General features: G+C 47.0%; 5 protein-coding genes across 5 annotated transcripts; 2 read left to right on the forward strand and 3 right to left on the reverse strand.

The window, feature by feature from the left end:
• Positions 1-563: 563 nt before the first annotated feature.
• Positions 564-29,736, forward strand: LOC130491350 (coiled-coil domain-containing protein 50-like). The gene is made up of 11 exons (XM_056865067.1): positions 564-612; positions 5,449-5,511; positions 7,832-7,961; positions 8,698-8,788; positions 18,426-18,510; positions 20,661-20,779; positions 21,999-22,061; positions 23,340-23,468; positions 24,817-24,911; positions 28,145-28,242; positions 29,558-29,736. Exons 1-11 carry the CDS (start codon positions 564-566, stop codon positions 29,698-29,700), a joined length of 1,065 nt encoding a protein of 354 aa, XP_056721045.1. The 3' UTR covers positions 29,701-29,736.
• Positions 29,737-34,699: 4,963 nt separating this feature from the next.
• On the reverse strand, positions 34,700-42,668 carry TNFRSF9 (TNF receptor superfamily member 9). The gene is made up of 7 exons (XM_056865565.1): positions 42,584-42,668; positions 41,793-41,843; positions 40,903-41,004; positions 38,337-38,403; positions 38,124-38,251; positions 35,480-35,590; positions 34,700-34,821 (listed from the first exon to the last, which is right to left on the reverse strand). The coding sequence occupies exons 1-7, from the start codon at positions 42,666-42,668 to the stop codon at positions 34,700-34,702; spliced, it is 666 nt and encodes a 221-aa protein (XP_056721543.1).
• A 14,720-nt stretch (positions 42,669-57,388) lies between these two features.
• PARK7 (Parkinsonism associated deglycase) lies at positions 57,389-62,989 on the forward strand. Its single transcript, XM_056865063.1, has 6 exons — positions 57,389-57,508; positions 57,735-57,836; positions 59,272-59,331; positions 60,195-60,264; positions 61,610-61,696; positions 62,797-62,989. The coding sequence occupies exons 1-6, from the start codon at positions 57,419-57,421 to the stop codon at positions 62,955-62,957; spliced, it is 570 nt and encodes a 189-aa protein (XP_056721041.1). The 5' UTR covers positions 57,389-57,418; the 3' UTR covers positions 62,958-62,989.
• A 4,907-nt stretch (positions 62,990-67,896) lies between these two features.
• LOC130491776 (taste receptor type 1 member 2-like) lies at positions 67,897-77,874 on the reverse strand. The gene is made up of 6 exons (XM_056865566.1): positions 77,699-77,874; positions 76,150-76,429; positions 73,752-74,723; positions 72,640-72,846; positions 69,856-69,976; positions 67,897-68,837 (listed from the first exon to the last, which is right to left on the reverse strand). The coding sequence occupies exons 1-6, from the start codon at positions 77,872-77,874 to the stop codon at positions 67,897-67,899; spliced, it is 2,697 nt and encodes an 898-aa protein (XP_056721544.1).
• A 16,664-nt stretch (positions 77,875-94,538) lies between these two features.
• ERRFI1 (ERBB receptor feedback inhibitor 1) lies at positions 94,539-116,383 on the reverse strand. The gene is made up of 4 exons (XM_056865066.1): positions 116,317-116,383; positions 98,759-98,953; positions 98,294-98,370; positions 94,539-95,734 (listed from the first exon to the last, which is right to left on the reverse strand). The coding sequence occupies exons 1-4, from the start codon at positions 116,370-116,372 to the stop codon at positions 94,539-94,541; spliced, it is 1,524 nt and encodes a 507-aa protein (XP_056721044.1). The 5' UTR covers positions 116,373-116,383.
• Positions 116,384-142,333: the final 25,950 nt, after the last annotated feature.

Raw genomic sequence — 142,333 nt, forward strand, 5'->3', positions numbered from 1 at the left:
GTGCCATGACTGGGGTGGGAGGAGGGGAAAGTTTGCTGATCAAAGGAAAAGGTTAAAAATAAAAATTCCAGTGGGCACACCCAGCAGTTTGGGTGCACCTGCACAAGGTCTTTTGATTTATTTTGAATGGGGTTGTAGACCACCTCACCTGCATGGGGAGACGGGACAGAGAACTGTTTTCAACTGATGGAATCCTCTTCTCTTTTGGATCTTCCGTTGTTAATTAGTGGCTCAGTTCTGTAGGAATATGGTGAGCATTTTCTCGTTGTTATCCATCTTTCACTAAGAAGATAAATTTCCTCTTGCTGAGGCCTGAGGCAAAATCTTTCGGAGAAGCACATTGGGATGCCGGAATCAGCGGGACCGTCTGTCTCTGCAGCTTTTAGGAAGTTTGTGTTCTAGGCTTGTGCAGTGTTCAGCCCATTGCCTCTGGCGTCTTTGAAAGCCACGCAGGTTGTCATCATAGTGACTCACTGTGCCTATTGTTGCAGGCTGTCTTCACACTCTCAGGAGTGCATGAAAGCTACCCAGCACTGACACAGCAAAGCACCCCTGCTCAGAAGATGACGGGAGTTCAGATCGACAGCTCCCGACTGCCTCCCGTGCAAGAAGGTGAGTTTTCAAACTGGCTGGATTCTTAGGACTGGTTGAAGTCTTAGAACAGGTTGTAGGACCTAGCCTGGAATTTGGTAAAGTAGAACTCTAAGCCAGCTTTGGTGAGAATGGTAACCACGTATTTACTGTCATGAACAAGCAACTTGCAGTGTTAAGCCTAAAGCAGCTGTGCTGGATCAGACCAATGGTCCATCTAATACAGCATCCAGTTTCACACAGTGGCCAACCAGATGCCCCCAGAATGCACCTCTTCAGAGTGCAGAGGCTAAAATCTCTGTTGTTACGAATTAGCAGTAGTGTTCAGAAGGTAGTAATACAGAGTAGTCTCTGAATACAGAGGCTGCATGTTGTTATCGTTGAGGCTGGTATCTAATCCTCCTTTAAAGCCGCCTAGTGGCTAGGTCCTATGGAAGTGAATTCTTCAAGAATTACTCTCTGAAGGAATACCGTACTTAGTTTCATCCTTCTGGAATCTGCTTACCATCGACTATCTTATCATCTAGCATCTTTGAATTCTAGTTTAGGAGCGAAGAAGAAAAATTTCTACTTTTTCCACCCGTACATAATTTTATAAATCTCTGTCATCTTCCCCCAACCCTGGATCATCTTCTCTCGAAACCAGTGGCTCTCAAACGTTTTAGTGAAACCGCTTTATAAATACACTGGGTGGTGTTGTACCATAGCCTGGATGAAATTCCTTCAACCTAAGGAACCTTCTTCCAACTGAAGTGGCTGTTCCATTGGAGGAAGGCTGCTTTGGCTGAGGAAAGCTTCAAACATTGCTTAGTGGATTGGTAGGGTACAGGCCGTTGTACTCTTTGGGAACCACTACCAAAGTAATTCCATGCTACTTTAATCCTCCCTGACATTACGCTCAGGAATCTCACATCCTTTAACACCCAACAAGTTAGTGTTTTATTTTTCATGTTTAATTTGTATTAACATTCAGAGGAATTGGCATGTCACTATCCCTGCTTTCCCCCTTTTGCTGATTCTTTCCTTAGTTAAATTGCGGAACTCCCTGCCCCAGGGTTGTGGTGATGGCTGCCAGCTTGGAAGGCTTTAAGAGGGAAGATTTGAAGAAGTGAGCTGTGACTCACGAAAGCTCATTCCCTGCCAGAAACATTGTTAGCCTTGAAGGTGCTACTGGATTCTTGCTCTTTTCTTCTGTGGCATGGAAGCCTCTGTAATATTGTTTGTGATGGGCCAGCAACTTCAGAAGGGCCACAGAGAACTTGCTGCATAGTCTTACGAGATCTCTGTCAGCATTTTTTTAGAGCTTCAATGATTTGTGGGGTTTTGACACTCCCATATTTTGCTTTTTGAAGGTTCAGGTTCTCCTGAAAACCTTGGGTTTCTCAGGTTTGCGAAAACTTGTCCCCTATCTATACGGAACCCCATTGGGTGAATTTTTTTATCCTCAGCTTGGTGGGGGGGAGGGCAAGTTCAGAATTCGATATATGATAGCTGTGCTGAGCAATTTCATGATGGTTTTTACACACTGATTTTTTCCTGTTTCACTAGGTTTCTGAAATGCTCACTATGTTCTCATTTAACACCAAGCACTCCCAACTATCCCATTTTAACCTGGAGACTTGTATTTGTATATAACACATGTCCTCTGTTTCTTTCTGCAAGTGCTGTCAGCATGCATATTCCCCCCCACCCATAGCTCTTCGATGTCCTTAAACGTCTGTCATTGCCTGTCAGCCTGTCACTATCAAGTTCTAGCCCACCTGCATCTAGATTATCATAAGCCCTTCTTTTTAATGGCTGGTTTTGTTCTGTTGTTTTAGTTGTGCATTGCTTCAAGCCAGTGTCTGGAGAGGCGGTGTATTAATTTTCTAGATAAATAAATAGAGATGAATGATGCTGAACCAGACGGTCTCTAGTTCCTGTTGATTTTCCCCCAGGAGTTAGTTTAAAAGCTGCTTTGTGTCCTTTTCTTTAATTTTGAGTGCCAGCAGCCTGGTTCAGTTTCATTTCAAGTGCAACCTGTTTCTTTTGTACAGGGCTGGCATGCCCAAAAAGATTCCCCAGTACCTAACAAATTTAAACTATCCTCCCCGGCACTGCTGTCTTGTCCACTCACGTAAACCCCAGTACTACTAAAAATGGATACTAGTCATGATGCATACCTATTCTCTCCAGGATCAGAGGAGCATGCCTATTATATTAGGTGTGGTGGAGCAGGATAATGCTGCTGCAGTCGTCTTGTTTGTGGGCTTCCTTGAGGCACCTGGTTGGCCCCTGTGTGAACAGACTGCTGGACTTGATGGACCTTGGTCTGATCCAGCAGGGCCTTTCTTATGTACTCTAGCTGGAGATGGGGTGGGACTTCCTTGCTGACTGGCCTTCGCTCTGGACCAGAAGGGGCCTGCCTAGTCTACTTAGAGTAGCCCCTGGGTGATTGCAGAACATTTCATAGCACAATTGTACTCCTCCTGGCTCCATTCTAAAGTTGGCACTGTCAGGAAGGGTTTCACAGGCAAGCCCTTGGCTGCAGCTGCAACAGTCTGTATTAAATCCAAAAGATAAGTGTAATGTTATGTTCCAGCTTGAAAATATTTTTTTTTCCTTTCAAGTGAAATGGTGGGCAAACTTCTTACTATACCTTGGTTAAAATTTGGCAGAGCTGTGTAAGGAGCCTGGTGGAATTGCTTGGGGCTTTGTGCCCCCCTGCCCCCCCCTTCCAATTGGCCATCGCTATGCTAGGCCAGGTCAGGGCCAGAGTGGGGAGCTTTGGGCCTGCGGTAATCCTCTGAAGTGTGGGGAACTCCCTTCTCTCATGCCTCAGCTTCTGTCAACAGTGGGATAAGTCCTATGCAGACAGAGAAAACTTTCATCACGTAATCAAGCTGTAGAGTCTTGCCATCTGTGAAGCAGTGGAATGCCGCCACGGGGGGGGGAGGTGTTGGCAGTGCCAGGGAGCACTGTTTTGTTGAGCACACCCATTTTTTGGCAGAGGTTCTGCAAGGAGGTGCCCGTTGATTTCAGCAGGCAAGCTGCATTCTTGGCAAGGGTGTTCACGGAGGCAGAGTCGCTGAAGACCCTGTAGTCAGACAATGGTGGTTTTTCCCCCCTTCCCTCTCCCTCTTTGTTTAGTATCTTCTTCCTCCCAGGAGCTCAGGGTGACATACATGGTTGCCCCTTCCCCTTTTTATCCACACAGCAACCCTGCGGGCTTCGTAGCCATGTGGGGATTTGAACCTGGATCTCCCAGAACCTAGTTCAGCACTCCGACCACCACACCAGCATTTTTACAGTGCAGTGTGCTTCCACGTGGCTAATGGCTCAGAATAGGAGTTGTGGGCTAGGAAGTCTTTTGTTCGAGACTCGCTTCTGCCGTGAGATCGCTAGGTGGTCTTTAGGAGACCACTCTCTCTAAGCCTCAGTCCCCTTCCCTCTCTGCAACATGGGGGTAGCGGTGCCTTTCTTGTGGTGGTTTTGTAAGCAATATTGCGAGAATGTGTGTGCTTTCAACACTCCCCAAAGCACTATTATTTACTATGCTTCCTCCCCCACTCTGTTTCTGCATTCGTCAATGTCCTTGCCTGTCATAGTTGTGTAGGAACAAGGGCCTCTTTTTATTCATCCCATAAAATGGTAAAGACCGATGTATATAACATTTTAAAATCAGCAGAGACAGTTTGAAAGTACCCTCATTGCATTTAATGCAAGCATAACTTTTTCTGACCTTGAGTGAGCTCCGAAACTTCATGGTGGTGAAAAGTTCTGTCAAGTCACAGCTGGCTCATAGCAACCCCGTAGGGTTTTCAAAGCAAGAGACATTCAGAGGTGGTTTGCCTTTGCCTGCCTCCACATCATGCCCCTGGAATTCCTTGGAGATCTCCCATCCAAGTACTAACCTTCCCAGTGCAATGAATTTTGAACTGCAATGGGTTTGGCCAAGTGAAGGGGGAACAAACAAACAAAATAATATAGCCCCCCCCCCTCGCTTTCCTTCTGTAAAAATCTTCTTCTCCCTGTCAAGTGTGCTGCAGGTGAGAAATGCAATTGCTCTTTGACCCGCCAATTTAAAAAAATACAGATAAAAAGAAGAAGAAGAGTTGGTTTTTATATGCCGACTTTCTCTACCACTTAAGGAAGAATCAAACTGGCTTACAATCACCTTCTCTTCCTCTCCCCACAACAGACACCCTGTGAGGTAGGTGGGGCTGAGAGAGCTCTGACAGAGCTGTGACTAGCCCAGCGTCGCCCAGCTGGCTTTGCGTGTAGGAGTGGGGAAACCAGCCCAGTTCACCAGATTAGTGTCCGCCGCTCACGTGGAGGAGTGGGGAATCAAACCCGGATCTACAGATTAGACTCCGCCGTTCTTAACCACTACACCACGCTGGCTCTCTGAGTACCACTAGTGGGGCAGTCCTGAGTATAAAGATTTTGCTAATTAAATGCTGCTGAGTCCAGAGTTCCCTGCATCTGGAAAGCAAGCATGGTGGGGCAGAGGCTTACTCAGAAGCCTTCTTCCCCATACCCTTCCTCGCAGCTTTTGTTGAATTCTGGCCACTGCCCTGCCTTGGGCAAGGAATTTCTGACATAAGGAGGCAATCATTCGCGCTAGCCCTCATGCACTTTTCAAAGGGGGATGTTTTTTCTCTACTTTTGTGCTGCCTCTCCCCTTCCACCCCAGCCCTCTGCAGTTCATGGAACAGAGGGATGGGAAGGGAATCTTTGCACTTGGCATGAGGGGCTTGCTGCTGGTGGACAGATGAGCGAATTCATGGGGATCTTAATTGTGCTGATAAGACAAGCTGGAAGAGAACTGAGCCCTGTCTTGATTAATTCTTTCTTTGTTCTTTTTTTTCTGAGCAGTTTGCCGAGATTTTGCTGTTTTGGAAGATGGCGCTTTGGCCTACTGCCTGCAAGAACAAGAGAGTAAGAGCCAGAACTTGGGGTGATGGGTCAGGCTTGTTTATTTATTTATTTAGAATATTTATTAGCCGCCTTTTTTCCTCACAGAGATCAAGGCGGCTCACAGTATTAATAAAATACATACAGAAGATTACATAAATAACATAAAACCAAAATTAGGAAGAATTTTCTAAAAGAGCAGTTCCTCAGTGGAACAGGCTTCCTCGGGAGGTGGTGAGCTCTCCTTCCCTGGAGATTTTTAAGCAGAGGCTAGATGGCCATCTGTCAGCAATGCTGATTCTGTGACCTTAGGCAGATCATGAGAGGGAGGGCACCTTGGCCATCTTCTGGGCATGAAGTATGGGTCACTGGGGGTGTGTGTGGGGGGAGGTAGTTTGGAATTCCCTGCATTGTGCAGGGGGTTGGACTAGATGACCCTGGTGGTCCCTTCCAACTCTATGATTCTAATTTAAAATCACAATTTAGGACTGCTTTAATCCAATGTAGTCCTAAATAAAACCGTTGTCAGCCACCTCCCAAAGATTGAAAGTGAGGGGGCCATTTGCGCCTCTCTGGGGAGGTTGTTCCATAATCGCGGTACTTAATTCTAATCTTCCTGCCTAGTGCTCTGGCTTTTGCTGGCGGTTTTTCTTCCTAATGGGAGCAAAGGCCAGTTCCTCCAGCATTTAACTCTAGAGGACAAATCTGAAGCGACCAAGAATTGGGCCTAGAGCCACCAACTGAATAACTAGACTTCCAAACAATACCTGGGGATGTGTCTGTCCTGCTGAATCAAGGAGGCAAACTTTAGAAGTACCCTTGGTTGCCAGAGTATGGGATGCCTCTAACACTCTGTTCCATTTTTTAAACAAAGAATTATAATATTCAGTTAATTAAATGGAGTCCAGAGCTTCAGTGTCTCAAACCCGTAGATTTTAATGAAGCGACTGACGCAAATCTTGTCAGAAGATGGAGCATTTTTCAGGGACGTTCTCAAGGTTGCTCGTTCAGGTGGCTTTTCTTGGCAGCTGTACATGGGGAATTGTCCCTTCCTCGGCCCAGAGGTGTTGTCTTGTTCATCCCATAATTGTTTTGGCTGCCACCCCAAATGCTAATGAATCATTTCATGACGTCAAGACTTCCCCACAACTGTGATGAAGGTGATCGATGCGCTGATCCTTCCACGCCCGAGCTGCCAGGGGGCCATGATGGATGGCAATTTAGATCAGGCAGCTTATGTGTGATGGAGAGTTCGTAAGTGGCCTGGCTGTGGGAAGCACATGGCCAACCAGACCCTTGTGGTGTCGTTCCGCGAATGAAGATGGTGTGGTGAAGCTTCTCTTCATTTTGTGCTCTTGTCTCACCAGCCACTCTAGAGGAGAAGCCAATATCAGTGGCTGTCCAAAAAACTGGCTAAAATCCATTTGCAGAAGATGACAGAAAGGCTGTCCCTCCATTGAAGAAGAAGAAGAAGAGTTGGTTTTTATATGCCGACTTTCTCTACCACTTAAGGCAGAATCAAACCAGCTTACAATCACCTTCCCTTCCCCTCCCCACAACAGACACCCTGTGAGGTGGGTGAGGCTGAGCGAGCATGACTTGCCCAAGGTAACCCAGCTGGCTTTGTGTGTAGGAGTGGGGAAACAAATCCAGTTCACCAGATTAGCGTCTGCCACTCATGTGGAGAAGTGGGGGAATCAAATCCGGTTCTCCAGATCAGACTCCACCGCTCCGAACCACCGCTCTTAACCACTACACCACTCTGGCTCCCAAGGCGAATTGAATATGTCTTAGTAACAGAAGTGCAATGTCTACCATTTTCTCAGTCAGGTTGCGTTTCCAAGGCTGCTTCCACATGGAGACATTATCTGGATAGCTCTTGTTGCTTCTCCTTCCTCCCCTCTTTGGCTGAAAAGATTCCTTCCCCCTGCTTTAGAACAGCTAACTGTTTCATGCTCATTGGCCTCATCTTTCATTTACAGCGGTGCCTAAATTTTTAGGTGCAGCACAGGAACAAAAGAAGAGGCCTATGACACTTTAAAGATTAAATAAATTATACTTACTGGTGGAGGATTCATTTAGCTGCACCTGTGAAGTGCGTGCAAACCCTCAAAGAGCATATGCTGTAATACGTTTAATGTACTACAAGAGTTGTCTTTTGTTTGCTAAAACAGGCCTACCCTGCTGGAATGGGTGCTGTGCAGTTTACCTGAAAAAGATAAATCTCTGCCAGTAGGCTCACAGTTTATAGCTGATTTGACACAGTGAAGAAGGAAGGGACACAAAAGACCCTCTCCTTTCAGCACTTGCTGAGAGGTTTCCATCTCTTGCGGTTTTTCCACAGACGAGCAGCATTACACCTCCAACATCCAGAAGAACCAGCTGGTTCAAAAGGATATCCAGATCGCCAAGAGGCTGCAGGGCATGGAGGAGGAAGAGAGGAAGCTCCATAACTCGGAGGAACAGAAGCAAATGTAGGGGTTGCCCTGCGTGATCATCCTTTCCTTTGGGGCTTCTTTCTGATACCCTTCCCTTTTCGAAACAGCACAAGCGAATGATGGGAATGTGGTGTGTTTTGGGATCCAGTGTTGAGTATCAGCGATGGATCTACAGGGCAAACTTGGGGCTGCTTTGGATGCAGGCAAGGTGTAGGTGAAGGGCAGTGTATAGTTTGATTGCCAATATTGTGTGTGTGTAGCGGGATGCTGAAGGCAGCTGGAAGATGCTTTCTATAGTGGGTTTATTTATTTATATATTGCACTTTTCCCCACCCTCCCCAGCTGGGCTCAGGGTGGCTCACAAACAGAATTACACTGAAAACTATAAAATATTAAAATACAATTTAAAATACTCTTTAAAATAGCCCGAACCATTTCAATAATAGGGCAATAACGCCCCCGATGGTAAAAATAACCGTCTGCAGTTGGGCAATTAGATGTAATCACCTCCAAAATGGTAAAAGTGTGTGGGGGGGGGGACTCAGCAGCGGGGGAGAAGAGATTAGGGAGGCCAGAATTTATAGGGAGAAACCGTCACTGGCCTCAACCATAAGCCCGGTTTGAATACTGTTGAGAACAGCGAATGAGAGGTGCCGAATCTGACCATTCAGAACTCCAAACGGCACATCTCTCGTCCTGTCAGTTTTGTACCCAAGCCAGTCAAATGAGCTACTGCTCTAATTGTTTCTTTTCTTCTCCCTTCATCCCGCAGCGAAGAGAGTGACTCTGAAATTGCCCGCGCCATCCAGGAGGATATTCAGAGAAAAGCCGAGGAGAGTCGCCGGCGGGAGGAGAGAGACCAGGTACTAGGGCGCGTGGAGTCAAATGGGGTTTTGAGATCAGTAGGAGCAGGTTGGGGCAGGTAGGCATGCCTGTTTTTGTCAGCCAAGTTATTTCAAGGTTGCTCTAATAATACCCTGTGGCAAATTTAACTGGCTGCTTAGAAGTACCTGGTAGCAATTTCAGGAGGGGTTTTTTTTTTGCACAGACTGCAGACAGTCTTTGCAGGAGGCACAGAATATAAAGCATTTTAGGCCTGTTTGCTGCTGCTCGAGACCAGTTGGGGATGGGAAGGTGGAGCAGGGGTTGACTGGGCAACCCTTGTGGGCTGGGTGGTTGGGCATAATTTGCCAGCTCCCGGCCTGGTGACTGGGCTGCTTGAACGACTCCAGGGGAGCCAGACATTACGCCAGACAAAAGCGTCTCCTGACCTGGAGCTGCCGCTCTGCCACCTTCCACCAGTTCTCCAAGCCGTGGCGGCACTGCAGTTGTCTTTCCTGCTGTACCCCATTAAGGCCCAAATGTTGCAAACCCAACTGAGTTGCTGGTTTAGCAGCATCCAGAGAAAGTTGTTCACAAGCTGTGTGGCTGTAGTCTGGCATGGGAGGAGGATTTCTTACTATGTGGACCAAGTGTATCCTTGTTCTGCTGTGAGTGACTCCTTGTGGCCTTGAGAACTGATCCAACCCTCACAAGCAATGGCCTTTCTGGAAAGGGGTGTTTCTGAACTGCGGCCAGATCAAGCATGTTGATTGGAACGAGCCTTATGTCTTTGAGGGCACAGCATGACCTGAGCTGAGTTCATATATTATTTGTTTGTTGATTAGCTTATACCCTGCCTTTCTCCCCAATGAGGACACAAAGGAGCTTACATTGTTCTCCACTCCTCTATTTTATCCTCCCAACAGCCCTGTGAGGTAGGCTAGGCCGAATGTGTGCAGCTGGCCCAAAGTCACCCAGCAAGCTTCCGTGGCAGAGTGGGGGTTTGAACTTGGGTCTCCCACCACACCACTTTGCTTCTCTACTACCTCTTTTAAGGTTGCTCACTTCGTGCTGTAACTTCTTGGCCTTGCGATCCAGAGGTCAGAACTTGCTGCCAGCTGTGGAGTGGGTGGGTTCAGTCTTATTGGGTGTGACCCATGCTCATAAACCCCTATAAAATTTGTCAGAGGGCACCCTAATAACTACAAAAGGGCATCGTTTTGTAATTATGGAGCTCTTTTTCCTGGAGCTCCACTTGAACCTGAGCATCTAGTGGAGACAGAGGACGGACCAGCCGTGGCCCTCTGGCTCTTCTAATTTTGAATGAGACCTAAGAGACTTTCTAAAGCCTTTGTGGCCCTGACCTGGGTCTTTCTTGTCAGATCTCAGAAGCCAAGCAGGGTCAGCCCTGGTTAGTCCTTGGATGGGAGGCCATCAAGGAAGCCCAGAGCTGCTATGCAGAGAGGCAGGCAATGGCAAATCACCTCTGTTCATCTCTTGCCTTGACAACTCTACGGGGTCGCCATTCACCTTTGTTACGATCATAGATCAGCCAAGATTAATACTCAGAGTCATCAGCACATCTACATAACAATTAAAATTTCAGATCCACACAACAGGCTGCTTTCAGTAGTACAGACATAACTAATAAGAAGACTTAACCAGCTGCTTCCTCGTTAAATGTGCAAAAGCGCAAAAACGGGGTTGCTGTAAGTTGAGTATGACTTGACGGCATTTTCCACGCACGCACAAATCCTCTGCTCAGTGACGATGCTTCGGGGCAGTTCCAGGGACTGCTGAAAGGCTTTATTCTAGGGATTGCTGAAAGGCTGATTTAATCAAAGGTGTGCAAAACGCATGTTATTAGTTATCCTCCCTCCAGACAGGAAGACATAATAAGCATTCACAGCAAAATTAAAAACAGAGCTTGGTTCAGGGGCTGACAAACTGATTATAGTTTTATTGATGTCTCGGTGTGAGAGCTGGCTGGTTTGTACTAGATTCCGCCCCTCCTTACTCCAGTGGTTATTGGGAAAGGCAAGCTATCATTATGGGATGTTTCTGGAAGCCGCTAAGTAGATTTGGTCCTGCCATTCCAAGTATTTGCAAAACCACTGCCTGGTTTCCCCGCCATAGTTAGTGGCTTACCTCAGCCTGGCTGTCAAACGCCTGCCCTTCTGTCCTGTTTCAAGGATTCCATTTTGGTAGGGCAGATGGTGACAGAGATGTTAGGAATGGCTGCACCTAATAAAAGCAGGAAACCAAAGCTGGAAGGTCATTTGAGATAACAAATCATCATTCAGTGGTTTGGGGAAAACAAAGCTCTCAGTCCCTGTTGGGAAATGGACTTCAGCCCGTCCCACATCCAGGCTGGTGCTACTGCTGTTGATTTTGGAGAACAAGCCCAGCCTTTCGCTGTAGTTGTGCCTGACTCTTTGAGCATTAAAAGTTTCATAAATGACTTGGGGGAGGGAATCAGGTCTTCACATTCATGCCGTATTCCATAGTTTTTATGCCTGTGAGAAGCAGATAACGACAATGGTCTGAAAGTTTTTCCATATTAGATTTCTTGCAGGGTAGGCGTCTGGACAGCTAGCTTCATGTTACTTTTGTTAAGTTATTTTTAAAGTAATTGATATTGTACTGATTTGAGTGTTGGTGCAACGCACAGCCCATTTGAGGCAGGACTGTACTTAGAAACTTCATAGCGAGGGTAGGTACTCTGGAAGGGAAGCAATCGTAATAGGAAACCTCCTAAATGTGAGCAATCCAACCCATTCAAGGTGATTCACATTGCGTTCCTAAGGAGAGTTACTCCAGTCTAAGCCCATTCATTTCAGTCGGCTGAGACTGGAGTAACTCTCCTTAGGAATACACTGTCAGTTTGTTCTCGTAAGGGCCTGTCTGCCTCTGCACATGCTGTATCAGCTTCTTGACACGTCTGCAGTTCCTGTGGGGCAGCCCTTCGAGAGACTGGGCTTCAGCTGGGAGCGTGCGTACCCTGGGGCTCTACTGCAGGTGGAGGGTGGGGAGAGTAGCTGGCTGCTGATCCAAGTAGGTCAGAAGCAGAAGGAATAATCAGAACCCAAACAGGTGTCAGGTCCTAAGGCAGCAATCGGGAAAGAGGGACAAGAGCTTTTTAGCCAGCAGTGTCCTCTGTCAGGTACTAGTTGCTCAGGCTGGCCAGGATCTGAAACTGGGGCTTTTCAGGGCCTGGCGAACAGGGATTGTCCCTTGGCGTCAGCTGACTGTCTACGGGGGGGGGGGGGGTTGGTACTGCAGCACAGAGCTCAGGCCCAGTTTGGCATACACATGCGTTCAGCATAAGGTGTCTATTTTCCCCCTTCCAGCGCTGTGTGGCCTGGATCTTGGATACCTATGGGAGCACTAGCACCCCCACTCACCCCAGTTGCTCTGGAAGCTGCCACTGTCTGCAGTGGAAATAGGTTTGTGCAGTTTGATGGCATCCCTAGTTCAGATCTCCATACCAACCATGAAGCTTTGAAAGGTGATCTTTGGCCATTCATCTTCTGGCTAACCTGCTCACAGGGTTGTTGTGTAAAATGGGATACACCAGCCCCATGCACACTGAGCTCCCAGGAGAACACATAAAGCTGCCTTCTACTGAATCAGACCCTTGGTCCATCACAGTCAGTATTGTCTACTCAGACTGGCAGCAGCTCTCCAGGGTCTCAGGCAGAGGTCTTTCATTCACATCACCTACTTGCCTAGTCCCTTTAACCGGAGATGCTGGGGATTGAACCTGGGACTTTCTGCATGCAAAGCTGATGCTCTACCACTGAGCCACGCCAGGAAAGAGAGACAGACCCAGAAGTAATAAATGACTTCTGGTGGATAGACCTGCTCTGGCTGACTTGTAACAATCCATGCGCAGCTGTGCTTTGCTGTGTGTTTTTCCATCAGCTTTTATTTCTGAGGCACGTTTAAAATCCCTGACCCCAGTCCCTATGGTGGCCATGTGGAGACTCCCAATTCCATGTGAGCAGGGGCTGTCACATCTAGTCCACATGGATCTCAGGATTGTGGCCATGATCCGCAAATCCATCTGCTTTCCTTTCCATGAAATATCTCCAGAGTACTGGCGATTACAAACCCGCATTGCCTATTGGGGAGAACACCCAGAGATGCCCCCTTGCAAGGCTTTGGAATGAAGCAGTTTTATTTAGAACATTTCTGTGCTGCCTCACATTGGCTCAAACCCTCTTGTGAATGGTGCCTTTGTTGTGGGTAGGGGGTTTTCATCACCAAAGGTCACTTCTCCTTCCACGCCTTGTTGGAAAGTGCTTGAAAACAGGGAACCGGTGCCATTTCTACGCAGAGGGAAATTCTGTACAGGGAAGTGCTTGAAGAAGAGGTGGGGAGGGTGCTTCCCGACGAGGGCTTGAAAACGCGACATCGCCTCAACACCAGCATCGACCAGAGTGGGTGGGAAAGGCGTGCACACACACCTGTCCTCTTGCCGCTCACTGCTGCTGCCGGCCCTCTTTTCACCTCCATCTTGCCTGTGCAAAAGGACAGGGCATGATGGTGGTTCTTCCAGCCCCTCCCCTACTGAGCTGTGCTGCGGTGCTGCAGAAAGGCTTGGAAGGGGAATGGGAAAGCACCATGAAAACTGCTAAAAAGTTAAGGGGAGCACTGTGCAGCTGCATTTTGAAAGCAGAGACACAGGGTGACAGCAGTTTGCATGGAGGAGGAGGAACAGACGTGCGTTAGCTCCACCTACACACAAGGGATGGAATATAAGCATGGCGCCTGTATGCACACTAGAATCATAGAGTTGGAAGGGACCACCAGGGTCATCTAGTCCAACCCCCTGCACAATGCAGGACATTCACAACTACCTCCCCCCCACCCACACACACCCAGTGACCAGAAGATGGCCAAGATGCCTTCCCTCTCATCATCTGCCTAAGGTCACAGAATCAGCATTGCTGACAGATGGCCATCTAGCCTCTGCTTAAAAATCTCCAGGGAAGGAGAGCTCACCACCTCCCGGGGAAGCCTGTTCCACTGAGGAACTGCTCTTTTAGAAAATTCTTCCTAATTTTGGTTTTATGTTATTTATGTAATCTTCTGTATGTATTTTATTAATACTGTGAGCCTCTGCTTAAAAACCTCCAGGGAAGGAGAGCTTACCACCTCCTGAGGAAGCCTGTTCCACTGAGGAACTGCTCTAACTGTTATAAAATTCTTCCTAATGTCAAGATGGAAACTCCTGATTTAATTTCAACCCGTTGGTTCTGGTCCGACCTCCTGGGGCAACAGAAAACAACTCGGCACCATCCTCTCTATGACAGCCTTTCAAGTACTTGAAGATGGTTATCATATCCCCTCTCCTCTTCAGGCTAAACATACCCAGCTCCTTCAGCCTTTCCTCCACTCTTTGTATGCACATGCGTAAGCACAGTGCTCGCATTCTGGTGATCACGTGTAGGCAGGACCAGTACACCCATTCTTGCTCTTCCTCTGCTCACGTTGTTGACACCCCTGTGTATGTTGTCTGAAGGGGACTAGTGTGTTCTATATCAAGTGATTGCAAAAAATAATCTTGAATGGATTTCTGGGATATTCTGTGAAGATGTAGGCAGGCCTGAAATGTTTCCTGTTGTGGTCAAGCTGGGGACCGTGTGGGAACTCTTGACTACCTTTGCTGAGTTCTTGACACTTGGATGCTTGTGGCTGCTCTTGTGTGGTGTCTGCTGCCTCCTGGTGGCAGAGACCAATCAATCTTCAGCTTTATTGGCATAAAAAGGAATAATCAGAACAGTTAAAATACATCCAAGTTTAAAATTTGCACAGTTAAGAAACAAGCTCCCTTATGCTTATTGCACGTTGTAGGAATTCTGCTACCCGATTGATTAAGTCTGGGTTCTGGTTATACAATAAGAACAATAATCAGGAAAGAAAATTCCAAGACCACGGTTACACAGCCCGGATAACCTGCAAGAACCAACAATAATTTATATTTATCAGACGACTCCTTCTTTTTACTTAGCAAGGGTAATAAGAATTTAACCCGGATTTCTCCATACAAAGGGCAGTATAACAAGACATGAGTAACAGTTTCAACTTGAGCATACTCACAAGGGCAAAGTCTATTCATATATGGAACTTTACGATATCTCCCCTCTCTCAGCGCTGAGGGTAAAACGTTAAACCTGGCCAGCATAAAAGCTCTTCGTTGATGCGGATTAGTTAAATGATAAAAATATGAAGCAACTTTGTTCAAGTAAAAGGGAATTTCCATACTCAGCGGGGAGCAAGTTCTCCTAGCCACACTCTTGAGTTCTTGTCTTTCCATATCCAACAATTTGTGGCAGGGACGTTCCCCTTGTGTCGTCTTGTTCATACCATCATTAAAAAAGAAAAAAGCTTTAAGGTCCAATAACTTTTTTTTTTTTTTTTACTATGCTAGGCTGTTGAACTCCTCAGAAGTTTTCTGGCCTGCCAGTTCAGAACTGTTGATTTCTTCAGCTCCTCAGTGAGAAGTTATGTTCTCTTCCTCCAAACTAACCTGCTTGTGACTCAAAAGGACATTCAAGCAGTCTTTTAAAAATAAACAAAGCCACGTAGCTCTGCTTGCTAAGTGTCCGGTGTCCTTACTACCCGCATTGTCCTCAGGCCTGTTGCCTGGGAGACGTGCCAAGTCAACCTCGCCAAGGCCCCAGGCTTTTGCAGGGCACACCGGTCACATTAGGCAATGCCCGCTCACATTTGTACCTCTTTTGGGGGGTTCGCAGGCAGCACACACATTATTTCAGTAGTCATAACAGCAGCCTTCCTCAAAAGGTTGTTGTAACACTCTTCACAATGTAGATGTGTGGCTGAAAGATGTGTGGTTTCATTCATGGCTGAGGTGAAATGTAAATCAGACTTCCTGACTCACGGCTCCATGTTCTTGACAAGGCTTCAGGTTGCCTTCACTGTCATTTTAATAGATCACCGTGTTAGTCTGTCAGTAGCAGTAGAAAAGAGCAAGAGTCCCAGTAGCACCTTAAAGACGAACAACATTTCTGGCAGGGTATGAGCTTTCGTGAACCATGGCTCACTTCTTCAGATACTTATACCCTGCCAGAAATGTTGTTACTTTTAGGTGCTACTGGACTCTTGCTCTTTTCTACTGTAATTTTAATGTGAACATGTGATTGCTCTTAGTACGGAAGGCCAGGACACTTTTGTAACCTAGCACAGCTGTTCTGATGGAAAGAAGTAGCATATCAAGCCGTCCTGCAGACTTTTAGAGTTAGAATGAACTGATACAGCTGCAACCCTTATAAACACCCTTGCCCCTTTTTTGTGGAGGCTCAAATCAAATCAAACCTTTATTGGCATAGATCTTTTAAATACTGTATTCAATGATTGAAATACAATCTTTGAACGATAAGGTATCAATAAAATAGTTAAAACCTCAAAGTCTTAAAGTACTATATATTCAATGATTAAAATACAATCTTTGAACGATAAGATATCAGTAAACTAGTTAAAACCTCTAAGTCTTAAAGTGCTAAATAATCAGATTGATAGAGTTTAACTCTGTGGAAGAGCTTGGCGCAGTGCTCCTAGAGAGGTTTCCAAGAATCTTGCTACCATCAATGTTATGTGGGGATTGTGTTTTTGTGTGTGTGTTAAGTGCCGTCCAGTTGCTTCCGACTCATGGCGACGCTATGAATCAGTGTCCTCCAAAATGTCCTGTCTTTGTCAGCTTTGAATCTTGCTACCATCAATGTTATGTGCGCATTACTGTCTCTTAATATGTAGCGCACTAGGCCCACATCTGTTTGGGCTGTCCTTTTAATGAATCTGGCTGAATAAAACAAAAGATCAAAGTGCCATCTGGAGTGCATTCTGCCTTTCTGCCACCGGTACTGCTCCCTTCCTTGAAGGAGCTTGGAGTGGTGCATGCCAGATTCCTGGGCAGTCTCCTAGCCAGGCAGCAGCCAGGGTCAAACCCACAACTTGGCAGCATCGAGACACGTTTTGTGGCCACGTGTCAGCCACTCGACTGAAGTGCCACTCGTTGCCTGCATCTGAGTCAAAGAGAAGCCCTCTTCAGCTTTCCGAATGGTTTCTTTTTTTTGTAAAAGGACTTGAAACAAAGCCTATTGAGAGGCGTCACATGCAGAATCTCTACTCCTAAATGAATTTCCTTTTGATCTTGTTGGTCAAGTAGAATGCTTCTTTAGGAAGAAAACGTGGCATCTAGTTAATGGAACCCACTCTTGCAGAATTATTCTGCCAGTTAAATTGCGTGATCACATGGAGCTGGAAACGTGCAAAATATGAAGGTCAGTTGGAGCGATGTCCTGGCAGCGTGGGGCACATTTTCTTAAAATGGACTTCATACACGAGCAGAGATGAGTCTGTGGTGACGGGTGGGGGAGAGAAACAGGAAAGCGCCATGCAGAGCTCTTTTAATGGCTTTCTGACCCTTGCAAGAATTTCCTTTGTGAGTCGCAAGGTGCCTGATACAACCACCTGATGGAGCTCTGGCCACTGCCTGGATTGAAGACCTGGGAACTATTTACATCTATCCTGCCCCGATTTCCACAATGAAAGAAAGGCGTGGTAGAAATGTTAAGAAATAGATGTTCTATTATCTGCCTAGTTTGCTTGCGGCACCCCAAAGAGCAAGACAAAGGATGCCAAGAAATGTTGTTGTTTTCCCTAACAAACCAAACTCAAGAAGGCAAACAAAGGGAAAGGGAAAGGTGATAAAATGGAACTTCGGGATTTCCAGCTTGACTGCAGGCAGGACTTTTAGTTAGTTCCTTTTTGGGAGGGTGTTTTGCCAGCCAGGTAAGAGTAAGGCACACAATTGTAGGGAGGGGGAGGGGCCATGGCTCAGTGGTAAAGCATCTGCTTGGCATGCAGAAGGTCCCAAATTCAATCCCCGGCATCTCCAGTTAAAGGGACTAGGCAAGTAGGTGATGTGAAAGACCCCTGCCTGAGACCCTGGAGAGCTGCTGCCGGTCTGAGTAGACAATACTGACTTTGATGGACCAAGTGTTAGCCAAAATGCTCGGTTAAGAATTATTATATGGGGGAATTAGCATTCAATAACCAGCACTGGACATAACCTGCAGGATCTAACCTATGTCTACGGGAGTCCAAACCGTGATTCAAAGAACATGCGGAGTCAATGGTCTTAGTTTCAAGGATCTACTTATTACTTGTATGTACACAGACACTCAAATAACATGTACACAACACACAGAACCTAGGAATTAGAGTAGTATAGAGACGTTTGCCAATGTAGCAGGCCCTCTGAAGACAGGTAATACTGCACCATGGTTCCTTGGCTGCCTGTTTCGCGGGACGGGATAGGAGCCCTTTCAGTGGTGATTCGGGCTGGCTGTCACGTCTGGAAAAGTGGTGTCGTGCATCTGTTGGGGTTTCCATGACCAGTCCGGGAGATTGGCAACCCGTTTGCTTACACAAGGGCCTGATTCAGTAGAAGGCAGCTTCATGTGTTCAATTGAGGGAAAGGCTGTTTTTGTAAGCGTTTGTTTTTGTATTTAAAACATTTATGTCCAGCCTGTCTTCAGCTTCCAGGGCAACTCACAATCAAGTTGCCAACAGTAAGTACGATTGCCAGAACAAGGCTGGCTTTGGAAACGCATTTCCATCACATCTTTTCTGATTGTCTGTCATGCACAGGAGCTAGCCAAGCAGTTGCAGGACTTAGAAGAGGAAGCGATCCGACAGCAGAAGCAGAGGCTGGAGAGCTCCAGCGGTGAAAAAGGTAACCGGAGTCTAGAAACGAGTATCGCGCCGGACAGTTGCGCCGTGCCAGTTGTGAGAGCAGAGTCCAGGTGGAAGTAGAGGGGCGCCAGTCTCAGTGGCATCTCAGTGCCAAGGGCTTTGCTTTGAGCAGGTCAGCGCCAGCCCTTAGCTTGGCAGGAGGCCAAGAGGAATAAGAACAACACAAGGATTGCTTCGTGGAATGGCCTTCTCCCATTGCTTGCCTCCAGCACCTGGTTTTCAAAGATACTCTTGCCTCTGTACATGGGAATTTAATTTAGCTGGTACAAAACTGGAATACCCTTATACTACAAAAATGGCAAACTACAAATAAACAGCATAAGCCAAAAAGGGGCAATGTATGTATATATCAAAAAGTATCACAACCACAAAATAAATGTAAATAACTCATATTCACAGACGGAGCAATACACAAATATACATCACAAATTATAGAAATATTAAGACTGACACATGGTGTTTTCTTAATCTCTTGCAGGAGATATGAACAATGAATACACCACAAGAGAAAGGTAAGTGGAAGAATAGTAGTCCATATGGCTTGAAGCTTGTATTTTATTCTTTTCCTTTTGCAAAGGAGAAAACTTCAAAGAAGAGAAGGCGCCTGGCGGCCTCTTTTAAAAACTGTTTCGCATTGCTCAGAATGAGCTAAGCTTTTCAATTCTCCAACATAGTATTCTTATAGACTCATCATATAGTCAGCGTCATATCACTATTGCTCCATCCAATGTGAAACGGTTTTTAAAAGAGGCTGCCAGGCCACCTTCTCCTCTTCTTTAAAGTTTTCTCCTTTGGAAAAGAATAAAATACAAGCTTCAGGCTATATGGACTACTATTCTTCCACTTACCTTTCTTTTGTGGTGTATTCATTGTTCATATCTCCTGCAAGAAATTAAGAAAACACCATGTGTCAGTCTTAATATTTCTGTAATTTGTGATGTATATTTGTGTATTGCTCTGTGAATATGAGTTTAATTCAGCTGTCAGGTAAAATAAGCTTTGAGAGAATTTGTCCATTTAAAAAAAAAGTAAACTAGAAGAGTCTTTTTGTTATCAGTAATCCCTACAACATCCATAAAAAGACAGGCCAGTATGATTATCCCCATGCTCCATCTTCACAGCAGTTTTTTACAGCTCAGCTACACTTCATGGGATCCTGTCTCAGACCCTTAACGGTTTGGTCCTGAATGTGAGAAGACCCCAGTTCAAATCTCCCTGAGGCAAGCTGCTGTAAGGATGGAGTATAGGGATAATCATGCTGGCCTGTCTTCTTCGCATCCAGCCTGTTATTCTGTTCTCTGATCTGACTGCCGTATCCTGCTTGCATTTTCCTCCACTCCTTGTTTAAGAATATAAGAGAAATTCTGTTGGTTAGGCCAAAGGAATGAAGAAGAAGAACAGTTGGTTTTTTATATGCCGACTTTCTCTACCACTTAAGGCAGAATCAAACCAGCTTACAATCGCCTTCCCTTCCCCTCCCCACAACAGACACCCTGTGAGGTGGGTGAGGCTGAGAGAGCTCTAAGAGAGCTGCAACTTGCCCAAGGTCACCCAGCTGGCTTCATGTGTAGGAGTGGGGAAACAAATCTAGTTCACCAGAGTCCCACTTCAAATCCCCTATGGTTGTCAGACAGATTCTCACAGGAAGTCCACAGGAAAAGTATAAAAGCAATAGCCCTTCACTCTTATTACCCCCAAGCAATTATGGTATGCTGCCTCTGAACATGGAGGACTGTTGATAGACCTATGTGAATTTGTCTAATTCCCTTATAAAGCCATTCAGGCCAGGAGCTATTGCCATATTTTGTAGCAGCAAAATTCATTTAGCTTGTTCTTCTGCACCTTTTCCCCCTGGCTCTGCGGTACCCTTTTTGAGGCGGGGCACCCAAACCTCCTGCACAGTATTCTGAATGCAGCAGCACCACAGATCTGCTCAAAAGGGACTGTGATAGTGCCTGTTTTCTTTTCACTCCCTTTCCCTAATAATCACTAGTGTGGATTTTGCCTTTCCCCACAACTTTTAACATGCTTCTACACCCCACTGGGCTCACAGTCCTCCTTCTCCTCCACGAAGAAGGGTGGTCTTCATCTTCCTCTTCTTCTGATGCTTGTTTATTCGTCTGTGTTAAGGGGATGACACCGAACCTCTGCATTGGGTGATAGCAAACCTGGAATTGCAGACCCTGGAGCAGCTCCGACAAGATGAAGAACTGGCTCAGAGGCTGCAAGAGGAAGAGCAAACTTCTGTCGTGAGTATCTAGTCCTGCCTCTCCTATTTCTGAATCAGAAATGCAACGTATTTGTTTTCTGTTGCCCTAGAAGGTCGGACCAGAACCAACTGGTTGAAATTAAATCAAAAGAGTTTCCGTCTAGACCCCTGGTTCCCAACCAGGGGTCCGTGGACCCCCAGGGGTCCGCGAGAACTAAATTAAGGTCCATGAAAAAAAGTTATAAACCCATAATAAATTAATATTTTCAATTAAAAGTTCTCTATTATAAAAATATATATTCAGATATTATTCTAAGTTTAATGTTTAACTAACAGTTATGATTAAAGTTTATTTTCAAATTCTCGTAATTTTTATTTTGAACCTTGGGGTCCCTGCACCGAACAAAAAAGTCCTAGTGGTCCCTGGTCAAAAAAAGGTTGGGAACCACTGGTCTAGACATTAGGAAGAATTTTCTAACAGAGCGGTTCCTCAGTGGAACAGGCTTCCTCGGGAGGTGGCGAGCTCTCCTTCCCTGAAGGTTTTTAAGCAGAGGCTAGATGGCCATCTGTCAGCAATGCTGATTCTATAACCTTAAGCAGATGATGAGGGGGAGGGCATCTTGGCCATCTTCTGGGCATGGAGTAGGGGTCACTGGGGGTGTGTGGGGGAGGTAGTTGTGAGTTTCCTGCATTGTTCAGGGGGTTGCACTAGATGGCCCTGGTGGTCCTTTCCACCTCTATGATTTTATGAGTCTATGATTTAGTTATCCGCAGCATCTGGGGAACTGTCAGCTGATTAAAGGCTAAGTAGATTCGATTGCTGTAAGAGAGAGAGATGGGTTTCTGATGGGCGTGTTGGCTCTTCAGTGATTTGCCTCCCTATTGTGGTGTTTGTGGGCATTACACACTCTCCGGATAGGCTGCAGAGAATGATCAGCATCAAGGTGTACACCCGAATCACTGGTTTTTGAGAAGTGTCATTGTGAGGCCATCTGAGAACCAAATTTAGGTTACTAGAAGATTCTGAAGCCTGGGCCCACCAAGACAGCATTTGACCAAAGCACTCAGCCTTGTAGGGTTCAGCCTTGCATGAGAAAATATATAATGAACTAGAGCTTTACACTACATATCTGTTTCTACATGCTTGGGTGCAAGGAAAGCCCGGGGCATGTGCTGCATGAAAACAGGGCAGCTCTGCCCCTCTCTTCGAAGTGTTTGTTTTTCCACACGCTTACTAGCTTTTTGACCCTCTTGTGCAGAGAGCCAAGAAGAACCGGGAGCGTAACGATGACTACAGAGCTGCCCAGGTGGCTCAGGATGAGGTAATGCACCAGCTGCGGCCTGCTCCCCCACGTTCCTGTTTGTTTCTCTTGGCCCCACCTTTGGGCTCTTGCATGTATTTGGGGTGTTGAGATGAGAGGGCGTGCCGGAGGAGGGGCTGGCATCAAAGCCGGGGCTCCCCAGTTCACTGGGAGCGATGTTACCCTTCGGTAAAGGCTGCAGTCTCTTCTTGGAATCGGCCAGGAGAGCCAGCCAAGGCCGGCTCCGTGTGGCTTGCCTCTTGACAATCAGAGGTGTGGGGTCGAGGTGCCGCTGCCAAGCACGAGGAAGTTCACGTGGGTGCAGCTCCTGGGAAGCAGAGCGTAGGGTTTTTTTCGGAGTTCTTTGGGGGAGAGGGCATGTGACACGGACCTCCAAGCCCCACCTCCTGTGCGGGTTGTGAGTAGCAGCAACAGTACTGAGAGAAGAAGAGTTGGTTTTTATATGCCGACTTTCTCCACCATTTAAGGAATGGCTTACAACTGGCTTACAATCACCTTCCCATCCCCACAACAGACACCCATGACCAGGAATCAGCCGACTCTCCCCCCCCTCCCCGGCTGCTTGGCAAGCGGCAGCACATGAGACGATGGGTAATGCCTGCCTGGTGTCACTGGTGGCTGGGTCCAAGCCAAGTGGTTCTATGGTGTGGCACTGCCGCTGGTCACTCAGTGTGTTCCTGGGCCACTTAAAAGTTCCAGTTCACTCCTGCACAGATCCCATCCCCAATGACACCGTCTGCTTGAATAAAGGTAAAGGTCCCCTGTGCAAGCACTGGGTCATTCCTGACCCAACGTCACATCCCGACGTTTACGAGGCAGACTTTTGTTTTACGGGGTGGTTTGCCAGCATCTTCCCCAGTCATCTTCCCTTTACCCCCAGCAAGCTGGGTCCTCATTTTACCGACCTCGGAAGGATGGAAGGCTAAGTCCACCTTGAGCTGGCTACCTAACTGACTTCCGTTGGGATCGAACTCAGGTTGTGAGCAGAGCTTGAACTGCAGTACCGCAGCTTACCACTCTGCGCCATGGGGCAGAATAGGTTGAAGAAATAAGCTATTGCTTGTGGGGAAAGATGCTGTGTAATGCCATGAGAAGGCCAGATCTTCCCACCCTGCAGGTATGGTAGGCACTGCCCAAATCTCTCTCGTCTCCCTGTGCCCCCTTCAAGAACTGTTAGCGCATCTCTGTTCATGGTGGCTTTTCAAATAGGATGATTTGGAAAACTCTTCTATTTCTCTCTTTCTTTCTCTCTCTCTATTTCTCGCTCTCTTATTTCAGGAGATTGCTCGGTATATGCAAGAGCAGGAACTGAAAGCCCAGTGGAGATCCTCCGGCAAGGACGGAGAAGCCGAGAGCATCAAGGAGGCAGACAGCCTCTCTGAACGGAGGCGGAACCGAGGGCTAGAGGTAACAGGCAGAGAGATCTCGTGGTGAGGATCTCGTCAGAGGAAGCAGCCTCTATCTGCAGCGTCCTCTTTCCCGCTGTACATAGCGGTCAACTTACCCAGCTTTCAGTATTTTCTGTGTGTTTGTACCACAGTTGTAGCTGTCAACACTTTTGTTGTCCCCATGAGATGGCTTGCAGTTGCTCCCATGCAGAGCTGAGACCAGCAGAACTTGTGACTGCCATAGGATGACCCAGTGAGCCTCTGCCTGCGGGGCTTGATTCAGATCTCTGTGCCCACCCACCCCAGTATCTCTATCGGCAGTGCCCTGGGGAGGGAGATCAAGCTGTTGAAATGTGGGAGTAATTTACTGTGCGTTGGGTTGGCTGGGCCCGCAGTTGCCGCCAGTCGTGAGACAACTGGCACCTATCCCTGCAACCCAAGGGGGAGTGTGTAGCTGCATAAATTGGAAGCGCCTACAGGGTTTCTGTCCATGCAGATGGAATGGCTCCAGTGGTTGTGCACATTCTTGTCCGAGAGTGTTTGCGCAGCACAAGACTGGTGAAATCGGGCCATGTGGTTGGTCACCGCAGAAGCACAAATTCTCCCCAAAAGCTGCTGAAATTGGATTAAAGGGTCAATCTGGTTTAGGCTGGGAGCTGCTTTCCTTTTTCCTTTCCTTTCCCCTGAGACCTGTATTGGGAGGGTGGTGTTCAACCCCCTTTTCTTTCCTTTCAGCAACTCTATAAGTTTAGCTGGAAAGGTTGACCTTTGGCCATCACTCTCTGTGAGTGTCGTGGCTGAGAAGAGATTTGAACCTAGAACCGCCTGGTCCAAACCAAGCACGTTAAGTCTGTTGGCTTGTATTAAACAGCCATGTATCTTGGTAATTTTTGCCATTTTTAACCATTTTAATAGCAAATTCATTTTGTATTTGTTTTATCCTATACTATTTAACTATGTAAATTCGCTTTATTTGATGGTCTATGACTACAAATAAATTATTGATTGATTGAAGTCTGTTGGAAAGTAGGGCAGAATCAAGCAATTTTGGGGTCATTTTGCCTTAGACAGAATCAGTAGTCCTCAGAACATCAGCATGGATGCAGGAGGGGGTGACGGTTTTCTCAATGGCTGATTTGTATCAACGAGCTGATGAATGGTTCTGACAGTCTGCAACTTAATGGTTCCTGTACTCACAATGTGAAAACATGTGCGCATTGCTAGTGCTGAACCTCAAGTCTGTACAGTCTCCCCCCCCCTCCCAAGAACTGAACAGATACACAAGGAGTGCAAATCTGTCCAGAGTGAAACAGTATCCCCCTCCCTTTTCCATTTATCCTTCTGCTGTCTTCTTACTGCTTTAACAGGAGGCCCAGCCCAGCTGCGGAGCTGCATCCCCGGCCAGAGTTCAGTCTCTGGAAAGATCAGATGTGCCCTCAAGAGGAGACCACGCAGACACAAAGTCAGTGCTCAGACTAGTAACCTGGTGAAGTATATGTGGGGCTCCTTAAATTATGCAGCACTCAAAAATAAAAAGTAATATTTGGAAGGCCATTTCCTGTCTCCAGCTATTAGCACCAGGTTTGGCCTTGGACGGGGGAAAAACAATGCATGTTGTTTGTTGATGAGGACTAGAGAATCACCAGTCAGTAACTACCAGTTCTTCTTTAGGTCTCTGTGCAAAGGTGACCATTTTGGAGCATGTCTTTGGTCCTGGCACAACTCATTAGGAAAACCTTCGAGCCAGCAGCCCCATATGACCTGTCTCTGTTGCCTCTCAGAATTGGCTTCTCTTCGGCCGTCACATTACCTAGGCAAAGACAGTGTTCTGTGCTCTGAACTACAGTACCTTCTCTTTCTGTGCTCTGGCAGCACCCAGATGGTTTTCTGTCCAGACTTTGCCTTTCTTCCTGTGGTGTCCACTAAGTTTCACCCTGACCAAAATAAGTGTCCACTGATGCTGAGCCAGCATGTTGTAGTGGTTAAGAGCAGCGGACTCTAATCTGGAGAACTGGGTTCGATTCCCCACTCCTCCACGTGAAACCTGCTGGGTGACTTTGGGCCCATCACAGTTCTTTTAAAATTCTCTCAGCCCCAACTACCCCACAAGGTGTGGGGAGGGGAAGGGAAGGTGATTGTAAACTGCTTAGAGACTCCTTAAAAGGTAGAGGAAGATCAGGGTATAAAAACCAACTTCTTCTCTCCCCCACTCTCAGTCCCGTTTTTATCCTGCCCTTCCTCCACAAAGCTCAGGTTGGCACACAGAGTTATTCTCCTCACCCATTTTATTCTCACAACATCCCAGCCAGGTAGCTTAGGCTGAGAGAGAATGATGTGGTATCACCCAGTGAAATTCATGGCTGAGTAGAGGTTGGCACCTGGCTCTTCAGAGTGGTTGTCCCACTACATTAGAGTCCTTCTGCACATACTGGGTATCAGGACAATATAGAAATTCTACCTGGATAGAATGGCTTCCTTCAGAAAGAAGAAAAACCTCTTTATCTGTCATTGTCATTCTAAGAGAGGGTATTGTGCATCCTCCCCACACCCCCATTTTTCTCATTGGGATAGCAAGGTTGCATCCGTGAGCGGATGAGTGGTTTTGACTGGCAGTCTGCGACTTACGGTTCTTGTAGTCCTATGTGAAAATGTGTGTTGCTAGTGCTGAGCTCTTGAGTCTGTACAGTCCCCACCCCCCTCCAAACTAAACAGAGACAAGGAATGCAGTAGTGGCCATTTATGCATGGCTATTTCCTCGCAGTCACCCCGCCAACTACTTTGGGGATTTGCTTCGATTATGCCTGCCTTTTCCTACCATCAGAGGTGGCCTCGCTCTCCCCGCATGTTTAGCCAGCATCCGGAAAACACGGGCAAAATGTGGGGCGGGCGAGGCGACCTCTGACGGTCAGAAAAGGCAAGCATAATCGAAGCAAAGCCCCGAAGTAGTTGGCTGGTTGACCTTGAGGAATCGGCGCAGAAAGAGAAGGCAGTTGAGAGCACAGAACACTGTTTTGCCTAGGTGATGAGCCAGCCAGCAAGAAGTTACCAAAGTCTGTTACGACTTGCCTTGAAAACCTCTTCTCGCTTCTGTGAGCTCCCACTCTATCAGACCATCAGTTACCCGTCTGGCCTTTCAAAGGGTGAACCCGTCTGGGCTTTCTTTTCAAAGAACATACCTTCTAGAATTTTTTTTAAAAATCACTAGCTTGACTTTAATCACTTCAGATCAGAGACAATCAAGCAGACACAATCAAATCAGATTCAACAAGAAAACAGTTAAAATTAAGGACATTTTAAAAAAAAAAATCAAATACAAATGAACAGAACAGATTTTTATTACGGCATTGCCATTCTAAGAATACTTGATAAAATGTCCACAGTTCACAACTGTGCATTAATTTAAAATACAAAAACACAAATCCATCAAGTTAGATTTTACTTATCCCCCTAATTTAAAATTAGACCCATCCTTGAGGAAACCTTTGAAAGGCGAACTTTATGAATATGAACTTGGTTTGGGAAAAATGGAAGGTTACTCTTTGCTCTGATCCAGAATGTAATATTTTATAGAAAATGAAGTTTTGAAATGAGATTGATATTAGGATCAGAATATATTAACGAAGGATTGTAACACTTTATTAAGAGGCAGACGGAGGTGGTGGGGAAGTCAATTTATTTGTTATGTTCACTTATAATGCAGACAACAACTGACAAAATAGTGCTCTTGACATTTTTAAACTGTTGTTAAAATGATGAATTTATATTTTGAAAAATCAATAAAATTTATTTAAAAAAAAAAAGAAAGGCGAACTTTAAAAGCTATTGCACAGAACCTAGCTGTGGCTAAGGTAAACTGTTCTTTTTCCCCCTCCAGAAGTGTCTGCAGTATTACTGATTCTATGGGCTCTCCAGGGCCCTTCAGCAAAGGGAGAATGTACTTGGTGCACACCTCTTCATACCAAGGACATCTTAATAGCACATGAGCCACTGTTTCCATTTCTCCAATTTCACACGGGCAATGTCTGTCACTTATTGGGGTCCTTTTAAAGCGCCTCAAATACAAATGTTGTTTGGTTTAACTGCAATGCTGGCTCGAATTTTCCTGGCCACTAGGGCAAAAAGAGACATATTGTAAGTAACAGCAGAGTCAGTATCGGACAGGAGAAAAGAAAGCTTCTCCTGGTCACTAAAACAGCTAATATTGGATAAAAAGGAGACAAGAAATTTAGATCTGGGTTCATGGTACAAAGAACAATACAACATGTGATGGGGAAGGTCCTCGAGTTCTGAGGATCCGCAAATACATAAGCGAGAGGCCATCGGGATTAATCTCTTGAAGGTAGCTTAAAATCTGACTTGAGCAAGGCAGGAGGAGGGATAAGCAGGGGGAATAAATATCATTAGACAAACTGACTTGGCTGCAGTGCCTTCCTTGGAAATAATTGAAATGGGTAGCCATGTCGGCCTGCAATGGAAGAGCACAATTCAAGCCCTGGAGCACTTTAAAGACCAATAAGATTTCCATGGTATTAGCCTTCAAGAGTCCAAACTCCCTTGTCAGATCCGGCGATAAGTAAAAATGTTTTTAGTTGTCGATGATTACCCACATTTCTCTACTCACGTACAGAAACCCTGTGTACAGCTGCCACTCAAAGAGCACCAGCTGTATGTAAGCATCCTGCCTTTGCCCCTTAGGCCCCAGCTTTGCCGGAATATCGCCGAAGATCTGGACCCCACCTTTAAGGCCAAAAGAACGGAGCCTCCTCTTGATGTGAGCACAGTCTGTTCCCAAGGTAACACGGCAGGCTGCAACTGTGGGATTTGAAGCCCCCTGAACTGAGCAGGATTGGCCTCTTACTTTCCTTTATCCTTTAGAAGCTACTTGATCCATTGATCTTGAGCGGCGTAATTTTAGATGTAACGTTTGAAGGATATAAGGACTGAAATAAATCTTGCCACTGACAGTGTAGCCTTGGGATCCCTGTCACTTAATAAAAAAGGCCATTCTGTCAGACACAGAGATATTAGATTTATATATCAAAAGGGGAGAAATATAGCGTGATCTAAGTTCCTCGTAAAAGTGGCATTCCAAAAAGGCATGAGCTAATGAATCGATAGAGCTGGAAGAGCAAGGACTGGTCCTGTCTGGGTATGGTATATTCAAAATTCTGCCTTGCATGGCCACAGAGGGGTTTGCATTCAGTCTAGCTAAACAGAAGTCTCTAGAAAGACGAGGAGTTGACAAATAATAAGTATAAGCAGGCAAACCATGTGGTGGTGGTATGGCCTCTTACTTTGGGAATATCCATCCCTCACATTTTCTTTTCAGGATCTTTTTATACTAGTGGGGATTTTGCTTGTTTGGAAGAGAGTGCGGTGTACTTCTCTTGCATGCAGCTCGCATAGAAGTAGTCCCATTAAGGGACACCCGCATCGACAGCTCAATAGACACTCATCTGTGCATTTTAGGGAAATGTTCAAATGCACAGTTACAGATAATTTCTGAATTGTGCCATTGTGTGCATATACACAGATGATCCTGATCGAGAGGAAGCTACGCATGTCCAGTTGAAATCAGCCTGACAAATTAGCCATGGACTCCTTGTATCCCATGAAAGGAACTTCAAACCTGCTTTGCCTGTAGATTGACAGAAGCTGCTAATACAAGCCCCTGATAGTTTCATTAGTCTGCCTCCTATACCCATGCACTCCTGTCAGTTGTTTACTGCACAGCAATGGCCTCAAAACAAACCTTGACTCCCTGATCAGCTGTGGGCAATACTGATGCACCACAGGCGATCAAGCAGGCCTGCTTCAAGGGTGATTAACTTACTCTGGACTGAGGCCCAAAGCATATTGTTAGATAAAATGTATACTTGTAGAGGGAGGGGGGGGGAAGTCTACGAACCCCATGATAAAATAGACAGCATTGGTAGCTAACATGAAAAGGCTTCACATTTGAAGAGGCACTGCGTAGGATTTAGAATGGGAGATGGTCAAATGACTCCCTGCCCCGGCAGGTGAGAAAGATTCTGCTGGTGCAGTTAAATCTGTTTCTCTCTCTCTCTCCCCCCCCCCCCTGTCCCTTTTCTTTAGCTGTGGGCTCAGTACGTCCTGTTCCAGTGGACGGCCTCTTTGACTACATGGATGAGATTTCGGAACCCACCTTCGTGTCCCCGACCAAACGGCAGCCAGAAAAGGCGGGCCGTCAGAAATCCCGGGACAAAAAGGAAGGCTGCAAGCAACAGTGAGCTCCTGGTTATCTGTCCCCCGCCCCCCTCCACTGTGAGCGTATTTCTCCACCAGAACTGCAGGCTCTTCCTTGCACCTCGCCACCAGGGAACAAGTCCTGCCATGGCGCAGTCAGTTTCCCGCTCAGAGCTTTCTCTGTTCTAGCACTGAAGCATTTGATTAGACATCAAATGAGGCAGATGCAAAAGAATTGCCAGTGTAAGCCACCATTTTGGTTTCAGAAGAACTGAAAATGGCCACAACGCAACTTAAAAGCAGTTATGGCCCTGGCTCATTCATGGGGGGTGGGAATGCAGAAAGCACAAAGCGTGGCAGTTCCTTCTCCCACAGAAGCTGTTTTAATCCAGCCATAAGGAACCATCTAGTCACTTAGGATGTTTTCACTACAGTGGGGAATAACAGCTTTGCAACATGCTGTCTGTCAGGTGACTAGAAGCAGAAGCCAAACCACGTGTACAGTAGGATGCTCCGTTAGCCAGTGGTTCTTGGTCCTGTCCTGGGAAAAAAAACTATTGGCTACAACTCGTTTGCAACAGAGAATACAGACGCAGCATCTTGCAAATGTTCCGTAGCAAGGGAAATGGTGTGGGGGGAAGCTAAGATGGAAGTAGGGCAACACGTGAGGTTTGGGCTTTTCAGGACACGTCCTTCCAGGGGAATCTTCAGATAGGAAATGTGAACAGAGTATTCTGTTAAGCGCAGAATTATTAAGCGCTTTGTGTTTTCTACGATTATATTACTTTTATGCAAACGCGTGATTGACGGGCAGTGAGCAAATGAGTGGCCAAACGCACGAAACGCTTTCGAGGTAGATTAGAAGCTGATCTCCCACAGGCCACCCTAGTAGCAAGCTGATGAACCTCTCCCCCCCCCTTTCCTCCCAAGTGTGGGTTCAGATGCTACTGGTGTTGAACTTTAAGATGTGCAATTTGGAATTGGTGCTAAATGTGTTAATTTGCACTTTTTCTTTTCTTTTTAAGAAAAAGAAATAATATGCATGTGTATATCTATATACATATCTATATATATCTATATATATATATGAGTCCTCTGCACCATGAGCAGGGCCTGGTAGCAGCAGGTGCTGCTTAGCAGTCCCATTGCAAAGTGTCTGGCTGAAGAAAAAGCTAGTTCCAAGCGGCTTCCTTTTGAATTGGTGCATGTGTTACATTGTGTATATAATATATACAAACGAAATGTGGTATCTCTTTCATTAAAGAAGTCTTTACTTGAGCGTTCTGTGTAAATGGAGTCACTGTGAAAGGCATCGATGCTCTGAGCCCCTGTCCAGTAGAGACCCTCAGAAGTCCAAGGTGGGCTCAGTGGAATTGAACATAAGAAAAGCCATGCTGGTTCAGACCAAGGTCCATCAAGTACAGCAGTCTGTTCACATAGTGGCCAACCAGGTGCCTCTACGGAGCCCACTGACAAGATGACTGCATCAGCATTATCCTGCCTGTGTTCCTTCTCTGGCTCCATAAATGGTTTCATGGGGAGAACAATGTCCTATCCCTTCAACAGAGGCTTAATGGGAAGTTATTTATGACCCTATACCATCGCTGCAATCATCTTCTGAAGCCTCGATTTCGCAGCCTTCCCCCCTTTCTGAGATTAGGCAGGTAGCAACTTGAGAGAAGGCCTTCTCAGTCGTTACTCCAAAACTGTGGAGCTCTCTCCCCAGGGAGATTTATCTGTCACCATCTTCCACCAGTGGTTGAAGGCTTCTTTGTTTCGTGTAGCATTCCCTCCGTGATTCCCCTCTTCCTGCCCTGTGTTTTAATTCTTGTTTTTTGCACCTTTGTATGTCTATTTTAGTTCTGGTTTGAATTGTTTTTCCAACGTGTTTATATATTACTTGTTTTCACCGTTAGCCAGCTTGGTTGTTACGATGAGGGTAGAAAGGCAAGGTATACATTTTGTAAACAAATGAATTTAGCTCCATGCCATGAAAAGCGACACTTTTGCCCATTACCACACTTTAAGCCTCTATGAAAGGGTCGGGGCATTTTCTTTCAAACCTATTAGCAGCCCTGGCCGGAGTCATGGCTGTGCATTTGGATGCAGAAGATCCCGGGCGTCTTGCCTCTAAAGTTCTCAGGTAGCAGATGAGGGGAAATATGTTTTTCCACCTGAGCTCTTCGAGAGCTGTTAGTCGGCAGAGTTGACACCACTGAGCTTGAAGGGCTGACTCAAGAGTAAAGCAACTCTGTAGGGTCATGTGTGGATAAAATTAAGTGAATGAAAATGAAATTGAGGGAAAGGGCTTTTATTCCAAGTGCTTATCTGCATCTCTGAGCCCTGTGAAAGCCCATCGCAGGTTTCAAACATGGCAAGCACCATTTTCAAGCATGGGAGGTTTCCCAAACGCAGCCGCTTTGGGTCAGACTCTCCATTTACTGGGAACTGGTGCAAGTCTAGACTTTGGTGAACAAACGGACATTTCTTTTCAGGGCATTGTTGATTCTGCAGACCTAGAACATGTTGCAAATTCCCCTCCTCAGTCCCTCTAGTCATTTGATACCTTTGGTAGGAGGGCAAATTGCCACATCCTTCGTACACTGATGTAGCAATTCTCTGTAGAGGTTCAAAACACTTCTGTGGCTGAAGGCAGGCCTACAAGGATGCTTTCCTTGTGTTGGTGCCCCTGTGCCTGGTCTCCAGAACTGTTTTATAAACTAAGCATCCCATTGAAAACATCTGCATACGGTCTAATGCTGTATAGTGATGCTAGTTGATTTGAGTCCCCATTAAGGGAGAAAGGATGAGCCCCGTGGCGCAGAGTGGTAAGCAGCAGTACTGCAGTCAAAAGCTCTACTCGTGACCTGAATTCGATCCCGACAGGAGTCAGTCGCAGGTAGCCGGCTCAAGGTCGACTCAGCCTTCCATCCTTCTGAGGTCGGTGAAATGAGGACGCAGCTTGCTGGGGGCAAAGGGAAGATGACTGGGGAAGGAACTGGCAAACCACCCCATAAACAAAGTCTGCCTTGGAAACGTCAGGATGTGACGTCACCCCATGGGTCAGGAATGACCCGGTGCTTGCACAGAGGACCTTTACCTTTTAAGGGAGAAAGGAGGGATATAAATAAATTAAATTAAAAATAGTCAGGGTTCTTATATCTTTCTTTGAAAATGCCCCATCATTTTTTTTAAAAAAAGACTAAATCTGCATTGTCACTATGATTAGAATCCCTCTACCCTGTGCAGTGTTTTGTGGAAATCTGTTAAATATCTGCCCGGCCCAGGAAAACACATAATATGGAAGATGCATATTCAGTAATAGTGAGAGCCCACCAATGTCAATTCTGGTAAATATTCTTTATTTTTTTAAAAAATATCTCCCAATTTGGGGGTACATTTAGCTTCCAGAAAATGCAAACTCACGATCCTGCTTCGTAATTTCCCAAAGCCGAGTCTTCCCTATGGGATGATTTTGAAGAAGAAGAGTTGGTTTTTATATGCTGACTTTTTCTATCACTTAAGGAAGGATCAAACCAGCCTACAATCACCTTCCCTTCCCCACCCCTCAACAGACAACCTGGGAGGTAGGTGGGGCTGAAAGAGCTGTGACTGGCCCAAGGTCACCCAGCTGGCTTTATGTGTAGGAGCAGGGAAACCAACCCGGTTCACCAGATTAGCCTTTGTCGTTCATGTGGAGGAGTGGGGAATCAAACCTGGTTCTCCAGATCAGAACTTCGCCGCCCCAAACCACCACTGTTAACCACTACACCACGCTGGTGAATATCTAAGAGCAATAGTAAAGAAGAAGATATTCCAGGGTTTTGCTCATTGCTTATTAAAAGCGCTGAGCTGCATTTAGCTGGCTTCAGGGGCACGTCTCTAGAACGTCCTGTACATCAGCTCCCTCGTGAATGGGATGCGGGTCGTGCAAGCGGGGCTTCTCTGTGCAAGGCTGTGGGTCTTGTGTTGCAAATTCAAAAGGCCGTTGCCTGGGGAAAGCAGTTTAACCACTGTGTATATAAAGCCACTGCTCTTTTTTAGGTGTGACTTTGAAAGTTCAAGATTCACTCAGTGTTTCCATCCCGATGTACAAATAGAGAAAGACTCCCTATAGATCAAAGGCAAATGTCACTGAGCCGGAAGTACACAGCCACATTCGTCAGGTGCCGCACAGATATCAACCACAAACTTATTACAGATGTTTCCAGCAAACCTGACGTCCAAAACTGACGTAAGAGATGAGTCATTTTGTCACCCTGAGTTGACTTAAACAGAGCAAAAACAGCCAAGGAGTACTGTAGGAAAAGAACAGGGGGCTGGGGGGTCCGGTAATTCTACTGCAAAGGAGCCTGTGGGCATAGCTGGCCCAAGGAATGGTCTTTTCCAGGACAGAAAGTATTAAAATCCCACAACAGCCATAAAAATGGGCCTCCGTCTGCCTGGGAAGTTCTGCAGAAGCCCAATGTGAAATGCATGGGAGAAGCAAGAGATCAGATCATTGTAGGGGACAGGTTTGCTTCTCCTGCTGTTACCCTTGGCAGTGCCCCAGATCTCCTACCTGAGGCCAACTTGCTGATTATACTGGCGGGCGTTTCTGCAGTGAAATTAGCTGCTTGCAGCTCTCTTAGCTCACAGAATCCACCCTCCCGTTTTACCTAATCAGTTCTGAAAAGCAGCTGCAAGATGTCTTAGTCTTGAGAGACTTGGCCTGTGTGTCTTCCCCCTCCCCCTCCCCCAAAAGAACCAAGTCTGGTCTTGCCCCAATGCAACCTCTATGCCAAATTCCTAGAAAAAGAGTGTCAGTCCAGGGAGAGGTTGACTAATGCTGACATTCGCAGAGCACTCTTGTTTTCTAGATCGCACGAACTTCTTTCTGGGCTGTGTGTGTGTGTGTTACATTTCTGGAGCTGTTCATCCCAGATCATGACTGTCGGGTAACAGGAGAGGGAGGTTGCTAAGATCCTTGTGTGCTCTTCGTTATGTTGATATCCTTGGCCTCCATCTTGCTCGCTGGGGGAAGATTTGGGCCCTTGTGCTGGGTTAAGGAATGTTCTCCAGTAGCTCCCCCTTCAGGCCTGAGGTATCGCTGCCTCCCCCTTCTTCTTCCTCTGGGTAGCAGCAGCTGCAGTCCTCCACCTCCTGGGCCGGTGACTTGAGGGGAACTAAGGGGGTAGGAGGGGAAAGAAAGAGAGAGGCATGGTATTGTGCACTACAGAAGCCAAAATTCTCAACCAAGGCAGGTCAGTTGTATGCCGTGAAGTCTCCAACCTCTATGAATTGTGCTAATTAAGCGACTTTGCATGATGTCTCGTTCTGCATACTCTGCCATTTTTACTATTTTGTATCAGCCTGATTTTGCTTAAAGGTAAAGATCCCCTGTTCAAGCACCAGGTCATCCCTGACCCATGGGGTGACATCACATCCCGACGCTTACTAGGCAGACTTTGTTTTGCCAGTGCCTTCCCCAGTCATCTTCCCTTTACCCCCAGCAAGCTGGGGACTCATTTTACCGAACTCGGAAGGATGGAAGGCTGAGTCAACCTTGAGCCAGCTACCTGAAACCGACTTCCGTTGGGATCAAACTCAGGTCGTGGTCAGAGCTTTGACTGCAGCTTACCATTCTGCGCCACGGGGCTCTTCGTATCATACCTTACAACGCCTGAAAGTCTTATTCAGTTATTTCTGAGATTTCAACAAGAACTGGATGCATTTTTTCAACAATTTCAACTCAACGCATAAGAAGCTTGCTTTTGACAAAAAACCAAACAGAAAGCAAGGAGTTGGATGTCAGTTGCAAACTGAGAATCTGTTTGGCCTTACATTTCATGAAAATAGCAGGGAACTTCATCCTGGCCCACAAGCTGAAGAAGATGGAGAAAAGCAGCAGGCTCACAACAACAGCTACGGTCAGGCCAATGCTGGCGGTGATCGCTAGGAACAAGCAGAAGACAGTCCTCAGAAGTCCCACAGTTACTACTATTAATTTAGAAGTTATATGCTGCCTCTCCAGATCTGCTCTAGGCAGCTTACAACAATAAAAAGCAGACAATTAAAAACAAATAATACTAATAAAACATCAATAAAACAATCTTATCCAATAAAAACATGCCCATAAAAATGGGTCTGTAAAAACAAGGCAGGGCATAAAAGCTTATAAAACGGAGCAGTCAAAAATGATATTTGATAAAAGTGTCTCAAAGCAGGCCATAAAACATTTTAAAATGATGAAACTCCTTAAAAAGCTGGGGTAAAAAGTAATATTTTAGGCTGGTGCCTAAAAAGAAGGAAAGTAAGCAATGAGCTAACTTCAAGGTTATTCTTTAGGTGTGGTGCCACCACCAAAAAAAGCCCTGTCTCTGGTTGCTACATACCCAGGGGCACAAAGAGCAGGGAATGAGAACAGGCTCTCAGCTGGTGGGCAGAACAATATGTCAGGGCCAAAGGAGGAGTCCTACCTAGTCTGGCTGCAACAGATTTACACAGCCACTCCTCTGAAATTTGACTCCGCTGAATCACATTTTAATGCCACCCTTCCTTCAAGGGAGCAGTGAAAAGGGCTAGAGATATTTTCAAATATGAAAACGGATCTAGTAGCTTGTGGCAACTGATCATTACAAAGTTACCCGATAACGACATGTCAATTGCAGATTTTTTAAAAGCCTTTGGTGCGCTTGGGATAAGGAAAATGGTGCTGATGTTGGTAGGACCTGAAAAATGCACACCTTCCCATACACATGGTGCCCAAAGTTCCTTGGACTACAGTCTTTTTAAAAAGATCGTACTATACCAAGTTTGGAAAAGATCCCACCAAAGCAGGGGGAAACAGTGAAGATGGACCATTAGAGGACACCATGTGGATGCTCCCGAAAATATTGCTGGTGTAAGGAAGGCAAGGGCGAGCAAGGCTGGTAGTTTTCATGCCACAACTGTCCTGATTGCTGCATCGCTTAATTTGCCCCAGCAGTTCACCAAGGCTGAACCAGAGCTACCCTCACTAAAGTCCACTGCTCTAGAGACAATATCCAGGCAAAGCAAGGATGCTCCCACCAGCGTCTATCAAAGATAAACAACAAAACGTGGTACCCATTGTGTGTGTGTGTTAAGTGCCGTCAAGTCGCTTCCGACTCATGGCAACCCTATGAATGAAAGTCCTCCAGAATGTCCTATCTTTGACAACCTTGCTCAGATCTTGCAAATTGAAGGCTGTGGCTTCCTTTATTGAGTCAATCCATCTCTTGTTGGGTCTTCCTCTTTTCCTGCTGCCCTCAACTTTTCCTAGCATGACTGTCTTTTCCAGTGACTCTTCTTGTCTCATGACGTGACCAAAATATGATAGCCGCAGTTTAGTCATTTTTGCTTCTAGGGTCCGTTCAGGCTTGATTTGATCTATAAACCATTGATTTGGTTTTTTTTTTGGCAGTCCACAGAATCCGTAACTCTCCTCCAACACCACATTTCAAAGGAATCTATTTTCTTCCTATCAGCTTTCTTCACTGTCCAGCTTTCACACCCATACATAGTAATAGGGAATACGATGGCATGAATTAATCTAGTCTTGGTGGCCAGTGACACATCCTTACACTTCAAAATCTTTTCTAGCTCCTTCATGGCTGCCCTTCCCAGTCTCAATCTCCTTCTGATTTCTTGGCTGCAGTCTCCCTTTTGGTTGATGGTGGAGCCAAGGAATAGAAAGTCTTCAACAATTTCAATTTCTTCATTGTCAACCTTAAAGTTGTGTAATTCTCCTGTAGTCATTACTTTTGTTTTCTTGATGTTCAGCTGTAGTCCTGCTTTGGCACTTTCTCTTTTAACTTTCAGCAGTAGTCATTTCAAATCTTCACTATTTTCTGCCAATAATGTAGTATCATCAGCATATCTCAAATTATTAATGTTCCTCCCTCCAATTTTCACTCCACCTTCATCTAAATCTAATCCAGTTTTCCTAATTATATGTTCTGCATATAGATTGAAGAGATAGGGAAAAATACATCCTTGTCTGACACCTTTGCCAATTGGAAACCATTCCGTTTCTCCATATTCTGTTCTAACTGTGGCCTCTTGTCCAGAGTACAGGTTGCGCATCAAAACGATCAGATGTAGTGGCACACCCATTTCCTTTAAAACCAGCCATAGCTTTTCATGATCCACACAGTCAAACGCTTTGCTGTAATCTATGAAACACAAGCTGATTTTCTTCTGAAATTCTCTCGTATGCTCCAGTAACCAGCGTATATTTGCAATATGATCTCTTTTTAATACAATTTCTATATATCTATATGTGGTTTTATTTTTTACAAATAACAATGGATTGTTGGATGCTAGCGGCAATGCATAAACATGGTTGAACTAATAAAAATACAAAATATATGTTATACAGTCCTTAGTCAAACAGGAACATCAGGTAATATCTGAGCATTTTTAAAAATAGTAATCTCTTGTTGGAAGCCATTAAGCAAAACCTCACCTAGGCCTTCCGTGGTGTCTGAGCCTGGGGCGGTGGGTGATGGTGCTGTTGATGGACCTTTGAACTCGGGCATGCAAATCACATCCTCCGCCTCCGTCCCGGGAGTCATGATCTTATCGGACGGACATCTGCATTCGATCACAAAATCAGTATTATGACAGACACAATCTAGCAGCCATATTACTGAGGGTTTTCTTGGGGGGGGGGACTTACTGTGTCCATTTTATGCATACACCATTGACTTGATTGTTAAAGGTCCCTTGGGGACAATGTCGGCAACCTATGAGGAACACAGAGGCACCCGTCAAATACAGAAAGGAGGGATACAATGCAACCCTGGAAGGGACATCTGCAGCAGGAGTTCTACTCACACAGGCAAGCTCACTCCCTGAGTTGCAAGTGGATCACCCCCAGAGGACCAGGGAAGGAAGTTCTGCAGTTTGGCTCTTTTTAGGGCACAGGAGAAATAAGAGGGAAGGGCAAGCAGTCTAGTGAAAATGTTAAAAGTCTGGCAGATCAAAGGCTTCTGTGAATGAACCTGAAAGCACTGTAGGAGAGCCGCTATGGTTCCATTGGCCACCACTGGGCCAAGAGCCCTCTCCCACCTATGGCTGAAGATTGCGTCACCTTTCCACAAGCAGTCATTTGTCTTAGCATCTCACTTTCCCCTGATGGGTTTTTTTCCTCTCTACTGTCATCTCCGATCAGATAGGTATGGCAGATTGTGTCTTTCGATTTACATTACTGTGATTTGGAGGTTGGGCTTTTTTTTTATTCTACACAATCCAGCTGCAACCTCTGTCTGAAACATGTTCCTGACTAATACTAAACCCTGTCTACAGATTTCAGGGGAGGAGCTGAGGGTATAAATGGAAGGCAAGGGTGAGCTGTGAAGAGGGAGAGAGGGGAGACTCAGAAGGGCGCCATTTTTCATTCTTTGTTTTCCCTAGATTTTGCTGGCATCTTTTCTGGTTGTTCCAAGGCACTCAGGATGGGGGGCTGCTGCCTGTGCAAAACAGGAGAAGCACTGAATGTGGAAGCTCAACGGTGGGCCACTGCAAGGTTTGCGTTGCGGAAGTGACATGCATGTGACCAGGATCAGTGCCCGATGGCACCAGGAGCACATGAACACATGAATCTGCATTATACAAAGTCAAATCTTTGGTCCGACAAGGTCAGTATTGTCTATGCTGACTGGCAACAGCTCTCCAGGGCCTCAGGTAGAGGTCAAACAAAAAACTATTACGGCCTTGCCAGAAAAATACATACGGTTAGATCAACGGGCAAATATACTCATACATACAAATTCCCTTTCTGGGAAATTAAATCCCAAATAGTCTAAATACATAAACAATGTATGCCCTTTTAAGAGTAATCCTTGCACTCCTTAGGAATACCCTTAAATTGGCGAATCTTAAGCGCTACTGCACAGAACCTGGCTGTGGAGGATGTAACCTGCTTGTCTTTCCCTAGTAACAACATCTGCAATAAATCTGCTTCCGGAACCCCTGTGACACCTTTTATTAGGGGGGAAATGAGTTTGACGTGGGCCTCATTATACCAGGGACAACCAAATAAAACATGAGCCACTGATTCCAGCTCCCCTGACCCACAGGGGCAGAGTCTCTCTGATATTGGAATCTTCTTAAAACGGCCCTCCAACATAGCCGAAGGGAGAGCCTGGACTTGTGTTAAGGTAAATGCTCTCCTATGGCTTCCTCCTTCCAACTGAAACAAATAGGATGCTGGGGCTACTTTATACCTATTATTCTCTGTTGATATGGAGGCCGGGCACCTCCCCATCACCTACTGCCTGGTCCTTTCCATCGGAGATGCTGCAGATTGAACCTGGGACCTTCTACATCGGGGGTGTCATACTCATTTGTTACAAGGGCCAGATATGACATAAATATCACTTGGTTGGGCCAGGCCATGTGTACCATAAAATTTAATGCCTGGTACTGGAGATACAAACTTTATAGAATACACAGGCAAAACCAATTAATGATATTATCTTTTACTTAAAATACGAACATGCTTAAAACAATGACGCTCTTACAATATTTTCTTTTATTTAAAAAGCTTTGATAATTGATACCTTGGGAGCAGGGGTGGCGGCTGCTCCAGCGGCTTGCGGCCTGGATAAGAGCTCTCAAGGGGCCGGATCCAGCCCCCAGGTCTTATGTTTGACACCCCTGTTCTACATGCAAAGCAGCCAATTATCACTGAGCCGCAGCCCCTCCCCAAGTCCCATGGAGCTTTCTAAAGCAAGAGCGGGATGGAATGACCGCCGCTGAAAGGTGAGTTAGTGACTGTCAATTGAATGCAAAGTCCAACTCTGCTGCTTTCGGCCTTGTGCATCTTTGCCTCACTGTCTTGTCCCTCCTTAAAAATGAAACAAAATCTAGTGGCACCTTAAAGAATGACATTTGTTTCAATATGAGTTTCATGGCTCATATCCACATCGTCAGGCATGTGATAGAAAACCATATCGCATAGGCATGTGATAGAAAACCATACTGAGGAATTCTTTATGAGAAAAGGGGAGGAGTCAAGGCTGTTTGTGAATTACACTATGAGCCTATCAAGCCTAAACCTTAATGTAAGGGGGAAAGGGAGGAGTTGATGTAAAAAGGGTGGAGGATAGCCAACAGCAGCCAGAGACCCCTTGTCCTGCCCTTCCCCTCTGTGACACCGGCATGGCTCAGCCAGCACCGCATCCCTTAGGAATATGGATAACAATAACAATAATAATAATAATGAAAAGGGTCTACTTCACCTTCCTTTGTCCGCTGCTTTCCGATCCCGCACTCTTCACACCGAATGCATTTGCAAACTGCATTTGCTGTTTCAGTACACTCCTTTTCATAGACCTGTTCGCCTGAAGGGTTAAAGGGTGCGCATTTGTTGTTTTAAATGCTCTGTGGTTACCCACCCCACCCCCCAGAAGGCAGCAAGGTGCGCCAGAAGCTAGTAACCAATGTGTTTGGAGGCAAATTGGTGGAAGGTCAAGGTGACCACTTCCAGGTCCCCAAAACTGGCCGCCAAGGCATGTAGTTCTTGAGCCACCCAATTGGGGGGGTCTGAAATTTGTCCCAAAATTCACTGCAGAATTCAGGCTCGGGAAGGGACCCTGAAGCTAATTTGTCGCTCCCAGTCTCTGAAGCCCTGGCTGCACTCCTGAACCCCCTTCACTGGAAGGAAGATCCCTTGCATAAAGCAGGACTTGCTCCTAAGCAAAGGTGGCTAGGATCGCACTGCAATTCACCCCCACCACTTCAAGCCATGAAACACGGACATGCTGCTCTGCTTTGTACCAAGTGTGCATCTTCCGTGGTGAGCTAAGGCTGCATAGAAAGCAACAAGCCGACGTCCCGTCCACTAAGTTAACCGGGGGGAGAACTTTTGCCCCACCATCCAGATCTGGTGCCCTAACCCTAAGAGCACGCCCACTCCGAGCGAAAGAGCTATTGAGACCTGTTCCAGTCACTGTGAAGCCACCCTAGGTAAGGTCCAGGCCAGTATTAATGCACTCCTCCCCTTCCCCGATATACAATTTTATAAATTGTGGGGGAAACTGTCTTTCTGAATCAATCTATGGGCATGCAATCTGGCCCTTGGGCAAAGAAGGCTCCCACTCAATTGCAGGGGTGGGGAGGCTCCACTTACCTTCACAGATCGTGCAAGGGAAACACTTCTCGTTCGGCCCGAGGTAGGTGTCTGCAGGAATCGAACAGACCACGGTTGGAGGGCCAGCTGCCACAGCACCCACCCACCCCAGCCCCATCTCCCACCCCCTCAGGAGACAGACCGCCAGCGTGGTGTAGTGGTTAAGAGCAGTGGACTCTAATCTGGAGAACAAGGGTTGATTCCTCCACTCCTCCACATGAGTGGTGGACTCCAATCTGGTAAACCGGGTTTGATTCCCCACTCCTCCACATGAGCGGCGGACTCTAATCTGGAGAACCGGGTTTGATTCCCCACTCCTCCACATGAGCGGCGGACTCTAATCTGGAGAACCGGTATAACGTGCAATGCTAGTTCTATGAACTTGGGCAGTTCATGGGAGGGGGGCACCTTGGCCGCCTTCTGGGCCCTGGGGGTGTGTGGGGAAGGTAGTTGTGAGTTTCCTGCACTGCGTAGGGGGTTGGACTAGACGACCCTGGTGATCCCTTCCAACTCTTATGATTCCCCGCTCCCCCACGCAAAGCCAGCTGGGTAACCTTGGGCTAGTCACAGCTCTCTCAGCCCCACCTACCCCAAAGGGTGTCTGTTGCGAGGAGGGAAAGGGAAGGCGGTTGTAAGCCGGTTGGATTCTCCCTTAAGTGATAGAGAAAGTCGGCATCTAAAAACCAACTCTTCTTCTTCTCCTCCTCTGCAGCAGCTCCGGGACTGGGGCTGCTCCCTCCCCACTGCTGCATCCCTCCGCGTGGCGCCCCTCTCTGCCGTCGGGGACTCACCTTTCTGGCAGGAAGCTCGGGAGCTCCGCCGGCCCCAAAGCAGCAGCAGCAGGGAGAGCAGAGGCAGCCCCACGTGGACCCCCATCCTCTCCAGCGGCGCCGGGCGCGTTCTGCAGGCTCCAGCCCCGCGGAGGTGCCTGCAGAGGAGCCGGGGGCGGGACCCCCGCGTGGCCCCTCCCCTCCAGGGCAGGGCTGGGCCCAGGGGGACCCTCCGAGTCTGCCGCCGTTTGGAATTTCCCCCCGCTGAAACCCGGGGGAGGGGGATTTTGGAGCTGCCCTGCTGTGGCTGCCTTGCTGGGGAGGGGCGGTGGCTCAGTGGTAGAGCCTCTGCTTGGCGTGCAGAAGGACCCAGGTTCAATCCCCGGCAACTCCAGTTAAAGGGACTAGGCACGTGCGTGGGGGTTAAGTGCCGTCGCCTCCAACTCATGGCGACCCTATGAATTAAAGTCCTCCAAAATGTCCTATCCTTGACAGCCTTGCTCAGATCCTGCAAATCGAAGGCCGTGGCTTCCTTTATTGAGTTAGTCCATCTCTTGTTGGGTCTTCCTCTTTTCCTGCTGCCCTCAACTTTTCCTAGCATGACTGTCTTTTCCAGTGACTCTTCTCGTCTCATGACGTGACCAAAATACGATAGCCGCAGTTTAGTCATTTTAGCTTCTAGGGTCAGTTCAGGCTTGATTTGATCTATAACCTACTGATTTGTTTTTTTGGCAGACCACGATATCTGTAACTCTCCTCCAACACCACATTTCAAAGGAATCTATTTTCTTCCTATCAGCTTTCTTCACTGTGGAATACAATGCCATGAATTAATCTAGTCTTGGTGGCCAGTGACACATCCTTCAAAATATTTTCTAGCTCCTTCATGGCTGCCCTTCCCAGTCTCTCCTTCTGATTTCTTGGCTGCAGCTTCCCTTTTGGTTGATGGTGGAGCCAAGGAATAGAAAGTCTTGAACAATTTCAATTTCTTCATTGTCAGCCTTAAGGTTGTGTAATTCTCCTGTAGTCATTACTTTTGTTTTCTTGATGTTCAGCTGTAGTCCTGCTTTGGCACTTTCTCTTTTAACTTTCAGCAGTAAGTAGGTGATGGGAATGACCTCTGCCTGAGACCCTGGAGAGCCGTGGAGAGGGGCCATGGTGGCTCAGTGGTAGAACATCTGCTTGGCATGCAGAAGGTCCCAGGTTCAATCCCCAGCAACTCCAGTTAAAGGGACTAGGCAAGTAGGGGATGGGAAAGACCTCTGGAGAGCCGCTGCTGGTCTGAGTAGACAATACTGACTTTGATGGCCCAAGGGGCCAGTAGAAGGCAGCTTCATGTGTTCAAAGTGAACCCCCCCCCCAAAAAAGAGAAAAGACTTCATACCTGCTGAACAAAAACGCCCTGCTGGAATAAGGATGCTTAGCAGTTCCCAGTTTGCAGATCCTGGTTCCTGGCTCTTCACTCCCATCTCAAATATTGCAGATATTTAGACTGCTCTGTGCAGCAAAATAAATCTGGAGGAGATCAGCCCCTGCCTCAAAAGCTACCCCACCAGCCCCTGCCTCAAAAGCTAAGAGTTGCTGAGTCTAAAGGTTTGGATTTGAACACATAGTGCTTTACAGCAGGGTGGCTTGGGCTACAGGAATGCCATTGAATTTCATTGCTGAGCAGTTGAGGAATAAGGGCTTGAGGCTGCCGCATGGGAAAATACGCTTTGGAACACACACACACACACACCATTTATACATCCCTGGAACTAGGCCTTGCGATGTCCATTGCCTGTTTTTTTGCAGGATGACCTCAAGATCCCCATTGGATCACATAGCTAAACAGCTGAAGATCTGAGACTGCTGCTATGCCCCAAAATCAGATTTGGAGCATCGCAATTCATACAATCCCCATACCAAGAGGGGGTGCCCTTAAAGAAGCCATAGATCTGTGTATCATCCCAAGCCTGATTTTTGCAGAAAGCTCTCCAGGTTGGCATACCTGCATTGCATAACAAGGATCTGAGGATGCTGCATACCAGAAGTTGCTCTGGACCACCCCTGTTCCTCCCTCCTCGGAATCGAGAGGGTGCCTTGCAAGGGTCCGTATAGAAGTGCCCTCCGTACAGAAGGAGAGAAGGATGCTGGGGTGTCTGCACAATCAAAGTGCAATTGTCAAGAGGTCTCAAGGCATTGCAGGGAACAAGAGGGAGGAATCCCATTTTTCGGGACAAGATGTTGGGGAGGGAAGTCCCCATACTGGGACTGGCATTGAGAAAGGGAGAACGAACTGGATGTCCTGCCTCATTTCTTACCCAACACTAGGGTCTCTGGATCGTACCCCAATCAGGGGAGGGTACTAAGCAGATGTTGCCAAAATGCTTACTCTAAAATGTTCCCATTAACGTAGATTCAGGCTTTCAGAAGTGGATGGACTCCCACCCTTCCCCCGTGGCCCAATTTAAAATTCCTGGAGATCTCTACTTGAATTTGTTTAAAGAGCAAGTTTCTAGATCCCATTATAGTATGGGGAAAATAATATAATGTCTTGTTATGATTCTGAAACTAGGTGAAGGAAGCCGTGCTTGACTCTCACACTTTCTTGACTCATCTCATAATTTGGGGTGCTGACTCACTGGGATGGCTATTTGGCATTAGGAATACCAGATGCTGCCTTGTCAGTCCTCCTCCCACTGGCTATAACTCTCAGACAGCTGTGGGGGGCTCTTGAAAACTTCTTAAGAAGGGAGTTTGCTCATATATTCTTTACTACACTGTCTCCCCCACACCTACCCACCATGTTACAGGCTCAATGCTAGGGGTTCATAGCAGTTTCTTTCAGTTTTCCCCCTGAGGATTTTATAGGGCCTGAGATGGGGCACCTCTAATTCATCATCTTCTGAATCTGGGCCATTTCCACTTCTGGAGCACACATACCCTTGTGACTGAAAGCTGATTCTCGAAATCTGTCTGAACTCCAAAGTGATGGAACTCTCATGTTCCCAAAGACTTCGTGCAAAACTGAAGTCATGGATTGGTTTAATGCTGGTAGACGCACCGTCCAGGGACGAGACTAAACTTGTTCTTTACCTGGGGTAGGTTGGCTTGTTCATTTGATTTTCTCTTTAAATTTTTAACTTAGATGTGATCAGAGTATGGATAATCATGCCCAAATATCACTTATTGTAGGGCTGCCATCCTGTTGTACTGTAGCCCGAAAACATGAGAGGGAGAGCATCTTGGCCATCTTCTGGGCATGGAGTAGGGGTCGCTTAGGGTGTGTGGGGAGGCAGTTGTGCATTTCCTGCATTGTGCAGGGGGTTGGACTAGATGACCCTGGTGAGCCCTTCCAACTCTATGATTCTATGAACAGGAAAACCAACTAAAGCTGTTCCATGGTTGCACCTTCATCAGTAGATCTGGACCTAATAACATCCCTACTCTACGAACCTGCTCCTTTTAGTGGAGTGACCACATCTGGCACAGGCTTTTGTTTAGCTCTATTGTTGACTGACAGCACCTCGATTTTATTGAGCCTCAATTGACTGGACCTCGTCTGGTCATGTGCTGCTTTGACACCATTTTCCGTGCTTTCAGACACCATTTTCCGTCCGTCTGAATTATGCTGAAAAGGAGTAATAGAACCCGCCAGCATAATAATATTGTCTTTCTCTAAATCCTGGGATGAACTCTACCTGTGTATTCAGGTAACTATTAAACAGCATGGGATATAAACGCCAGGAGGTCTGAACAGCAGTTTCCCCAGCACTACCAGTTGGAAGTCAAGGACTCTGTGCTGTCTCTTAACCTCAGACTTCAGAGGGAGACTAGAGAGTCTGAGAGATAGAGGGGTCAAGGCACTGGGCATCCTTTCTCTACTGCTCTGACACTACCCCTTTGATGTGTAGATTGCTAATCTCAGGGAAACTTCCTTCCTTCCTGCTTTCCCACCTGCTACACACACAGGCACATTCTTCTACATCTTGCCACCATAAGGGAAAGACGTAGGTTCTGTATCTCGCTGCATCCTAGTTAGTTAAACTAGATTAGGAATCTACACCTAACCTATCCTATCTAGAAATGGAGTTCCCATAATGGAGTTCTCATTTTAGTTTGAATAGTAAAAGAGGCTCAGTGTAACTTTAGTACAGCACACAGACCAGATGGTGTAGTGGTTAAGAGTGGAAGGCTCTAATCTAGAGAACTGGGTTTAATTCCCCACTCCTACACATGAAGCCAGCTGGGTGACCTTGGGCTAGTCACAGTTCTCTCTGAACTTTCTCAGCCTCACCTACCTCACAAGCTGTCTGTTGTGGGGAGAGGAAGGGAAGGAGATTGTAAGCCAGTTTGATTCTCCTTAAAAGGTAGAGAAAACCGGCATATAACAACCAACTCTTCTTCTTCTTCGCTGCGCACAATAGCTTTTGTGCACACTGCTAAATGCAGGTTTTGTATAAGATACAAAAACCAACACTACCTTCTTGTACCAGTTGGACAGATAGCGTTAGAATCACTGGCGCGTGGGGTCCGGGGTCCTCATCCCCTCTCACCTGCATGGGTCAGAAGGACGCCATGGTTGGTACCCAGAGCTGCTGAGATGCCTGAGAGTATCAACTGGGTCACACGTTGCTTGTAATTCTTCCGGCAAATTTGTTCATCCGAGCAATCAAAAAAAAAGTTTCCATCCCAAAACTAGGTCAAAGCCAGATTGCAGCTCTTAAACACATTGCAACCCAGAGAAGTGGGCAAGGAGCGAAATGACAACCCGCCCGGATGGGCTCATCTTGATATACTGCAATCCTTGCAGATATTGTGTAATAATACCTACCTAAGCAAAAAATACAGTTTTACAGTTCTGCTTTCTGAGGAATATTCATCTCCACAAATGAAAATAAAAGTGAAGCGCTGTTGTGGCTTTGCTATTGGATTTACTGTGAGTTGTCTTTGTGGTTGCCCTAAAAACAATGCCTGAGGTAAAACAAAATCTGGCCCTTTGACAAAGATGTGCAGTGGTAAAAAAAAAAATCTGGCCCTTTGACAAAGAAGTGCAGCAGAGGATGTAGATTTGTGGTTGAATCTTAAGGACCTGGAACAGTTCTGAGCTCAGCAGTATTAGCAATGTGTTCTGGCAACGTTTGCCCTCATCCTTGGCTGTTTCTGTGAAGTGCAGGACTGCTGAGAGCCCCTATGCCCCCCTCCAGACAAAGATTCCCTTTGGGAGTCTCCCTCACAACACTCAGACTTAACCCAAACTTCACATGAAGACAAATCATAAGTTGTCCAGCCCCATTAGCCCTAAGTGTGACCTAGAATTTTACCACCCCCTCTCAGCAGCCCCAGCAAACTGTTTCCTTTTTTTGCAGTTTTCTTTCTCCAGAATTCCCATCACCACCACCCATGTGTGCTGTGTGGGCATGACATGAACACATGAAGCTGCCTTATACTGAATCAGACCCTGGGTCCATCAAAGTCAGTATTGTCTACTCAGACCGGCAGCAGCTCTCCAGGGTCTTGGGCAGAGATCTATCCCATCACCTACTTGCCTAATCCCTTTAACTGTAGGTGCCGGGTGTTGTGTATGTACAAATGTACTGTATGGGTTCAAGAGAAACAATTCCTACTGAATGGTTTAAAGGGAAACAATTCCTACTGATTGGGTTAAGTGTAACCCTCCATGACTCTTGCCCAGCTCACAGACACACAGAGGTATCCTGCCCAGCAACAAGCTATTCCCTGGCTGTCTTAATACATTTCAAGAGCCAAGATGGCGACCGGATAGTAGCTGCAGTCTTATGCTCCGCAAGTACAACAATATTTTCTTTCTCCTTATCCCTTATTCATGCCACCTGGACTATTTCTGCATAACACTGCTGGGAGAGTTAGACAGCTTCTGCATTTGTGTTTTGGTTGGACGGACTTAAACTCTTATCAAGTTTAATATGGGAGGTGGGAAACGCCCAAGGGAACAGGAGGAAATATCCTCTCCTCCTGCCAGCAAACAGACAACAATAGCTGACTACTTTCCCTCAAGGAACGTTACAGTTTTTAATGTGCCTACTGAGAATCGGTTTACTCCTCTGGAAGTCAACATAAATGAGGAGGACAGTGTTGGTGTAGATGAAGATGTAAATAACTCCGCTGTTCCCTTTAAGGATTCAGATAAGAACGAAGAGCAGATGGAACAGGCCGAAGTTATTCTGAAACTTTCTGAATTAACGGCTAAAACAGTTGATATTATTTTTGCCCATCTTGGTAACATCACAGCTGATTTAAAAAAGCTTATGCAAATGGTACAATCTCTAACAGATAAGATGCAGACTCTATCGAAACACAAGGAACACTCTAATTATCCTTGGCTTCCACCCCTTACCTCAGCAACTGTAAGTAGGGCTCCTGAAGAGTCAGCAAAGAGGGAAATTGAGAGGAACCAGCAATGCAAAAATTGCCAACAACTACTGATTCTTCAGCCTCATAAGATTTGCTTAACAGTTTACAAATACAGAGGGTACTTGCCACCATGGAATTCTAAATATCTGGCCACCAAACATCTGAGTGAGTTGCTCAGTATGAGTGGCCCCAATATAGACATTACTCGGGCTGAAACTGTAAGCAACTGGAATCAGGCCCAGAGAATTATGCTCACCTTCAAGAGTTCAAGAATTCCCTCAACGTTGCTGAGACAAAAGGATATGCTGAATAGTAAAGGAATTTTTCCAGTAAGAGCCTTTTCTAACTTACTGATTACTCCCCTCCTCCCAAACCAGCAGACTGTTTGTGGGAGAAAGAAATGGGATTTTGAGACGGGAATACTTGAGCAGGATTTGGCCTTGGTGCCTATTCCAGCTGAGAGAAACCACACTACCCAGGCAGAGATGGATAAAAACCCTATTGAAGAGAAATCACCAGTAACTCATACCAGTCTGGATTGTAAGGAGCTTAACAACATGATGGAAGAGGAAATACTCAATATCTTTCCCTCTCTCTCAAGAGTTGATCAAGAGGATATCATTAACGGGCTGGATGAGTTTAGGAGTAATTTATTGAAAATGGGGGATGTGCCTGTGAATCAGACGGATCTCCAATCAACTGAGGACATCCTGCAGTGCTCCTACCAACCAGTGCTCCCAATCATCTCCCCGCATTTTAATAAGGGAAAGGCATGTATTGAGCCTCAGCAGAGGGATGAAATTGAATTACCTTCGATACATCCCATAAATGCTGTTATGAACTGGTGTGTTGGTAAAAACGGTTCAATATACATAGACTCATCTGGACAACTGGATATGATATCTGCAGACTGACTGGATGGGGCATTACTACTGAACTCTGTAACTGCACCACAGACTCTTTCATTGGTCTCCTGGAATGTTATGGGTTGGCAGGCTAGGATTAGGGATCAGGATACATATAATTTTTTAACTAAACTTGATTTTATACTTGTACAAGAGACCTGGTGTTTACATACTCCAATACTTAATGGTTTTAAAGCATACGATTTAGCGGCTGATCCCTCCCCTCATGGTAGAGCAAAAGGGGGTCTGGGGATTTTAGTTTCCACAGCCCTGAATATTAGAGTTGAAGTTTTAGCTCCTTACTTGAAGTTTGCTATGGCTGTGGTCATATTTTATAAGCAGATATCTTATTTAATTATTAATATATACTGTCCCCCTTTTAAAACTAAATCTCAAATTGAGACTATATGGGCGGGGCTTGAGGCTTACATAGGACATCTTATAAAGGTCAATTCGACAACTTATGTGATCATTGGCGGGGACTTTAATGCCAGGGTGGGAAGGGATGACAATAGCTTACACATGAAATACAAGGTTTGCTTTCCCGAAATTAGGAATCCAGTTCTTCCATTTCCTAGATCCTCCAAAGATTTAAAATCAAATTATGCCGGATATAGGATGACACAGATGGCAAACAGCTGCAAATTTTTAATTTTAAATGGCTCATACCCTAACGACCATCCGGCGGAATTTACTTATTGTTCAGGAACTAGGAAGAGTGTTATAGATTATATTATGGTATCTGACAACTTTGTCCAAGCTGTTGAATCCTTTGAGGTGTCCTCTTTTTATGATAGTGATCACTTACCACTTATCATGATGTTTGAATCTCCAGATATTAACCTGCGCATTACAGAAACACACAAAGAGACCCTTACTTACGAGAGAAAACACTGTAGAGTCAGGTGGAATGATAGAACTGATAAAAGTATTAAAGAACTCCTTCAATCGGGTCCTCTAAATGCCTTAGCTCAGAGATTACTAGATGATGAAAACATTGACACACAGCTAGAATGCTATGAACAGATAACGGATGAAATATACAAAGTGATTACTAAGCCTAACTATATACTTAAAAAGAGGATAAATGTACACTCCAAAACCTGGTTTGACAGTGAATGCAGGGAAGCCAAGAGGGCCCTTAGTGCCACCTATATTAAATATCGATGTAGTGAGAATGAGGCCTTGATGGGGGTAATGAAGAGCTTAAAGTCTCATTATAAAGCCCTCATTTGTAAGAAAAAAAAGGAGTCAATGGAGTTAGCTTGGCAACAGCTAACACAAGCAATAAGGGATAAAAACTCATCGTTATTTTGGTCCTTGACCTCGAGCCGTTTAACCAATTCCACTATGGCGTTCAATAATACTATTCTACCTGAAGCATGGGAAAAACATTTTAGATCCCTCTACTCTAGCTTGGAGAGCCCAACCCCCTCCACTGAGAACTTGAATAGTGTCCCATGCTGGCCCCCTGTGCAATATGCAGAGGTGAGGAATCTTATAGGTACACTACAGAACGGTAAAGCTCCGGGAAGTGACTTAATCTCTGCAGACCTAATTAAAAGGAATGTGGAATGGTGGACACCCCTCCTGGCCGCACTATTCACTGCAGTTGATAGAACAGGTAGGATCCCTCCTGATTGGGGCCTAGCAATAATTGTCCCTATCTATAAGAAAGGTTGCAAAGAAAACCCAGCCAATTATAGACCTATCAGTCTATTAAACATAATTAGTAAGTTGTACGCAAGACATCTGCAATGGAAATTTAGAGATTGGTTAGAACAGGAAAATTGCCTTTCAGAAGAACAAGCCGGATTTAGAGAGGGTCGCTCATGCTTGGACCATTGTATGATTATGGAGCATTTAATAGCTAAATACTCCTCTAAATCAACGGTCTCCCTATATACAGCATTTATTGATCTTAAGTCAGCTTTCGATTCTGTGTCTAGAATCATCCTATGGGAAAAACTGGAAGCAACCAATATAGATAGGCGACTGTTATTTCTGATTAGAGCTCTACATGAAAATACCTCTATTAAAATAAGATGTAATCCCCAGGGTCAGCTGACCAAGGAAATAAGAACACTAAAGGGAGTGAAACAAGGCTGTATATTGGCTCCCTTACTGTTTAACTTCTACATTAATGATCTTGTGGATTATTTGAGAAGTCCAGCGTTTCATCCCCCTAAGTTAGCTGACAAACACCTACATCTTCTTCTTTATGCTGATGATACAGTAATATTATCTAGAACTCCCATTGGTCTCAGAAGGGCCCTCCATGCATTTAACCAGTACTGTAAGGAGAACTGCTTGGAGATCAATTATTCAAAAACAAAAATAATGGCCTTTGCTAAGAGGCCAAAAAACCACTCATGGCGTATAGACACTACCCCGATAGAACAGGTACATACCTATAAATATCTAGGTGTAACTTTACAAGAGTCTGGTTCGAAGAATGCCCACTTAGCCCATGTCTCACTGAATGCTCAGATGAGTGCGGGGGCTATTCAAAGATTTTATTGGTCTAAGGGGGGTAGGAATGTGGCGGCCGCTATTAAGCTTTTTAATATGAAATCCTTGGCTCAATTATTATATGGAGCCCCACTCTGTATAATGGCAAATAAGATGTTACTTGAAAAAACTCAATCTAAATTTTTAAGAAATATCCTCCAAGTATCTACTGGAGTGTCAAATGCTGCCATTCGACTGGAGGTTGGAATGGTTACGGTCGAGGCTAGAGTTTGGATCGCTGCCATTTTTTACTGGCTTAAGCTGATTTACTTCCCTGGGCGACTTGTTTCACTCACCCTGGCAGATACCTTTGTCTCCCCTTGGAGTAAGATGATTGAGCAAAAACTGAGCTACTATGGCCTGTCGAAACAACTTTACAAAACAAATGACTATGCTCAGGCAAGAGAAATTGTTAAACTCCGTATATTGGATGTCGAAAGACAGCACGATATGAATAGGCTAAGGAGCCCTCTTTATGATATAAGTGGGTTGAATAGGGTGGTCATGATGCCATATATTAAGTTATTGGATAACCAGGAATATAGGAGGATTTTTACCCTGTTAAGATATAACATGCTACCCACAGCTGTTCTAGAGGGAAGATATAGAGGCGTGCCATATGGAAGTTGTCTATGTGAGTGCGGTGATGGCTCTGTAGAGACTTTAGAACATATTCTTTTTGAGTGTAGAATATATAGGCAGATTAGAGAATCCCTGATTCTGCCTATAATTGCATGTCACCCTCATGAAAATAGAAGGTCTCTTCTTTCAATCCTGCTATCGGATAAGCAGCAGGAGATTACCTGTAAAGTTGCCAAATTTGGTTGGCTGGTTCTTAAAATTAAGAAAAGGCGGAGTGGCGTATAAAGATGCCTTATGTAAATTCATATTTTAATAAGATGTATATTGGTAGTATGTAAGCTATTTTACTTATGGATTAATTGTGTTCTTATTTATATTCTGGTCTATGACTGTTTTAAATAAACTTGACTTGACATTTCAAAACATTTTACAGAAAGGAAAAGAGATCATTGCAAATTGCTAAATCAGTGGATCTTCCATAGTCAAGGGAAGTCTACCCTGCTGTCTCAGTTTCCTAGATTACAGCAAAGCTTTTGACTGTGTGGACCATAAAAAAGTGATGGTCGGTTTTTAAAAGCCATGGGTGCGCGCCACAACATCTGACGGCTTTGATGTGCAACCTGTAAAAGCCAGGAGCGGGTTGACGTCACAGAGCAGGCTGCGCGCGACGGGCAGAGCGCGCGCGAGAGGCGAAGAGCGCACGCGCGCGCCTCGGCCTCGCTCTCCTCCCTTTCTCGGCGCTCGACTCGTTTCGCCGACCCGGTGGGAGCGTCGAGCTGGAGGCGCCCCGATCGGCTCCGCCGAGAAGGGCGCGGGGCGGTTCCCTCGGTGACGTCACCACCACCCCTTCCGCGCCGGTCTCTTTTGCTGCGGCTGCGTCTTTCTGCGCGCAACGGCGGCCGCGAGCAAACCCGGGGGAGCGGGGGAACCCCTTTACGGTTTCCAGTTCAAACGTGCACGCGTGTCCAGTTTCCCCCCCTAGAGCTACACTTGCCTGCAATATGCGTGTACTCTTTAAAAGGCCATTTATTCTATAATATTATAATAGATGATGTAAAACTGTAATATAAGTGCTCCTTTTGTATTTTTCCCGTTTTTGTAATTTATAATTTGTTATGTTTTTTTTAAATAAAATATAATAAAAATTATATAAAAAATTAAAAATAAATAAGAGGCCATTTATGCACGGGAGGTTTTGTTGCTCTCCAGGTGCAACTTTTCCCCATCCGAATTCTCAAAACTCATCATGGGGGCTTATTGTTGTTTGGAGAATCTGGGTGGAGAAAACGTGCATCTAGGACTAATTTAAAAGAGTCTTTTCTGGCTAAAAGGAACTGATTAAAAGGATTGGTTATAATGGAAATAGAATTATACATGGTATCAATTTACTAGAAAAATAATATGTATTAAATAGGGAGAAATGGAGGACTTACAAAATAATTTTTAATGGAAATAATCAAATGCTTTTTATTATACCAATCCATTTACTACTAGTGAGATTTACTATTTCTTTTCTTTTTTATTTTATTCTTAATTCTTTTTTCCTTTCCTTGATCTGACATTATTAATTTTTTATTACTTAACTAATTATTATTAATTTTTTCTTTTTCCCTTGAAAAATATAAATGCCTAAGAGATCAATAAATATTAACAATAATATTAGGATGAGAATTTTGCGCAAAGGAGATTACTAATTCATCACAAGAGGAATGGAGGTGTGGGGGAAGTCAACCATTTTTATGTATAAATGCTTTAACAACGCTACCTCTATGTTTTTATTTTTTTTATTATGTCATTGTTAAACTATGTGACTAATAATTTTGGAAAAATAATAAAAAAAATTATTAAAAAAAAACAGAGATAGGAAAGTTGCATCTAGAGAGCAGCAAAACCTCCCGTGCATCGATGCCCATTGGTTCAAAGGAGTCGCTTTCGGTGGTTGCGGGAGCGGAGCCTGACACGTGTCTAGCGACGACACGGCTCAGCGGTAGAGCATTCAGTATAGGGCCACCCCCCCCCGTGTCCACCCCCCCCCCTGCAATGCCCCTTCCATCCCAGCCGCCTAAACCCGGCGTCGGTGGGCTCGGCGAAAGGCGGGTTGAGCTCGGGCTGCAAAGACTGCCCTCGGCAAGGAAGGGGTTAAGAGGGGGCGGGGGCTCTCCCAGGACCGGTCCATTCATGGGAGCGGGGGGGGGGAGAGAGAGAGAATCGACCAGGCTGCAAAGGACAACCTCCCCACGGGGCGCGCGGAAAGGTGGGCCGGCGGCGCTCTCGGCCTTTGCTTTGCACGTGGGAACGGGGCGGGGGCGTGCAAAAGGCTCGAGCCGCGTGCGCGCGCCTGGGGGGGGCCCGCTGAGGTTTTTGCATGCCCTTTGGGGGGGGGCTGCGTTGCGCCTCGTGCGTGCGCGAACGTGAAACCCCCTGCTTTAAGCGGTGCGTCACTGGCCCCGGCGTGTGCGAACCTCCGACGGGGCGGAGAGCCGAGGCGTGGGACCTTTCGGGCGGCTGACGCGTAGGGTTGCCAACCTCCAGGTGCCAGCAATACAAAATAGCAGAAAAAAGCAAGCGTTCAATAGATGCAAAGTCCGTCTTTGTTCAATTTAGGCATATAGCTAACATACAATTATATAATCATAACTTGAACAAAGACATACTTTGCATTTATTCATACTTTGCAAATACAAAATAGCAGAAAAACAAGCAAACTAACTGTATAGCAGGCTAACCTTTATTTACCTCAACCTCCAGGTGCTAGCTGGAGATCTCCCGCTATTGCAACTGATCTCCAGGCGATAGAGATCAGTTGACCTGGAGAAAAATGGCCGCTTTGGCCATTGGACTCTATGGCATTGAAATCCCTCCCCTCCCCAGGTCTGGAGGGGAAGCTGAGCCCTATAAGGGACTGTTGAATTTTGCATATTTGTAAGTTGCAATACTTACCTGGGGGTTTGTATGCGTCCCAGCTGTAAGTCAGTTACGCTGGTATGTTTTATCAGCAATTGTTCATGGGTCATATTGTGAGATGTTGATAAATTACAAAACTTCAGATAAATTCATATGGTTGTATTAATTTTGGAGAGACATTTTGTATATAACACATGCAGCTGTGTGTTGGACATTGGTCAGTTTGCTGTGTCAGATTTCAGCAATAACCTCCATGTGGTGGCAGGAGATCTGCTATTGCAACTGATCTCCAGCCAATAGAGATCAGTTCGCCTGGAGAAAGTGGCCGCTTTGGCCATTGGACTCTATGGCATTGAAGTCCCTCCCCAAACCCCACCTTCCTCAGGCTCCATCCCAAAAACCTCCTGCCGGTGGCAAAGAGGGACCTGGCAACCCTACTGATGTGGGCTTTGAAAGAAGGGGCGGTGGCTTGCGTCCCACGGAGGGCGGCCATGGTACCCCCCCTTGCTGATTCACCCTGACTGATAGCGGGAGATCTCCAGCTAGTACCTGGAGGTTGGCAACCCTATTATAACTGATCTCCAGCCGATAGAGATCAGTTCCCCTGGAGAAAATGGCTGCTTTGGCAATTGGACTCTATGGCATTGAAGTCCCTCCCCAAACTCCGCCCTCTTTGGGCTCCACCCCAAAAACCTCCCTCCGGTGGCAAAGAGGGATCTGGCGACCCTACTGATGGAGGCCTATCTGGTCCCCCATCCTGACTGACTCCCACCATAGCCACAAGAAGGTTCCTGAGCAAGGACAAGGAGGCTGGAACCCCCCCCCACCTGCTTCTGGTGCTCCCCCTTAGGACAGGACCCCCCCAACATGGTGCTTGTGGTCACTGTGGTGCCGACCAACACCTTTTCTAGTGCCCACCAGGTGTTTTTAGAAAGTGATTGGAATCAGGTCGGGCTCCTGCCCACCAGGACTTCTGAATGGCCGCTGGAGATCTGATTGTGCAGATTAAAATAATGTTTTATAAGAACATAAGAAAAGCCCTGCTGGATCAGACCAAGGCCCATCAAGTCCAACAGTCTGTTCACCCAGTGGCCAACCAGGTGCCTCTAGGAAGCCCCCAAACAAGACGACTGCAGCAGCAGCAGCATCCTGCCTGTGTTCCACAGCACCTAATACATTCGGCATGTTCCTCTGATCCTGGAGAGAATAGGCATGCATCATGACTACTATCCATTTTTACTAGTAGCCATGGATAGCCCTCTCCTCCGTGAGAGTGTGCCTGCATCAGGTGTCCTCTGTGGCAGTCTTTTAATTTGGCTCTGACCTCAGAGTGTCTCTGGTACCCCCAACTATTATCTGCAGCCTGCATGGACAGCATGTGGGTGCAGCCAGCACCGCCTCCCCCCCGCCCCAGCAGTAGCTTGCTTAATGTTTCTTGCCTGCCCTCCAGAGGAGTTAATGTCAGCCCAGATCTTGCGGTTGGAACAGTGTTGTGTGCTGGACTATATCTTGACAGTTTCTCTTTGTTCTTGCGCCCTAGTGAGCAAGTGTTTTGCACCCGACCTCCGCTGCTCTTGAAATGGCCTCTAAACGAGCCCTGGTGATTCTCGCCAAAGGAGCAGAGGAGATGGAAACGGTTATCCCCACGGATATCATGAGACGAGCAGGCGTAAGTATATGGAGCTCAAGAACCAGCTACCTTGCAGGAGGCAGTGACTGACGGGCCCTTGTTAGGTCTGGAGGGGAAGCTGAGCCACTCAGGGGCTATTCAAGAAAGACCCCTGCTGGATCTGACCAGTGGTCCATCTAGTCCAGCATCCTGTCTGACCCACTTAGCTCCACATCCAAATGGTGATCTTTTGCTCCCACCATAATGTTGTTTCTTTTCTCACCAGATCAAGGTGACAGTAGCTGGCCTGGCCGGAAAAGAGCCCGTACAGTGTAGCCGCGACGTTGTCATTTGTCCTGATAAGAGTTTAGAAGATGCCAGGAAAGAGGTTAGTCTTGCTGAACCGTCTGGGCTCTGTCTTCCTCATGAATGGTGGGCTGCTAGCCTCTTTGGCTGAGGCCTCTTGTGGTGTTCCCTAGTTGTCATTTTCAGTGAAAAAAATGTTTTTTGAATTTTAAATAATAGGTTTTTAAGTATAATTAATTGTATTGTTAGGAGCCCCGTGGCGCAGAGTGGTAAGCTGCAGTACTGCAGTCCAAGCTCTGCTCACGACCTGAGTTCGATCCCGACGGAAGTTGGTTTCAGGTAGCCGGCTCAAGGTTGACTCAGCCTTCCATGGTCGGTAAAATGAGTACCCAGCTTGCTGGGGGTAAAGGGAAGATGACTGGGGAAGGCACTGGCAAACCACCCCGGCAAACCACCCCGCAAACAAACAGGAATCACCCGGTGCTTGCACAGGGGACCTTTACCTTTTTAATTGTATTATTATGAAGTATTGGTGTTTATATTGTTATTTTTCTGGTTGTGAGCCGCCCTGAGCCCAACTCTGGTTAGGAAAGGGTGGGATAGAAATCCAATAAATGAAATGAATGATCAAGAAGGAAGAGGAGATTGGGGATATTTTAGATAGGGCCACTTGGCATGTATCTCATACTTTGAGTGTACAAAGATCTTCACAGTAATTCTGACAAGGGCCAGTGATGCAGATTATTACGAAGGCAAATTGTTATTAAACATCATCAACCCATTGCATACGAGGCTGAGGAAGTGTGGTTTGCCTAAGCCTCATGAGCAAGTTTTTATACATGAGATAACTGAATCTCTAGCCTCCCAAATCAGCCAGTATGTGCTATTCCAGCTTGTGCCTCTGCACCATTCTGTCTTGTGCACACAGAGGGGAGATACAGCCATTTTATTTGGGGAGCTGTCGAGGGTCTTTCTACCTGCCAGGCCACGTTTTCCAGAGGTTTTAACAGTAATTAGTTTTATTGTTTTTGCTGTTTGAAAATGCTGGATTTTATGCTGCTGCTTACTTGCTTTCATTTGTTTTTCATGATGTGGTGTTGTGATTTTAATGCAAGCTTTAAAAAAGAAAGTTGGATACAAAGCTTTATAAATTCATATTCAATTCCATAAACAAATCATATAGACATTACTAAGTTTATTATCCTAATCAGAATAACATTCAATTTATCAAATTTATCTCTTTTTACCGTCGCTTTAACCAAAAAACAAAAACAAAAAACAATTAATGTTGTAAGTTGCCTTGAGGGCTTTATTTAAAGCAGAAGAGTAGGGTATGAGTGCCCCAAATAAACAATGAGTTGAACATAATCAAAGACAAGCAACGTGTGTGGATGGGGTGGGTTTGTTTGCAAAGATTTCTTTACTTTTGCTTTGCACATAGCATTGTGGGTTCTTTGCTTACCAGCCTACCTCAGGAACTATCCTCTTTGAATACTGACATTCTTCCTTTTTTTAAGGGGCCTTATGATGTGGTGGTCTTGCCAGGAGGGAACTTGGGAGCCCAAAACCTGTCAGAGGTAAAAACCTGATCAAATGCAAAAACGCTGGAACTCCTGTCTTTGTTGAGAGAACGTTCTGAACAGGAGCAAGATGACTGGCAGTGCAATCCTATGCAAAGTTACGCCAGTCTAAGCCATTGGATTGAAGCAACTCTCCTTAGGATTGCGCTGTCGATCTTGTATTATAACCCTGTGGAGTTGGTGGTGCAGCTGCTAAAGGGACTTCGCTCTCACCCTATGCGGAGCTTTTATACTTCAGGATTGCTCCAGCGCATGCCTCCTCTGGTGGACATAAGAGCAAAACCCCTTGCATCTTTGAGAAAGGTGGGACAGAAATATTTGAATAAATAAACCCCTGCCTATCCCATGAGAAGAGCCCCGTGGCGCAGAGTGGTAAGCTGCAGTACTGCAGTCCAAGCTCTGCTCATGACCTGAGTTCGATCCCAACGGAAGTTGGTTTCAGGTAGCCGGTTCAAGGTTGACTCAGCCTTCCATCCGAGGTAAGTAAAAGGAGTAACCAGCTTGCTGGGGGTAAAGGGAAGATGACTGGGGAAGGCACTGGCAAACCACCCCGTAAACAAAGTCTGCCTAGGAAACGTCGGGATGTGATGTCACCCCATGGGTCAGGAATGACCCGGTGCTTGCACATGGGACCTTTATTTATTCCATGACAAGAAAAGGCCCCCATTCCCTTCCATTGCATAGGGGTAGAGCTCTAGTGCTGGACTGGGATACTGTAGTGCTTTAAAAGCTTTGCCCTGGAAATAGTGTTTCAACGGGTGAAAAGTCTAATAACCGGACTGTTCGCTTTTTTCCCTTTCTGTGGACACAGCCGGAGGTAAACCATCCCTTGGTGATATCCAACTTTACTTTTCTTGCAGTCTCCTGTTGTGAAGGATGTCTTGAAGGACCAGGATGGCAGGAAAGGGCTGATCGCGGCCATCTGTGCAGGTGACGGATCTCATTGTCCTCCTCTAATGTTTACCTGGAGGAGCTGATATACCTTTGGTTGGGTATTTCCTTTTGGCTTACAAAGGCTTTTACTGCTGGCTGAACAACCAGCATGGTGGAGATCGCAGCAAACCAGCACAAAGGGGTCTCTGTTAGTTTAGATACCTAAATTCCCACCCATTGCATGGGTCAACTCAAACGTTATGTCCACGATATTGGATCAAAGTGTCCAGATCAAAAGTAAATGCAGAACTGGTAGCCTTGTTCCCTGCCCACATCCTGCCTGGCTGTGCCCAATTCCTACTACTTTCTCTTGCCCAGTGTTTTTCCTGCTCTTAAGGCCAAGAGGGTCTGTTGTCCAGGGAAGGGTACTGCCATAGTATCCTATCGCAGCTCCCTGGAGAAACAGCAGGGTACAAACATGATGTCAATTAAAATTCTAACGTGGACAGAATGTTTTCTGGGAGGGCCCCGCGTCACTTCTAAGGCTAGAATTACAAGTCTCATTTTGATGACGGTGCTGTTTCAACTGATCCTGCCTCAGTGGGGTGGGTGTGGAGAGTTCCCACTTGGTAACTGGATCTTCTCTGGCCACCCTTGTACAACAGATGTAGGGCCCTGGGCTTGATGTGGAGCTGGCCTGACTCCTGGGAAGTGAGGGTCTTCTGTCCACCGGGAGTCCTCCAAATCCAGCCTGTCCACAGTAGCTGCCTTATACTGAATCAGACCACTGGTCTATCACAATCAGTATTGTCTACTTAGACTGGCAGCAGCTGTCCAGGGTCTCAGGCAGAAGAAGAAGAGTTGGTTTTTATATGCCGACTTTCTCTACCCCCTAAGGGAGACTCAAACTAGCTTACAATCACCTTCCTTTCCCCTCCCCACAACAGACACCCTGTGAGGTAGGTGAGGCTGAGAGAGCTCTATCAGTGCTGTGACTAGTCCAAGGTCACCCAGCTGGCTTCGTGCGTAGGAGTGGGGAAACAAATCCAGTTCACCAGATTAGCCTCCGCCGCTCATGTGGAGGAGTGGGGGATCAAACCCAGTTCTCCAGATCAGTCTGTACTGCTCCAAACCACCTCTGTTAACCCCTACACCACGCTGGCTCTCTCTCAGAGGTCTTTCACATCATCTGCCTAGTCTTTTCAACTGGAGATGCCGGGGATTGAACCTGGGGCCTTCTGCATGCCAAGCAGATGCTCCACCATTGAGCCACAGCCCCTCCTGCTTCCTCTTCGACCCTATCCTTGTCATGTTGTCTGATTGTGTTGAGGTTAAGCCTCTGTGTGAGGCGGCTGCCCCAAGTGAGCAGAAGTGACTGTTGTGACTCCCTGTTGCTTCCTAGGTCCCACTGCTCTGTTGGCACACGGAATAGGATTTGGAAGCAGTGTGACAACACACCCTCTGGCCAAAGAGAAAATGATGAATGGGGGTAAGCACAGAAAGGGACGGAGGGAGGGGGAGGGGGGCTCTGTGTGGAAAGAGACAGCCGGATTCTGAATTGTAATGGTCCATCCAAGAAGAGTTGGTTTTTATATGCCGACTTTCTCTGCCACTTAAGGCAGAATCAAACCGGCTTACAATCACCTTACCTTCCCCTCTCCACAACAGACACCCTGCAAGGTAGGTGGGGCTGAGAGAGCTCTAAGAGAGCTGTGACTAGCCCAAGGTCACCCAGCTGGCTTCGTGTGGAGGAGTGGAGAAACAAATCCAGTTCACTAGATTAGCCTCCGCCGCTCATGTGGAGGAGCGGAGAATCAAACCCGGTTCTCCAGATCAGAGTCCACCGCTCCAAGCCACCACTGTTAACCATTACACCATGCTTAACCACTACATCACGCTAGTCAAGTGAGTTGTATGTATGTAGTTTAGTCGTGAAAGACTTGGAGTCTCCAGTAGCAGATGGACTAATCTCAGGCAAACCTCCCTCCCCCCCCCCAAATTAAAGCAGATTCACGTTAGTGGCGGAGGTCAACAGTCTCTGTCCAGAAGTACTGCGAACTCATGTTGGGGATCTATGGAAACCTCTTATTGAGAGGTAAGCGTTCCACCTCCATCAAGGCTTTGGTTTTTCAAATTCCCAGTGTATTCTGGTCTTGCCAAGCAGATGCTCTACCACCGAGCCACAGCCCCTCCCCTTTTTGGTTGCTGGTCCTGGAACGAAGAGGGTGCCACCTCCCAGCGGCCCTTCGCCTTCTGGCCCTGGCAGAGACCCTTCCCCTTGTTTCCTGTCCACAGATTTAAAAAACAGTGCTTCTCCTTGCGGTCATAAACTTGGGTTTTTAAAACCTCTCTCTCTCTCTCAAATCACAAGCAAAACTGCCTACCTGAAGGGGTGTGTGCAATACAGTTTTATATTCCAGGCTCCAGAACTGGGGATGCTCTCGTTGTTAATAGTTGGTGAGGACGTTGTAGTAGAAGAGCATTTTCTAGATAAGGGCTTGGGTCTGTTTTCTTGCCTGTGGAGCTCCTATCAAGTTGGCCAGGCTCTGCCGCGCAACCTGTTTTTGTTTCTTTCTTTTTCTTCTGAAGGTCACTACAAATATTCCGAGAATCGTGTGGAAAAGGACGGCCACATTCTCACCAGCCGGGGGCCAGGCACCAGTTTCGAGTTTGGCCTCGCTATTGTGGAAAACCTACTGGGGAAGGAGGTGGCCGAGCAGGTGAAAGCTCCCCTGGTCCTGAAAGATTAGAAAGAGCAGCTCTCTGCTGGCTTGTTTTTGTGTTTCCCCTACGGCAGTAAAGGAATGCACAGTTGCATTACGCCCCAGAACTGAAATAACAGTTCGCAATCGTAGCTGTAATCTTAGAGCCCCTTAACAAATGCAGCACCAGCATCTGAAAAGAGTTTGGCAGATCGGAAATAAAAACGTGCTGACCTCTGTATCCGTCCTGTGGTGGCTGTCTTTCTGAGATCGCCATAAATAAAAGAAGCATTTGGTTGCAGTTGTCTCATGACTTTTTGGGGGGAGGGGGGACTTGGCCGGTGAGGGATACTGCTGCTCCTGATCCTCCAAAGTGTGAGGCTTATCGCACCCAGGCTGGGAAATGTATGGAAAACACCTTAAAAGTGATCGTGCTGGATGCGATTTCCTATTTCCCCCCTGCACTTCTGCTCGTTCTAACGTCTCTGATACGTTTGCTTTCAGAACGCACCTCCAATGAAACAGCACACAAAAGAGAGAAGGGGGCGTGGAGACCTTGCTTGGGTTCCCCTCCACCTCCCTCAGCATTTTGGTGTGCTTGCGTGGGATCGTCAGTGCATCGGGATGATAGGATGATGGGCTCACGTCCCCCCCTCCCATGCTTCTAGTTTTCCCGCAAACGCAAAGGGACAAAAAGCAGGAAATCATTCAGATCTTCCCTTGGGGATATTGCACCAGGAGGAAAAGGGTGGGGGGTGAGAGAAAAGAAAGAAGAAACTCAGAAACAATCATTCTCCAGCTCTCAAGGGAAAGGGGGATCAGAAGAACAAAAGCAACAAGTTTCCTTTACAGCCTTGTCCGAGCCTCGTCTGTAACACAGAAACAAAGGAGACCTGGTGGAGAATGGGTCGCTTCTTTGCTGGCTTTAAATAACTTGCTTGATCCCTTGTTTTAAGAAGAAGACATAATGATCCAATGTTACTCCAAGTGCATTTATTTAAAAAAAAACCCAAAGACAATGGCCACCCAAGGGAAAGAGGAGGGGACATGGACTACACAGTGGGTGTGGACAATGGGTGGAGAAAGAAACAGCATCTCAATCTTATCTGCACTTCAGGGGAAGCCGTCTGGGAAACGGAGAAAGGAAAAACATCGTTCTATAAGTGTTTTTGGAAACCACGGGGATTACACGACTGCAAAACGGTTCCACCCCCAAAGGGAGGGGGGGAAGTGCGATCATGAATGAATAAAACATCTCAATAAACATTTCAAACAGTAAGTGCGTTAGCCCTCTGTGTGTGTTAAGTACTGCCAAGTCGCAGCAAAGTTATGGCGACCCCTTATGGGGATTTCAAGGCAAGAGACTTAACAGAGGTGGTTTGCCATTGCCTTCCTCTGCATAGCAACCCTGGAGTTCATTCCTTGGAGGTCTTCCATCCAAGTACCAGTCAGGATCGACCCTGCTTCGCTTCCAAGAGCTGACAAGATCGGGCTAGCCCGGCCCATCCAAGTCAGGTCACAGTCTTCCTGTGAGCCTTCGCTGAGGTAAAGGCTGTTAAGCTGATCATTGTGATAAGGAGAGCCAAGCAATGTTTTCCATTTTCTAGGAATGCCTTTTATTTGGGTCAGTAACAATAGTCACTAAATAATATTTAGGTGGCGTTTCCACGCAGACAGTATGTAAGAGTGCAACTTGTCGATGAGCAAAACAGGCAACTCAGTTCCGTTTTTTTAAATGGATTTTCAACAAAGTTAAATTTTAACATAAGTGCAACTTAAAAATTATTTATTTACTTCATTTATACCCCTCCTTTATTCCCACTGGGGACCCAACGCAGCTAACATCATTCTCCTCTCCTCAATCATCCTCACAACAGCCCTGTGAGGTAGGTTAGGCAGAGAAAGGGTGACGGGCCCCAGGTCACCCAACAAAGCTTCCATGGGAGAGTGGGGATTCAAACCTGGATCTCCTAGGTCTTAGTCCAACAGCCTTACCGCTACACCACACTTAGGGTTGCCAGCTCTGGATTGGGAAATACCTGGAGATTTGGGGGGGGAGTCTAGGAAGAGCGGAGTTTGGGGAAGGGAGGGGCCTCAGCAGGGTATAATGCCATACAGTCCACCCCGCGATGCAGCCATTTTCTCCATGGAAAGTGATCTTGGTCATCTGGAGATCAATTGTAATAGCAGGAGATCTCCAGGTGCCACCTGGAGGTTGGCAACCTTAAGCACACTGGCTGTCCCCTGTGGCACAAGTAACTGGCCGGGGTAGGGCGTCAAAGCAACTGCCCTTTGTGGGCATTCATGTTATGTCAGAGCCGTGGATGCAAAATGCCCTCTTTGACCCCCATGTAAAACTCTGCAGAGGTTTGCATAGGAAATGAACTGGTTTGACTGTTCAACCCATGCAAATGCCAGATAAATGTGAAGGCGCAGCAATTATCGAAGAAACTGTCATTTGCATCCTCAAATTTATTCTTGACTTCGGAGAAAGAGGGGGTTTGGTCAATGCTGCGGGACATTTTTCATGCTGATTAGGCACGAATGACACCTGATTTTAATTTTCCCGGCTCCTATTTATAGGTGTTTATGAGAAAGAGGGAAAAGGCTGCGGGTCATTGCTTCTGTCCTGCCGAACTGTGCATTAGCCTGGAAATGCAAAAGGGAGCCGACTGCGGTTTCTTTCTTTGTTGCTCAGTGGCTTCTTTAAACAAGCTCTTGGTCAGGGAAACCTCCAGAAGGGTCACAGCTGTCTCTGCTAAATAAAATCCAAAATGCTCAAGAGACAGCGCTGCTTTTTCTCCCAATCAGGGGCCATTTGAATATGGTATTCAGGCCCTGTACAGCGCACCCTGCTATTGCAACTGATCTCCAGCCGATAGAGATCAGTTCACCTAGAGAAAAGGGCCGCTTTGGCAATTGGACTCTATGGCGGAACAGGCAAGCCTCAGAGCAGTTTAATAGGAACTAAAAAGACTAAAAAGAGGTTTTTAAGCAGAGGCTAGATGGCCGTCTGACAGTGCGGCTGATCCTGTGAACTTAGGCAGATCATAAGAGGGAGGGCAGGAACAGGGTAATGCCGATCGCCACTTTGGGGGTCAGGAAGGAATGTTTCTCCAGGCTAGACTGGCCAGGGATCCTGGAGGGGTTTTTGCCTCCCTCTGGCCATAGAGCAGGGGTCACTAGAGGAGAAGGGGGAGGTAGTTGTGAATTTCCTGCATTGCGGAGGGGAGGTTGGACTCGATGGCCCTTGCGGTCCCTTCCAGCGCTATGTTTCTGTGTGCTCTAGGTGAGGGCAGAGCTCCCTTGGGTCCGCGGGGCATCGGATCTGTGGCCTCTCGGGAAGTTCCAAAACGGTGTGATAAGATTAGGTAAGGCAAAGGTCCCCTGTGTGCAAGCACCGGGTCATTCCTGACCCATGGGGTGACGTCACATCCCGACGTTTCCAAGGCAGACTTTGTTTACGGGGTGGTTTGCCAGTGCCTTCCCCAGTCATCTTCCCTTTACCCCCAGCAAGCTCGGTCCTCATTTGACCGACCTCAGAAGGATGGAAGGCTGACTCCACCTTGAGCCGGCGACCTGAAACCAACTTCCGTCGGGATCGAACTACTGCAGCTTAACACTCTGCGCCACGGGGCTCCTGTGATAAGATTAACACAGCATAATATGGCTAGAAACAAGCAATATAAACTGGCAACACAAAGCAAGTTTTTAAAACCGTCCCTTCTTTTACTGGAGGTGCCACACGGAAAATCACCTAAGCGTTTCTCAAGAAATAAGGTCTTCATCAGCCTCCTGGGTTGGGGAGAAGGGGAAGAGGGTGAGAGGCCCACAAGGATTCTCTCCGCAAGGGGTTCCGGAGGGTGGGGTCCCCTCTGGCTTCCGTTCCTGGGGCTGCTGCTGCCCCTGGCATCACAGTAGCCTCCGGCCATATGGCATAGTTGGCTGGTTCAGTAATGGGGTTGCCAGCTCCGGGTTGGGAAATACCTGGCGATTTGGGGGGTGGAGCCTGAGGAGGGCAGGGTTTGAGGAGGGGAGAGACTTCAATGGGGTATAATTAGGGTTGCCAGGTCCCTCTTCGCCGCCAGCGTGAGATTTTGGGGGCAGAGCCTGAGGAGGGCGGAGTTCGGGGAGGGGAGAGGCTTCAATGCCATAGAGTTCAATTGCCATATGTCATTTTTCTCCAGGTGATCTGATCTCTATCGGCTGGAGATCAGTTGAATTAGCAGGAGATCTCCTGCTACTACCTGAAAGTTAATTAGCAATCTAGTGGCCGCATACTGATAATTTTTCCCTTAGGGATTTTCTGCATAACTACCTGAAAGTTGGCAACCCTAGGTATAATGCCATAGAGTCCACCTTCCAAGGTGGCCATTTTCTCCAGGTGAACTGTTCTCTGTCACCTGGAGATCAGTTGTAATAGCGGGAGATCTCCAGCCACCACCTGGAGGTTGGCAACCCTATTCATTAGCACCATGATAAATATATGCAGGGGGTTAACTTACGCTGCTAGCGCAAGGGCTGGGTAAGTGGCCACTGTGCCTCATGCCCAGACCACTTCCCAGAGAGGGGCAAGAGAGCTGCCAATACGCATTTCCTGAAGTACTTTCGGTATTGGGTTGCTTTCTGGGCAAGTTAGCCCCAGGGCCTTTGCCGGGATGGCCCCTTGCAAAAAAAAAACAGGCTTAGAAGAAGAAGAGTTGGTTTCTATATGCCGACTTTCTCTACCACTTAAGGGAGACTCAAACCGGCTTACAATCACCTTCCCTTCCCCTCCCCACAACAGACACCCTGTGAGGTAGGTGAGGCTGAGAGAGCTGTGACTAGTCCAAGGTCACCCAGCTGGCTTCGTGTGGAGGAGCAGGGAAACAAATCCAGTTCACCAGATTAGCGTCCGCCGCTCGTGTGGAGGAGTGGGGGCTCAAACCCGGTGCTCCAGATCAGACTCCACCGCTCCAAACCACCGCTCCTAACCACGACACCACGCTTACTTGGCAGAGTTGCGGGTGGTGGTCGTGTAGGCCTGGATGCAGGTCTGGAAGTGAGCGACGGTGTTGGCTTGCGGCTTGAAGAGGATGATGTAGCATTTCGGGAGGAAGAAGGTGCACAGGATGGCGTAGACGCTGGTCTGAACGGTGAACATCTGCAGGGCAGCGATCTGCTTCCCTTTCCCTTCCGTGGTGGTGTAAATGAGCATAAAGCAGCCCCAGGCCATGAGAAAAACCAGCATGCTGACCGTCTGGAGGCGGGCTTCGCTGTAGTTCTTGGGCAGGTTCCGCCCCCAAAAGGCAAACACGAAGCAGGCCCCGCACAGCAGCGTAATGTAGGTCAGCACAGCCCCCAGCCCGAGGGAATGGCCCTCGGAGCACCGGAGGAAGGTCTCCTTCTTGCTGACCACGTCGGCTTGCAAAGACGGCGGGGAAAAGAAGAGCCAGAGGAAACAAACCACAGCCTGCACCCCGCTGCTGATGGCCACGAAGAAGAAGGTCCCCCGGTACTTGAGCCAATACTTGTGGATCATGGGCAACTTGCAAGCCATCTTGAAGATGAAGATGATCTGGAAGGAGCGGACCAAGAGGCAGGAGACGCACAAGGTGAAGCTGATGGCGAAGGCGGGCTGCCGGACCAGGCAGGTGAGCGGGGTGGGCCTGCCCACAAAGAGGCTGGTGGTGGCACAGCACGCCAGCAGCGAGCCCAGCATGACGAACGCCAGCTTGCCTCCCGCTGCTTTGACCACGGGGGTTTGCCAGTGGACGGCGAAGACCAGCAGGCAGCCGCAGAGCAGGAGGAAATCGGCGATGGTCAGAGTTAGCAAGGCGGCGATCGTGGTGTCATTCATGTCGAGGAAAGTAAGGGTGGGGGGAAAGCACCGGTCGCTTTTCTTTGGCGACCAGGTGCCCTGCGGGCAAGGGATGCAGACATCCAGATCTGGAAGGGAGAGGGAAGAGGCGAATTAGCTGAGAGCTGTGATTCTCCAGAATTGGCCCATAGAGGCTCACCACAGTGTTTCCTGGCACCTGCTTGCCGCTTCTCCAAAATTGTGAACTAGTCTTGTCTTCCCTCCAGCTCTCTGGAGCAGGAGCTCCTTCACTTGAACCCACGAGCGTCCATTCAGAAACAGATGCCACTGTTATAGGAGACTGTTCACCTTGGAAACCCCCAGAATTTTGTGACGGGCCCCAGTACCCTGTGGCAGCCGTTTTATGGCTGGCTGCCTCTATGGTTGGCTGTCTCTCCCCTAGCAGCCATGTATCAGGGGTGCCTGCTCTCAAAATCCATAAGTGCCCTAAGGCAAATTGTCCAGCCCACCAGTTAAGATTTGCCTCCTTTAGAGCAGCGGTTGCCCACCTTTTTCCACTCGCGTACCCCTTGGCAGCCTATTTCCATAAATTGTACCGCTCGTTTTACCAAAATATTTGTAATTAATATATAGGGCTGCCAACCTCCAGGTACTAGCTGGAGATCTCCTGCTATTGCAACTGATCTCCAGCCGATAGAGATCACCTGGAGAAAAGGGCCGCTTTGGCCATTGGACTCTATGGCATTGAAGTCCCTCCCCAAACCCTGCCCTCCTCAGGCTCGCCCCCCCCCCAAATCTCCCACTGGTGGCTAAGAGGGACCTGGCAACCCTCAATGAGTGTCATATTTTTCCTTCCTGAGTAGGGTTGCCAACTGCCAGGTAGTAGCTGGAGATCTCCTGCTATTACAACTGATCTCCAGCCGATAGAGATCAGCTCACCTGGAGAAAATGGCCGCTTTAGCAATTGGACTCTATGGCATTGAAGTCCCTCCCTTCCCCAAACCCTGCCCTCCTCAGGCTCCGCCCCAAAAACCTCCCACCGGTAGCAAAGAGGGACCTGGCAACCCTATTCCTGAATGAATCCCCTGTAGTCCTGCACAGATGTAAACACAGAAGACTCTTCAGCTGCACAGTCTTTGTTCTTACATGTTTTATTTGGGTAGGTCCCCTCCAGGCAGTCTTCGCAGCGGCACGAGCATTCGTCCAAAGTTTGCTTGCTCCGGATCTGGCCTTCTTCACACACTGTGATGCAAATCGACTGTGGAACCTGGAGAGGAAGCATTTGGGGGAAGTAGAGACATTTGTTGGGAAAATACGACGCTGGAGAGGATGCACTGCTGGTTGATAAGAGTACCTGTTGCCTTGATGTACAGCCGACTAATTTCTTAACATGAAGCTCCGATCCAATGAGCAGTGCTTGTTAGGGGACACCTTTTTAAAATCACAGAGGTTCAGCCTTTGCTGCTTAGCCACAAATGTGGGGGTTGTGCTCCAGACACAACATTTTCAGCCAATCCTTTCCATGTTTACCTGGAAGCAAGTTCCATCACGGACTTAGGAAAGAACTGCACTTCCCATCCAGGCCTAGGGTTGCCAACCTCCAGGTAGTAGCTGGAGATCTCCTGCTATTACAACTGATCTCCAGCTAGGGTTACCAACCTCCAGGTAATAGCAGATCTCCTGCTATTACAACTGATCTCCAGCCGATAGAGATCAGCTCACCTGGCAAAAATGGCCGCTTTGGCAATTGGACTCTATGGCATTGAAGTCCCTCCCCTCTCCAAACCCCGCCCTCCTCAGGCTCCGCCCCCTTAACATCCCGCCGATGACGAAGAGGGACCTGGCAACCCTATCTCCAGCCAATAGAGATCAGTTCACGTGGAGAAAAGGGCCACTTTGGCAATTGGACACTATGGCATTGAAGTCCCTCCCCTCACCAAACCCCGCCTTCGTCAGGCTCCTTCCCAAAAACCTCCCGCCGGTTGCGAAGAGGGACCTGGCAACCCTATCCAGGCCTGAAGCCACAAATTCGGTGACGAGAGTCATTATATAGCAAAGGGCTCCACCACCACCACATTTAAATAAAAAATGCACGACAGGACTAGCCACATCTACAATTTAGGCTTCTGCAAGCTCAGGGCAATCCTTAGATTTGCAACACAAACCCAATGGGTTAAAAATGCTGTCTATGCATACACAGATATGGGGTAGGGTTGCCAACCTCCAGGTACTAGCTGGAGGTCTCCTGTTATTACAACTGATCTCCAGCTGATAGAGATCAGTTCCCCTGGAGAAGATGGCCACTTTGGCAACTGGACTCCATGGCATTGAAGTGCCTCCCCTCCCCAAAAACTGCCCTCCTCAGGCTCCACCCCCAAAACTTCCCGCAGGTGGCAAAGAGGGACCTGGCAACCTTAATACTGGGGTGGGGGGGAGAAACAGAATTCAAGTGGCACAAAATGACAGCCTAGAATGATATAGCCGTGTTGGTCACCAACAAAATGAAGGGGCAGGAGAAACAGAGAATGCAGGGCGTGTTGGATTCAGTCCTTGGCATCCTCAGCTGAAAGTAGGGTTGCCAACTCCGGGTTGAGAAATACCTGGAGACTTTAGGGATGGAGCCTGAAGAGGGCAGGGTTTGGGGAGGGACTTCCATGGGGCATAAGGGCACAGAATCTACCTTCCAAAGCAGCTGTTTTCTCCGGGTGAACTGATCTCTGTCGCCTGGAGATCAGTCTCAACAGCGGGAGCTCTCCAGCCACCATCTAGAGCAGGGGTGTCAAACACAAAGCCCAAAGGCCGGATCTGACCCCTTGAGAGCTCTTATCAGGCCCGCGAGCTGGTCGAGGCGGCCACTCCCAGCCCCCCACTCTCAATCTGGGCTGGCGAGGCATGGCCCGGCCCGACCAAGTGACATTTATGTCATATTCGGCCCTCGTAACAATCAAGTCTGACACCCCTGATCTAGAGGATGGCAATCCTAGCTGAAATGGTCACAGGCAATGAGGCTGGCCAAGCTCTCTGCCTGGGAACGGAAAACCACTGCTAGTTGAAACCAGGCACTACTAGTTAAGATCCTCTTTGCAAGCCCTGCTCTCTGTGCTCCTGCTGGCGGAGATGAGGTAGGTGATGACCAGAGACAGGACTTTTCCAGTGGTGGCACCTCATTTCTGGAATGCCCCCCACCCTTGAGAGTCACCTCGCACCTACTTTCCTTTCCTTCAGGTGCTTAGCCAAAACATTTATCTTTACTCTGGCTTTTAACAGAGGGCTTCCATCTTGGGGGGGGGGGGGTTGTTTCATGGTCTGCTATGAGCCTGAAGACTTTTGTAAATATCATTTTAGACTTCTTTGTTTGTTTTGTGATGCTTTTATGCCCTGACTTGTTTTTATTGACCTGTTTTTATTGGCTTTACTTGTTCTTATTTACTTGGTGTTTTAGCTGTGAGCTACCTTGAACAGACTCTAGAGAGGTGGCATACTCGTTTTCTAAATGAACGAATGAATGAATGAATGACAAGAGTTTCTGTCTAGACATTAGGAAAATTTTCTAACAGTTAGAGCGGTTCTTCAGTAGAACAGGCTTCCTCGGGAGGTGGTGGGCTCTCCTTCCCTGGAGATTTTTAAGAGGAGGTTAGAAGGCCATCTGTCAGCATTCCTGATTCTATGACCTTAAGCAGATGATGAGAGGGAGGGCATCTTGGCCATCTTCTGGGCATGAAGTAGGGGTCACTGGGGGTGTGGGGGGAGGTGGTTGTGAATTTCCTGAATTGTGCAGGGGGTTGGACCAGATGACCCTGGTGGTCCCTTCCAACTCTATGATTCTATGGCATGACTCTGCCCAGAGCAGCTTCCGATATTCAAGGAGGACGCAAGGTTCGTTCCTGCTTTGGCACGATTACCCTTTTGAGACGTTTGTGTGGTTTTTACCTGGCCATCTGGCGTTGCCCAGCTAATTTGGCTGCTAGCAATGTCCAGGTCGTCATAACTAAAACTGCCAATCGTCTTGGGAGCAAGTGTGCCATTTGTCCAGGCCCAGGTAAGCACGTCATAGCCGAGGAAAAGATCTCCTTGTGAGCTGAATTTGATGGTGTAGTTCTGCAGAGGGAAGTTCACCTGGTACAACAATTCATAAAGCTGCAAAAAGAGGGGTGGGGGGAAGGAGATCTGATTTGGCTCCTGAAAACAGTGGACAAAATGGGAGGGGGAGGACAACAATACTAAACTATTGAAAGGAGGAACCCTGTGAAAAGTTGGCATAACCAACAGCAGTGGTTCCCAAATTTTTCAGTCCGCCGCCCCCTTGGTTCCCTAAAGTCAACCCCAGTGCCCCCTACCCCATCCTATAAAAAGCATTATTCAAAACAGGGGTTTGCATGACTCACTAAAGAAGATAATAACAATACAATTTCAAAACAGTAACAATTAATTGCACATCTATTCAAAATCCAATTAAAACTTTTTAGTTGAAATGTATTCAACAAAACTGATTAACTTGATCCAGTGGTACCAGCTCTTCAAAGTCTGGTAAAAAAATTCTGATAGTTTCCACCAAATTAGCCAGCATGGTGCCATAACTTGGGTCTATTGTAACACAGTTGAAGGGGCCCACCTCTAGTGCCCCCCTGCTGCCCTCTTGCCTCTTAGTGCCCTAGGTAATCCCACCCACCCCAGGGGGTGGTACTGCCCACTTTGGGAACCACTGACCTACAGCATTAATCTTGCTTTACAGAAACTACCCAAAGTTCCTCACTCACTTGAGAATCTTTGCCTTCAAAGATGTTGCCTGCATTGTGCCATAGGCGAGGAGTTGTTCTATTTAACTTGAAGTTAAGGAGAAACTGCTTCCACATGGATACTTTGCTCCACCTTGGTTTCCATACTGGAGCATTTTTTTTATAGCATCCACATGATGCCATCCACTAATTCTCCACTTACCAGGTTTTCCTTCGCTTTGCTCTGATGTTTCTCAGATCACCCTCACTATGTTTTTATTAAAGGAACATGGTTCAAGCAAGATGGCACACTATCTTATTACATACCTGCAAAGGTTCGAACTCCTCGTCTGCTTGACACGCTCCCGTATCACACCTGAGGCGCATATGAAGAGCCTCAGCTACAGCATAGATGGCAGCGTAAGAGTAGAAGGACCAGTGCCATATGGAAGACTTTAAAATGTTATTTAGATCATGGGATGGCAAGTGACACTCGTCACATGATTGGCCGCAACTTTCCATTCCAGCCAGTTTTTTGGGCCCAGACAGCAACTGGCTGCTTCCGTTACTCAATGTGCTGCAGCGTACAGCATTCTCGACAAAGCGTGTGAACTGAAATAACTTAATGGGTTTGATGGTCAGGCCAAGGATGGTGCCTGTTTTCCCGATATCCGGTATCGAGGCGATGAAATCAGATAAGACCCATGTCTCCGGCGCGATCCAGACTTTGCCAATCACATTCAGCTCAATGACTGTCATGAAGAATTGATAGACAGCATCTTCTTCCCCAAAAACGATAGTGACGTTGGTTTTTGCTTTCACAGTGTTCCGCACAATCCTCTGGAGTTGGATCTTCGAAATCTCATCATACCCCGTCATTACCCCTTGGTAGGAAATGCAGATATTCCTGGCCGAGGCTTCGGCCACCAATGTCTGGATCGCTTTCTGGCTGGATTTCGTGCCACTGCCCACAGCAGAAACCCACTTCCAGTCAAAGGCTTGTATCAGAGAAAGGATCCCGTAGATCTGGTGGTTCTCATTGGGCACCATGCGGAACAGTAGCGGGAAAAGATTCTGGTCAGTGAACCGCTGATCTTTGGCACTGTAGCTGATCTGGATGCACAGACGGGAGAGGAACACCCACCTCCCCCATATTAGTGTAGGATATCCATATTTTAAATTAAGTAAGAAGTACATGCTCAGTTTGTTAGTTGCCATCTGCAGGAACGAGACGGTGTGGATGACGGCAACATACACAAAATCGAGGTGACAGTCACACAAAATCGTGCAGGAATCTTGCTAACCGAGCAACAAGTTGCAAGAACACAAAACATTATATGTCCGGAGGTGTCCCCTACATACAAAACCTCACTAACCCCCTTCATCGGCGGGCTTTTATGCTCGCCAGATTTAACATCTTTCCCTCAGCAGTTCTCTCCGGGAGATTCCACAATATCCCGTTTAGAGACAGATTATGTAAATTTTGCCACCTCGAACCCGACTCTATAACTCACATCTTACTGATTTGCCCTCTTTTCTCTGGTTTAAGAAATCGCTTCATAGATCCAATCATCATGAATCTCCCTGGCCCAGCGAATAGGACTACCCAACTATTACTAGAGGATAAGTCCCCCAACTCTACAGAAGCAGTTGCCGAATATTTGGCAAAAAAAATAGCTACTTTTTTTTTAATTTTTAAAAATTTTTTTAATACTGACAAGTAATAGCTGTGCCAATTGATTGTGTTCCTTGGTGCCTATAGTGGAACTCTACTATTGTATTATATTGAACTTGATGATTATTGTACTATTTTAACATGCTCTTTTTATGCCATTAAAGGTTTTTGACTTTGAACACAAAACATAAGAGTCCATCATAAAAGACTGTCAGAGGTCGCCTCGCTCTCCCCCTGTGTTTCCCTACATTTTGTCCGTGTTTTCAAATTTGAGATAAAACATGTCTCTGAAAACACGGGCAAAATGCGGGGAAATGCAGGGGGAGAGCGAGGCGACCTCTGATAGTTGTAAACAGCATGCATAATCAAAACAAAGACCTGAAGTCATCAGAGGGTGACCACGAGGAAAACAGCCATGTATAAAAGTCCTTAGATGTGCAACGGTACCACCCACTGGTGCGTGTGTTAAGTACCGTCAAGTCGCTTCCGACTCATGGCGACCTTATGAATCAAAGTCCTCCAAAATGTCCTATCTTTGACAGCCTTGCTCAGATCTTGCAAATTGAAGGCTGTGGCTTCCTTTATTGAGTCAATCCATCTCTTGTTGGGTCTTCCTCTTTTCCTGCTGCCCTCAACTTCTCCTAGCATGACTGTCTTTTCCAGTGACTCTTGTCTTCTCATAATGTGACCAAAATACGATAGCCTCAGTTTAGTCACTTTAGCTTCTAGGGTCAGTTCAGGCTTGATTTGATCTATAACCCACTTATTTGGGTTGTTTTTTTTTTGCAGTCCACGATATCCGTAACACTCTCCTCCAACACCACATTTCAAAGGAATGCCAGTCCCACTGGTAGGAATTGTTATATAAAACATTATCCCAAGAGCAACTGGGGCAACGACTTTGGTTACTATATACTGAGTGGCACAATTAGCTTAATCACTTTTTCTGCTCACACAGGGATTGCCCTATAAAACTTGGAAGCTCAAGTAAATTTTTAAAGAAAGCAACACAAAGAAAAACAGAAGCACGAGATCACTTTGGCAACTCACCTGCGGAAGATGGTAAAAAGTGAGGATCCGGGAGGTCAGGAGCGTCATGTCGGCCTCATCAGGTCCCACGACAGCGACCACTTTGTTAGAGGAACCTCCTTGTACACTGAGCAGATGATCCTGTGGGAGCTGCAGAGCGGCTTGCAAATAAATATTCTCGTGGCAGGTATCCCACACATGGTACCCCAAGGTGATATTGGGGAGCATGCTGGAGGAATTGTTGATTTCTTCCACCGCCAACCGCATTGCTTGGAACTGGCTAAAGCCCCATGAATTTAAGCTGTGGAAAAGACACACAGGGCAAAATGCAGGCAAAGAAAACAGAATATAAAGGATTGAAAACATGCCTTCGTTACATGCGTAAGCAGAGTTAACCCACTGATTCCAACATAGGATTGTGGTGTGAGTGTGTGGAAACAGAGAGACAGCTCCTGAGGAATCATCATCATATGAGGTCTGAAGGTGGAAGGTTGCCTCCCTCTTTCCCTCCTTGAGATCCAGCGTGGGGTAGTGGTTAAGAGCGGCGGAGAACCTAGTTTGTTTCCCCATACCTACACATGAAGCCAGCTGGCTGACCTTGGGCTAGTCACAGTTCCCTCAGAACTCTCTCAGCTCCACCTACCTCACAAGGTGTCTGTTGTGGGGAGAGGAAGGTGATTATAAGCTGCTTTGCTACTCCTTAAAGGAGAGAAAATCTGGGTATAAAAACCAGTTCTTATTCTTCTCATTCTCCTCCTCCTCCCTCACCTGTGCAGTAATACTCAGACTTTTGCTTGACTGGTCCATCAGAATTAGCAGACAAGTGACCCTCCAATCCCCCAAGTCCAATCCAACCTGTAAATGGGCAAAATCAACAACTTCCCATATATGTGCCTTCTCTGTTATGGCCCCCACCTTATGGGATGGCCTGCCCAAGGAGGTCAAGAAGGCTCCAACACTCTGGCTTTCTGCAAACTATGCAAAACGGAATTAGTCAATAGAGTTTTTCTGTGCAGGTAATAAGGTTGCTCTGCACAAAATGGTTCACTTGGATAAAGGATTCGGACCTGTGGTCTGTACTTCTGTTAAAAAAAATATTTTTGCCGTCAAGTCACAGCTGACTTATGGTGACCCCATAGGGATTTCAAGGCAAGAGACGTTCAGAGGTGGTTTGCCATTGCCTGCCTCTGAGTCACATCCCTGGTATTCCTTGGAGGTCTCCCATCCACATACTTGGCAGGGTCAAGACTATTGTAAAATTATACACTACTGTAAATAGGATCCTATTATATGTAAATAGGATCCTGTTATATCATTTTGCATCCTTTAATTGTCATGTTAATACTTATGCTTCCCTTCGGTTCTGTTTTTAGATTTCTGGCGGGTTCCAGATTTCTACACTCCAAATCCTATTGCATTGTCTGTTGGATGTACCATCCTGTCGATCATGTCAACTTCTTCTGCACAATCAATCCGCCTTGAGTCCCAGTGAGAAAGGTGGACTATAAAGAACGTAAATGAATAAATAACACCCGTAGCCTCTCACCCTGGAATATAAGGGCTCACTCACCCTGTACATGAGGGCAGTCCGGGTTCAAGGGTCCCCCTTTGCCACGTGCTGTTGTAATGAACTGGAAACAGGCCGCCAATAATAAAGTCGCCAGGCAGATGGAAAAGAGATTTGCAAGGGAGATAGGCGCCACCATGACCCACAAGGAGGACAGCCGTCAAAAGCCACACGGTCATGATCCTCTGGGTCCAAAGATAAGCGACGCAGTTGCAGGGCGATGGTCTCGCCGTCCCTTTGGTGGAGCCGGAGGTGGGATATGCACCGGACGATACGGCACTCTGTCTTAACCTCTGTCGGTTTGCCCTGTCTCTGAGTACTGCTAAAGGGCAGCTTTGTGCATTATGGAGGAAGCCGATTTGTTTGGCTAGGGGGAAGAGCCCGTGTTTTCCATGAATCTGCACCTGCTTTGCGTAATGGAGTCAGCTAGTTGCATGAGGAACCAGCTCAGCCGACCAAGGGAAGCCGATTCAGAGGGAGGCAGGAAAACAGCTCTGTTTTGTTTAGAAACTGCAAGGACTACAGAAACCTAATGACAAACACAGGGGCTCTTTGGCTACCAGAGCAGTAGCTTTCTTGTGGAACGAAGGAAGGCCAATTGCTATGCTCTTTGGTTTCAGATCCACAATGCAGTAGAAATAGGGTTGCCAACCTCCAGGTGGAACCTGGAGATCTCCCACTATTACAATGGCTCTCCAGATGACAGAGATCAGTTTCCCTGGAGAAAATGTGTGTGTGTGGGTGAACTCTATGGCATTATCCCTTGCTGAGGTCCCTCTTATCCCCAAACCCCACCCTCCCCAGGCTCCACCTCCAAAATCTCCAGATACTTCCCATCCCGGAACTGGCAACCCTAAGTAGAAAATTTTATGATGCACCTTCAATAGACACAGACATCATATGGCCATATACTGGCAGGATTTCTGTGCCTTTTTACACCTGCTTTTCACATTTCTGGTTCTCCCCATCACGGCTGCATAGGCGGAGAGGGACAGATGGCAGCCCTGCATGACAGACTGGTGGTAGAAAGTGCTGTCATAAGAACATAAGAAAGGCCATGCTGGATCAGACCGAGGCCCATCAAGTCCAGCAGTCTGTTCACCCAGTGGCCAACCAGGTGCCTCTAGGAAGCCACAAACAAGACGACTACAGCAGCACCATCCTGCCTGTGTTCCACAGCTTTTAATATAATAGGCATGCTCCTCTGATACTGTAGAGAATAGGTATGCATCATGACTAGTATCCATTTTAAGTATTAGCCATGAATACCCCTTTCCTCCATGAATATGTCCACTCCCCTCTTAAAGCCCTCCAAGTTGCTGTTGAATTATGGCAGGGGTGTCCAATCTTTTGGCTTCCCTGAGCCACATTGGAAGAAGAGGAATTGTCTTTAGCCGCTCATAAAATACACTAACACAAACGATAGCTGATTCATAATGTTTTAAGTAAGTTTATGATTTTGTGTTGGGCCGCATTCATAGCCGTCCTGAGCCGCATGCAGCCCAGGGGCCGCAGTTTGGCAATGCTTATGGCTATGCTACTGGTTTTTCAAGGCAAGAGACAAACAGGTAGTTTGTCACTGCCTGCCTCTGCGTAGCAACCCTGGACTTCCTTGGTGGTCTCCCATCCAAATACAAACCAGAACCAACCCTATTTAAATTCCATCCAGGTCAGGGTGTCCGAAAGATTATGTTAGATTTATTTATTTAGAATATTTACATGCCCATCTTTCTCCTGAAATAGTCAGGACCCCAAACAGTTAGCAACAGAACTGTCCGATTTCCTAAAATTGTGTTAAAAATCACATGATTGAAAACAATAAGTAAAATACATTGAAACGCCATTAAAATCACCATTCTGAAAACGCAGACAGGAAAATATTCCCTTTGGCTCAGGAACAGACAGCTCCCAAATCTCAGCGGAATAGTTCTATTTTACAGCCACACCGCAAAGCCAGGAAAGTAGAAGTCTCCTGACCTCTTCCGCGAGCCGGTTCCATAGAAGTGGGGCAGCCACTGAAAAAGCCCAAGACAAGGTAACTGTGGAACACACCCTAGACTAGGGGGGGGTGCAGGCAGTAGACCCTTTGAAGATAGGTTCTTACAGCAAATGAAGGGAACGAAAACACCCAACCTGAGAAAGCCATAAAATAACCTAATGCTTATGGCTTGGGCAGTTATTCGGTCTTATTAGACAGTAGAGATGATAGACTGACAGAGACGGTGAGGACCAAATGGAGAAGAGGAGAATGATATAAGCAGCTCTGAATCCCCCATAGGGGGAAAGGCGGGGTATAAACAAACAGACAGACAGACAGATAGATAGATAGATGGATAGACAGACAGACAGACAGAACTTCTTCTCACAGAAAGAACACAAAAAACCCCAAAAAATATACAGCTATTTAATGCAGTTTTTAAAAATTGGCCAGAGACTTTTGTGTATGCAACAATAACAGCCCATTCCTGAGAATTGGGCCGAAAGTCAATAGGAGGCGGCGTAACCTCGCCGCCAGCGTAAGTACATGTAATCTCGTGTTTACATGTACTTCCTTGCGGTGAGGCCAGTCCGCGGTACTGCGCCTCCCCCCTCCGCCGGCGCAGCCTCTCTGTGGCGCCAGCAACGGCGTGGAGAGGCCATGCCAGCACAGAGGGGCAGGCTGGGGGTGGGCCGGGGGGAGAAGCCAGCGGCTAGTCGGCTCCCTTTCCCCTTTGGCCACTTGCACCGGCGGCCAGAAAAACGTTGCTGCACCTGCTATTTTCAATGGGGCGAAAAGCAAAACGGCTTTTTTTGTTTGTTTAACGGCGTCGGGGAAACGGCTTAGGAAGAGGCACCGCTGCGCCTCTTCCCCGCCCCCCCAGCTCAGGAATGGGCTGTAAGAGGGCTTGCATTTCAAGAGCTTTTAATTTTTTTAAGATTTATTTTCGACTACTGAATGTGCAGAATTGATGGGGCAGTTAAAATTTGCATTCTCAGGGCCCATTTCGGTGAATCTCGTTTGACAGCGGTAACTTTTCCAACCAATTTTATGCTTTTGAAGTGACGTACAGTATACCTCGAACAGAAATTGGAAAGGTGGGATAAGCATTTTCAAAATAAAGGCCCCCAAAGTAAATATTTACAAATGTATACAAGCAGAGCCCAGGTGGAGTCAAAGAGGCCGTTCTAATGTTCACAGTTGGTGCTTTGCATAGTCCCTGGCAATCGTGCCAGGATTGGACAGCCTTTTCCACTATCACATTTGCAAAGCAGTGCCCGATCCGTTGGCAGCGGCCTCTGTAATTATACGGTTCACCGACTGCAATTGTGCAGGTGCATCAGATCACACTTCCGAAGACTGCTGGTGTGGTGGTTACTGCCTGGTGTACTCCAGGTTCATTTTCTTGCCCTCCAGCTGCGGGATGATGCTGTTGAGTGTTTTTTCCCCATGAGTGTTTTTTTCCCTTGAGCAAGTAAAAAGAGAGCAAGTAAAAGTACACAAGGTTTTTCTAGACGGAGGCAAAGGTGCGTCAGATTTGTTTGTGGCACACAGGTCACTTCCGTCATGTCAAGATCATAGCACAGTATATTTGCGTTGTGGAGTTTTGGATTTTCTGGTATAGAACAGATATGGAATGATGTGCTATTATGCCAAGATACAGAAGTGATTGATGTCAATCAGTTCTTCACACCATTTTCCCAATACGAAAGGAGCTGCTATTTGCATAGTTGAACACATGAACACGTGAAGCTGCCTTATACTGAATCAGACCCTGGGTCCATCGAAATCAGTATTGTTTACTCAGACCGGCAGCGGCTCTCCAGGGTCTCAGGCTGAGGTCTTTCACATCACCTACTTGCCTAGTCCCTTGAACTGGAGATGCCAGGGATTGAAACTGGGACCTTCTGCATGCAAAGCAGATGCTCTACCACTGAGCCATGGCCCCTCCCCGATTTGAGGAAACACACAGGTACTGCTATGGACGTGTGTATGTAAAGAGCCGTCAAGTCGCAGCCGACTTATAGCAACCCAGTAGGGTTTCCAAGGGAAGAGACTAACAGAGGTGGTTTGTCACTGCCTTCCTCCGCATAGCGACCCTGGACCCTGGTGGTCTCCCATCCCAGTACTAACCAACCCTGCTTAGCTTCTGAGATCTGTTGACAGCTGGCTAGCCTAGGCCATCCAGGCCAGGGCACTGCTATGGATACCTCTATGTTTGCGCTAAAGGCCAAATCCGTTTCTGGGAAAAGGCTTTTAAAAAGCCTGTGTGGTTTTTTAAGCCACAGTGGCCGCTCTGTTCATAAAACAGGACACCCTTCTAAACTTCAACAGACTAAGCGGGGTGTAACTCTGCGTAGGATTGCACTGCTGCCGCTGTTGGGGAAAGCCTTTTTCAATTAAGACATGAGAGCTTCCATGTAAAGGTTCAGAGCTTGTGTCTACACGAGGGACTTTTCTGGCTTTAAAAAAAAAATGGTTGCTGCTTCTCCCCACCTCCAAAACGACAGTGCTCTAAGCTCTGCTTTTCTTCCCCAAGATTGCCCTGGACCAGAAAGAATGGTTCAGGCTCACCATTCATCTCACGCTTCTGTAATCCTGAAAAAAATCCCCCTTTGCCCTGCCAGGGAACTATAACAGGGCTTCAGATAATTTAAGGAAGACTTCTTTTACTCAAGGAGGGGGCCCATTATAAACCGCTGCAGGAGAAGTAGTCATTTTTATTTAGTTCCTATGTTACTGATGCTAACAATCTGTAGGCAATCACAGACACAGATTAGAGGAATCTCTGCTAATTGTGAGTAGATCTTAATTTTGGGGGGGATTAATAAATTTCGATAAAGCCCCGCCTGGAAACAGGGCAGCCCCTGCTTGTGAAGAAGGCTGACTGTAACCCTGCCTCCACCTTGAGCAAGGTGTTGGGGTTGAAAGGTGGGCAGCTGATGCCTATTCTTGTGGGGTTAAGAACCCATCCCGAACTGTTTGGTAAGCAATGTGGTTTTCCGGTGCCCTATCTAGTACCGTCGAGATTTCCTGAACAAGATAAGAAAATGATATAAAAGATACAAGAAGAAGACAGCTAAACATATACAGCCAGGAAGCCTGCTTTGCATAAGACACATCTTGCAAATGGTGGGGCATTTCCGCCTGGAAGGGGCAGGTTTCATCGGCAGGGCATACTCTTGGCATGGCGGGAACAGAAACTCTGATGAATCTCAGCTAGCAGAGCTAGCCAACAATAGAATCGTAGAGCTGGAAGGGGCCATACAGGCCATCTAGTCCAACCCCTGTTCAATGCAGGATCAGCCCAGAGCATCCCTGACAAGTGTTTGTCCAGCCGCTGCTTAAAGACTACCAGTGAGGGGGAGCTCACCACCTCCCTAGGTAGCTGATTCCACTGTTGAACAAATCTTACTGTAAAAAGTTTTTTCCTAATATCCAGCCAGTACCTTTCCACTCACAATTTAAATCCATTATTATGAGTCTTATCCTCTGTTGCCAACAGAAACAGTTCCCTGCCCTCCTCTGAGAGCCCTTCAAATACTTCAAGAGAGCAACCACGTCCCCCCTGATTTTCCTCTTCTCCAGACTAAACATTACCAAGTCCCTCAGCCTTTCCCCGTCAGGCTTGGTCGCCAGGCCCCTGATCGTCCTCGTCGCTCTCCTCTGCACCCACTCCATCCTGTCCACATCCTTTTTGAATGGCGCTTCCCACCTTGGCAGTCACAGCAGCTAGACAGCCTGACAGTATAAGACTGTTTTGCAGGACCCCCGATGTGAAAGGAGGCCAGGATCGGTACCCCGGTGCCCAAGGAGAAGGGGTTTCAGCTTTCCCGCCTGTGCCAATTTCCCATCCTGAAATAGCTCCAGGGGATGATATTTGGAGAAACCCATGTGTCTCCTGGGAAACATATGTGTTTCTCCAACAGGCCCAGTAGCCTCAGTCTAGGAAAGTGGTGTGGCAGAGGGAAGGTTGAAGTCCCTTCTTCATACACACCTTAGCCTTGACTCCGGGTCCTAATTGGGCACTGGACACTCAGGAAAACCCATTCTTGAGGGGCTGTGGCTCAGTGGTAGAGCCTCTGCTTGGCATGCAGAAGGTCCCAGGTTCAATCCCCGGCATCTCCAGCTAAAGGGACTAGGCAAGTAGGTGATGTGAAAGACCCTGGAGAGCCGCTGCTGGTCAGAGTAGACAATTTTGATGGACCCAGGGTCTGATTCAGTATAAGGCAGCTTCATGTGTTCGTGTGTTCACACATGATGTTACGCCTGGACACAAGTTGGGGACCACAGAAGCGGGTTTGAAGGGAAGGGAATGAGACTGCTGCAGATTTCAATGTACAGTTGCCAACTCTGTGTTGGGAAATTTCTGAGGATTTGTGGGTGTAGCCTGGGGAGTGAGGTTTAGGGATGGGAGGCAGCTCCGCGAGGCATAATGCCATTGAGACCACTCTCCAAAGCAGCCATTTTCTCCAGAAGAACTGATGTCTGTTGTCTGGAGATCTGTTATCGTTTTGGGAGACCTCCTGGAGGTTGGCAAATCTATTCCAACCACCTCACACCAAATTCTTAGGCTGTTGATGGGTTGAGTGGCAATGAAAATAGGAATCAGCAGATGTAGAGCAACAGTCAGCCATGAATGTGGGAACATTACATCTTTTTGTTCACTGCATCAAATTGCATGAAATCAGAAAGGGGAAATTGTGGGAGGGGGGCTTCAGGAACCAGAGAGAGAAAGAGAGAGTATGTGCATGGGTGCAGGGTATGCATGGGTGTGCAGGGTAGGGTTGCCAACCTCCAGGTGGTGGCTGGAGATTTCCCGCTATTACAACTGATCTCCAGGCGACAGAGAAAATGGCTGCTCTGGCAATTGGACTCTATGGCATGGAAGTTCCTCCCCTCTCCCAACCCTGCCCTCCTCAGGCTCCACCCCCACCCCAAATCTCCAGGTATTTCCCAACCGGGAGCTGGCAACTTTAGTTGCCAGGGTGGTGTAGTGATTAAGAGGGGTGATTTGGAGTGGTGAACTCTAATCTGGAGAACTGGGTTTGATTCCCCACTCCTCCACATGAGCAGCGGACGCTAATCTGGTGAATCAGGTTGGTTTCCCCACTCCTACACATGATGCCAGCTGGGTGACCATGGGCTAGTCACAGCTCTCTTAGAGCTCTCTTAGCCCCACCTACCTCACAGGGTGTCTGTTGTGGGGAGGGGAAGGGAAGGTGATTGTAAGCCGGTTCAATTCTTCCTTAAGTGGTAGAGAAAGTCGGCATATAAAAATCAACTCTTCTTCTAGCGCAGGGAAATCTTAAATTAGGGGCACAAACAATCTAAAGCTTCATGTACATTTGAGAAATAAATTGTTATTCCTTATTTTGCAAGTGCTTCTACAACAAAAATACAATCTCAACTGCATTTGCAATAAGGATGTTTCATTTCTTCTCACCTTAGCTTATCATTGCTTGCTGTAGGTGGAAAAAAGAACTCTTGCCCACCTGAAATTGCTGGGATTTGATGTCGTTACGCCACCATGTGGTACTCAGCCAGCACTACCTTGCCGTAAGAGTATCAAGGGCCTCCCTCCGTTCCAGTTCGAAAGACAGCTTGGATTTTTTTCTGCAGCCTTTTCTAGTCTAGAACCAGAAGGAAGTTGCAGTTTGCTGGATGTATGGGTGCAGAGAACAATGACTGCATTAAAAAAAAAAAACTAAGCTCAAGTATCTGGAGTTCTCAGGAATGAACATGACCAGTCTCCAGTCCTCTCAAATTAAGATTACAAATCTTAATTCAGTGGGTCTGGACGTTTCCCTAATAAAGTGGAATCTGCACTAAAGATTTGTGCGGCAGACTCTAATCTGATGAACCAGGTTGGTTTCCCCTCTCCTCCACATGAAGCCTGCTGGGTGACCTTGGGCTAGTCACAGTTCTCTCCAAACTCTCTCAGCCTCACCTACCTCACAAGGTGCCTGTTGTGGGAGGGGGGGAGGTGTTTGTAATCCACTTTGAGACTCCTTAAAGATAAAGAAAAAGCAGGGTATAAAAACCAACTCTTCTTCTTGCACATTTCCCATTCCATTTCTGTTAAGGAAAGGTGCTAGAGGCAAAAACTGGAAATCTAGAGAGGGAATGACATAATTCTAAGGGGGTGTTGCCCCCCACATGTCCTCTGTAGCTAGAGGCCCAGGGAGTCGGTAGGCAGTTAGGGTTAGAGTGTGCAGGGGGGTACACACGGACATTTGTATATGAGGAGAGAGAAATACACAAGATGTAATTGGACTTGCTTGCTCCAGAGAAGCAGAAGCAGAAAACCTAATTTGGCTTGCTGTTTATGTTATCTCACAAACTCACTCCAGCCGTCTGCATCCTTTATATCCCCACCTTTCATTCATCATGAATCGTACACAGAGGCACACCACAGTCCCCGGCAGTCTCCTGTCCAGGCACTGAGCAGACACTGGACCTGGTCTGCTTCAGCAAGGCTATTGTGTCCCATGACTTCAGTCCCTATCCTGGGTGGCTTAGGTGGGAGGAGAAAACTGAAGGCGTTTAAAAATAGTTTATCAAGATGCTGCTTTCAAAATGCAGGCTTCCTTCATCCTAGCAAGTCACACACCTGATGGGAAACATCAAATCATAAAAAAAAATGCAAAAGATCCTGAACGGAAGTTCGATCCGCAGGTGCAAGCAAAACCAACTTCAGTTTAATTCCCCCCCCAATTCCTTGCTTTCCCCCCTTTTATTGATGATAAAATGACCAACTGAAAGGTCCAAAATCAGATCCCACTGTATTCCTATCAAATACTAAATGTCAGATCCAGAGATCCAAGGTTCACATTGTCCGAGAACATCTATCAAAATTTAAACTACAAGTTGGAGCTCGCAAACATACAGGATCCTAGCCACGGTCTGCATTTCCTGCCTCCTGAACAAAACTGGTAGCCCAAGCCAGGGCAGGGCTAACTGCCAGGCCCAGAAAGTGGGTAATTACAGAGGTTAGAGCGTCGTTTAAGAGCACTCCTCGCCGACAGTGAAGGTGGGACCGGATGGCCGTCATTAGCAGCTTGCGGTTCAGGTTTGGCAAAAGGAGAAGCTGGATGATTAAGGGAACAGCAGCTTGGGTTTTGCATGGAGACACCTAGCCCAGGAACTCTCTCCATAACTGCTAAGGACTCGGGCATAGCTGACGCACGGAAGGCTGCTAGGAAGCGTCTCCGTTTAAATGACTGGGGCATTAAGTGCCCCAAAGGATTCTGTCCAGGATTCCCACGGGAGACTGAGAGGAACCATAATCGGTCCATTTCACAAAAACACGGACTCACATTTGACTGAAGAAAGTTCCTTTGAAAAGGGACAGACACCGGACTTCCCTTTTCGCGACTTTAACTAGTGCTGGAATTGATCGCTATTAATGTTTTCGCTGGTTTATTGTGTGTAACATCCACCGGATGTCAGTGGTGTTTTCCTTGTTCGTTAATTCATGCCTTGAGATCTGGTTATTCCTTAGGAGTGTGATATGTTATTAGAAGTGAATGCATTTGTATATATGTTATATGTATAATATATTTAACATCTGAGTCCTTAAGAGTCTTTATGATAGTACTATAAGGGATTGATTAGGAGGGAAGGCAGCATGGTACAGCCCGATCTTGTCAGATCTCAGAAGCTAAGCAGGGTCAGCCCTGGTTAGTATTTGGATGGGAGGCCACCAAGGAACACGAGGGTTGCTATGCAGAGGAAGGCACTGGCAAACCACCTCTTTTAGTCTCTTGCCATGAAAACCCCATAAGGGGTCGCCATAAGTCGGCTGCGACTTGACGGCGACTTACGGCACACACACACATAAGGGAATGATACATTATTTGCATAGAATTCAGTTTGGCCACAATGCTGTTGTTATTTTTGCATTGCCAAGGTTAGCAACCAAGATTAAGTTAATTCATGCCACTGTATTCCCTATTATTATGTATGGGTGTGAAAGCTGGACATTGAAGAAAGCTGATAGGAAGAAAGTAGATTCTTTTGAAATGTGGGGTGGGAGGAGAGTGTTACGGATACCGTGGATGGCAAAAAAAAAAAAAAAATCAGCGGGTTAGAGATAAAATCAAGCCTGAACTGACCCTAGAAGCTAAAATGGCAAAACTGAGGCTATCGTATTTTGGTCGCATTATGAGAAGACAAGAGTCACTGGAGAGGACAATTATGATAGGAAAAGTTCAGGGCAGCAGGAAAAGAGGAAGACCCAAAAAGAGATGGATGGACTCAATAAAGGAAGCCACAGCCCTCAGTTTGCAAGATCTGAGCAAGGCTGTCAAAGATAGGACATTTTGGAGGACTTTCATTCATGACGGCACTTAACACACACACACAAGGTTAGCACGAATTTTTTGTTTTTGATTACCTATTTGCTTTGGCAGCAAAGAAAATCCAGGCCAGGCTGGTCCAACATAGCAACGTTGAATAGAACTGAGACATGAACACATTTTGTGATGGGAAGTGGGATTTACTAACTATAACTGTGAACACTGTTTGCGCAGCCGTTCCAAGTTTGGCCTTGAGACCTAATTATTTCATAGTTCGAATTTCAAATACCTGTATTGGCATAGTACAATCTGCAGTTATTTCATAGTAAGTCTGCAGCGGCATTGCTGTTAATTTAATGTTAGGATATTCCAAGATAACTTCAAATGTTAGAATGTTCTTTAAAAATCTAGAGCCAGCGTGGTGGAGTGGTTAAGAGGGGTGTTTTGGAGCAGTGGACTCTGATCTGGAGAACCAGGTTTGATTCCCCACTCCTCCACATGAGCCGCGGACTTTAATCTGGTGAACCGGGTTGGTTTCCCCACTCCTACACACAAAGCCAGCTGGGTGACTTGGGGCTAGTCACACTCTCTCAGCCCCACCTACCTCACAGGGTGTCTTTTGTGGGGGGGGGGTTGTGGTAAGCCGGTTTAATTCTCCCTTATGTGGTAGAGAAAGTCGGCATATAAAAACCAACTCTTCTCCTTCATGTCATTCCCCAATATTTTGATAAGTTCTGGTGGGTTAGAGAGATTTGTTTATTGAGTTTTAACCTGTTACCAAAATGTAACTTTTATCAATTATTGTTATATGGATTTTTATCAGTGTTTGTAACAGCCGTTGGCCAAACACAATAAACTTTTAACCTGAAACCTGAACTTATAACTGTTAAATACAGGCATGCTCCCAACATGTAATTTGGGAGATAGGGGGTTATCGAGCCATAAAACAATTATGTGTTAGTGGAAATTGGCATGTGGGCAGGGGTTAGACAAGGCTTAAATTACTCTGCAGGACGGATGGAAGAAAACACTTTTTGGTTTTGTCCAGAAAAGGTCAGCTGCTGAATGCCTGGCTATATATTTTTACAGGCTTAGTGAAATGTTGAAGTGGATGGATGGATGGATGGATGGATAGATGGATAGGATAGGATAATTTGCGGCCCTTGGCCAGATAAAACAAGATACATAAGAGATTAGAGTGTTAGGCTGGGATCTGGGAGACCCAGGTTTGAATCTCCACTCTGACACAGAACGTGGTCTCTAGCTGACCATGGGCGAGTCACTCTCTCGGTCTTACCTACCGCAGAGCCTGGTCATCGTAAGGAAGAAATTGAGGAGGGAAGAATGATATAAGCCACTCTGGGTCCCCATCAGGGACAAACAAAGACAGCACATGTGACTGCAGGCAAATTGACATCTGGCTACCATTTTGAACATCTGCAAGGCACCGCCTACTGAATGGGGAGGGGCTGTGGCTCAGTTGAAGAGCCTCTGCTTTGCATGCAGAAGGTCCCAAGTCCAATGCCCGGCTTCTCCAGTTAAAAGGATCCGTAGGACGGTGATGTGAAAGGCATGAGCCCCTGGAGAGCCGCTGCCAGTCTGAGTAGACAATACTAACTTTGATGGACTTACGGTCTGATTCAGCTTAAGGCAGCTTTATGTGTGTTCAAATGGCCAGGGTGGGCATGTATCCATCCAGTAATGTGTGGTCATGTTCATTTACTACTGTGCACTGAGGCAGACATGCACTACCAGACCTCCTGAGGAGAATCATCTTCTTCCTCGCCATCTTCCTGGCACTGCCAAGCTCAGCCCTCTGTGCTCTCTAAAGATCTGACTTTGTAATCAAAGAGCTCCCTTGCGCAAGCGAGATGGGATGCCTTGTCAAGTCACGTTGCATACCAAAGGACGAGCAGAAGGAATCTCCGCCCATCAGCGCCTGTGGGCCTCCAACAGCTGAAAAGCAGGAGACAGGCGCAGAGATCCAGATTGCTGTGGCATCGACGTGGGCGGGCTGGCCAGAACATCAGCTGTTTCAGGAACTCGCGGGAGAGGCTTTGATACGTTGCCAAGACCTGGTGCCTTAGGAGAGACAAGCCCAGCCTTTCCCACCGGAATGAACCGCAATAGTCCCTTTGCAGAATCCTCTTCTTAAGTGTCAGGCACCGTGTGGGTGGCTGGCTGGATCCCAGAACCACTGAAATCCTTTGTTCCTTCTACCATAATTCTAGAATTTTAGAGTAAAAAGTAAAGGTCCCCTGTGCAAGCACCGGGTCATTCCTGACCCATGGGGTGACGTCACATCCTGACGTTTACTAGGCAGACTGTGTTTTATGGGGTGGTTTGCCAGTGCCTTCCCTAGTCGTCTTCCCTTTACCCCCAGCAAGCTGGGTCCTCATTTCACCGACCTCGGAAGGATGGAAGGCTGAGTCAACCTTGAGCCGGCGACCTGAAACTGACTACCGTCGGGATCGAACTCAGGTTGTGAGCAGAGCTTGGACTGCTGTACTGCAGCTTACCACTCTGCGCCACGGAGCTCCTAGAACTTTAGAGGGGGGCACATAAAAAAGGAAGTGTTCCTTCAGGCAACAATTTTGCAATTTGCTGCCAGAAGATGTAGGGGTGGGCACTCAAATGGATTGCTTTAGAAGGGGCTTAGACAGATTTGTAGAGACGACATCCCTCAAAGGCTACAAGCCATGACTGAAGGGAAGCTCCATATCCAGATGTCATGTATTTCAAAATACAGGTATTTCAAAATACCTGTGCTAGAAGACAATGGCAAGGGGAGGCCTTGGGTACTATAATGTGCTACCTTGGCCACTGTACCATGCTCACCATGAGGTCGCTCCTTGAAGACGGTTCAGAAACCTCCATCAAAAAATGAGCATCTACTTATTAATGTTTACAGGGGCACAAATAGTGAATCCAGATCCCAGTAGAAGATCTTTCCTCCTCTTCTTCAAATCATCCTTCCAGAATCATCAACTTTTATTATTTTAACCTAACTTTGATTATTACCTAGAGCTGATATTGTATCGAAATAAAACTGAATGACTGGCCTAATCCTTACAAATGTGGGCGTGGGGGGAACCTCCCAAGACTGCATGGGGGGACCCTCAAGGGGTCAGCATGCACAACCTGGAGTTTCCCACACCTTACAACCTTGCCTAATCATGCCACAAAAAGAAGTTCCAAAAATTTACCAGATATGTAGATAGAAAATGTAGAATGAAATTCTTCAAGAGAGGGAGGGGAACCTTTTTAAAAAAAAGTGGATCCTAAGAGTACCATCTCCCCCCACCCCCCGCAGGTTGCCAAGGGTGCATGGAGCTCACCTATGGTCCTACGTCATGTTGGCAGCCCACTGGGGACAGGGCAGAACCCAGCCCACACCCACCACCCTGAAACGTTAATGGTGCCAGGCCATCCTATGTACCCTCTTCATAAGCTACCAATAACGCCTTCAGCCGTTTCACCTTACCAACAGTAGCTGATCGCTCACATCTAAAACTGCAAATAGACCAGAACCAACTGGTTGAAATTAAATCAAGAGAGTCTCCATCTAGACATTAGGAAGAATTTTCTAACAGTTAGAGCGGTTCCTCCGTGGAGCAGGCTTCCTCGGGAGGTGGTGAACTCTCCTTCCCTGGAGGTTTTTAAGAGGTTAGATGGCTATCTGTCAGCAATGCTGATTCTATGACCTTAAGCAGATGGTGAGAGGGCGGGCATCTTGGCCATCTACTGGGCATGGAATAGGGGTCACTGGGGGGGTGGGGGGTTAAGTAGTTGTGAATTTCCTGCATTGTGCAGGGGGTTGGACTAGATGACCCTGGTGGTCCCTTGCAACTCTATGATTCATCTCTCTAAAGGAGGAATCGGGCAACTTGCTCACTGGCTACTATCTGTAGCCAGGTTTGGCCTTAATCTCTGTGTGGGCTTTTTCTCTGGCTCCGTTAGGGAAGCAGCAACATTTTAAATCGGGAATTTAAAAAATGCTCTACCTCTTTCCAATGAACATCTTGAGGAGAAAAACACAGCTGGAGAGACACAGCATGGCCGGCCCCGGGCAAAAGCCACCATCCCAGGGGCAGCGCTATGTATGCAACTGCTGGCGGTTCCTCTTCCCAACGGAGGCCTGTGGGCAAATGTTTGTTGGCCTCCCTGGTCTCTGCAGCTCCTGGCCATAGTGCCTATACTCCCTCATACTTGTCCTCCTCAAGATTCCTTCTCTCTGCCCTTCCCTTCATTTCCTGATTCCCATCCCTTCTTCCTTAAGCCCCTCTGCTGCCTGGTTTCCTCAGCACCCTGGATGTTCAGTCCCCCTCCTTTGCTGGGCCCTTCTGCCTGGCTCGCTCCTCTCCGTGGTTAAACTCTGCCAATGGGAACCACAGATCCTTAGCAGCATAGCAGTGCCGGCAGTTCCACCCAAATCATTGCTCAGAGCACGCTGTAGTGAACAATGGGTTAACCTGCACATGCCCGGCCAGGATCCATCATGAGCTCAGCAGGGTAGAGCAACCGCCATCTCTCTTCAGAGTTTCGCACACTGCCTACCCACGCCGTGGGCGGCGGAAGCATGCAATAATGCCAGCCTTCCCAATCTTGATAAAGCCATAGCCTGATTTGACAGAGCTCCTGATTGGCTCGCATAGGAAGCCAAAAGACACACCCCAAATTACACTATGTGTTAAAGAAAGCTGGCGCTCAAAAGTCGTTGGCAACGTAACCATGGGAGGATGGGGGTGCTTCTGCAATTTTATTAACATGGGGTGGTGGTGGTAGAAAGGGAAGATCCTTGGGGAGGGGCCGTGGCTCAGTGGTAGAGCATCTGCTTGGCATGAAGGTCCCAGGTTCAACCCCCGGCATCTCCAGATAAAGGGACTAGGCAAGGTGATGTGAAAGTCCTCGGCCTGAGACCCTGGAGAGCAGCTGCCGGTCTGAGTACACAATACTGACTTTGATGGAGCAAGGGTCTGATTCAGTACAAGGCAGCTTCATGTGCTCATGTATCCTACAACAGCCTGTCAGTCAACACAAGAGGCGCCGTATTTTCATAAATAAGTACATTATAACTTTATTAAATTCAAGACATGACAATATCCAAAAATACAAAGTGAACGTCGTCCTTCCTCCAAATACTGTACACCTGACGCATTAAAGTCTCAGTGCATTATTTCTAGAACATGTTATGTTACCTTCATTTAGTGTTTTTACTAGGACCCGGTAAGCTTCCCAGAAGTTGTGGGGGGGAGGGGCGGACGGGAGACACACCTTCCCACTCAGCAGTTTTATTTCATTCACTGTAAACAGCTATTTTTGTGTGTGTCATCGGGAGACTGTGACCATGGACAGGCCTCCGTCAGAGAGCACCTTCCCGCCCCCCCCCCCCGTGATGGTTTTAGTATGTGGAAGGGGCCACGAGAGAATGCACAAGGGGGGAGGAGAAAAGCGCCACCTTTCACCAAAACCTTCAGATGGCTCAAAAAGGCCTGTCTACCACCGAGGTTCAGAAAATGGGAAGAACTGGCAGACACCGTGTCATCTTCAAGAGGGAGGAAAAATTAACGATTTGACTTAACAAAAATAAATCACCTCCTCATGGGATATAAAACAGGAACCAGAGCCCAAGACCAGCTTGTGCCCGTTTCTAGCTATCACTCATACTTCCTGCCAAAAGAACAGAAGTTGGTCCATTTTTTTTTCTTTAAAAGGTCCTCTCCTTCCCTACTTGATCTGTCCCTATCTGTCTCGGTTCATGCGGCAACAGCTTCAAACACTGTTAACCCACCTGACAGACAAACACCAACCATTCCCTGGGATTTGTGAAGAATGCGGTTGTGGGCAATGGCTGGCATTTATTGGTCCAAGTCAACTGACTGAATCCTACCAAGTGCTTTTGAGTAAATGGGCAGGGGTGGGTGGGGGTTAGGCCATGCAGAGAAAGCCCAGCCAACAAGATCTAAATTCCTCCCATGGTCAAAATTTAGAACCCTTAACGTAGAACACTTACCCAAACCCATGACGGGTATGCAAAGTCAAGAAACCGGTACCGGAATCACCAGTCTCCTTCCTCAACATCCTCCCACCCCACGGTAACAAGGGCATTTCCTGGCAGAGGAGAACCAGCTTGCGCCAGGCAGAAGAGAGCAGGAAACATGTTCAGGAAAAAATAATAATTTTAAAATGCCATGGCCGTCGCGCTGAAAGTCCTCCGATAAAAATACTGAACCACCCTTTGTTTTCGGCGTTAAGTCACTAGTCTCGTTAGCAAGACCGCATTCCTTTTTTCTACTAATGTGAGTTTCTAAAAACATATATATTACTCTAGAATATTGAATAACTGGCCAACCCTATGCACACTGAAGTGTTTCTCTCCAAGTCCTTTAATTCCAAAGAGAATGGCCCGCTTGGTCCAGAGCAACGCAGCACCGAGAGGAAGCTCCGCCATAGTCCTTCTTGCTCTTTCTCCTGACAGTCCAAAGGGGCTCTGCCATGTTTCGCCCATGGAGAACCGCTCGCGATCACAGCTGGTTAACCCTTCCTGCCCGACCTTCTGGGCGGTCTATGGAGAAACCACGCAAGACAGGTGTTTGCGTTTCACGTGGCCGGCCCCATCTGCCTTGACTTTCAAGTCCAGCTTGGCCGGGGAGGGTTCGCCATTCCAAGGCTGCCCTTCCGCACTCGAGCTGGTCTCTTCCGCTTCCCGGAAGAACTTCTCGTACTTGTCCAGATACGGCGGCCTTTCCGGGAGCAGGTAGTAATGGGTTGAGCTGACCTTCTTGCCATTCTCGATGATCGGGAGGATGCAGGGGGCCTTGTTGGCCGAGCCTTCGCTCTGCTGCCGCTGCAGGGCTTTGCTGCTGACATACTTTGGGTCGGGGGCAAAGCTTTGCGTGGGCGGCATGACGCCGTTGATGTAGAGGGGCAAGCTTTTGGGGCTCGGCGTTCGAGAATTGCTCCGGGACAGAGGCTCTCTCGGGGGAACTTTGGGAGGCTTATCCTCGTCGCTGTAAGCGTTGGAAGCCACTTCGGCCGACCACCTTCGATAGTCCGGCTTGAGCGCCCTGGGAGGAATGGGAACCCTGGGAGGAACCTCCGGCTTATCATCGTCAGAAGTGGGAGATGCTCGATGGAAATGGCTCGATACCCTCACTACTGGCTTGTTGAAAGACCCAGCGGGCCCGGAATGTGAGCGCCGCAACCGTCGGTGTAGCTGATGCGGTGGAGGAGGAGGGGGGCAGGCGCTGGCTGCGCATGCGCTTTGGGGAGCTGCAGGGTGGGCCTCTTGCGATTTAGGCCCCGCTGGGGCATCAAAGTAGGCGTAGTTGATCTGCCCACAGCCTCGAAAGCTCCTCCTGCCTTGACTGGTGGTTTTAAAAGCAGGGTTGCCACAATCTTCCAGCAAACAGTCTGTGTCCGAACTGGTCAGGAACTCCACTTCCCTGTCCACGTCGTCGTGCAGGAAGTCCTTAGCAACGGGCAAGGGAGGCAGTGGCCTGGCACCACGCTCACTAGAAGGCGTGGGAGGGAAGAGGAGAACCCCGCTTGTCACTGGTGTGTGGGGAGGCGTCTCACTGCAATGGCTGCTCGTGTTTATCGAGAGTCTGCTGAAGCTGGGGATAGGGTCGTCTTTGGGGTTTGAAGCAGGCCTCTCACTTTGGGGGCTGAACGGAAGCGGGCTGGATTTCTGAGGCAAGGCCTTGCTGCTGGTCTCTGCGTGGCTGTGGCCATTTACCAGATGAGGATTTGAAACGGGCCCTAGGAGGAGAGAAGTAAGAGTGAGCTTATAACTGGAAGAGATGCGCAATTGTCAATCCACTGAAATATTGGCAGCCCTGCTGGATTGGGAGGTTGAGGAATCTCCTATGGGAAGGGTCAGCCTAGACGATGAAACAAGTTGGTAAATTCTGTGCTGCAATACTCAAGATCCATCAGAGAAAATGGGGACTTGGCAATCTAATCTAAAATGGAAAACGTTATATTAACCTGAGGTTTTTAGCTAATATTAATTTGTTTAATTTATTTAAGAATGATATATTCCATCGTTTTAGATACTGTATCTTTTAATTCTATCTTGTAATTGATATGAATATTTTAATGGCTTTGCCATATTAATAAATCTGAACTGCTGGATCAGACAGAGTCCTGTCTAGACTCGTGTTCGGTACTTAAGAGTGGCTCTGCTCCACTGCATTTTGGATACTGCTGCTACAGACTCCTGCTATAGACACTGTCTATGCTCCTGCTATAGACACTGTCTATACTTCGGATACTCCTGCTATAGACACTGTCCTTCAGTGTTACTCCTCTGAAGATGCCTGCCACAGCTGCTGGTGAAACGTCAGGAAAGAAAATACCAAGACCACGGTCACACAGCCCGGATAGCCCACAAGAACCTATGAACTCTGACCGTGAAAGCCTTCGACAATACTCCTGCTACAGCTACGATGTTTTATTTTAATAAGCAACATTAACGTATGCGCATCTTCTCAGTCAGTAGAAAACTGCCTGCTTGGCAATTGATTTTTTTTTTAAAGGAAACCAAGTAGACCTGCCAACATACATTAATTTTTGAACTATCCTTGCCGCATCAACAATTCTGATGCGATCACTCCATCTGTATCCTGTAATCTGAACAAGATGATCCAGGTGTTTAAGAGCAGACCATGAGATAGTTCGGGGGGGGGGAATGTGTCCCCAACTCTCTCCCTCCCCTCCCCACACACTGCTTAAAGCAAGGCAAGTGCCAAGCAAAAAGACTGCCTAGAAATCTCTGTCATTGGCGCAGAGGCCTCCGGAGTCTACTAATCTCCGATGACATCTTGGCTGGGAGCAGAGTAGAAAAGATGTGTTCATCCCCGAAGCGCTGCACCTATCGCAAGAGGGCACAGGGAATGCTATGTCCTCACCAACAGACTGTTGAAATGATCAGGTGAGTGCCTCCATATAGAAATGCTACATCGCAACATCCCACAGAGAAATCCATAAGGCGGGGAAGGGAGGGAGGAAATGACACCTAAACTTAAATGGAGTCCAGTTCAGCTGGGGGAAAAAATCCAGACCATTACCACAAAAGAAGGCACCCTTGCATCTGCGTTTTTTAAAAAGTATGTGAGGGAGCCCACAAATATTAGCAAATACAGGCTTTCAATTCCAGACAACCTGGGCATAGGAGCCATTTGCTGTTATTTGCAGTTGCTGCAGAACAATTTCAGGTCCTCTTGCTCACAATAAAAGCTTGGGAGGCACTGGATATCAGCATCTACTCTAAGTCTAGAGCAGAACACAGCTGACTATGCCAGAATTTTCCACCATGCCCGAATGCTTTTTCCTTTTCTTATTTTTAATATGTTTTTTTTTAATATCTCGCTTGAAGAAAAGTGCTGCAGAACTTGAAAGCTTGCACATGACTATACGTCAGTGGGCTGTGTCCCCAGTAAAATGTATTACGTGGATTGCATTCTGGATTTTTCTTTTGGACCAGCATATCTGACAACTTCGCCAGATTCTCGACTTGTCAACCGTGGGGGCTGAAGCCCAACGCTAGGGGGCAGGCAAAGACCGCTGCGACTGCAAATGGGCCTTCAGTCTCTTGCTTCAGAGGCCAAAGGCCAGGCCACGGGCGCAACTTGCTGACTGCGCACACAGAAATTAGGGCAGGGAAAAGAAACGTTTATGTAGATCACAGGTACAAAAACTGAGTTGTCGGCACCTTAAAGACTAAGGGATTTACTGCAGTAGAACTTTCGAGGACTAGAGCCCACTTAGATGAATGAAATGTTTTCCTCGGCTGACATAGCATGCAATTGATGAGTACAAAAGGAAAAAAATGTAAACATTGGGGCCAAAAGGCCAGGCATTGCATGAGGTTGGTGATATTTCCATTAAAAGATAAGAACGGGGACTATTTATAGCTGTACCAATGGGCTTCGGCGGTTGTGAATGATCCCTGTTCTCATCTAGCACACAGCTGAGCTTTCTCTAGGAATATCACAGGTCTTCTGTACCATATAGGTATTTCCTGGCCTTTGGATTCCCACTGTTTACAACTGTTTTCTTTATTACCATGTACATGTGTCAGTGGAGGAGGACAGTGACTTCACACATTTGAGGAAAGGTTCTGTCGCAAATAAATCTGTTAGGTCTCTAAGGTGCCCCAAGATGCCGGTTTGGTTTTGCTCCCATTGCAACAGTCTAACGCTGCTACTCCCCTGCCTCCCACCCCTGGAACAAAATAAGCGGTTGCTTTTAAAAGGCTCCCTTCAAACTAAAACACGACTGAGCTCTCAAACCACCCCCAGCCTCCCACGTACATACCAATGGATCCACAGTGATGCTGAGCCGAAGAGTTCAGACTGTAGGCCATCGTTACGGGGTCCATGCTGAAAAACGAACTGGAAGAGAAGGGAACGATCTAAATTAAGCCAAGAACCCTTAAACCCCACTTACTGCACCCTCTCTCCACTCCCCCCACCCCCGACACACATTCAGCCCAAAATTTTAAGCAGCACTAGGAAGGGGAAATACGTTGTAGAGATGTTGTTCTTTTTGTTTGGCCTCGCATTCCATCAGTGATTTCTCCTTCCCGCTCTATGTTTTTTAACAAGTTTTTATTTTTGCACGTGTCTTTTAACTTGGTTTTAATTGTTCGAATGATGTATTTGTTAGATTTTAATGATTTTTACTATGTATGTTTTTTAAATCTGTCAGCTGCCTTGGTGGTCCTGATGAGGGCAAAAAGGCAGGGTGTAAACTTCACAAATAAAGAAATATACTGCTTACTTTTCAAACCCACTGTGGCCCGGCCAACAGGTCTTCAGGCTCCCTATGCCTTGCCCGTTATGGAGAAAGCCGCTCTTTAAGGGGACTCTCATCTCTTGTGCTGCAATTCCTGCTGTTGACATGATGTCCTGGTTTGTGTTCTTTAACGTTTTAGAAGTCCACGGTTCTCGCCAGGTAACCCGCAACTTTTGCTCCCTTGAAGGGGGGGGGGAGAAAAAGAGGATAGGAAGTGTTAAGTACCACACAGCAAAGATGAGGGGGTCCATTGTAACGGCAACCCAGCTCCGAGGCCAACAGCAGCCCCTTTGTTCGAAGGCCTCGGCACTGGCTGGCAAAGAAGGAACACACTGATGCGGCAATTCTACATTTGCAGATCGGGGATTCTCAGGTCTGTGGTTGGAAATCTGTTTGTAGGGACAACGTTCTTCATGTTTCTTCAGAGGGGGCGGCAAATGAGAAGCATGAGCCTTACACCACATGCAAACGAAGAGCTACTCAGACAAAACCCACTTTGGGGGAACCAAGTGTGGGATGATACACGATTGCAAACAGTTTTTTTCTCTCTCTCCAGCTTCTACCAATTAGCAGTCAATTCCCAGAGCCCTCAAGTATATGATTTGCTCCACTGCAGAGATTTCCCTGTGACCATACGGGCCCAAGACGACAATTTTAATTCACCACAGTAAAAAGCCAAAACTTGCCTTGGACCCCGTACTCTGGAAACGAAAAGACATGGAGTCAGGACCTAGACGGTACTCTGTTCACGGGCCCAACAGGATGTGGCCTGCAACTTCCGTGTTGAAATCATCTCCAGGCACACAGGCCCAGATGAGATTGGGACCATGGGCGCAGGGGGCTTAAGCGACCCTTCTGTGCCATCTCCTTGACCTGAAACAACCCCAGAGAGCTGCGATTTGCCCTGCTGGGGAGAGTCGCATGCTGATGGGCTACGCGCAAGGAGTAAACAGCTGCTCCCAAGGACTGCTTCAGGTTGAATAAACACCACCTTTTTTGGACTCTCAAATGCTCAGTTGTCCAGTGTTGGTGGGTTTCCAGTGGACTGCAACAGTGAAACACAACTTTGCCTTTCTGTAACCTTGAAGCTGCAGCTCATTGAGATTTCTAACAAACCAAAATTCCTCATTTGAAGTCTTAACCTTATTTAAGTGTTACATGGCTTCAGAGAAGCTGTTGTCTGTAGTGGTTCCTGACTGTTTTTAAAAATGTTGGATTTTAATGGGATTCATGACTTTGTTGATGATCTGTAATGGGGGGGAGGGACCCTTAAACCTCTCTCTCTCTCCCCCACATGCCACAGCCTTGACCTGAACTGAGCCCCTGTAGGCCTGAGAACTGAGTTGTGATACAGATTTCCTTCCCCAACATCACTGGATTTCTAGGGCACTACCGTTATGAAGCCTGGCTCCCAAGGTGGTCTTCATTCCCTGTCCTACGCTTTACGTAAGCATCCAGACGCTGATTTAGGATTATCTCAGACTTCCCAAATGACTCCACTCTTTTACGGACAGCTGTTTTTCTATTTAGTGGGAAAGCCGTTACAAGAGCGGACGCCGGCACAACATCGGCCACATCTAGCCCTCCTCAAAGGAACTCAGGACGGCGAACGCTGGGCTTGTTCCATTTCATATTGCAAAGTGTGCCGGGCTCAGTGTGTGTCAAGAGCCCAAGGTCGTTTAGGTTGCTTAGGGCAGCGAGGGGGATTCAAACCAAGGCAGCCTGGCCCAATGCCAGTGCTGTCCATGACATGACACCTGATCTATGGATGCTACGCAGCCTCGTTTTTGCACCAAAACAAGGAATGGGGGGCTAAATTAGAACAAAACTGTTACGTTCCGCTCTTCTGCATGTTAATCACAACTTCCTGACATACTTTAAGTCCACAGAATCCAGTCGATGCTGCTCTGGAAGCAAAGGATGTTCTTGGTTTGTGTGTCTGTGTGCATATTTTAAGCGCTGGCTTATATAAATAGATCTTTCCTGGAAGCGGCTTTTTAAAAAAAATCACTCTGTTGGCTGATAATATGAGAGGGAGAGATAAGAAATAATGGCTAGAGCCCTCCCTGCCCTATCAGCCTCTTTCCTGCTGGACAAGGCTAATTGCTTAGTGAGAAGAGAGGAAGGACAACAATAGACAGATAAGCTTTCCCCGCAGCTCATGACAACTCAGCAGTTATGAAATAGGAAGCTTGGAAGAACCCTTTCCAGAACCACACATGAGAGAGTTGGGTGCATGCGCAGACACTCTCAGTCTTACTGTAAACCCTCTTTACATACTGGTGAGCAGCATGGTTGCTACCTCCTCTGCGGTTACTCCCACACCAGTCTTGATATATGTCAGCCTGGCACCGATGTGGACCTCGCGAGTCCACGCCTGCCACACTAGCAACTATACCACACAAGAGCATCAACACCAAAGTGGCAGGGAGTACGAAGAGATCTGGTGTGCAAGACATCCTGGTGACTTCCACCACTTTTTAATGCCCCACAACTCAATGAAGGCTAGAAGCCTCAGAGGCCACTACATGCCACAGCCTGCCCAGGGGAGGCCACTCCTAAGCGCGTCCCTACTGCAGGATTATCGGTGAAAATAGCCATGTGGCAGAAAAGTCTTCACCCTTCGCAGCATCGAGTCTTGCCCTGCACACAACACATAGTTAAATGGTGGAACTCCCTGCCCCAGGATGTGGTGATGGCTGCCAACTTGGAAGGCTTTAAGAGGGGAGTGGGCATGTTCATGGAGGAGAGGGTTATTCACGGATACTAGTCAAAATGAATACTAGTCATGATGCATACCTATTATCTCCAGGATCAGAGGAGCATGCCTATTATATTAGGTGCTGTGGAACACAGGCAGGACAAAGCTGCTGCAGTTTTCTTGTTTGTGGGCTTCCTAGAGGCACCTGGTTGGCCACTGTGTGGACAGACTGCTGGACTTGATGGGCCTTGGTCTGATCCAGCATGGCCTGTCTTATGTACAGGGAAGTATACAGGCATTAACCCAAACACATTTAGTTTGCACGTGCTTATTATCTTCCATAACTGGGATGCTAGAAGAACAGAACTTGCTGGGAGAAACAAAAGGGCCACTGGTGCTGTCCTGGCAGGCTACTTTCATGGAACGTCAACATGGAATCCAGAGCCTTTCAGCATCACTTAATTACAGTTAAAATCCAGTGAACTGGGGAGGGAACGCAGTCCAGTGAAAAAATTCAGAACCTCCCCAGGTCCATCCTTGGGCATCTCCAATTAAGAGGGCTGTGAAAGAGACCCCCAAGACCATGCACATAGTTGTGCTGGACTAGATGCTCAAACCCTGCAAGGCAGCTCCAGGGCAACTGGATGATGCAGATGTTCCTGACACGTAGAACATAGGAACTGTGTTGCAGGATCAGACCAGAAGAGTCCTCCTAGTTTAGCATTCCATGAACACATGAAGCTGCCTTCTACTGAACCAAAGTCAAGTACTGTCTACTCAGACCGACAGTGGCTCTCCAGAGTCTCGGGTAGAGGTTTTCATATCACCTGCTTGCCTAGTCCCTTTAACTGGAGATGCCGGGGATTGTACCTGGGACCTTCTGCATGCCAAGCAGATGCTCTACCACTGAGCCACGGCCCCTAACAAAAATGAACACATCCACATGAACACACAAGAAGCTGCCTTATACTGAATCAGACCATTGGCCCATCACGGTTAGTATTGTCTACTCGGACTGGCTGCGATTCTCTAGGTCTCAGGCAGAGGTCTTTTACATCACCTACTCAGGGTCTCAGGCAGAGGTCTTTCACATCAGCCGCAGCCCCCACAGCCGACGCCACCAAAAGCCAGCCAGATGTCTCTGGAAGTTCCCAAGTAGGGCACAGAGGTAACAAGCCTTCCCCTGTTGTCTGTATTCGGCCACCAGTATTCAAAGAGAGATAATGCCTCTGAACGTAAGTCATCTGAGGGGTTCCCCAAAACTACGTCCTGAAGCTACCAGCAATGAGTTTCACTGACCGACCCAGACTTCTAACGGAGAGAGAGAATGAAAAAAAAAGTCTATCTGGATCCCAACGAAATAGGGGGTCATTTCGCACCATTAAGAACTGCATTTGGGAGAAGAGTGGAAATGTTGGGGGGGGAGTGGACAAGGCAGCATCATTAAGTCCTCCTGACAGCAAAGGAAAACCGGCCTAGATTTAGACAGCATGCTTGATTTATCGCCTTCCTCAGCTGGCAAGATCCAGCAAGACCAAGGAGGAGCTAGCGCTTGTGTGGTAACGCGGAGGAGAACAGGAAAAAGGCCGGCCCTGAAACCGGCTTGGTGGAGCTCCCACAATCTCAGGAGCTCCTCTGGTTACATGAGACACCCTCTGGGGATTCCGAGAAGCCAGCCTCCACATGGGCCGGGGCCAAAACCTGTGGCTAGTGCCACACGCCAGCCCCCTCACACCGTCACAGTTGCATCATGCCACCACCCTTTGCTTTGGAATGTGGCGCTTCCCTCACAAGTTGATACAGGGACAACAACAGAAGGCCTCCCCGCCCCTCCTCATCTGGAGCATATCTTAAAAGGCTTATCAAGTACTCTGAGGGCATGTCTCGCCTGCCCTCCCCTCACTCCCCAAGAAAATGCTGCATTCCTAAAAACCAGCTCTTTTCCAATAACGCCACCTTTGCAAAGTCACATGAACACATGAAGTTGCATTGGTTCTTGTAGGTTATCCGGGCTGTGTAACCGTGGTCTTGGTATTTTCTTTCCTGACATTTCGCCAGCAGCTGTGGCAGGCATCTTCAGAGGAGTAACACTGAAGGACATGAAGTTGCCTTCTACTGAACCAGACCCTCGGTCCATCAAAGTCAGTATTGTCTACTCAGACCAGCAACGGCTCTCCAGGGTCTCAGGCAGAGGTCTTTCCCATCCTCTACTTGCCTGGTCCCTTTAACTGGAGATGCCAGTTAAAGAACCTGGGACCTTCTGCATACCAAGCAGATGCTCTACCACTGAGCCACAGCCCCTCAACCTGGCCAGGCCTTTCAAGGAGGAAAATTTTCTGGGCAGACCATATGATCAGTCTTCAAGCAGGGAGAAAGAAGGCAGCGCAAAGCTCACTGAGATGCCTTTTTCAGAGGTGGCATGAGCATCATCTTAAGCTTCTGCCCCACAAAACTGATGTTGAGGCAACCGTCAAATAAATAACAAAAGAGGCAAAAGCCACAAGCCCTTGCACGACCAAGGGCCACAAAGCACCAACCTTATGGCATGCAGACAATCAAAGCAGTAGGATAATGTGTCCTTTGAATGGTGGGTACCAAACTTTCCTCCAGAGATACCATCACCGGCTGTCTTGTGAGCCCAAGCAGACAGGTGGAGGCAAGTCAATTTTTCATGCAACTGTTCTCTAAGTGTCTAGTTGACTGGTTCTTAACCCTGAATCCACTACTATACCCAAGCACGTCATTTAAACCCCGCCCCCCCAAGCTGCAAGTAAAAAGAGGATATTAACAGGGCAACTTTATACAGTTACATTTAAGACATGTTCAGGCGATAAACAGATCTCAGGAATATGTTGAATGAGACCCTTGTGCCCGGGGGTCTTCAGCCAACTCTTTAATGGGAGGTTTGATTGCTAGTTACTGAATGCTACATCAAGGGCCTGGGAGAGAAATATAGAATTCAGGACTTTATCCTTAGGTCAGAACGAGCAGAACAAAATAACTCTCCTCCGCTGGCTTTCAGAAGCCACTGCAAGTGGGGAAAAGGGTTGCCTACTATCCGAAATATCTCCCCAAATGTGTATGCCTGCCAAGATTTGTAGACAACCACCCCCCTTTGGAAAGCCCGTGTGGCCCCTGTTAAAAACCATCCATCTAATTCAAAACTAAATAAAAACTAATCCATCTAATTGGCCTAGCTGTGCAGCCTTAGAAAGCCACACACTATGACGGCTTCATTGGTTCTGCAAAGCACACTGCTTCTTGCCTGGCTTCATCACCTAAAATAAAGGCAAGGAGTCCCTGGCAAACCAGTGCGGCCGACTTCCACCCTAACTCCGGATAATCAATTGTTTGTTAAGCTCCCTGGATTGGCAACAGGTATTTCCCAATTTACAAGGAACACTGTGCTCAAATGAGGTCCCTGATCCTTTTCCCCCTTGAAGATGAATGTTAACACAAATTAGGCAAGAAACAGGGGAAATTCCTTTTTTTTCTGTTCGGAGGAAATAAAACTAAACGCCAAACCACTGAATCGTGCAGCTTGTTTCTTCAACGGCAGTACACATATTCATAAATAACTAAATATTATTTTGGGAGGCGACCAAAAGGCCAGAGTGGAAGCCCAGGAGTCTTGCACATTCATGGGTAAGGCAGTTTTATCCACGATGGTGGCAGGCATGAAACCACAAAACAGAAGATCTCTAATTTAGGGGGTGCAGAAGCATGCCCCCCACAGCCCACAAGAACTGCCCTTGTTCCCCTTGGTCTTCCCACTGAAGCTGCAGGTGACATACAACTGTGCAAATTCTACCCCCCAGCAAGCTTATTAAAAACAGCCTTCAAACACGCTGCCTCAGAAATTCTCACTCTTTTTATTAAGAGCAAACCAGGCCAGGGCAAAGGGAGAGAGTAACTGCTAACTGAGCACGAGTGACTTTGGGGCCTTAGATCAGCAGCTGTCCTCAGATTGTGGGTCCGGATCCAGAAGTGGGTTACAAGGCCAGGAAGAAGAGAAGGAACAGGGAGAAACCGGGAGGCTTGATGGGAAATTCAGGCTTGCCCCTGCATCATGTGTGAAGCAGCCGTGACGTACAGCCTGCTGCATATGTATGACCTCGCTCCGTGTCAACTGATGCGAGATTCTTGCATTTTCATTTAGGGGATTAAAGTAGCGCAGAGTTATTTTGCAAATGGGTCCCAACTTCAATGAGTATGAAAACCACTGCCTTAAGACTGTTAACTCTTTGGGGCAGGGACCTGCCTTGCTTTGCTCATTACTCTGAACATTGGCGGTAATCCTATGGCGTGAACCCCCCTTCCTTTGTGTATCATTTTTATTTAGTTGAAGATGGACTTTGCTAGTTTCAGCCCCCCCATATATGCTTGACTGCGCTTACTGTTAATTACTTTAATGCATAGAAAGTCCTCATAGTACATTTGTAGCCTGCCCTTCTTCCAAGATATTCTCAGAGACTCACAGGGCTCTCCCTTCTCCATTTGGTCCTTACAACAAGGTAGGCAAGGCTAAGCCAGTGTCTGGCCCAAGGTCACCCAGCAAACTTCACAGCTAAGTGGGGACTGGAGCCCAGGTCTACCAGATACCAGTTTGACCAGCTAGCCTCTGTCTACCCCACACTGGCTCCTTCGATCTTTGTCTCCCCGCTTGGCCCCTTCCTCTGGGGTTTCTCTCCAACCTCACCTGCCTGCCTTTCTAGGGTCCCAAGCACATCTTGGTGGCCTTTCCTGGGAGCAAATTCTGCAACCCACATAAGTTACACAAATTACATGATTGCACATGATTTAGCAACTTTTTGCACAAGTTATCCAGCTGCTACTGAATATCGGGATGGGGGCAGATGAGGAGGACCTGCACCATAACTCAAGCCCCCTGGAAATGTTTAGTAGTTGACTCTGCTTTTTGAGAGTTTACAGTGGCCAGTCACCACGGGGGTGGGGGAGTAGAAACACCTTTCAATGAAAGATGAGATTCTTTGGAACTTCAAGCTCTCTTGAGCATTACCATTGTGTGGCTTTTCTGTGCTAATGCAGAATTGCACTCATACCCTGATGATTACAGCGTAGCTTAGTAGTACCCCGCTCTGTCCAGCATCTGTGAATTGCTCCAGTGTAAGGTTAAGAATGTGCCAATAACCCACAAAAATCTCCGCTGCTTATTTCATGACCTTGGGTTTTTAACGGGCTTCCCTCCACCAGAGAACCCAACAGCAGCCTCTGCTTAGAAAGAGCTGTGTGGAATTAGCCTTCCAAAAAACTGAGAGTTCAACTTACATCTCAATTAATTTTATTGATGCTTTGAGTTTGTTTGCATTTTGTTATTGTACAATTCATTTTTCTTCCTAGAGCAAATGCATTAGTTTCTTGGGCACATCTGTGAAACACTGGGTACAAGTTTAATAAATATGGGGCTTGCTTGCCAAGATCTCCTTCACCGCCAGCACAGTGCAGTGGTTAAAGGGTCAGGCCTAGGTTCAGTGAGATCCAGGTTCGAATCCCCATTCCGCTGTGAAACTTGCTGGACGACCTTCGGCCAATTGCTCTCACTCAGCCTAAGTGTAGGCTGCCATGAAGATAATCTGGAGGAGAGGAGAATGATGTATATTGTCCTGAGCTCCTTGGCGGAAGGGCGGGATGAAAATGGGATAAATAAATCTACACAGTAGGCTCCTTCTGGTGTGCATCTCTCAAAGCTCAGCACAGACATCATGATTCTATCACCCTTAACCAGGGTTACATCTAACCTCGGCGTTGTACCTTATTTCTGGTTTCGATGTCAAATGAAAAGGGAAACCCAGGCTCAGTTTTCTGAGCTAGGCCTTGTCCTGGAGGGACTGTGCTGGGAGACAACTGTAAGACCTGTGTGTCATTTATGAAAGCAAAGAGGCAGAGACTGCTCGATGCATGCATAAATCCTTCAGTGGCACACTGTGTTGTGGTTAAAGTGTCAGATCAGGATCTGGGAAACCCAGGTTCGAATCCCTACTCCGCCATGGAAGCTTGCTGGGTGACCTGGGGCCAATCACACACTCTCAGACTAACCTGAGATAAAACGGAGGAGAGGTGGATGATGCAGGCCCCGCCGGGTCCTCACTGGGGAAAAGGCGGGATGTAAACCAACACTTGTCCACACTTCAACACTATCCGCAGTTTCGTGTCCAGGTTTGCAGCCGGTTTTTAACATATTCAGACCCAACGTTTAAGCATGGGTCAAGGATGATGCTTGCCCAGGGCCAGGGGGAAAACAGGCACAAAAAACCGCAGAGGGACCTGTCATGAAATCTTCCAGCATCCGCAGCGAGCGGTTACGACCAAGCTGCCCTCTCTGTGCTGGAAGGAGAGGACGTGCCATCCTCCAGCAAACACAGAGCAGCATTTATCAAGCTGGCATTCCCCCCCCTTTCTTTTTCTTTAAACAGTGAGGAAGCTGCAGCCGCCTCTCCTCCTCCCCTCCCTTCCCCTCTCCCCAGCAGCAACCTAGTTTTGCCTACCTTACAGTCACGTACCATGACTCAATCTCCAAAGTGACTCAGAGCGGGAGGTGGTGGCGGTGGAGGAGGAGGAGCAGAGACACATTTCTCCTGACCGAGTCATCAGCCCTTGCTCTGCCGCCCTTCCCTGCTTGACAACCCCATGACGTCATTTCCTCCTTCAAATGCACGGTGGAGGAGGCGGGCGACGCGTCTGATTATTTGGGCATGACTCTTACCCTGTTCGGCCGCTTTAACGCTCTTTAAACTATTGGAAGTCCCGGGGAAGGAAAAAACCCCAAACCGTGGACTGTTAGCACGTATCATCCTGCTTCCTGGAACTCATAAAAGGCAGTGTTTAAACTCTGGGCTATTACATAATTTTAAAGTGGTGCCTTTTTTTCTTTTTTTTGCTCGCAGGTAGATGACAGGATCCCATGACCTGGGTGGCCCAGGCTAGCCAGATCTCGTCAGATCTCAGAAGCTAAGCAGGGTCAGCCCTGGTTAGTATTTGGATGGGAGACCACCAAGGAAGACCAGGGTTGCTGTGCAGAGGAAGGCACTGGCGAGCCACCTCTGTTAGTCTCTTGCCATGAAAACCCCATAAGGGGTCGCCATAAGTCGGCTGTGACTTGACGGCACTTTACACACACACAGATGACAGGAAACCGGGATCGCCACAAAAAGCAGAGACCGGTTGCGACAGACCTCTGGGTTTTTACAACAGGCTATTATTTCCTCCGCTGTGCTATAATTCAGCCCTGCTGATAAGCTTTTCTTCAGAGGGGGGGGGGACTCGCCAGCCTGCCCTCCCACACAGAGCTCTATGTCACAAGATGGCTCGAGCGAGTGGGCCCGGCAAGCCGCTCAGCCGGAAGAAACGGTTTCTCGCCCTGCGCGGCGAGACGACTCCGAGGAGGCTGCCGGCGGCAGAGGCAAGTACACGCAAGCCAAAGCCAAGCACAACCGCCACAAACGACCCAACAGGCCGCTTTTTCAATTTGCAGGCCGGCTTTCCCTCCCTTCCGCAAGGACCAGCTTCCTCAGCCAAGCCTTATCTGCTCCTCCACTACCTACAGGCCAGGCTCACATACAACCACTTGCCGACCTGTTTGCGGCAAGGCATTTCCGAGAACCATGACAGAGGTTTGCAAAACTGGTATGGAATTGGCTGAGAAGGCAGGGGGACTGTCTTTCAATGTGCCACTGAAGGATATGTGTGCAGACAAAAGGGACTAGGAACTTGTATGGACTTAAAGGACTTTCGCCTTCCCCAAATCCTGTCTTGACAGGTGTAGACTTGTGTGTGTGTTACGTGCCGTCAAGTCGCTTCCTACTCATGGCGACCCTATGAATCAATGTCCTATCTTTGACAGCCTTGCTCAGATCTTGCAAATTGAGGGCTGCAGCTTCCTTTATTGAGTCAATCCATCCCTTGTTGGGTCTTCCTCTTTTCCTGCTGCCCTCAACTTTTCCTAGCATGACGGTCTTTTCCAGTGACTCTTGTTTTCTCATAATGTGACTAAACTGAGGCTATCGTATTTTGGTCACTTTAGCTTCTAGGGTCAGTTCAGGCTTGATTTGATCTAGAACCCACTGATTTGTTTTTGTTTTTTGGGCAGTCCACAGTATCCGTAACACCCTCCTCCAACACCACATTTCAAAGGGGCAGACTTAGTTCCTGTGAATAAGAAACCCTGCTTCAGTCTGTTCGGCATCTAGCACACAGGGGCCCCTCCTTATTGGGATTCAGCTCTGGTTCAGTTTACACTTTAAGAACAGGTCACACGCTGCATCAGCTGAAAAAAAAATAGGCCAATGTTTTCACGCTTCTGCAAAGCTAGCTGCGCTTGCCTGTCAACAAGGTCCTCGATGCGTTATTCCCTCTCCGCTAGAGCTTTAGAGAGTCTGAGCCGGCCCTGGGTTGGGATCCCAGATTTCACCTCTGGCAAGCAAAATGGCACAGCCGCACAGAGTACAAAATACTCTTAACCAGCCCGGTTCAGATGTTCATTCCTATGCATGACAGGATCGGGGCTTGGAAGGTCCTATCTCCTGCATGTATCCAGTGCCCATGGATTGGGAGAATGACTGCCTAGGGGCTTGTCCACATAGGCACCCACTGCGAGTCTTCACACTACAACATTCAATGTGTGGACTACTAGGCAAATCAAATCTGTGCAAACAGGCCTCTTGTACAAATAACTCTACGGGACATCCAGTTATCCAGTGTATGGAAGGGGTGGGCTGCCCCCCAACCAACCCTCCTCAAATACACACTGAACCTCTGCACAGGATTTTGACCATTCAAGGGGAAGTGGTCCGGAAGGCCAAGGCTGTGTATCCAAGAGCAAACAGTACAGACTGAAGACGAAGAGTTGGTTTTTATATGCCGACTTTCTCTACCTTTTTTTTTTTTTTTTTTTTTAAGAGAATCAAACCGGCTTACAATCGCCTTCCCTTCCTTTCCCCACAACTGAAACCTTGTATGGTAGGTGGGGCTGAGAGAGTTCGGAGAGAACGGTGACTAGCCCAAGGTCACCCAGCTGGCTTCGTGTGGAGGAGTGGGGAAACCAATTCCGTTCACCAGATTAGCCTCCGCCGCTCATGTGGAGGAGCGGGGAATCGAACCAGGTTCTCCAGATCAGAGTCCACCACTCTTAACCACTACACCACACTGATTGAGAGCGTAAGCTAAGAGGAATTCAAGAACTAAGGTGTCAAATTAAGAAAGCAAACTGCAATAACCACCAAGGAAATCCTGATGTTTTGAAAAGCAATCCTCTTCGCCAAGGAAAGCAGCATCTTGCAACCTCTGCAAACGTGGCAGTTCCTCAAAATTGTATTTAGAGACTTATTTTGCATAATTTACCCTTGGTGCTGGTTATCAACAAGAAGGGGCAACAAAGCCCCATTGAAGCTCTCGGCGGCTTGCTCATTTCTCCAAAGGCTTTCAAGCCTACCTTGAGATCCATAAGGGCTAGAAGCTTGTTCTTTTAAAAAGCAAAGCCAACATTATCTGACTGCTGTCTCCAACACCCACAATTAATGTTTTCACTTTGTGAGGCAACCTTCAGCCGTGGAGAGAAGATTAGAGGGACAGGAGAGGGAGGAAAACTCCTCCTGAAAGCTTCCCTCTGAAGAAGAGGAAATGAGACAACTCAAGAAGAAATGCTTCACGTTCAGGGGGACACGTTCACAGCATTGCCGTGGCTAGCTGCGGATTTTAAAAAGACCAGCCAGTAGAGGAACAGACTGCTGGGGCTTCATCAGAAGGGCAGCGAAACAGACTTTCCCTTTTTGAAGGTTGTGGAGCTCAGAGAGTCGCTTTGCTCACCTGTGGTCTGAAAAAAACCAAGGCCAAAAGAAAATCAGGCTATTCAGGATTAACAATTTCTCACACGGAGGAAGGAATGCGACGGAGGTAGTGGCAGGGCTTCGCTTGCCAAAACCTACAAAAAAGGACTCATGACCCTGAACAAAGAGAACCTGTCTGTACACTCGGAGCGGGGAGGGTGGGGGGAAATATCTGGTATAGCACATAGTAATCCGAGGCAGAGCTACTCTAGCCTAAGCCCCCTGAAATCAGTGGGCTTACACTGGAGTGACTCTCTGCAGCATTGCAGTTTAAGAGGCTGAGCTTGAACCAGAAAATCCCTGGTTCAAATCTCAGCAGGCCTGCAAACTCATTGGAGGGGGGGGGGCTTCCCTAAAGGCCACCTACCTACCACACAGAGATTATATCAATCTACCTTACAGGGCTGTTGCGTTACCCAAAGCTTACAACAAGGACACATGCTGTAAGCCCCAAGTATCAATAATACTTCATCATAATACTAGAAAGCCAGCGTGTAGAGGTGGGGCCTGTCACACATTCTCAGCCTAACCTGCCTCGCAGGGTTGTTGTGAGGATAAAACGGAGGAGAGGAGAACAACGTAAGCTGTTTTGGGTCTTCAAAGGAGAAAGGCAGGACATAAAGTAAATAAATAAATAACAATGCCAAGTTTTGTCCCTTAAGCCACTAACGATTTCTAAACTACTGTTCAGGAGTAAACCTGCTTTGCAGAAGACCCCAGAGGTATGTAGTGCGCAAGACATTTTCCATTGGGGCATGATAGCAATCATCTTGTTAGTTAAGAAACTCATGTCAAGGTCTCAAGTACACCAACATGGAAGCAGCAGGGTGCAAGTGTTTCTTTCCAAAAGGAGAGCAGCTATAGCTTAGTGGCGTATCATCAGAATCAGGGCAGAATGTACAGCAGCTTTCATAGAATCATAGAGTTGGAAGGGCCCATAGAGGCCATCTAGTCCAACCCCCTGCTCAATGCAGGATCAGCCTAAAGCATCCCTGACGAGTGTTCGCCCAGCCACTGCTTGAAGACTGCCAGTGAGCTTTAGGGTAACTTGAGGGGTAACTGTGTTAGTCTGTGGCAGTGAAATTCAACAGGAGTCCAATGGGACCTTAAAGATTAACAAAATGTATTCCTAAATTTATGCTGGAATTCATTTTATTTAGGCTTTAAGGGGCCACTGTTTAAGAGTAACTTGAGTCTCCATTAAGAAACCTGGGAACTGTAATTGGGGGCGGGCATTAAATCCTTTGTTAGAGATTCCAAGAACCTCCCTACCCCTTCCCTCTACTCCAGTTCCTAGGGAAGTAATGGCTGCAGCGTAGATATATATGGGCGGGGGAATTTCTGTAGGATGCAAAACTGCTCTTTCTCCCCTGTTTGCATAGGGAAGTCGAGAAGAAGAACAATTCATGCCTGCTTTTTCACAGATGAAACATGTCTAGAAGCTCTCTCCAGTACTACTGACAAAAGGAACACATTAAAATTCCAATGCAAGCAAGCCTACTAGAGCTGCCATTTTAACAAGCATTCAGGCCAACATTTATCATCGACACCCCTCCCGCCAAAGATAGCACTTCCCACTTCCTCCCAAATGCTAGAAAGGCATTTGCTAGGACTGATTTGCCAAATGCCCTTTGCTGATTTCACCTTAAGATGAGCTACCTCACAGTGAAGGACCACACACGGGAGCATCGTCACACAAATTCTCAGCTAGCATGTGCTCAAAACACCTGAGAGAACATGCACACATCTGTGTTTTGATGCCATTGACAGTTTTCCGCCTGCACTGATGTCTCAGACCAGGAGGTTGCCTTTCCTGGGATCTGAATCACCAAAGCTACCCAGCCTGTTTTGCCTTTCCAAACAGGTCAATCCATTAATGCAGGAATCAATTTGTAAAACAGGTAAAACCTAAGACTATCAGCCAATAAAACAATCCTTATCCTGAGCCAATCATCTGCTTTTGCCAATTATAGTTAATCTTACATATCACCATGATCTCAACAGCTCAACACAGATGCCTTTTCTAGGACCTTAAAAGCAGAATGCGACAATTTAATACATGATAAGATGCCATGGGAAGAAAAGGTCATCTTTAGGATTTCCTTTTCTGTTTCCACTTACCCCAGAAACAAAACCCCACTCCAAAATCAGACAGGGTCCCAACAATCTACCAAGGTCTGCATCACTATTTCAAAGCTGCCAATGAAACACTCAACGCTGGCATGCAGTTATTTTTAAGAGGAAACAGCACATTTTAAAGGGGCAATGCAGACCTGAAGACCGCACAAGCGGAACCCTAGCCAGAGAAAACAGGATGCCACAACCCCAGCAGAGTTGGGTGCGCAACTATGCAAGCACAAGCGCTTGCCGCTGTCACCGCCATGCAAAACCCCGAAGGAACACGGAAAGGCCCACTTCAAATAATCATTTATAGTGCAGAAAGCAGCCCCTGAGTCCTAGCTATCTAGAATTAAACAAAGAAAAGGCGGGCAGCGACCATTCTCTCTCCGTGCAGGAAGCCAAATAAAACTCCTTTGCACAGCATCTTTAATGCTGTAGAAGCAAATCCGGCTTCCTTTTGGGTCTTGCTACGCACCTAATTAATGCAGCTGAGAGATGACAGGTTATGGATAATGGCTACCGTCTATCCCACATAGTTTTACCAGGTTAATAATTGCACACATCTTATATGGGAGACATATACAGCCCAGCATAACAACTTGAGATGATCTTACCAGATGTTTGTGTACTTGGTAATACATTATACAATCTATTACATGCCCGGTCTGTGTTATATTGTCTGTATATGTATTTTTATCTGGAAACGTGTGCATGGTTTACATGGGTTTCAAACAGACCACTGAGGAAGGTCATAAAGGCCGAAACACGTTTGGCATGTGGTTATAGATATCAACCTTAGGAAATGCCATTGTGCTGTTTTAACATTTTAAAATAATTTTAATCTCGACACAGCGCTTCTAATAAATTATATTTTAATTATTTATGTATATTTTTTCATCCCACTCAATCTTGGGTGCCCAACTACCATTTATCCCAGCCTGGGACTTGGGAACGCAGGGCAGGCTTCATTTTGACGCACGCTGCAGCAAATTAGCTCCATCCTCCTTACGCAGGCGCTAGCTTATAAGTCATATAAGCCCTCATCAGCAAGTCGCAAAGCTAACTGCAGCTTGCCAGAATTGCGTTGGAATGCCTAACACGCAAGCAGCTGGAATGATCAGCTATCTCTCGGAGGAATCTGCCTCTTCCCTTTTGCGAATGTCTCTCCTGCTCCGTGAGGCTTGGTAACCTCAGGTGCTGAGACGGCTAGAAAGGAAGATCTAGAGAACCCTGAAGGGGTTGCACCTGGAGACAGCTGCAAGCCTCAGGAGCCCCAACATGCAGCGTTTTGGGAAGTGACTCACCCACCCCAACCACCTGCCATTACCTGTACAAAACTTTATACTAAGCACGTGAAACCACTTAAGCCAGAGATCTGCACATTCAAATTTATTTACAGACAAAGACCAGCAGGATCTGATGAGATCTGCACATAATGTTCAGCGTCAGCAAGCTTCAGCACCGATTCGCGGGAGCCAGGCAATTCCAGCGGCACCCCCGACGAGAACGGCAGAAGCCAAGAGCTCTGCTTTACGGAAGGATCGGGGCCCAGCATCGTCCACACACCAGACAGAGGCGACAGACAGGAGGAACGAGTTCACCTTTCTTAACCCTGACCGGGTGGCCAGGCCTGTGCTACCTGTGCGGCAGGTGCGCTCGAAAATCGACAACCCGCCTCCTCGGGAGCAGCCATCCCCGTCCCTGCCGTACTTTCAGGATTATGACTAATGCTCGATTCACGGTGATTTTTATCAGCGGTTTAGGAGGCTTGTTCCTGCAGAGCGGTGTCGAAACAGCCAGCGCATTAGGACACGGGCAGAGCTAGAAGAGGAGGGCACTGGCAGGCGAGCCAGTGAGGGGTGAGCACTGCAGGGCTGAGGACTGGGGTCCAGCACCCGATCCGCAGAAGTCACAGCCCTCTTGCAAAATATACCCCTTACCTAAAGGCTTGCGTTCTGATAACCTTTGCATTGACAAACTACGTCCCACACGCACCACCACCACATACTCACACACTGACACAAACTCAGGGCTAGTAGCACATACATGCAACCGCGTGCACGCAGACATGCAGACCCTGACACACGCGTATCTCTACACGGGCATCTAAACATAAGAAAAGCCCTGCTGGATCAGAGCAAGGTCCGTCAAGTCCAGCAGTCTGTTTGCACGGTGGCCAACTGGGGGCCTCTAGCAAGCCCCCAAGCAAGACGACTGCAGCAACACCATCCTGCCTGTGTTCCACAGCACCTAATATAATGGGCATGCTCCTCTGATCCTGGAGAGAATAAGCATGCATTATGGCTAGTATTCATTTTGACTAGTAGCCATAGATACCCCTATCCTCCATGAACATGTCCACTCCCCTCTTCAAGCCTTCCAAGTTGGCAGCCATCCCCGCATCCTGGGGCAGGGAGTTCCACAATTTAACTATGCGCTGTGTGAAAAAAATGCTTCCTTTTATCTGTTTTGAATCTCTCACCCTCCAGCTTCAGCAGAATCTGTCACCCTCCAGCTTCAGCAGGGCTCTTTCCCATCACCATGCCTAGACCCTTTAACTGGAGATGCCGGGGATTGAACCTGGGACCTTCTGCATGCCAAGCAGAGGCTCCACCACTGAGCCACAGCCCCTCCCCAAATTATGGTATTATGGGACGCGCGCACGAATCAAGAGCTGCAGCCTAGCATCTCTGGCACCCCCAGAGCCCCCCCCCCACGGCCCCTTCCAGTTTGGTTTCAAACGCGCGCTCCAAAAGACGCGTGTCACGCGTTCACACGTACGCTCGGCCGCTCGTTCCTGCGCCCGACCCGGGTTGCTATGGCAACCAGCGCCGCAGCCAGCCTCCCTCCCTCGCCCAGAGGGGTCTCCCGGTCCTTACCCAGAGGGCAGCGCCGCGGCTCGGCATGTCCGTCCTCCCCTACCCGCAGTGCGCATGCGCCAACTCCCCGCTCATTCTCCCGACGCCGCTTCCCAGGTAAATGGTGCCGGGCTTGCGACGCAGCCTCTTTTCAAGGTGGGCTGGGCCCGGGCAGGTGGGCGGAGCCCGGCCCTTTTCCGGGCCACGCCTCCCCTGCGAGTCTTAAAAGGGCGACGCCGCTAAAAGGGGAGGTGGCTCCTGAACTAATAGTGCAATCGGGTTGCCGAGTTGCTCCAGTCTAAGCCCATAGAAGTGAATGGGTTTAGAGTGAATAACTCTCTTTAGGATTACAAAGTGAAGGGTCTTATTGCAATCCTATGCAGAGTTGCTCCAGTCTAAGCCCATAGAAGTGAATCGGTTTAGAGTGAATAACTCTCTTTGGGATTACAAAGTGAAGGGTCTTTTTGCAATCCTATGCAGAGTTGCTCCAGTCTAAGCCCATAGAAGTGAATGGGCTTAGACTGAGTAACTCTCTTTAGGATTACACACATGAAGCTGCCTTCTACTGAATAAGACCCTTGCTCCATCAAAGTCAGTATTGTCTGGCAGCGGCTCTCCAGGGTCTCAGGCAGGGGTATTTCACATCACCTACTTGCCTAGTCCCTTTAACTGGAGATGCCGGGGATTGAACCTGGGACCTTATGCATGCTAAGCAGATGCTCCACCACTGAGTCACAGCCCCTCCCCAAATTGAAGGACCCTAATGCAGGGAGTCCTCCCTAGTAGAACATCAGTGATTTAGGCTGGAGGAACTTTGCATGGATTTGTATTGTAAGCAAGTTGGGTGGGTGCTGGGCGCTGCTCAGGAAATGGTATGAAAGGCTGGCCACAGGTTCACACCCATTGAATGCACCTTTCCAGAAGGCTCCGAGCATGCTTCCCCGGAAACAAGTCCCTCTGTGTCCAACACATGAACACCTGAAGCTGCCTTCAGATGGGGGCCTGGAATATTCCCAGAATTATGGCAGAGCTCCAGGCCAGAGAGATCAATTCCCCTGGAGGAAACAGCAGCTTTGGAGAGTGGACTCTATAGTCACACCACCACTGAGCTACCTCTCCTCCTCAAACTCCACCCTCATAAGAACATAAGAAAGGCCATGCTGGATCAGACCAAAGTCCATCAAGTCCAGCAGTCTATTCACACAGTGGCCAACCAGGTGCCTCTAGGAAGCCCACAAGCAAGACAACTGCAGCAGCACCATCCTGCCTGTGTTCCACAGCACCTAATATAATAGGCATGCTCCTCTGATCCTGGAGACAATAGGTGTGCATCATGACTAGTACCCTCCCCAGGCTCCGCCCCCAAATCCCCAGGAATTTCCCTACCATGCATTGGCAACTCTAGTAGGTTGAGATGTAATTCTGCAGAGGATGGCACTGAGGGCATAGGCCCAAGGAACTGACTCCACCCAAATGGAAGAATGCAGTGTCGTAAGAGAGCTGCTGGCAACCAGCAGAGGCAAGGACCCATGCAAAAAGACAGCAGCTGCTCCCTGCAGCCCCCACAACAGGCCCTGGAAGTGATGCCTTTGTTGCTTTGGCTGTGGATATGCTGCAGCTGTAAGTGTGTGTATGGAGGGTAGTGTTGAATGCCCAGCTGTTCGAAGCCAAAGGACACTTACAGACCAAGGAGAAGGCTGCAGGGTGACCCCTCCCCATGGCCTCTGCTGGGGCAAAGGAGGGTCAGTGAGAAGCCCGGTTGGCGGCTCCCGGTAGGGCGCTCTCACAGGAGCCAAAAGGAAAACCAGGAAAGTAAGCCTTGCAGCAAAACCAGAAACGCCCAGCTCGCTGTGGGACTGCTTGTAAATTCTAAAAATTGTAATTCATTCATTGAAAGAGCTAGACTGCTGCAACAGTCAATGCTATGTATATTTCCTCCTCCTCGCAGGACTTGGCCTCCTCCTTTCTGCTTGCTGACTCAGGTGCCGCTAGGGGATGCTGCAGACACTTGGCCTCCGCCCTCAGTCTTCTGGCCCCTTTTTCATCCCCCATCCATCAGCCTGGTCCCCCTGCTACCATATGGCTGGACGCTGCAAACATTGGCTTTTCTCTATGAACCAAATGCAGGCATACAGGGAAAGCTGGGGGGTGGAGGGAACATAACAAAACCTGTTGGCCAGTCAACAAGAAAGGATTTTGGCTTTTGAGCTGTTCACTCTTCACAGTCCATGTAACAGCTTTTATTAGGACTAAAACAATGATGCGTTAGCGGGCAAGCTTTTGAGCTCACCAGAACTCTTCATCGGGCCAAATGTTACGAAACAAAAAGAGGAAAAATGCAGAATTTTCCAGCCAGAATTTTAAGACTTTGCCATCAGCTTTTTTTCCTCCTGTAGTTTTTGGTTTTTTTTATTGTAGCATCTGGCCTGTTGAAGAGTTCTGATGAGCTCAAAAGGAAATTTATCTTATGGAGCGAAATGATACTAGAATCTGGATTCGAAATACACAGACATGGCTGAAATAAAAGTGAAACAGATTGCTCCCAATCTAGGTTGCTTAAAAACACTGATTCAAAAGCACCGGACACATACAAACGTCTCTCTTTCCTTGAACACATGAAGCTGTCTTCTACTGAGTGAGACAGTTATCTATCAAAGACACTAGTGTCTACTCTGTCTGATAGCTGTTCTCCAGGGTCCCAGAGGGTACCATACAGGGTTTTTTAACACCACCAACTACCAGATCCTTTTCACTACGGATGTCAGGAACTGAACCCGAGACCTTCTGCATACAAAGCAGCTGCTCTACCACTGGGATAGCCAAACAAAGTAATCTTCAAACATTTCCACAAATTTCATTCTCAAAATAACTACATTTTTTTTAAAAGACAACATAGCAGAAGAGTGCTTTGACAGGGCACTCCTAAGCAGACTTATACCCTTCTAAATCCATTAAAGTCAATAGACTTCAAAATAAAAAAAAAGGTGTTAACTCTGCTTAGCATTATACTGGCACTCTTTCATACTATTCTATTGATATTGAATATCAAGTCCTGATGTTCTTAGCGATTGAACGGGTCAAATATCCCAGTAGTGCAGGTTCCGATCAGCCTCTTTTGCTGTTCAGATTGGACACCCACCGCAGTGTTGGTTTCTTTGTGATTTGGGACAGGTCCACTGAGTCTCGAAACTATTCATTGTTGATCGTGGTTGGAGTAACAGCAGACGTGCAAGGAAGCCATCCAGTTAAGCTGAGAAAGGTAAAAACCCATAGGGAAACAGCTGCGGTCTGTTCCGGCGCCCGGTAAGCTCTCCTCTACGGCAGCCTAACGGAGATTTTCAAATCACATGGCTGTCAGCAGCATTCTTGATGCCATGTGACCCCCCCCCCCATTAGCCCTTTCCTCTCCCCCAGGGAGCTGAGCTGGTTTCTCCTGAATCCTGAAGAAATACTAGAACTGCTAATAAACTTTCATTGAACACAAGTCTCCTAGGACGGTTGCTCCTCTCAGTGATTTAGGGGCCCAAACATGCCTTTGCCCATCTCCTCGCTCAGGAAAACATCATTAGAGAATCAGTGGCGGAGTCACAAGTTAGAGGGGTCAGAGTAGGATTTGTGTGTTGTGTGTTAAGCATTGTCAAGTTGCTTCTGACTCATGGCGACCCTATGAATCAATGTCCTCCAAAACATCCTATCTTTAACGGTCTTGCGAATTGAGGACCGTGGCTTCCTTGATGGAGTCAATCCATCAGGTGTTGGGTCTTTCTCTTTTCCTGCTGCCTTCAACTTCTCCTAGCATGATTGTCTTTTCCAATGACTCTTGTCTTCTTATAACGTGACCAAAGTACGATAGCCTCAGTTTAGTCATTTTAGCTTCAGTTCCGGCTTGATTTGATCTATAACCCACTGATTTGTTTTTTTTTTTTTGGCAGTCCACGGTATCTATAACACTCTCCTCCAACACCACATTTCAAGGGAGACTAGGATCTGGAAGACCCTAATTCAAATCCACCCCAAACACACCACGAAGCTCTCTGGGCGACTTTGGCCCAGTCACCTCTTGCTCAGCCTAAAATGGGGAAGGGCGAATCATTTACACCACCCTGAGCTCCTTGGAGGAAGGGCGGAATAAACATGCAGGAGATAGGTAGACCATATAATAATTATGAGCGACGTTAATGATCCTGGCCCTTATCTTATAATCGCATAGGTGGAAAGGACAGGGGAGGCACGCCCGTGGTTTCTAATCCAGGGACTCAGCCCAGCACACGAGGTGCGAGCCGATGCCAAGGAGGACACGCAGGCTTCTCTTTGCACAGTAGGGCAGAAGAGGGAGGGGTTCAGCCCCGTCCCCCTTACCATACAGGGCCTGCTTCCCCCTGTAGGGTTGCCAACCTCCAGGTACTAGCTGGAGATCTCCTGCTATTACAACTGATCTCCAGCCGATAGAGATCAGTTCCCCGGGAGAAAATGGCAGCTTTGGAGGGTAGGTTCTAGGGCATTATAGCTAGGGTTGCCAACCTCCAGGTACTATAGTTACAGAAAGGAGACACCTTCAGTGTCACACTTGTGTTCCAACCTCCAGGTACTAGATAGAGATCTCCTGCTATTACAACTGGTCTCCAGCCCAGCGATCAGTTCCCCTGGAGAAAATGGCTGCTTTGGAGGGCAGCTGGTATGGCATTATAGCTAGGGTTGCCAACCTCCAGGTACTAGCTGGAGATCACCAGCAGATAGAGATCAGTTCACCTGGAGAAAATGGCTGCTTTGGCAATTGGACTCTATGGCATTGAAGTCCGTCCCCTCCCCAAACCCCGCCCTCCTCAGGCTCCACCCCAAAAACCTTACACCGGTGGCGAAGAGGGACCTGGCAACCCTATTCCCCTAAACAAAGCCAGCAGCATACAAAATAAGCAGTGCAAAAATCTATTGATTAGACATTAGTACAGCATAGAGTATTCTTGAGTTTGGTTTTTGCCAACCCTATCCACCCCCCTAAGGTTGCTAGGTCCCTCTTTGCTATCGGCGGAAGATTTTTGGGGTGGAGCCTGAGAAGGGTGGGGTTTGGGAGGGGAGGGACTTAAATGTCATATAGTCCAATTGCCAAAGTGGCCGTTTTTCTCCAGGTGAACTGATCTCTATCGGTTGGAGATCAGTTGCAATAGTAGATCTTCTGCTATTACCTGGAGGTTGGAATTCAAAGAAAAAGCACAAGAATAAACAAGCCAAAAATAAGGCAAATAAATATCAATACTAGATGGTGCTATTAGAAAAATATATTGAGAGGGATAACCTCACAAGGACAACAGCAGTTGTAAGAAAAATCAGACCAGCAGGTCTGGACTAAGCAAAATACACAAGACACGCAAGGCGTTACATCAAAGTAGAACAAGGCACGAAGCGCTCAAAGTCATAGAAATCCATACACAAAGATTAATACAATAAAGCAACGGAGAATAGACACTGCGCAATGGGCTTCCGGTAAATTCCCATTTCATGAAGAATTTTTTCAAGCTTCTAGTCCTTCCGTGTGCCTGAGGATACAATCATGGATTAAAGGAGAGTGCTTCATGGTATATGCGGACGGCTGGATAAGGGGTCTCAACCTGGAGGTTGGCAACCCCACCCCCCACCCCGCTTGTAAAACCTGCAAGAGTTCCTATTTGGCATCTGCTCCCCAAAGGACAGCTTTACAAATGGGGGGGGGCTTTTCCAGCGTCACGGAGGGCGGAGTGGGGTGCAAAATGGGTCCGATGGGCAGAGTGTTGCAAAATGGGCCTGATGGGCATGTGGGTGACCTCTAGGAGGAAGCCTGTGTGCTTTCAACTCTGCATCTTATTTGTGGGTTATTTCACCCCAGGGTCTCTGTTTAGCTAAATAAAGAACTGTTGCTCTTTTTAACTTCCTCCTAGTTGTCTTCATTGGACTCTATAAGACAACCAGGGCACTTCAGTAGGTGGCTTCCCTGCCTGCTCGCGCTGCGGTAAGCCGACCGGGCTCGCATTCCAGAGGGACAGCGCGTGCGCGCCCCCAGCCCCCTACCCCTTGACCCGCAAGGCTCCACGTCCCCCGCAGCTGGTGCTTCCAAGTTCCAACTAGGTGGGAACACTGAGAGGAAGAAGGGAGTGGCGTAATTGACCAGGACACCGTGGACTGGGCATCGCCTCCCGTGGCCAAGGTGACGGGATGGCCCCAGAGAACACAGCGAGCGGCCCTGAGCTCTCCCCTCTCTGGGTTTCCTCTCTTGCAGGCCTTTTGACCCGGCTCGTTTTAAACAGCATGGTCTGCCTTTATAAACATATCCAATCAGCTTGGCAACAGGAGCACGATCAAAAAGTCAAGATTTCCCTGCACAGCAGCAACAGACTTCTGATGAAGCTAATGCAGTTAGCGAAACAAGGATACGATTCGCGAAACCTTGTAAACTTGCATACATTGTTGCAACTTGTATAAATTGTTTTTTTGTATAACTGGAATCTTTTGCTGGAAACCACTTTTTTGAAACCACATAAAACTTTCACGTCCAGTGCGTCAGTGGTACTTTTTGTATATACATGTGTGTTCCAGGTACCACTCCCCTTTTTGTATTGTATACTTAACTTCCAGGTACTAGCTGGAGATCTCCTGCCATTACAACTGATCTCCAGCCGGCAGAGATCAGTTCACCAGGAGCAAATGGCCGCTTTGTCCATTGGACTCTATGACATTGAAGCCCTTCCCCAAACCCCGCCCTCCTCAGGCTCCGCCCCAAAAACCTCCCACCGGTGGCGAAGAGGGACCTGGCAACCCTAGTTTTAAAGCTGCTAAGCTTGCTTGCCCTCAGCACTGTCAGATCAAGTGCAGTGAAGAACTTCTAAAAAACCCTTGACTGCATGCATCCTTTTATTTCTTTTGGTAATGCATCTTTGGTCCTGACCTGGATGGCCCAGGCTAGCCTGATCTCGGAAGCTAAGCAGGGTCAGCCCTGGTTAGTATTTGGATGGGAGTCCACCAAGGAATGCCAAGGTTGTTGTGAAGAGGCAGGCAATGGCAAAACCACCTCTCAACATCTCTTGCCTTGAAAACCCCAGCAGGGTCGCCGTAAGTCAGCTCCGACTCCATAAATCTATAACTCAGCTCAAACTCTATTATTCTCTTCTATGATTCTATGACTTGACAGCACTTTACACACAAACACACTGCCAGCGTGGTGTAGTGGCTAAGAGCAGTGGTTAGGAGCGGTGGACAATAATCTGGAGAACTGGGTTGATTCCCCACTCAAACACATGAAGCCAGCTGGGCGGCATCTGGTTGGCCGCTGTGTGAACAGACTGCTGGACTTGATGGGCCTTGGTCTGATCCAGCAGGGCCTTTCTTATGTTCTTATGACCTTGGGCTAGTCACAGCTCTCTTAGAACTCTCTCAGCCTCACCGACCTCACAAGGTGTCTGTTGTGGGGAGAGGAAGGGAAGGCGATGGTAAGCAGGTTTGATTCTTCCTGAAGTGGTAAAGGAAGTCGGCATATAAAAACCAACTCTTCTTCCTCTTTGGGGTCTGATCCCTTTACCTCCAGGCACTATGCTGCCTTAGAGTGGGGCAGAAATGTCCCAGGGCAAAGGTGATGGAAGGCATAAGAACCCCCTGGGACATTGCTGAGGGTTCCGGGCCCACTTTCCGTTGATACAGAAAGAGGGGACGTGCCAGGAAAGCCCAAACTTGCCTCCAACTTCTGCCCTTTGAACTCTGCTGCCCAGGGTAGCTGCTGGTACCGGCTAATCAGCATATTTTGTCCAGTCAGCCCTGCCCATCATCATGTACCCTCACCTGGCCTTGGTGTTTTTTTCAAATCGGCCGATTCCTGGTGACCACCTAGGGCCTGTTGTTTTTGGGGTGTTGGGGGTGTGCAGTTGTATGTTTCTGTTTGCGTGCGAGAGAGAACAATTACATCCATCAAACTGTTTCTGTCTTCAGTCTTTGTCTGTAAAATGTAGAGATGTTTTCTGCATTCTTAATTCTTTCACTATATAATCCATACTGTAGCTCCCATCACCAAATGTGGTTTGGCTCACTTCCTTGAGTGACCTGTGCCACCTGGGTTTTGAAATCTCTACCATATTTCCTTGATCTGTAGTCTCTGCTAACAGGAGTGTATTACACTTTTTTAAACAAGCTATAAAAATGGTAATAAAAACAGTGACTATATGAGGATGATCATAAAAATGACCTTTCTTACAAGGATGACATAAAAATGACTGTACCTATATATGTGAACGGTTTTCCCGACCATAAAGCTCCTTGTTAATGACCTATTATAAAGCAGTGGTGAAGTTAACTGTCATTGGGGGCCTCTTCATGGGAGGGTGGATGACATGTTATGCAATGCTTTAAAAAAATTATTGGATTCTTTAAAAAACCTTTGGTTCAAAAGAAGAGTTAAAGCACTTTCTAATTTATTAACGCACCAGGAAATATAGAAATTGTAAGGCACTCTCCCTTCTCTTTGATGGCATGATAAAGTAAGGACCAAGGAAGGGTGTGGGTGCCTGGAATTTTAAGCAAACCCCATGTCTGTGGAGGTTGAGGCAAAGTGAGGGTCATGATTGAATTTGCAACAGTGCCATCCTAAGCAGAATGACAGCCTTCTAAGTCCAATGAAGCGAACGGGCTTGGAAGGGTGTAACTCTGCTTAGGTTGGCAGCGTAAGTGCCTGAAGCGTGTTTTGATCCTTAAATAATCAATAATAATAAAAAATATAAAGTCATGGATGATGCGTAGAGGGATGGTTGAAGACTTGTCACGATAACCTCTTCATAGTTCACTACGGAAAATTTAAGGGGGGGGGAGATTCTGATCACCTATTCAAACACACTTCCTCTTGGGCTGTACTGTAAAAAGAGTCCCTCCGGTACTGCAGCTGGTGGTTCCCAGTTGTTCACACAACTACCATCCTCGACAAGAACACCTGCATGAAATTTGAGGTTTGAAATCTGATGGTTTGACTAGCGGTGGCTGCTACCTGGCAGTCTTTTATATTTATGGTTGCTTATCTAGTCGTGTGGGAAGAAAGGCAGGATGGTATCGCTTGATCTCAGAAGCTGAGCAGGGTTGGTACTTGGAAGGGAGACCACCAAGGAAGCCTCTGCAGAGGAAGGCAGTGGCCAACCTCCTTTGCTTCTCACTTGCCTTGAAAGCCCCTTGCTGGGGTCGCCAGAAGGCGGTTGCAACTTGACAGCACTTTCACACATATCTATCTGTAGCTCATATCCCCAGTTTATCATGCTCATTTTCCCCCCGTATTGAATTGTGATTTTTTCTATACTACTGACATTTCTTTTAACCTGTGGCTTTTAGCAGTAAGCTCGAAACCTATAAAACAGGTGGGGCTTAACCTTTTTAAAAGCCAGTATGGTATAGTAGCTAGAACCGTGTTTGTTTCCCCACTTCTCCACATGAAGCCTGCTGGGTGACCTTGGGCTAATCACAGTTCTCCCAGAACTCTCTCAGTCCCACCTACCTCACAAGGTGTCTGTTGCGGGAAGGGGAAGGGAAGGTGATTGTAAGCTGTTTTGAGACTCCTTAGAGACTCCTTAAAAGTTAAAGAAAAGCTGGGTATAAAAACCAACTGTTCTTCTTCTTCTTCTTCAGTGTCAGACTAGGATCTGGGAAACCCAAGTTTGAATCCCCTCTCTACCATGAAAGCCTGCCAGGTGAGCTTGCGCCAGCCAGTCTTTCAGTTTCACCAGCCTCACAGGGTTGTTGTGAGGGTCAAAAGGAGGAGGGGAGAATCTGTGCTGTCCTTTGCTCCTTGGTGGAAGATAAAAACGCCCTCGCTGGATACAATTGAAAAGGAGAGAGAACAAAAAATGGCAACGGTTTGGAGCAGCACAAAGCTGCTGCAGACTCCATCATCACAAACTGGTTAGGCAGGTACCTTTCAGGGTGGGTCTGGGTATAGGATATCCTGTCTGAGGACAGAAGGTTATGACTGAATGATTCAAAGGTTGCCATCTAACTGTGTGGTCAATATTTCATACCTCGGTTTTTAAAGAGGCGATGACCTTCTTGGCAGAACTTCTCGCTCTTTGCGAGTTTTTTCCCCCAGGAGAACAAATTTCTTCCCACTCATCTAAGAATGGATGTTGTCCTTGAGGGAGAACTTACAATGGATCCCTAGCCTGCGTTCCAGAGGGCTGAGCTGAGAACAAGTTCGCCCCAGGGACAGACTGGAAAGAGAAAAGCATTTGGGTGTCTGTGCACAAACCTCCTCTGGGTAGATTCTTTACAAGGTAGTTCGCTCTCCGCTTGTCATATGGTCGGAGAAGTTGCCCTCTGGCACAGGCCCTTTGCAAGCATGAAGATGCGATTTTTGTTGTTCGTGAGAAGAAGAAGAGTCGGGTTTTATACTCAGATTTTCTCACCTTTAAGGAGTCTCAAACCGGCTTACAATCGCCTTCCCTTCCTCTCCCCACAACAGACACTTTGTAAGGTAGGTGGAGCCGAGAGAGTTCGGAGAGAAATGTGACTAGCCCAAGGTCACCCAGCAGGCTCCATGTGGAGGAGTGGAGAAACCAACCTGGTTCACCAGATTAGAGTCCGCCGCTCATGTGGAGGAGTGGAGAATCAAATCCGGTTCTCCAGATTAGAGTCCTAACCACTGCTCCTAACCACTACACCACAGTGGCTCTCAGTGGCCTGAAGTTCCCTAAGGTATGTGGTGGTTTCTTCATGGATAAAGTCCAAAAATTGTGCCTTTCCTCACTGGGAAACTCCTTTAGATGAAGGTTTCCCTGCAAATACCCTGGTAACCAGCTGCCACCACTCAGGTCCTCCTGAGAACATCTAGACTGATCTGCTGAGAAGGTAGTCTTCCAGCACTAGAGCAATAACAAAATACCTTATAACCAACTCAGTAGCATCAGTGCAGTCTAGCACACGGATAAGAGATTAAGAGAAATATCCCAGAGAAATAGATTGTACTTAAACATATCTATAAAAAGGTTTATTGTATAAGAGAGAGAATCATAGAATTGGAAGGGACCACCAGGGTCATCTAGTCCAACCCCCTGCACAATGTAGGAAGTTTACACTACCCTCCCCCCACACCCACAGTGACCCCCACTACATGCCCAGAAGATGACCAAGATGTGTTCCCTCTCATCATCTGCTTAAGGTTATAGAATCAGCATTGCTGACAGATGGCCATCTAACCTCTTCTTAAGAAACTCCAGGGAAGGAGAGCTTACCACCTCCCGAGGAAGCCTGTTCCGCTGAGGAACCGCTCAAACTGTTAGAAAATTCTTCCTAACGTCTAGACAGAAACTCTTGATTTAATTTCAACCCGTTGTTTCTGGTCCGAAGGTCTGGGGCAACAGAAAACAGCTTGGCACCCTCCTCTAAAAAAGATTAAAGGGTGGATGGGTTCAAAAAGGGGGTGCAAAGGGCAACCCCCTGCACAATGCACAAAATTCACAACTACCCCCACACACTCCCAGTGACCCCTACTCTATGCCCAGAAGATGGGGGAAAAACCCTCCAGGATCCCTGGCCAATCTGGCCTGGAGGGAAATTGCTTCCTGACCTCAAAATGGCGATCGGCATTACCCTGGGCATGTAAGAAAGGGCCACAAGAGCCAAGCACTGACACAACCCTTCCTGCCCTCCCTCTCATGATCTGCCTAACTCCACAGAATCAGCATTGCTGACAGATGGCCATCTAGCCTCTACTTAAAAACCTCCAAAGAAGGAGAGCCTACCACCTCCCAAGGAAGGCTGTCCCACTGAGGAACCGCTTTAACTGTCAGAAAGTTCTTCCTAATGTTTAGCTGGAAACTCTTTTGATTTAATTTCAACCCGTTGGTTCTGGTCCAACCTTCTGGGGAAAGAAGAAATCAACTCAGCACCATCCTCTATAAGACAGCCCTTCAAATACTTAAAGATGGTTATCATATCACCTCTAGTTTTCTGTATTTCCTAGTTTCCTGTATGCTGGCCAATGCCTGTAAATAAAATACCTTACCTTACCTAGGGGGTTACCGCACTTTGTATTCCCAGCAATGTATTAAGAGTTTGAAAATGTTATAAAAACATCGCTTTAAAAGGGTTTTTGGGGCTGTTACCGCACTTTCATTCCCAGTGATGTATTAAGTTTGAAAATGTTATAAAAAATACTGTTCGCACTTTGTATGTATTCCCACCGAAGTATTAAGAGTTTTAAAACGTTATAAAAAATACTGTTCGCACTTTGTTTGGCCCCTTTAGCTGTGAAGATGTCTTCCAACCATTTATAAGCCGTGGCATCCAAAAACCCTTTTAAAGCGATGTTTTTTATAACATTTTCAAACTCTTAATACATCGCTGGGATACAAAGTGCGGTAACCCCCTGACACCACGGCTAATAAATGGTTGGAAGACGTCTTCACAGCTAAAGGGGCCAAACAAAGTGCGAACAGTATTTTTTATAACGTTTTCAAATTCTTAATACATCGGTAGGAATACATAGAAAGTGAGAACAGTATTTTTTATAACATTTTCAGACTCTTAACACATCGCTGGGAATACAAAGTGCGGTAACCCCCATAGTTCCCTGTATTTTCCAGCTTTTTGACCCACCAGGAATGGGGCAAGGTGGGGGTATCTGTGTAGAAATTATCTGTTGAATTATTGTGCATTTATAGCAAACCGCGGAGAGATCTATGGGAACCTATCTACACTTTTTGAAAAGGAAGAAGGGAGTGGGTGGGTGTACAATGCATACTGATTTAATTACTGGGCAACCTGCCTACTCCATGACTTCCGTAGAGGCTTCCGGAGCGATCACTAGGCTTTCTCACAAACCACTAGGGTGCACTCTCTCTCCTTCCAGGGAACAACCAGTTCTTCAACGTAACCTAGAAATCAAGTGGCACCTTTAAGACTAACCAAAGTTTATTCCATCACAAGCATTCGTTCGTAAGTCAGAACTCACTTCTTCAGACGCCTGCCAAAGCTTCTGCTGGAATGTACTCGTTTAGCCTTGCAGGTGCCGCGATTTCTGTTTTACTTTTGCTATCCCGGACCAACACGGCTACCCTTTTGAAATCACTGCCACTTTTTCAGTAAAGGCTCGGGGTTGGTAGATGACGCGCGAGAGACTCTAGCCCTCCAAATGGGCAGAGCAGTTTTGCTTGTATTTCTCCCTCAATAAATCTTAAAGATCTTGGAAAGATGCCCATGTCTGAAAGCACTTTCTCAGATTCTTTTGAGGAACTGCTATGAAGTTTATTCATGCAGAAGCAAGATCCATATGTATTCAAGGAGAGTTGTCTCCCAGCACTGAAGAAGAAGAGGAGTTGGTTTTTATATGCCGACTTCCTCTACCACTTAAGGAAGAATCAAACGGGCTTACAATCACCTTCCCTTCCCACAACAGACACCCTGTGAGGTAGGTGGGGCTGAGAGAGCTGTGACAAGCCCAAGGTCACCCAGCAGGCGTCATGTGTAGGAGTGGCTTTACACAATAAAGTTTACAGTTTTTGGAATTGTGGTTTGTGCTGCTATGCCTTCCCCTCCCAGCATATAAATTCACACGAGCCTTTCAGGTAACTTGCTAGGAAATATGCCTTCCCCCACCCCCCCACCCCCCATCAGCCAGCATGGTGTAGTGCTTAAAAGTGGTAGACTCTAATCTGGAGGACCAAGTTCGATTCCCCCCTCCTCCACGGGAATCCTGCTGGGTGACCTTGGGCCAGTCACAGTTCTCTCAGAGCCCGCTCAACCCACGCGGAGGCAGGCGATGGCAAACCGCCTCCGAAGGTCTCTTTCCTTGAAAACCCTATGAGGTCACCATAAGTCATCTGTGACTTAACAGCACTTTCCACCACCAGGGCCATTAAGGCAATAGTTACAGCTGCGTGTGCAAAATGACTTTTCCCAGACACTGAGGCACTATTGCCAAGTCATAATCCCTGCCCACTCAGGGATTATGACTTGGGGAAGGGCAGTGGCTCAGTGGCAGAGCATCTGCTTGGCATACTGAAAGCTCCAGGTTCAGTCCCTGGCATCTCCAGTTAAAGGGACCAGGCAAGTAGGTGATGTGAAAGACCTCTGCCTGAGACCCTGGAGAACCGCTGCCGGTCTGAGTAGACAATACTGACTTTGATGAACCAAGGGTCTGATTCAGTATAAGGCAGCTTCATGCGTGACTCTTCCATTTGCACCATCTCATAACTTTGTCCCCTAGAGAAGCGTGGTGGCATTTGTTTGCTCGCCTAGCTAGCCTATCATTTCCACACACACCCTCCCGCTCTCCTTATCTCGCTCCCTATCTCCTCCCCTTCGTTATCTCTCCACTAAGGATTGCAAGTGATAGGGACACGGTGCTATCGATTCGGTGCTTTCGTAAAGTCCAATGGTAAAGGGCAATGATGATTTCCCCAAGACCAACCGGCACCCAGGTGGAGCCTAGAGGAGTCCGTCAAACTGATTTTGGCGCTTCAAGGGCAGGATGAAGCCAGGTCAATGGTTATGGATAGAATCTGCCATGTTTTGAATGGAGTCTTACCAAAACAGGCATTTGCTGGCTTTACTATCCCCCCGCCCAAGTTGGTTATCTGACAGTTTTACTGATCGGACCACTAAAATACAGGCTGGTTGGTCACTTCAAAGAGCCCCATGGTGCAGAGTGGTAAGCTGCAGTATGGCAGTCAAAGCTCTGCTCACGACCTGAGTTAGATCCCAACGGAAGTCGGTTTCAGGTAGCCAGCTCAAGGTTGACTCAGCCTTCCATCCTTCCGAGGTCGGTAAAATGAGTACCCAGCTTGCTGGGGGTAAAGGGAAGATGACTGGGGAAGACAATAGCAAACCACCCCGTAAACACAGGCTGCCTAGTAAACGTTGTGATGTGATGTCACCCCATGGGTCAGTAAAGTAATGACCCGGTGCTTGCACAGGGGACTTCCTTTACTTTTACCACTTTAACCTTACCAGGTCCTCAACTCTCTCAAGCAGAAGCCCTCCTCAATCTGCTACCCAAGTTCCCTGAATCGACCCAAGAGCCTCTGACACTGCAGTGAACACATGAAGCTGCCTTCTACTGAACCAGACCCTCGGTCCATCAAAGTCAGTATTGTCTACTCAGACTGGCAGTGGCTCTCCAGGGTCTCAGGCAGAGGTCTTTCACATCACCTGCTTGCCTAGTCCCTTTAACTGGAGATGGCAGGGATTGAACCTGGGACCTTCTGCATGCCAAGCAGATGCTCTTCTACTGAGCCACAGCCCCTCCCCACAATGAGTCACAACCTCCTGCCCCTCTTCATGGTGTTTGATCAAATAATTTTCCAGCCTTTTTCAGCTGATGCTGTTCCCCCTCAGGCATTTATTAGGCATTTATTAGCCAAACATTAATCAGTTTATTTGGGACAAACGCAGCCGTAAAGAACAGAGAGAGTGAACGAGATTAGAAATCATTTTAAAAGGTACACTACTACAGAAATATAAAAGGCAACAAAAGCTTTGTTGACTTGAAAGAGAAGGAGAAAAAACGTTGGTAATTGACCATATTGCCGGGAAGTCAAAAATGCCATAGAAAAGAGGGCAGTAGGGTTGCCAGGTCCCTCTTCGCCACCGGCGGGAGGTTTTTGGGATGGAGCCTGAGGAGGGCAGGGTTTGGGGAGGGGAGGGACTTCAGTGCCATAGAGTCCAATTGCCAAAGCAGCCATTTTCTCCAGATCTCTATCGGCTGGAGATCAGTTGTAATAGCAAGAGATCGCCAGCTAGTACCTGGAGGTTGGCAACCCTAGAGGGCAGGGCTCAAACAAAGCAGCAAGGAAGCTCACATATAAATTGGGACAGTTTCTGATATTAAAGAATGGAAGGGATGATTGTCACAGAAGGTGTCAAAAACATAATAATAATTTTTCTGATTACTATTATGCCAAGTGCTGTACAGCTGAATGCCTTCCCTCCTCAGATGTAAAGGAATTCCTGCAGAGGAATGTAGCCAAACCTCTTCCTCCAGATCACATAGCCCCTCCTAGAACAGAAAGCTACCACTAACAAAGTATCGGATGCAATAAAAAGGGCTAAAAAACAACAACGATAGGACCCCAGGTAGAGATTTTCCCAAGAAATTCAGTTATGTTTATCACATTATCTGCTCTATACTTCTGAGACCGTACAACCTGGATTTTGGATTTTGCAAAGGACCAAAGCAGCTACCCAACTTTTTTTTGTCTTCTTCGGGGATACTGGAATTTGGCCAATAAAGGGAGAGATACATTAACTGGATGGCTTCCATTTTTGCTTCTTCATCCCAGCATGCCAAGAGAGCAGCCTGATGCCAGCTATACCCTGTCTCCATTGAAGTCAGCAAAGCATTCCACATAAGATGCTGACAAAGAGATCCTAAGATAACGTGCTGAGATATCCTTCTTTTCTCCCTCCCACTCCCCTTTTTAACGTCCACCTTGATGAAGGGCTCTAGAGAACTTAACAGCTGGCACACTGTGGGGTGTTATTTGGATTGGCCTTAATGAAAGGTATTACATGGCTTATGGTTTTTGTCTGTGCTATCTGGAGAGCTCGTACATACGCCAGCCCTTTCGTAAAGAGGGAACAGACTCTTTCATTATTGACTGCAGCAAAATTTCATTGGTGTAATTACGAAAAGCTAGAAGGATCCTTACTATACAGGTTTGGGAAATCCTGGCAATGGATAAAGATTTCCTCCCAGTTTAAGGAAATTCTTCCTACACAATTCTTCTATAATAACCTTCACCAGCAGTGCATTCCTATTCAGGCCTACTCAGAATCCTACTCAAGTCTATTCAATGGGGCTCACTCCTAGGAAAGTGGCCTTTGGATGGCACTGTAAATTTGCTTTGCAAAGATCTGCTAAGCTATGTCTCATATATGTCTATTTAAATCATACCATCCTTTGTGTGCTATGCCAGATGGAAGAATAATTATTAGTGGAAGACATTCTAGTGCTGTGGATTCTTGGTGCTTAGCTGATTCTGTTAGACTAATTTATAGTCTTTCATTCATTGTTATAATCTAAACATGAAAAGCTCCCCCTCCCCCAAGACACTACATCCCAAGGCAGTAGCAGCAGAAGCAGCCTAGGCCTCTCTATGTTAAAACAAATACATCATTTTAATTCTCCGGGATTCCTCCTGAGAGGGGTTCCTGTTTGCTGAGGGCGCTGAGATGTGTCCTGGCCACCCCCTGTCCCTGGACTGCTTTTCCCATTTCCCTGGGCAGGAAAATGACCTCAGAACTAGGGTTGCCAACCTCCAGGTAATAGCTGGAGATCTCCTGTTATTCCAACTGATCTCTAGCTGATAGAGATCAGTTCCCCTGGAAAAAAATGGCCGCTTTGGCAATTGGCCTCTATGGCATTGAAGTCCCTCCTCTCCCCAAACCCTGCCCTCCTCAGGTTCTGCCCCAAAAACCTCCTGTCGGTGGCTAAGAAGGACCTGGCAACCCTACTCAGAACCAATGTCGGTCTGGTGCATGTGTTTGCAAGACATGAAAATAAAATTATCTGTGTGTGCCTGGAAGGAAGGAAGAATGCACCCACTGGTTCCCACTCGTAACCCATTCAGCTGAACATCTACAGCAAGCTCTACTCTCTCACAAGCAAATCTTCTTCTCTGTGATTGGGAAAGGTGCAAAAAGCAGCACTGCTGATTGAGTGAAATAATTTATATGCATGCAGGTGGTGGGGGTAGGTGGGACCAACCGATCCATTCCTGCTTCCCTCTCTGCACAGACAGTATATTTAAGCTTTAACATCTGCCCAGGGCTTCAGTCCTCACATGTCAAGAAGGAAACCTTGTTGCTGCAAAGAGATGACCCTTTAGGACAGACTGAAGAGATGGACACTGTGCTATAGGCCTGTGCACACAGCCTAGGGTTGCCAGGTCCCTCTTTGCCACTGGCGGGAGGTTTTTGGGGTGGAGCCACAGAAGGATGGGGTTTGGGGAGGGGAGGGACTTCAATGCCATAGGGTCCAATTGCCAAAGCGGCCAGTTTCTCCAGGTGAACTGATCTCTATCGGCTGGAGATCGGTTGTAATAGCAGGAGATCGCCAGCTAATACCTGGAGGTTGGCAACCCTAACACAGCCTATGAAGAAAAGATACTACTACAACAAGATCAAGAAGGCAGGATTGGGAATTTTAAACTTTTCCAAATGGTGCAGGTTGAGAAAGGAAGGACTTGCGGTGTAGCGCGGGATTATCCCCTGCACCCCAAATGGAGACTCTGCGCTAGACAGTTTCAAGGCTTTGCCTGTATAAAAACTTATTAGCCACAGAGCTCTCCTGGGTATATCACATTAGAGAACCTTTTCTGCTTCTAACTCTGATAATACAAAAAAATTGGGGGGAATGAGTCTGTTCTTTTCTCTTAAACTATTAGCAAACCAGACAAGGCACCTGCATAAACTTTTATCTTCTTTGGACAAAGAAAATATTATTTTTATTGCGCAAGACAGACAAGTATAAAGGCAAAAAAGAATTAACGCCACAAGTACTGTTGAAATGGGTGCTAAAATTATCAGCATTCCTAGCGTCGCTAAATCATATTATAGCTAGTTATACTTCTGTATCAAATGAGGTTTTAGCTTATGTTTCACTGCTTTCAGGAATTATCAAAAGTAGCCCAAGATAACAAAAATATCACCTCTTAGTCCTTTGAAACTTCCAGTTACAGAAATCTGATTTGCTTGTCACGGGAATCCTTATTTATATAAAAATATCAATTCTATCTTTCTCTGTTTGATTTATCACAATCGTGGTTATTTCTAGATATCTGATTGGTTACCACTAAAGAAGAGATAGGCAAAATAATTGCAAATAGCCAATCAACAAGTACATATGAGATCATCTGATACAGCAAGATAAGAAGGCCAATTACAACTCTTAAAAGGCAAATAATCTAGCCTTTTTCCTGTAACGGTTTAAGATAAAGGCAGTTCTAAGCAAAAGGTGCTTAATCTTAACCAATTTACAAATTCAGCAAGAAAAAAGGAAGTGATGTCATTGCAACTCAACAGTGGTACCCATGATGTCATAAGGCCCATCCAATGGATGACCATTGGGCTCAGTTGCAATGAGAAAGCAACTTTTCAGACACATTATCTGACCTGGGAGTGGCAGAACTAAATTGGATTGATAAGGGTGCCTGGCCTGGGTGCAGCCTAAACAGGGGCACAAAACAGACCTCATAAGTACGGCAACACACTGGTAGTTATTATTTAATTAATTTAAAACATCCACTTTTTCTCTGTGAAATAATCAGCACATTTTCAGGATGGTAAATGAAAAAAAATCCAGAGATGAGGCTCAGTGAGGGCAGCAGGCCAGGCAGAGTAGCATGCTTGTAGCTTAACTACACCTGGAGCCTAACATAATTGACAGTGCATTCCTAAGGAGAGTTATTCCAGTCTAAGCCCATTCATTTCAATGAGCTTAGACTGGAGTAATTCTACTTAGGAATGCACTGATAGCCTCCAGGTACTAGCTGGAGATCTCCTGCTATTACAACCGTTCTCTAGCCGATAGAGATCAGTTCCCCTGGAGAAAATGGCCGCTTTGGCAATTGGACTCTATGGCATTGAAGTCCCTCCCCTCCCCAAACCCCACCTTCCTCAGGCTCTGCCCCAAAAACCTCCCGCTGGTGGCGAAGAGGGACCTGGCAACCCTATTCATCAGCAGTACCCTTGAAAACACAAAATTTCTTTGGAGATTAATAATAAAGGAAACTAATAATTTGATTAGTACAAAACTAAAAAAAAATCCTGCATTTTGTTTATTGGGAATCCCTAAAAAGAATATGGATAAATATGATAGAGTTATATGCCAATATAGCTTTGCAGCAGCAAGAATTACAATAGCAAAAAATTGGAAACAAGTAAATAAACCTTCAATTAAGGATTGGAGAGAGAAACTGTGGATGTATATGCGGATGGCCAAACTTACAGATTCTTTACATGGTAAAGATAAGGAAGAGTTCAAAAAAACTTGGTTAAAGGCCATGGCATTTTGGGATGAACTGGCAAAAATGAATTTTACAAGTATAGTTAATGAATTACAGATAAAGTATAATGTTGTTTATATAATAATAGTATAAGGTAATTTTAAAATACTGTCAGAATACTTCTCCGGAAGTCCATTGGTGGTGGGATACACATTTAAGGTGGGTGGTGGGTATTTGGGCACTGTTTATTCTATAATATTATAATAGATGATGTAAAACTGTAGTATAAGTGCTCTTTATGTATTTTTGTATTTTTTTCTTTTTATGTGATTATAATTTGTTATGTTTTTCTTATAAAAACTAATACAAATTTATAAAAAGAAAGAAAAGAAAAGACAACATTTCCCTCTAGATTCCACCCACTGTTCTGCACAGAGTAGCTCTGGTGATATACTTTTAATTGATTTATGTGCTGGTTCTCAGAGCACGGGATGGATTTGAAGCCTGTCCGGAATTTTGTTTTTTTTAAAAAAGGACAATTTAATCCTATTCCCAGCCATGGATGCGCTTGCTCAGGATTGTGCTCAGCAAACCAGCAACCGCTGGGTCTGCAAAACCCTTCCCCAGCAGGCAAAGCCCAACATTCCTTATGGTGTTCTTGGGGAAGCTGATCCTGTTCCTGGTAATGGTTGGGCCTCCGAGGCAAAATCTCTGGGGGCGAATGACTCAGGGACCAATTCACAGAATGGGGGGGGGGGGTAAAGGGAAAGCCTCCCTCTGACCTCATCTCCCTTAACGTATGCCGGATCTCTGGTATTGCTCACGGCACACGCTCGCCACGATGAAAGGCGCGCACGCTCACTTCCTGTGTGAGCCAGCGATTATTCATGCCCCTTTTCCTGGTTTCTGCCATGAAGTTTGCCCTGAGTTGGCCTCTACGCTATTTGGCCAGAGGAAAATACTCAACCTTGAGCTGAAGGGGTGTGTGTGATGTTTGCTGGAGTTATGTGACTTGGCGGGGGTAGCTTCATGACCCGTTACCTCCCGAAAGGGAGAGTCAACCGCTGGCTGCTCTCCATTTCTTCCAAAAGCCTGGCCATCTCGGACAAAACCCTGGCTGCGGTAACCAACAATGAGAATTTTTTGTGTGTGTGTTAAAAAAGGGCATATGAACATTATTGGGTATCTTCAAGTCAGCAGCAGAGCCAACAATGTGCTGACTTGTTTTATTTATACGCAGTTTGGTGTTGCTTTTGTTAGTTGCCCTGAGTTTGAAGAAACACGGTGGAACACACACACACCCTTGGCTGGCCCGGGCTAGCCATACCTTGGCCTTTTATGCATGGCTGTTTCCCGTGCAGTCACCCCTCCGAGGACTTCGGGGCTTTGTTTTGATTATTAGGATTGCCAGGTCCCTCTTGGCCACCGGCGGGAGATTTTTGGGGCGGAGCCTGAGTTTAGGGAGGGGAGGGGCTTCAATGCCATAGAGTCCAATTGCCAAAGCGGCCATTGGAAACCAGCTTAGATGCTGGCTGCACTTTGGAGTATCCTACGGGAACTGGTGAATTGACTTTATGGTGTATAAGATTTAACTGTGCTTGGAAACTTTATTGGAATTGGGGCTGAAGAAATATCCTTGAAACGGCCGTCCCCCATCCACCTTTGCTTAATGAAGACTTTGTGATCATCTATACATGTACCTTATGGACTTTTCAAATGAATTTTCCTACATATATTCATTAAGAAGATTGTACTATTCATAGACTGCATCATACATGGATTGTATATTTTGTATATATTTGTAACGTGATACTGTTTTTGTAGTCCACTTTGCTTGTTGGTTTGTTTTGAAACACAATACAATTTTTGTACCATTGTACTGTTTTTCTCCAGTGCTATTTTCCAAACCTTACAGTATTAGCACTGAGGTGCTTTATTTTTTGCATTACTACCTGGAGGTTGGCAACCCTATTGATTATGCGTGCCGTTTCCAACCGCCTCGCTCTCCCCCTGCGTTTCCCCACGTTTTCAGAGACGTGTTTTATCTCGGATTTGAAAACACGGGTGAGACGCAAGGGGAAAGCGAGGCGACCTGTGACGGCTGGAAACGGCATGCATCATCTGACCCTCCTCCCATATAGACTTTGTTTGATGTCATAGAAAAAAATAAGGCATATATCCCATCTGCCTTTTAGTCTCTCTCTTCAGAACGGGTGGGGTGGGGGGGCTTCCACAATTTGATTTTCAGACTGGAGAGGAAGGGAGGGCAGAACTAAGCATTGCAGGAAAATGAGATTGCACAAAGGAGGAAAAAGTCCTGTGTGGTCCTTGCTTCCCTCTCCCATAATGTATACTAAAACTCATCCCTTGCTCCAATGTCATTAAACAGTAAACCAAAACTTTACTGAGAAATGGAGGTAACCTCTTCATACTGCATGTCATTCACTTATCGAGTTCATTCCCACGTGAGGTGATACCCGTTTGTTTAGATAGCTTTACAACCAAAGATTAAGCAAATCTGTAGACGGTCGATATCAGTGACTAAGAGCCAGGATAGCGAAATGGAACATCCATGTACAGAGGCAGAGCATCTGAATATCAGATACTGTGGACAAACAGTGGGGAAGGGTTATCCCCACCCCACACACAGAGAGAGAGACCAAAAGGCTGTGATTCTTACCCTCCTAAAGACATTTAATTGGCTGGGGCTGTATACAGAAACTAGGCCTAGACAGATGTTGGTTCTTATGTGAAAAGGTCACTTGTAAGGATTAGATTCTTTCCCAGTGACTGCATATTAGTGTAACCTCAACTGCTCTGTTTTGTGACCTCTGCCGATTGGGCCTGGGGGAAGGTGAATAGCTAGGAGGGCCCCTCATTGCTACAGGTGGGACTGCTGGGGGCGGGGGCTTGCTGTAATGTAAACCATATAATGCAAGGACCTCAGGGCTGCAGGTAATTTTTGTGACAGGAGGGCAAAAACTCTTAACAATACAGGAAGAGGTATATGTGAGCAAGCAGTGCCTTTGTGCTATTTCTGTCTCCCCCGGGGCAACAGGGTAGCTACTGGGTGAAACAGGATGCTGGACTAGACGGGCCACTGTTCTGATCCAGTAGGACTCTCATTTATGTTCTTATGATCAAATACAGTCAGTTGCAATGAGGACAAGAGCGATGCCCTAAATTTAAGTTTCCCTGGATTCTTTTAGACTTTTAATTGGGAGCCCTACCATCGGGACTGGGGAAAAAAAATCAGAGTATGAGGCTGCTGTTGCTCATGAGTCCAGAAAAGGCACTCCATACATGCTCAGAGAGGTACTTTTCTTGAATTACATAATATTGCCTCTTTTTTTGTTAAAAAAATAAATGGTTCTGCCAGAGACATATTAAAGAAGGGGCTGTGGCCCAGTGGTAGAGCCTCTGCTTTGCAAGCAGAAGGTCTCAGGTTCAGTCCCTGGCGTCTCCAATTAAAGGGGCCAGGCAAGTAGATGATGTGAAAGACCTCTGCCTGAGACCCTGGAGAGCTGCTGCCAGTCTGAATAGACAATACTGACTTTGATGGACCAAGGGTCTGATTCAGTAGAAGGCAGCTTCATGTGTTCAAGGATTAGATGGATTCTTTGATTTCATCCAGAAAGGCAATTAATATGTTCTGGGGTGGGGTTTTTTTGCTCCCTTTTCGATTAGCATCATCACCGCATGGCACAGCTTCTGCATAAAATGTACAGAACAGATATGTTTCATAACTAGGGGGGGAGGAAACCAGCAGCTATTGTATACCTAAGGTATACCTGCAACCCCTGCTCTCCTGGGGGAGGGGAAATGTGCTAAGCACTGACATACTTTTTGCTTCCGTCAGAATTCCTCCAATTACAATTAGGAACCTCCAAGTCTGCCCTGGAATTTAGCTTTAAGTGAAACTCGATGGCAAGGCAACTGTACACATACCTGATTTGAGAACTTGCTGGGAAAATGTTTTCTATGGACAAGGAGTGTGGGGAGGGGAGGACAGATAGTAGCTCTAAGCTCCAGGAAGAAGAAATGGCTTTCTAGGGGAAGTATGTATGTTGGGCATCAGGAGATATAGAAGTTGGAGCCAGACATGCCGAGGTGAGGAATGGGGAGAGGGGTTCAGATGTTATTTATCTATAATAATGGGTTTTTTTGTCAGCGATTATTATGGTAGTTTTATCAATACGTTATAAATATATTGAATGCCAGGCTGGTTCTAGGAAAAATAGCTCATCTAGGATTTGATCCTGAATGAACAGGCCAGTGGCTAGTGCAAGCCAACGGCTTCAGAAGCCAGACAATAGATGTCTTAGTTCTTTTAAGTGCACTAGCCAATGCTTTTCATATTCTTTGTGCTGATTTGTTTATTTTGTCAGTTGCAAAAAATCTGACCTATTTCATTTGCTCCAAGACCTTTACAGCAAATAACATATAAGCTATAACTTTTATTTATGTGTTATTGTATTGCATTTTCCAAATCTTATTGCTGCCAATTCTAGTGTGGCATTGTAGGACTGTATTTTATTCAGTTGGACAAATTGTAAATAAAGGGGGGGGAAAAATGCCTTTCTAGTGATTTTCCGGTGCCCTTGTAAAAATTACATTTTAGCCAAAACATGAATGGCCCCACTGTTGCAATGACTTGGGGAGAATCTGGAGTTCTCACTTCTGTCTGCAAGGTCCCTCCTGACTTTTAACATTTATGAATTTATCCAAGGATTGGAACCAAGGCCAAAAGATGTTTGAGTGGGAGCAGCCACAAGACCCGGCTGTGTGGGTTGAAGGAAGGGAAGGAAGCAAAAGCCGTGAAACCAGTATGAGATAAAACAACGGATCCCCGTGGGCTGTGTAATTTGCATCGCTTGGACGGCCTTTATTGACAGGCTGTACAGTTGAGTGGCTATGCTGTGTGTGGGAGAATATTTAAGAGGCCCTAAGAAAACCAGGGTGTGGGGAAGGGGCATCTTTCTCTGCAATTTAAAAATAATGTTACAGACCCCTATAAATCTCCCTGTCATTCCTGGGCAGCTTAATCTTGCCTGTCATTTGAGTCTTAACAGGCTGTCTACAGATGTAATGTTCTCACGGTGGTTTCGTGCTTTCTGCCGTGATTCTTCAGGAGCTGGCCTGGATGACGCAACAGTGGCCCTTTCTCTTCTCTTTTGTCTTGTTACGGGGAAACCATCTCTGCCAGTTTCCAAAATATTTTAGACACATAGGGAAACAGAGGAACAAACATGCTATGGACTTTGAAAAGAGGGGTCAATGCAATAGGAAGTAGAGAGAATGGTGCTTGTGCTTTCCCTTTACTGAAGGGGACACATATATCAAATGCTCCAGGCTCGAGAAGGGGACATAGGTAAAGAAAGATGACCTTGAGCTCGGCAGTGTCACTAGGGCTAGCCAAAGGTACTCAGATCGACCATTACACATTTACAGGGTCATCCTTTCCCCCTCTCTAAAGGAGCAGTTGGGTTTGTTGGGTTGGCAAATTCCTGGAGATTTGGGGAGAGGTACCTGGGGAGGGCAGAGTCTAGGGAGGGGAAGAAGTTCAGCAGGGATGTGATGCCATATAAAAAAGGTAAAGGTAGTCCCCTGTGCAAGCACCAGGTCGTTACTGACCCATGGGGTGAATTCACATCCCGATGTTTATGGGGTGGTTTGCCATTGCCTTTCCCAATCATCTACACTTTACCCCCAGCAAGCTGGGTACTCATTTTACCGACCTTGGAAAGATGGAAGGCTGAGTCAACCTTGAGCCGGCTACCTGAAACAGACTTCTGTCGGGATCAAACTCAGGTTGTGAGCATAGGACATTTTGGAGGACATTGGTTCATAAGGTTGCCATGAGTCGGAAGTGACTTGGAGGCCCTTAGCACACACATATACATATCTCCTTATAACCCCCTTGCAAAGCTGCCCTTTCCTGAAGGAACTGATCTGTATACCGTAGTCTAGTGCTCAGTTGTAATTACAGTAGAACTCCAGGCACCACCTGGAGGTTGGCAACCCTGGTTTCCAGGTGGTGTGCGCTGAAGAAAAAATTATATGGACACGGTCATAAGGGTAACGTGTGACCTTGAGCAAAA

The sequence above is a fragment of the Euleptes europaea genome, chromosome 19 (genome assembly GCF_029931775.1).
Source record: "Euleptes europaea isolate rEulEur1 chromosome 19, rEulEur1.hap1, whole genome shotgun sequence".
NCBI lineage: Eukaryota > Metazoa > Chordata > Lepidosauria > Squamata > Sphaerodactylidae > Euleptes > Euleptes europaea.

Bases quoted from the DNA above. Each gene is read 5' to 3' on its own strand.
- LOC130491776 (XM_056865566.1), bottom strand. From the start codon at position 77,874: ATGACCGTGTGGCTTTTGACGGCTGTCCTCCTTGTGGGTCATGGTGGC. The intron at 76,430-77,698 runs GTGAGTGAGCCC...TCTTTTCCACAG, and splicing joins GGACTGCCCTCATGTACAGG to CTTAAATTCATGGGGCTTTA. The intron at 74,724-76,149 runs GTGAGTTGCCAA...TTGCTCGGTTAG, and splicing joins CTTTTTACCATCTTCCGCAG to CAAGATTCCTGCACGATTTT.
- ERRFI1 (XM_056865066.1), bottom strand. From the start codon at position 116,372: ATGCGCACTGCGGGTAGGGGAGGACGGACATGCCGAGCCGCGGCGCTG. The intron at 98,954-116,316 runs GTAAGGACCGGG...CCCCCCTTCAAG, and splicing joins GCCGCGGCGCTGCCCTCTGG to GGAGCAAAAGTTGCGGGTTA. The intron at 98,371-98,758 runs GTAAGCAGTATA...CTTCTCTTCCAG, and splicing joins GGCCACAGTGGGTTTGAAAA to TTCGTTTTTCAGCATGGACC.
- LOC130491350 (XM_056865067.1), top strand. From the start codon at position 564: ATGACGGGAGTTCAGATCGACAGCTCCCGACTGCCTCCCGTGCAAGAA. The intron at 613-5,448 runs GTGAGTTTTCAA...TTTTCTGAGCAG, and splicing joins ACTGCCTCCCGTGCAAGAAG to TTTGCCGAGATTTTGCTGTT. The intron at 5,512-7,831 runs GTAAGAGCCAGA...GTTTTTCCACAG, and splicing joins CTGCCTGCAAGAACAAGAGA to ACGAGCAGCATTACACCTCC.
- TNFRSF9 (XM_056865565.1), bottom strand. From the start codon at position 42,668: ATGGGGGTCCACGTGGGGCTGCCTCTGCTCTCCCTGCTGCTGCTGCTT. The intron at 41,005-41,792 runs GTAAGTGGAGCC...TTAACCCTTCAG, and splicing joins CCCTTGCACGATCTGTGAAG to GCGAACAGGTCTATGAAAAG. The intron at 34,822-35,479 runs GTAAGGCCAAAC...CTACCCCCTTAG, and splicing joins CCCTGCTATTTTCATGAAAT to TTCCCCTCAAGTCACCGGCC.
- PARK7 (XM_056865063.1), top strand. From the start codon at position 57,419: ATGGCCTCTAAACGAGCCCTGGTGATTCTCGCCAAAGGAGCAGAGGAG. The intron at 59,332-60,194 runs GTAAAAACCTGA...CTTTTCTTGCAG, and splicing joins GAGCCCAAAACCTGTCAGAG to TCTCCTGTTGTGAAGGATGT. The intron at 60,265-61,609 runs GTGACGGATCTC...GTTGCTTCCTAG, and splicing joins GATCGCGGCCATCTGTGCAG to GTCCCACTGCTCTGTTGGCA.